Source organism: Opisthocomus hoazin, chromosome 15 (genome assembly GCF_030867145.1).
Source record: "Opisthocomus hoazin isolate bOpiHoa1 chromosome 15, bOpiHoa1.hap1, whole genome shotgun sequence".
NCBI classification, from domain to species: domain Eukaryota; kingdom Metazoa; phylum Chordata; class Aves; order Opisthocomiformes; family Opisthocomidae; genus Opisthocomus; species Opisthocomus hoazin.
The window spans coordinates 23,076,319-23,179,758 of NC_134428.1; the positions used below are offsets into that span (position 1 = coordinate 23,076,319).

The following is a 103,440-nucleotide window of genomic DNA, read 5'->3' on the forward strand; positions in this document are numbered from 1 at the left end:
AGGCCCCCTCGCCTGCCATTCCCACCAACCACTAAACCCGCCAGCAACGTCCTACCAGCGGCTTTCTCCTGGAGGCTCCCAGTCTGCAGTGCTGGAGCGGGGACGTAGCCAGGGCAAGCGTCTGACCACGATCTTGTATGGCCCCGGTGTCCTGCAGCCACTGGGGCATGGACACAAGGCTCCAGGGATCCCGTCCAGCTCCGTAAAAACCCGTCACAGGGGAGGGCACTGGTCTCAGGCCACCCCGCCGGCAGACACCCATGGAGCTGAGCCTGCACACCCCGCTCCCACAGCCACCCTCGATGGGTCTGAGCCTGTTCCCATCCCCAGGGCCCTCGCCCACCCGCTCTTCCTCAGATGTCAGGTGCCAGCAATGGTCCCGGGATGGAGAGGGTGCCTTGGGGACATGGTGCTGCTCCTTCCTCAGAGCAGACTCACCCTGAATGTATACTACTTTAGAATCATAGAATCATAGAATCATAGAATCATAGAAAGTTTTGGGTCGGAAGGGACCCCTAGAGGTCATCTAGTCCAACCCCCCTGCAGCGAGCAGGGACACCGCTAACTAGATCAGGTTGCTCAGAGCCCTGTCCAACCTGGTCTTGAATGTTTCCAGGGATGGGGCCTCCACTACCTCTCTGGGCAACTCGTTCCAGTGTTTCACCACCCTCATTGTAAAGAATTTCTTCCTTATATCCAGCTTAAACCTACCCTGTTTTAGTTTAAAACCATTACCCCTCGTCCTGTCAACTAAAACTCTTAACTTGCCAGCCTTTGGGGGAAACTTGCCTTGGCTGTGCCTGGGTGAAGCCCAGCCGAATCCCCCGTGCCTCCGAGTCTGCGTTCAGCATCCGCAGCCAGCTGGGACCAGAGCGGCGTCTGTCCGGCCTCCTGAGATCCAGAAAAGGGAGATGAACAGCAGCGACCGACAGGCTGGTAGTGAGATGCTGGGTGAGAGTGCTTGAGGGTCTGTGGAAACACAGCTGGCTGTCCCCAAGCCCCACAGGTCCCCTGTGACCTGCTCGGTGCCCGTGGCACGTTGCCATCGCACCAGCCGAGCCGGGCAGAACCTGCGCTGCCTTCAACGCTTGCACGGCCGCCGGCGATGGCGGCGATGGCGGTGAGTCACCCAACGGCTCCTGGGGATGCTCCAAAGTGGGGAAAACTCCCAAAGGTGCTGGGAGATGCAGCGGGGGCAGCTGTGGATGCCGGGAATTGGCCTCTGTTTAGAAATGGGGAGGCAAGAGGGGCCTCACTGTGCGTGCTGGGAGATGTGCCAGGACGGGGGCGGCTCGTGCTGCACGGGGCGAGTCCCTCCTGGGTGAGGGGATGGGAAAGGCAGGGACCTGCTGCCCGTGATGCTGCAAAGACACCTGCACACAGCACCGGTGCCTGCTGAGCGGGGCTCAGCGCCGTCACCGCCGTATCGCTGCTGACGGCACCGCCTGGGAGCGGCTGGCGGCCGTGCCTGCTCGCAGCCAGTTCTCCACCCCAGTGGGACTGGGCTTGCTGGTGCCTCTGCTACCCTTTGCGGCACCGTGCCCGCCTGCGCGAGGCTTTTGGCCGGGCACCAGCTGGGAACCACCTGGCTCATCACCCGAAGCCGGCGGGGGCTGCTGGGGGTGAGCCGTGCCCCGTCCTGCCTCCCTGTTAGAGCCGTGCCAGCTGATGACTCCGCAGCCCTGAGGAAGCATCGCAGGGAGCGGGTCCTCGAAGCTTTTCTGGTGTTACCACCCCCTCCTCTTGCAGGGATCGACTTTGCTGTCAGTCCCAGACCCCCCAGCTCCTCACAGCCTCTGGAAAAGCGAACCCATGCCTTGGATACCCATTTTATAACAGATTTTCACAGAATCCCAGCATGGCAGGGGTTGGAAGGGACCTCTGTTCCAGGGCTCCATCACCCTCAGAGGGAAGAAGTTCTTCCTTGTGTTCAGTTGGAACTTCCTCTGCTTCAGTTTGTGCCCGTTGCCCCTTGTCCTGTCACTGGGCACCACTGAAAAGAGTCTGGCCTCATCCTCCTGACTCCCACCCTTGAGATAGTTGTAAGCATATATTAGGTCCACTTTTTTACCATGGGGAAAGTGCTCTCAGCCTGGCTCCGGGGCCGGGCACTGGTGCAGGTGCAGATGCATCCCGGCTGGGCACAGCCCCTCGCTGCAGCTCCGGACCCCAGCGCTGCCGTGTTAGGACAGCTTCGCCTTTGCGACGGGGCTCCTCTCCGCCAGTGCCGGTTTATTCTCTGCAAGACATAGCAGTCTGGAAGGAAACACATCTGAGCATAAACCTCGCCAGTCCGGCACCTCCTTGGTCCAAAATCGATCTCTGGGTTACCCACAACTGTTCAGATCGTGAAAATGGAGGCACGAAATATGTTCTAGTTCCTTCACATTCAGTGAGGTCGCGACTGCCTGCACTTAGGGGTGAGAGCAAAATAGCGAGGTGAGTGTCCCACCCCAGTCGGCACGGGTCAGGGCCCTGCTTTTGCGTGTTCATAAATCCACGAGAAAGGGCAAAGCTTCATTTCTGCTCTGCCTGGCATGGCCTTGGGGCACGATGCCGGACTCCAGCATCCCCTGCTCATCGGACCCCCGTGCGCAGGGCTTTCGCAGCAGTGCTCGTTGGCTAAAAGGGTTTCAGCAGTGCCCAGACCTTTAGGGCTGTACGTTCCCAAGCAGCCGTAGACCCTTTTGTGTCTTCTCCCCTCGAGATCTGCAGCTTCGCAGCCCCGGTGATGACCCAGCACCCGGCCAGCCCTAGGGACTCGGCTGTTTTCTGCGCTGCAATGTGTCTATATTGAACACATCGAACGTGCCAGGAGCAGCGTTTCTGGTACCGCGTCTGCTGTCGCCGTGCGGCGTTGTTTCCCCGAAGCCCAGGAGAACAGCGGCAGCTCGACGCGGTCTGACCCTCGGCAGACCCGACCGGCTCCGTCCTGCTCGGAGGTGGTTGCTTCATCCCAAACTAGCTAATTCTTGCTGCTTTTTCTATTCTTGCTTTTGAAGGAGGGAGAGCAGAACAAAACAGCCCTCGGGGTGAAGTTACCTTCTTAATTAACGAGGCTGAGAGCTTTGCAGATATTGCACAGAAGGAGAGAAAAATAAAGAAAACTGGGCAAAACCGGAAAGGATTGGGTTCAATTGTCAGACCAATTAACCTAGATCTACGCTTTCTCTCTGGATGAATGGCTCGTTATGATGTAATTGCTCGGGTCCAGCTCCTGATGGAGAGAAATTAAAATCAGACACTACACAAGGCAACCTGGTGTGGAGCTGGGATGCGGGAGATGCCCAGAGAAGCCATCCGCGAGGCAAAACCGAGCGAGAGCCGGAGCCGTGCGGGGTGAGCTCGAGCCGGAGCTTCGAGGATCTTGCTGAAATCAGCATTATCTGGACCATCTGCACGATCCTGGACCCAAAACGTGGCCAGGCTGGGGGATAATTTGGAAAGGCCCTGGAGATGGTGAGCAGGCGGGAGGCCCTGGTTTAGCCAAGCACTTCAGCATCTGCATAAGTGCAATGTAGCTGCAAGTCCAGCTCAGCTCAGCAAGGGATTTAAGGGAGATACTTGGTGTGCTCAGTCAGGGACAAAGTGATTCGGGAGCTCTTTTGTCAGGAGAAGAAATAAAATTCATTGTAAGCCCTACTTGATCCTTCCCTCCACACTCTGTGTTAGGACCCATCTGCCCAGAGAGGAGGAAAAATTCCATCATTACAGACTTTTACATCTTTACCTAATAAAAAAAGCCGCTAATGCTAATAAATCAGCCTGAGAAAACTAGGCAGCGCAGTAGCTGAGCAGCCTTTTCCATCTGTAGGGTTGATGGGTTCATATGCAGTGGGAAATTTAAATGCGATGTTTGGGAAAGGGCTGCAGGTTTCAATATTAGCTTAAGAGTAGGCAAACATGGTTTTCTGCTGCTGAAGTGGAAGGGGACCTCTGTGCAGGAGGGTTGGCCTCTCCCATCCCCCGTGTTTTCATCTCCCTCTTTTCCCGCCTGCAAATTATCCACGGAGACAGCGAAAGCTGCAGGCAAACACCACGCATGGCTGCCCGCCCCGCGCGCTGCCGTCCCCAGCTGCGGTGGCAGCTTTGCTTCCAGCCGAGCCGTGCCAGCGCTGGCTCGACCCCCCGCAACATCTGCATTTCCCCCGGGACTTTTTGGGGTGCTGGCTCACGCCGGCGTTAAGCTCAATTCCAGCCCCTCGGCCGAGTCCCCAGCCGTGACCCCCATCCTCAGCAAAACCCCGCTGCAGTCAGTGTTGCAGGGATGTCGCTCGCGGCGCAATACAAAGCAGGTAAAAAAAACCAGCACTGGATACCCTAAATTAATCAGTTTTAGCTTATCCTGGTACCAGGCATTCTCAGCTGCTGTGCCCAGGGTCAGCCCCGCACGTGCTCAGGGTCAGCCCCTCACATCCCCAGGGCCGAGATGGGCACCCCATGGTGCTGAACTCCGGGTACAGTTTTAACCCTCCTGACTCCCCCCAGCCATTCTTGGCAGCTGCTTTATTTTTTTTTAGATGAGCTGGGTGTCCCAATAGGTCACAAAATCTGCCACAGGTCAAGCAGAGACCAGCACAGAGCGAGAGGAGCCCATCAAACCCTCCATCCCCCAAAGGCTCCGGCAACACAACGTGTCTTTCGGGAAACCACCAGCCTTCTGGCTACACCACGTGTATTTATTGACATGGAAAACAGCCGCCCCCGTGTTTTCCAGCTCCGTGCCCCGGGCACAACCCACAGCCACCAACACCCTTCAAAACATCCCTCTCCCGAGATGCTCAGCGCCTGCCGCCCTCCGAGAGGCTCTGATGGGCCCGGGTGCGCTCGGGTGGTTTCATCCGGTGCTGAAACGGGCTCAGGATTTTCCTATGAATGTCCCAGGATTAAATCAAAAAGGATTTAAGCAGATGGTCGGTTCTCTGCTCTTTGTAGTTGGCAAAACGGGAACCATATCACTGAACTGTCTACCAGCATTAATTAATGTTTGTAAAGCGCTCTGCTCTGCAAACTGCTGCCTACGTCCTAAGTGCTGTCATTAGTATTATTACTAAGCTATTTATGCCTGTTCCAGTGCTTTCTCTTCCTCGTCCCAAAGGGCTTTTCCTCTTCCCTGTGCAAATATACTGGAGCTGGGAAGAGGGATCACAGAATCACAGAATGGCAGCGTTTGGAAGGGACCTCTATGGGTCATCTAGTCCAGCCCCTCTGACGAAGAAGGGTCACCTAGAGCAGGCTGCACAGGACCTTGTCCAGGTGGGTCTGAATATCTCCAGAGAAGGAGACTCCACAACCTTCTTGGGCAAAGTGTTCCAGTGCTCCGTCACCCTCAGAGGGAAGAAGTTCTTCCTCATGTTCAGCTGGAACTTCCCATGCTTCAGTTTGTGCCCGTTGCCCCTTGTCCTGTCGCTGGGCACCACTGACAAGAGTCTGGCCCCATCCTCCTGACACCCACCCCTGAGATATTTATAAGCGTTTATAAGGTCCCCCTCTCAGCCTTCTCTTCTCCAGGCTGAACAAGCCCAGCTCCTTCAGCCTTTCCTCATGGGAGAGATGCTCCAGTCCCTCCTCATCCTCATAGCCCTCCGCTGGACTCTCTCCAGTAGCTCCTCATCTTTCTTGGACTGGGGAGCCCAGAACTGGACACAGCACTGCAGATGGGGCCTCACCAGGGCAGAGTAGAGGAGGAGGAGAACCTCCCTCAACCTGCTGGTCACACTCCTCCTAATGCACCCCAGAATACTATTGGCCTTCTTGGCAATCAGGGCACACTGCTGGCTCAGGGATCAACCCTCCCAGGCTCTGGCTGCCTCAAACCCGGGCTCAGATCCCCGTTTTGCCAGTAAAACCCTCTGGCTGTGCCAGCACCACCGGGCTGGAGCCACGGGCTCCACGGTGAGGGCAGGAGCGGCCGGGGACCGGCAGGGTCTGCCCAGAGATGGGGTTTGGCATCATCATGCCCAACCATGGGTGAGTTCGTTGCCTCGCTGTCTCTCCTGATTGCAAAATGGACATGACGCCGCTGCCCTGCCTCCTTCGTGTTCCTCTGGGAAAAAGCTTTCTTGTGCTCGTAGTGCTGTTTGCATCCTCTGTGTCACCGCACGGCAAAGGGTTTTGCAAGAGAAAGGAGGGATCACTCATCCTTCCTAATGACCTAAGAGGAGACCGAGGCGCAGAGGAGGTTCAGTGATGGATGAGCTCAGCCGAGGTCCATGACAGGCCCTCGTCCCCGGGCAACAACGGGGCAGTGACGTCTGCTGCCACCGGCAGATGGGACGACGCATTCCTTACCCACAACCATCCTTGCAAGGCAGCGTTCTGCACAACGGCAGGACGGCTTCTGCCTTTGGTGAAGCCTTCGTCAGAGAAGCAGCTGACCAGAAATCGCGGCCGCTGTCTCCGGAAAGCAGCGAGAGAGCAGCGATCCGCTCGTGGGTGCACGGAGCAGCCGACGCTCCCCACAGCCCACGCCGAAGCTTCAGAGCACAAGATCTTCACCCCGACCAACGTTTCCAAGACACTGCTTTGAAATCCTTTGCTCATTTATCCTAACCAGGCAGGGTGTTCCTGAACCTCCCCACTGACATCTCTCTGATACCAAAGTGGCTTTTTGTGACTCAGCTGGGAAAGAAACTGCCCAAGACAAGAAACTGGGGCAGCACCCGAGAGGGACCGACTGACATAGCGAATGTGCTGAGCCGGGTACCCGACCTGCGACGGGGACACAGCCGGCAGCATCCACAGCTCCGCGACTGCGGGGTGAGGAGGGCACCTTCCCTGCAACCACCCGCGCAAACAGCGAAATGCCCGGGCTGAGAACCAACGCCGTGCTTCAGACGGGAGCTTTAGGGCGTGAATCATCCTTTTTTTCTTTTTTCGCCCCATAGCAAGTGCAGGAGATGAAATCACAGAATCACAGAATGTTCGGGGTTGGAAGGGACCTCTGTGGGTCACCCAGTCCAACCCCCTGCCCAAGCAGGGTCACCTACAGTAGGCTGTAGAGGACCTTGTCCAGGCGGGTCTTGAATATCTCCAGAGAAGGAGACTCCACAGCCTCCCTGGGCAGCCTGGGCCAGGGCTCCGTCACCCTCAGAGGGAAGAAGTTCTTTCTCGGGTTCAGCTGGAGCTTCCTCTGCTTCAGTTTGTGCCCGTTGCCCCTTGTCCTGTCGCTGGGCACCACTGGAAAGAGTCTGGCCCCGTCCTCCTGACACCCACCCTGCAGATATTTGTAAGCATTTCGAAGGTCCCCTCTCAGCCTTCTCTTCTCCAGGCTGAACAAGCCCAGCTCCTTCAGCCTCTCCTTGCAGGAGAGATGCTCCAGTCCCCTCATCATCCTCGTAGCCCTCTGCTGGACTCTCTCCAGTAGCTCCTCATCTTTCTTGAACTGGGGAGCCCAGAACTGGACAGAGTACTACAGATGAGGCCTCACCAGGGCAGTGTAGAGGGGAAGGAGAACCTCCCTCGAAATCAGGCTCAGAAAGCTGGATGTGGGATGCAGGTAGAGCAGGCGGCTCCCGGAGCAGGGGCAGGAGCTGGCACAGGTAATGCCAACCCACTATTGCCCTGGGCAAGGGTGCCTTGGCTTCGCAGAGCTTGTTTGGGCCGAACAAAGACGAGCAGAAACAACAGCTCCAGCAAGCACGCGATCAACATTTTCTGCGTGGTTTGAATTATCCCTGACTTTTGACCCAAGATTAAATCTAGTGTGTAACTGGTGGTTATATATTGAGTCATATGAGCAGGCTAATCGCAGGAACCCCGCGTTCTCCAAACAGCCTGCGCCTCGCCAGGGCCGACTGCAAGCCGCTCACGTTTTCCAGCCGAAGCACCCTGCGGCTTTTGCATCATCCTTTTCATTCTATACTTACAAAGCACTTTTTTTTTTTTGTCCGACCAGTATCTCAAGCCCAGAACAAAACAAACCCAGCAACGCCGCAAGCGGCCAGCCCAAGGAAGCCAGATTTCCCATCAAGTTTTGCTGCTCGGTGGCTGCTCCAGTGTCTAGTAAAGGGCTGGGCTCACGCTGCAGCATTTTTCTCAGCAGGAGCTGTCTGTCCTCTCCATCAGCAATTCTCCTGATGCGCATAGAAATAGCCTTTTGACTTCTAGCTCTGTGTGCCGCTTGGGTGAAAATGAGCACTGGAGCCGGAAAATACCAGTGGGGGGTGAGTGGCAGGTAAATGGGCTCTCCCAGGGTGCGATGCCCCCCTCCATACCCACTGGGAAGGCAGAAGAGCTTGGCACAGCCTGGCCCTGCCTCTCCCCAAACTGATTTTTAGCTCTTTGCACCTCTCTCCCCTCTCGTTAGGGCTGAGGGAGGCTGAACCCATTCACCTCTCCCAGAGAGCCCAGGTAAGGGCCATAAAAAGCCGTTGTCAGCAACAGCGCTTGGGTAATACTCCTGTGAGTACAACCCTGCGGGCTCACCGGGGTGTTTCCCAGTGCCGGTGCCTGGGACGGGGCTGGCACAGCCCGTGTGTGCTGGAGCCCTTTGCCTTCCGTCTGCTCGGGCAGGCTGGGCAGTGGGGACAGCCTGGGGAATCACACAAGAATCCCAGCATGGCAGGGGTTGGAAGGGACCTCTGTGGGTCACCCAGCCCAACCCCCTGCCCAAGCAGGGTCACCCAGAGCAGGCTGCACAGGACCTTGTCCAGGTGGGTCTGGAATATCTCCAGAGAAGGAGACTCCACAGCCTCCCTGGGCAGCCTGGGCCAGGGCTCCGTCACCCTCAGAGGGAAGAAGTTCTTCCTCGTGTTCAGCTGGAACTTCCTCTGCTTCAGTTTGTGCCCGTTGCCCCTTGTCCTGTCGCTGGGCACCACTGAAAAGAGTCTGGCCCCGTCCTCCTGACACCCACCTTTAAGGTATTTATAAGCATTTCTAAGGTCCCCTCTCAGCCTTCTCTTCTCCAGGCTGAACAAGCCCAGCTCCCTCAGCCTCTCCTCGCAGGAGAGATGCTCCAGTCCCCTCACCATCCTCGTAGCCCTCCTCTGGACTCTCTCCAGTAGCTCCTCATCTTTCTTGAACTGGGGAGCCCAGCACTGGACACAGCACTGCAGATGGGGCCTCACCAGGGCAGAGCAGGGAGGGGGGAGAACCTCCCTCGTCCTGTTGGCCACACTCCTCCTAATGCACCCCAGGATGCCATTGGCCTTCTTGGCAGCCAGGGCACACTGCTGGCTCATGGTTGACTTGTCACCCACCAGGACACCCAGGTCCCTCTCCGCAGAGCTGCTCTCCAACAGGTCCTCCCCAAGCCTGTACTGGTGCAAGGGGACCTGAGGAGGACCCAAAACGGGGCTGATCCGGGGTCTGCCCAAGTCCCTGAAAGGCTCCAGCAAGTGGGAAGTGTGTTGGAAGAAGTTTGCATCATGCAGGGTGTCCCCACGGACCCGCACAGACCGGGTCGGCAGCGGGGACCTTGCAGCGAGAGATGCAGGGGGGTGCAGGGGCAGCGGGGCGAGGGTCTCCCTGCCCTGGACATGCGCAGGCTTGAGGCTGTGGCGAGAGATGCCTGGCTCTTTGCAGGAGGGTGAAGTTAAGGCTAAATCATCTCTTTTTCTTCCTGCAATAACTCACTGGCTGGAAGAAACCCAGTGGGAAGAGCGTGACCGGGGCGCAGGCTGGTCGTGTGTCTGGCCGCATGGGTACGGAGCTGCTCAAGAGGCATTTCATCACCAAAGGCTCTTTGTCTGGAAGGCCAGCCACCGTCCCCAACTGTCCCAGGAGGGATGCTGGTGACATGGCGGACACCTCAGCCCCGGGTTCAGAAGGGAGACAGCCCCAGGACCCTCCCCGAGATGCCCCGGAGGACAGGGGTCCCCAGCATCAACCCAGTCAGCACTGGTTTTGGTGGGACCCCACGTGCCCCAGCACCCCAGGTGTCCCCCAGCTCATGGCAACCCCCACCCCTGTGTACCCCATGCTGCCGCAGGCATCTCCCCGCGTCCCCTCGTGTCCCGTCCCACTCCCCAGGCAGGATGCCCAGCTCCTTGCTGGTCTGAACTGGTGCAGGCATCGGCGCTGCGCTTTCACCTGCTCCCAGCCAAGGTGGTTCTGCATCACTTTGCTGCAAAAATAAAGAAACAGCTGGAGGGGAAAAATCCATGGTTGGTAAACAGAGCTGAGCAACCGCAGACCTCTCACCCAGGAGAGGAGGAGGGCAGGGAAAGCAGAGCTGCCTGCAGGCACCCAGGGTTGGATTTCGACACCCTGCAGAAGACAAGATGCTTTTCTTCAGTCCCCACGTGCGGCGGCGGCGGGGGCGGCTGTTTGGTCTGGTCGCAGGGCCCTGCGCTGATAAGGAGGAGCCGGGCGGGAAGGGAACGGCGGCGGCCGAGGGTTGAGGACTGAGGGGAAGTGGTTGGGGTTTGGGGTCGGCTCTCGGGGCTGGCTTTGCCGTCTCGTCTCCCCGCTGTCCCTTGCAGCCTCTGCGGAGGAGGGCGATGGTGCGAGGAGAGGTGCCTGGGGGTGGCCCCAGGCCCCAGTTACTGGGTAGCCCCTTATTCCCGCGGCCCCTCTGCTTTGCTTTATTGCTCAGCTGATTTCCCCGAGTCCAACACCACGTCCACTGCCGCTCACCCTGCTTTACGTTGCCTTCAGTGTCCCTCCTGGCAGTGCCAGCTCCCACCACGTCCCTCCTGGATGGGGCCAGAGAAGCAAACCCCAAACCAGAGGCAAAAATCTGCATTTTAAAATCTCCCGTCTGGTTTTTTCCAGTGGCTCTGAACATGTGCACCCTGTGACCCGCCCTCTGGATGCCACCGCTGTCCTCGGGGAGCACTTGTCTGTCCCCAAGACTTTGCCCTGCGTGGCCAGGTAAGGTCATGCCAGACAGTCCTGGCGTTGGGTTCCTTCGGTGCCGGCTGCGATGGCTCCGTCCCGCTCCACCTCCGGCATAAATCACGGGGAGCGATAAATCCCTGTCAGCCCTCAGGGACCCGTCCCTGGGGAGGGCAACGGTTCAGCCCTGAGGCAGCAAAACCAAAGATCATGTTTTTCACGGGGATGATCCTACCCCCTGGCACAAACACGAGCCCGGAGCAGGGGGGTGCTGGCACCGCGGCACCTCGGGGCCGCACCGATCCAGCCAGACCCATGCGGGGACGACTCGGGGCACAAACCTTCAGCACGGCAGATGATGCTTCCAGCCGGATCCAGCCCCTGTCCCAGCTCCTGCGTGAGCCCTGGTGCCGGCATCAGGAAAAGGGACTGATCAGGGCAACGCGGGCGCGGGGCAGGCGTACACAGCGTGGGGGGTTCGAGGCGACGCCGGGTGTTACTGCGCTACGGAGGGGCTGTGGCCAAAGGGGACAGGGACGGAGCTGCCCCGGGGGGTCCCTGCTCCTTCCCCAGCCCCTTCCCCAGCACCATGCTTTACAAACCCTCCTGTTCCCAGCCCCGTCACGGCTCCTGGCCCGTGGGGACCTGTCCCCACCCTGCTCTGGCTGAGCTCTGCCAGCAGAAGGATTTGGGGAGATTTGGGGAGATTTTGGACCGAACACCACAGGACAGACAAACAGCCTCACGCCAGCTTTCTGTGGCACAGGCAGCTGAGAACAGGCTTTATTTTTCCCAGTGAACTCCTCAAGTCCCCGCTGCCGAGATGACCTGGGAAACTTGATTTTCTTTTAAAAAAACGTGTTTCCCTGCCATGACAGCTGCCACAGAAAGCCTGAGCCTATGCAGGTGGCATGAATTTTGTCACTCCACAAGATTAAACGGGCTCTGGGCACGCGAGAGGTGAAAGCGGGCTCCCGGGGAGTTCTCGGGTACATCCCAGGGGTTTGCCGGGACCTCCTCGCCGGCAGCGATTGCCACGCACACCAGCGTGGCAGGGCCCGTGTCATTCCTCGTCACTGGCCAGCTCTGCAATCTCTTATACGGGAGCTCAGCAGATTATTCCTCCATTTGAGGGTGTGGGAGGTTGATAAGGAGCGGGGCCGGGAAGCAGAGAGCCACTGAGCTTTTTGTCCTGGGGGCTGCTCCAGGGCAGGCAGTGGGTGACAGCGAGCTGCCAGGTCCCCACCAGCTACCGGGGTGATGTGAATATTCGCCTTTTTTTCTCGAAATAGCCCGTAGATAGATAGAAGAAAAAAATCCCCTCATCATTTGCTGCCTGCTTGCCTCGTGGTCAATACCTCAAGCAGCAGATCAGTGCCAACCCTGTGTAGGGAGAGGCTCCCTAAGGACACCTTCATGATTTTGGTGGTGCAGGGTCATATTGTCCCTAATTTCTGTGACTTGAAGGTCCCCGAGTCGCCGGGTAAGGACCAGCCGACCCTGCTCGTGGCTGATGCAGGGCTCAACCCCATGCCACGGCAGAAGCGTGGCCTTGGTGTGAGCCACAGCCGCTCCCTGCCCTCCTCTCCCCGCAGCCCGGTCCGGGGTCGCTGGCCAGGGGCTGCTTGGTGGCCACGAGCTGAGTTTTAGGGGTGAGACGAGGCAGGGGCACCTGCATTCCTCGCACACTGGTTTTCTAGTTCAGTGCCCTGTGCCACCGAGGGCAACAGTCGTGTTTTGCATTGAGCAGCGGCACAAACTCGCTGACCTCCCCGGGGCTCGCCGGGCACGTGAGCCATGATGAGAGCTGGTGGGGCTTCCAGCTGAAGGCTGTCCCTTCACGAGAGCCGCTCGTCCCCGCCGGTGGCCCCGGGGAGCAGCCCCAGCCAGCCTGGCTGCAGGAGAGGACGGGGAGAGCTTCGGGCTCTGCCACCGAAGGACGAAATGGGAACAGTGCAAGGGTGCAGCGAGGCCGCCCAGGGTGTTGGAGCACGGATTCCCCCCCCGGCAGCAGCCGGGATGCCGTCACATCCCAGGAACAGCCCGAAGGTCCCGTTCCAGCTCCTGAACTGAAAACAAAAGTGCGTCTTGTTCCCATCCTGTTTTCAAAGCCAGAAAGGTCGGGGCTGTGAGAGCTCTGCCAGGCTGGGTGGCACTGCCAGCTCCCGCAGCCCGCCCCGGGCATGCCGGAGGGAAGGGAAGATGCGGGGGAACGCCGCATCCGGGGGGACCACACCATGGAGCCCCTGCACCCAGCACAGCCCCGAAACCCCCAAAGCCCTGCTGCAAAACACCATCAGCTCTGGGAATCTGCCCTGCCACTGTGAAGGGATTTCCTAATCCACTTCCAAACCCACCAAGGCCCAAGAAGGCTTCGTTCTCATTAGATGGGACCACCGTTGGAGGGGCCGGTGCTGCGGGCATCAAGGGCTTTGTGGGCAACTTCTGCTGGGACGGGTGAAGGCGGAATGCAAAGGGTCCCTACGGCAGGAACAGCGGCATGGCCCTGCCATCACCATGTCAAGCTCTGAATCATCCCCCCTCATCCCTGTGCTCGGTGCCTGCACATGCTGCCGCTTGCTCAGCGGAGATGATTAGTGGAGAAAATCGTTAGGCACAGGACCGGGAGCTCAAGGGACACGCGAGTGCTGCTGTCACTTGGAAATCAATCCCAGCCGTCCGCCCAAGCTGAGTTTCCTCCAGCCCAGCTCGAAGCGACAGCAGCTTCTCTCCATCGGGGAGGAGGATGAGGTCGGACTGGGGCAGATGCTGGTCCTGCTCCAGCCTTGAGCCCTGGGCGGCTGCTCCCAGCCCGGGGCTCTGTGGGACTCGCTGCCCTCCAGATCTCAAAGCAAACGGCTATGTTTCACTCACGGAGCAGGACAAGCCTCCATGGCCAGGAGCTGGCCAAACCCTGGGAGGAAAATCCTTCCCTGGAGCCCTGGGGAGGAGGCAGGGCTGGGCTTCAGAGCCAGAAACTGGAGGAGGTTGGGAGGGTGTTGTGGAGGGGCAGCACGACCTGCTTACCCCCTCGCTATCCTTTCTCTCCAGGAGTGGCAAGGGGGTACAGAGACCTCCGGGCAGAGCAGGCAAAGCTGTTGCACACCATGATATTATTATTGTTATTATTATTATTATCAGGGACAGTGGCCCTGCCCGACCCTGCAGCAAGCAGAGCGCTTTCGGGGACCTCGTGCCTGTTGCGCAGGGAGCAGCGTACCCGACAGCCACAACTCTCCCTCGGAGCACCCGGTGTCCCCAGGGCAGCTTTGGCATTCTTGCTGACTCAAGCCGACGGAGTATTGACATTCGCTTTGACCTTTCGAATCACAAGGATGTTCTGTCCTTCCCGGCCGAGTACAGCCCGGATGCCCTGTGGGTGGATTATATTGTATATACAGCGGCTGCAAATATGGAGCTGGCAAAAGAAAAGCGTGTTTGTGTGCTTGCAGGGGCGCGGCGGTGGTGGGATGAGAAAGGGGAGCTCTTGCCAGCGCCTGGTTTTCCTCCCGGGATGCCCAAGCGGATGCGGCACGTCAAGGGAGAAGGACAGGGACGGTGGCAGGAGGAATGCCAGGGGATGGTTTGGAGGGGGGGAGAAGGGGCTGCTGCAAAAGCGGGAGCTGCGGCCCGGCCGTCGAGCGGCCGCCCCCTCTCCGCCAGCTCCGGAGGCAGCTCCTGGCTCCCCGAGTTTCCCGTCCCCCAGCTAATTTCTGCCTTTTGTTTTGAGAGAACATGAAGAACTGCAATTAGGAGGCAGCATGCAAAAGCAGCTGCATGGGGCCAGCCGGCTCCTAGGGATGGTTCTTTCCCTCCCAGCCCCCCAAAACCCCGCTCCACGCAGCGGCAGAGGCTGTTTGGGTACCAAGTGTACCCCAGCCCCAAAAGCTCGAGCTGACACGAAGGGCAGCGCGCTGCAGCTCCCGATGGTGTAAGATACGGTCACCAACAGAACTCATGGTGCTAAATCAGCATCCTCCCTGCTCCAGCGTGACCCACACCCTGGCAGATATAAACCTCGTGCCCTGGGATGGCGAGCCTGGCAGCGAGCGGGGCCGAGAGCGGGGTGCAGGCTGTACGGGGTTGTGGGGAACCGTCCCTGCCAACCCTTCCCTTACAGCCCTCGGGAGCCGGAGCAGGTCCCCGGGCAGGGCTGCAGAGGGTTTGGCAGAGGGCTCCCACGCGGCTCTCTCTCCCAAGCCCTGCCGAGGAGGCTTCATCGCGTCGCCGGCTCCATCCAAGGCTCTCGCAGCCCAGATCCGGCCACCCTGCAGCCCCGTGGCGCCAGGGAGGCGGACGGCTCCGTGCTCCCAGCCCAGATACACCACTTATCTCTCCCCTCTCTTGCCCTGATGCATTTTTTCCTCTCTCCTATCCCAGCCAACCCATAGGACTCTTATCTCCAGCCCTGAACCACCCTTTCCCAAGGCGTGCTGAGCAGCATCCTTCGCAAACCCAATTCCAGGGGCTTGTGCATGGCACTAGACAAGAAAACCCTTTTGCCTTAAGTCTTTATGCCACATTGACATCCCCAAGACCCTTCCAGCAGCCAGGGGAGAGTATGGCGAAGGCAGCCTGGCTGCAGTCACAGGGCACAGGCAGCAGATCATGGACCCCAATGCGCAGCATCACCTCCTCGCTACTGGGCTGTGGCCGTCCACCCTCTGGAGCAGGGGAGGGAAAACCAGGGTTTGGAAATTTCTGCAAGCCCAAGGAGCCCAGAGGGTTAATTTGAGGTGTGCTCCTCTGAGATAAGGTTTCCACTTGACAGTCAGCTGAGCCTCTTGGTTTGCGGAGAATAAAGAAAATGCAAGCAAGGTGCAGAGCCCGAGGCTGGGCTGGGAGCTGTGGGTGGGAAGGGATGGGATGGGATGGACAGTCTTTGCTGATGCTGCCCCAAAACTGCATGTTTGTGAGCATGAATGGAGCTGGGAGCTGTGGGATGGGATGGGATGGACAGTTTCTGCTGATACTGCCCCAAAACTGCATGTTTGTGAGCATGAATGGAACTAGGAGCTGTGGGATGGGATGGGATGGGATGGGATGGGAACGGGATGGACAGTCTCTACTGATGCTGCCCCAAAACTGCATGTTTGTGAGCATGAATGGAGCTGGGAGCTGTGGGATGGGACAGGACGGGATGGGATGGGATGGGACAGATGGGATGGACAGTTTCTGCTGATACTGCCCCAAACCCACTTGCTGTGAGCATGAGTGGAGCAGGGACCTTGCAGTTGGCTAATCAACACATCCAACACAGCAGTGAGCCCTTGCCAACAGCCACGCGGGTGCTGGGTGGGGTGCAGGGAGCGAAGCACCACGCTCTCCACATGCTCAGATACTTGTTCTCCTGCCAAGCAAGCCTTGTTCCTCAGAGCAGCCTTGGCCATGGTCAGCCCTGCCCAGGAGGTGGTGGGTCCCCGGGTCTTGCAGAGCAGTTGTTGATGAAGGAGAAATCAATGCCCAGTCAGGAGTTTCTGCCACGTGGCTGGTTCACCCCCCCCTGTCGCCCAGGGGGACAGGGTGACATTTGTTGCCGTCCCAGCACGGGCCACTTGTCTCACCAAGCATGGAGCAGGTCTGCCTGCCAGAAAAAGCATGGGGAGGCTGCGGCAAGCCCTGCTGTCTGCAACGGCATCACACAAAATGAGGGACACCACCGGCCCGAGAGCAACGTGGTGTGTTTGAGAACGCACACAGCTCGTTACACTGAGCAGCGACCATGCACCGTAAAGGTGATTCCTTGATTTCTAAGGGGAGAAGGTTTCTGTCTGCCCATCTGCCAGCTCCCCTCTGCCATGCCTGGTTTATGAGCCTGTTAGCTAGTTTAAAACATTAAAAAATTCAGCAAAAGGAATAAAAGAGGGACCTCAGAGATGCCCCGTCCTCCGGAGCTCATGGCCACCAGCGCCTGTGCGAAGCAGAGGTTCAAGCCGCAGCCCTCACCGGGGGAAGGCTGGAGCAGGAGCTCACCGCGTCGGCAGGGAAGCGGGCCCGTGGGTTCCCAGCGTGGGAGTAACTCTGTGCCGCACACACACACACGTGTGTTCACAGGGATGTGCATGCCTGCATGCGTGTATGCTTGTGTGCACCCATGCGTGTGCTCGGGCATCGCCAGCCCTCTGCATCCCACAGGGACAACGGCGTGTCCGGGTGGGAGGAGCCCCTTTGGAGACACAGCTCCCTGGGGATTTGGCTGTGCTTCACCAGCACACTGAAAATCCCACGTTTGCACGCCCTCATGTCCAGGCTGCCTCTTGGGAATACTCCCTGGCCCGCGCCTCGTCCCGAAGGACGCTTGGCAAACCGGCGCTGCTGCTGTCAGCGGGGGCTCGGCGCGGGGGCTTTGCTCCGGGCGGCCGGATCCAGCCTGGTTCAGCCTTTCCCAGCCCAGAGGAGCCGCTTTCCTCCCCTGAAATAGCAACTCAGCTGATGCTCTTGGCAGCTGGGGATGATGATGCGAAATGCTCGTTATCCAGCAGGAACAATTAGACTTATGGCAATTATCTTTGCAGTTGCTGAGAGATGCCGGAATGGGCCGGCCGGCAGCCAGCTCCCGGTGTACTCCCCGGGCGGGAGAGACGCGGTGCCCAGCCTTGCCGGGAGCTGCCAATGCCGTGGAGGAAGAGCAGAAGGCAGCGGGAGCATCCAAAGAGCCTCCCGCAGTGCCCGGAGGGCTGGTTCTGCGCGGGAGCGAGAGCAAGCGCAGGCAGTTGTGTATCTGCAAGCCAAATGCCCCTCTCTGATGACAGCTGCTGCATTCAGATTAAAGGCGAAACGGGCTGAGCCACGCCGGGTTTAGAGGACGGTGTTATGGACTGAACTGCTTTGCGTGATGCTCCAGCCTCCCTCCCTGCCCGCTGCATCGCGGGAGAAGCCAGGCTGGGCTCAGCTTTATCCACAAGGTAGAAATGGGCAAAAGCTGGCTCCAGGCTGGATCGAGCCATGGGGACCCGATGGTCACCGAGCTGGGCAGCAGCTGCTGAGCTGGGCTTTAGGGCACATTCCTTTGGGGGAAAAAGTCAGGCTTCTGGCTGAGAAAATGCCCATGGGGTAAAGGCATAGAGGACAACTTCACTCATTTCTCAAGTCAGAACAAGAAGGAGGGTTTTTTTTTTCCCCTTGACATTGTTTGAAAACCTTATTTTGACGCTGCTAGAATCATAGAATCATGGAATCATGGAATCATTTAAGTTGAAGGAGATCATCAAGTTCAAGATCATTGAGTCCAACCATTAAATGCATGAAGCAAACCCTGCTCCCCGCCAGCTGCTGAGCCAAAACCCCAGACCAACCCTACCCTGATGAACACTCCTCCTCGGATAAATCGGAGTGCTGCCGGGATGGCGAGAAAGCTCTTGGGCAGGATGGGATGCGGCTGAGCACCGGCTCACCAGCCGATGCCCGAGGGGTGGCCAGGAGCGAGGGAGTGGGAGCTGGCGGGGAGCCCTCGCTCTAGGAAAGCCCAGGCCATTTTCCACTGAAAACTTTATCTGAGGCAAGGCCGCCACCGCATCCTGGCCTTGTTTGTGCTGCAAGAGCCAGCAAAATTCCCGGGAAAGTTTAGCTACCTGGTCAGCAAAACCTCTCTGATACGCTTTGTTTATTAGTGGCTAAACATTAAACCCTCAGTAAACAGGGCTCCTCGGGGCCAGGGACGCGTGACCGTGACAACCCTCCCCGCGGGCTGCCAGCCTCGAGAGCTGCTGGCGCGGCCGGGGAGGGGGACAGGCTGCTCCAGGCCGGGGGACGGCAGCGCCGCGGGGGTCCGGGCTCGGCTGCGGTTGCCAAAGGGAGCCCAGGATCGGGAGGAGGACGGCTCACCAAAACACCGCTCTCGCTGTGGCCGTGGCCCTGCAGAAATGTGCCGTTCCCCCCAGTCAGGAGGAGGATGAAGTGTTTTCTCGCTGGACTTCTCCATCTCCCAGCATCTTGATTTGCAAGAGAGATGCGTCTCCCACCACGCCAGCGCTGCCCCAGAAACCCACTGCTCTGGCATATAAAACTGTCTTCCTGAAGGGCACCTGATTCATCTTGCAAAGGCCACGTAAAATTTGCCTGTTTTCAGTAATTAGACCAATTATAGTGAAATGGTATTTGCAATTTGAGCAAAGGACGGGCTCAAATCATCACTTGATGCCTTTTAGCTGGTGCCAAAACAAAGTCCAAACAAAGACCCTTTCCTCTCCCCCTGCGCTGAGCAACCAAAGAGCAACATTTTGAAGTGCTCAAACATCAGATAACGGCTTTTCCTGCCACACTCGAAGGGACCCTGACAAACACACAAACAAAGCCTGACCCACTTTAGCAGAATGAGAACTACACAAGAAAGGGAGCGGGGATTTCCAGAAAGTCCTTCACCCGGCCCCATCAGCAAGTCTCTGCCACACGCATCCAGATAAATTTATCTCGACGAGACTGTCCTCCGTACAGAGCGAGCTGTGAAACCTGCAGCGTGCGCTCGCGCAGGGCAGCGCGGCTCCGGGACCCACGGACGCGTGAGCACGGGGATGCAGACAGGGATGTGCATGCCCAGGGGTGCACACATCTGTGCTGTCCCACTCCATCACCTTCCCGACGCGCATCCAAGGGGATCAGGGAAGCAATCCTTGCCCGGGCCGGGCGCTGGGCACCGCTGCAGCGTTGCTTCAAGGCCGTGATTGCGTATCGAGAGCGCAAACACCGCTGCCTCATGCGTTTCGTGGCACGTGTTTTGGGGCTAAACCACGGTTTGTAAATAACGGCAGGGACTTTGATGAGTCACCCCGCTGCGGGCGAGAGCCAGCAGGGATCTGGGGCTGGTTTCGTTCTGTGGGAACAGGGCACTTCCCTCTGTGGGAGTGGGTTTTCCTCAGGGACACCCCAGATTCACACTCCAAGCTCCTGCCTTGCTCCTGCAAGGTGAGTTTCGCCCCTTTGCACTGGGTGGAAGCTGAGGCTGGAAGCGCTTGAACCTGGCTCTGGGATGAGCTGGTGGGACCCTGCGGGGACCAGCAGCTCCTGGGACCCACCACCCCAGGATGCCCCACGGGCACAGCGCTGCCCGACGCAGGCAGTGAGCTTCGGAGCTGCTTGCGGCCGGAGATGGGCCAGGCTGGGGGCTGCGGCTGATCCGGCTGCGTGTTTTCGTGGATCCACGTTTCTGCATAGCCCACCTTGCGCAAGAAGCTCTCTGTGCTCCCCTTGCCCACACACTGGCTTGGGTGCCTCCCCCGGGGGTGGCACGCAGCCCGGGCCAGCCTCCGTGTTTGCTCAGCGGTGGCATCAGTGAACATCACGAGATGGCTGGACACTCCCTGCGCCCTTGAATCGTCCCCCTTCTCCCCCCCGAGGCTCGGTGCACTGAAGCGCTGGCCTTCACGGCCAGGCCAATGCCCTGCGGCTCTGACACCCAACCCAGAGCCACAAGCAGCTTGGCCAAACCTCCTGTGCCACCTCCTGTCCCAGACCCTGCCCCTGGAGAGGCAGCCGCTCTCCTCGAGGACGGCGTCTCCCGGGCCATGGCATGACGGCTCTCCTCCCCACGGCAGCCCCAGGATGGGGCACTGCAGGGTCTCCCCAGCAGCCGGTGGCTCTGCCAAAGCAGAGGGAGCTCCAGGAGGCACCGGGGTGCTTCGGATGCCTTCACTGCTGCTGATTCACACCAGCTGGATCTTAAACCCCGATGGTACCTGGGGCACCAGCAGCTCTGGAGCACGTGGTGGTGCCAGGCTGTGTGTCTGGGGGCAGCCAGACCTCCAGGGCCAAAATCCCTCTGGCTAGAACACTGCTTCAAAGGAACATTGCTTCAAAGCTTGGCTTTCCCATCAGCATCTCCAAGCAGCCAGGGACACCTGAAATTGTCCCTGAATGATGGCAACAGTCAAGACGAAGCAGAGCCTGAAACCAAGTTCCCACCTGGTCAAAATTAGTGAGATCTTGCCAAGGAACCTGAGCAGTTTTAGGATCACAACCATGACCTAATGAAAAGGGCCAATGTTTCTGTGCTGCTGACTACAGCCAAGGGCTGGAGCCGTAACTTCTCACATTCCTATTGCCCCGTTCCAGGTGGCCACAACCCTGAAAACACCATCCCAACTTAGCAATGCAGACTTATCCCACCACGGCAGCTTAGCAAGACTTAAATAAAAAATTCAGGCTGACAATGCAGTGCAGGGGCAGGAGGAAGAGATAAAGTTCAACCTGGTGAAAGCCACATAGTAAAAAATGCTAACAGAGCTGGTGGCAACAGCACAACAAGCTCCAGATGGTCCAGCAGCGAGAAGCAGAGACCGGTGCAATGCCAGACCAATATAAAAACGTCAAGTCATTGTAAGCAAACGGTGAAAGGCACAGAGTCACCTAGTGCTGAATTAAATAACTGGTGGTAAACCCCTCCAAAGTTACCTTTGGAAGCAGACAAGAGGGGCAAATTGTATAGAAGTGACAGGGAAAACACAAGAATAACATTGGTATCGTAAGGGAAACGGGCAATAACAAAAGAGGCTCCGGATACGGATTATTTGATCAGCTGGTTTTTAGGATAACGAGTTGACCGAATGTTTGAGTGAGCACTGAGCTTAGGTGATGGCTTTAAGATGCGGGAGATCAGATGGTTTGGAGACATCTGCACATCACAGAAACTGGCTGTCCAGCAGGTGAATTATACAAAGAGCCACAATTGAGTGCATACCGAGCAAAACCAGGTCGAGCATTTGCACTTCAGGTTTATGACCAAATCCAAGGGGAAAATTACTCTCTTCGTTCAACACCAGGCATCTTTGTTCATGCTTTAGCTGCCTCACTAGGAGTTCTCACAGGTTGCTCATTCGAATCCTTCTGCTGAGGATCTGACAGCACGTGAAAAAACCCAAACTGAGAATTAGGAAGAGCTGCACACCAACATCAGCTCCACACGAGGACAGCGGATGGTCAGACACGGCCCTTCCGTCCGAGATGGAGACCCTGACCAGACTGCAAAGCGATGCAGAGGGGGAAGACCATGTTGGTGGTGATGTCTGTTAGAAACCACAGTACAGGGATGTAACCCAGGTCATCAAATAGTCACCCCACGGGGACAAGGGTCTCGCAGCTTGGAGCTGCACAAGGGCAGGCAAAGGTTCGGGCACACCAGCCCTGCTCCTCAGCTGAGCTCAACGCTTGTCTGCGTGCCCAGAAGCATGCCTCCTCTTCCACCCCCCGGCCTGTCAGCTGGGTCTCACCTCTCCCTGCGGTCCTCAGCAGGGATACAGACACACTGCCACGGTGCAGACAACAGCTCTGCGATGGCCCTCACACAGGCAGACCAAAATGACGACCACACAGTCTCATCCGACCAATTCACCAGCAGCTTCCACGATGGAGGAGCCTGTCGAGCCACAACCCTACTGCAAAATGTCTTTGCTCTCTCCTGGATGTGCCACGAGGCGTGACAAGCCCCGAAAGACAGAGATGGGTCACCTGAGGGAGCTGGAAGAGCCGTTCCCACAAGAAAGGGAAGGTGAGAGGCAGCCAGCTAGATAATGCTGCGTGTTCCAGCTGCTGTGGGAACACATGACCCAAAATGGGAACCGAATGGCACAAAGCAACGCTGACTGACAGCGCTTTAGGTAAGGCTGGATGGTATCTGCGTGTGTTCAGCTGCTCCAACGGCCGCCTGACTCACCAGCAGAGGCAGGCGTGCAGCAGCCCAGCAATCAGCCGCCTTCCTCGTACAGTCGAGGGGAGAGCTCAGACCGGCCCAGTGCAGAGGACAGTGTCCCCCACGGAGCCTCCCATCAGGCCTCACTTCACAAACAGCCCACTCAAAGTGACAGAAATGGAACCCCTCGGCTCAGCCCCACGCGAAGGAGGCAGCACCGTGTCCCTCCTGCTTGGCTCAGCCAAGGACCGCAAACACCACCATCCTCCCCGCGGGGATCTGCTCCGTGGGACCCGGGCTCCTTCGCACATTCCAGCATCAGCGCCTGCGCCGGGAGCTATTCCTGACAGCAGGAACAAAGTGAGCGATTGCATCTCCTATATTTAGAGCAAACAGTCAATACTCCACGCCTCTAAATGGTTGCCAGTGTTCTCATTTGATACGTAAATAGCCTCGGTTTGCTTTTTGAAAGAAATTAGTTTAAAAAAGAAAATTGCCTTCCCAGTCATCCTCGGCCCGCAACTGCTGAGCAGGGGGCCAATTTCACATCAAAAATTAAAATCTGCCTTTTCTCTAAGCCAACACAGGAGGAAGAACTCCTGGCTGTGGCTGGCGTTACCAGCACTGCGATCCTTCGTGTCGACAGAGGGCTTTAAACACAGCGGCCACCATTTGCTGAAGCAAACCCCGAGGCCGCGTGGTGCAGCAGGGCATCGCCCCGCGTCTCCCAGGCTCGGCCACGCGCCGCCTGCAGCCGCCTCCACCCGCGGGTCAGCCACACCAGAGCCCCGTCTCTTCCCCCTTCTCCCAGCTTCGCAGCCGTCCTGGCCCTGACACCGGATCTCCGTCGCTCTCCCTCCAGACTCCTCCAGTCCCCAGCCCAGGCTCTCAGGCAACGCTCCGGCTTGCTCTGCCTCCTCCGGATGTCAGCCATGCGTCCTCCCTCGGGCAGAAAGTCTGGTCCCGTGGACACATCCGTCCTGAAGGCGTTACAAAGACCACGTCCCCGTCACTCCGCCCCTCAACATATTGTCCCCACTGCATTAAAGTCAAAGTGAGGACACCAACGAATGCAAAACCACGGCGGAAAGCTGGGATCTAAAAGAGACAGCGAAATCCTGCCGTCGTTATGGATTTAACACAGAATAATGCGATTTTTCCCCTAAGATTTGGCTTGAAATGGAGGATTCATGCAGGCTTGGGACGCTGGGACACCGATCTGCGCACCCTGAGGGGTCGGGAGCTGCCGCCAGGCCAGCGCGGGATGGTTCCTGGGAGCCCTTCTCCTCGCCCTGCCCTCGGGGTGCTGGACCCTGCGCTGCGGCCTTCCTCCCACCTCCCACCTCCCACCTCCCGCGCAGAGCTCGGTCCTGCATGGGGCGAGGTGCCGGCGGGGTGCATGGGGCTTGGGTGGGAGGGGGGACTGCTGTGGGGTTGCATGGCCATGGCCCCAGCTCAGGCCCAGGCCCAGGCTCAGCCCAAACTCAGGCCCAGACCCCAGCTCAAACTCAGGCCCAGGCTCAGAGAAAGGCCCAGCCCAGGCCCAAGCTCAGGTGAAGGCCCAGCCCAAACCCCGGTGCAGGCCCAGGCCCAGGCTCAGGGAAAGGCCCAGGCCAGGCCCCAGCGCAGGCCCAGACCCAAGCTCAAGCTCAGGGAAAGGCCCAGGCCCAAGCTCAGAGGAAGCCCCAGGCTCGGCGCAGCGCAGGCCCAGGCCCAAGCTCAGAGGAAGGCCCAGACCAGGCCCCGCCGCAGGCCCAGGCCCAAGCTCAGGGGAAGGCCCAAACCAGGCCCAGGCCCGGCGCAGGCCCAGGCCCAAGCTCAGGGGAAGGCCCAGACCAGGCCCAGGCCCAGCGGAAGGCCCGGCCCCGGCGCAGGCGGCCGGCGGGGCGGTGCAGCGCGACCGAGCTCCGCCCCGCTCCGTCACTGCGCGGCGCCGCGGCCGCCGGCCGGGGTCCGCCATGGCGTCGGGGGGCGCGGCTGCTCGCCCCGCCGAGGAGCCGCCGCCGCCCGAGCCTCCCGCCGAGCAGAAGCCGCCGCTGCTGCCGCCGCCGCCGCCCCCCCCCGCGCAGGAGGAGTTTTCCTTCCTGCCGCTCGTCCACGACATCATCAAATGGTAACGGCGGCCCCGGACCCCCCCCCAGCCGGGCACCGCATGGCGGGAGCTGCCCTGCACCGGGCCCGGCTCGGGCACCTCGTCTCTGCCCCCTCTAATGATGCTGTCAGACCCCCAGCGTCCTCGGGGCCCTGGGTGGGCAGCGGGGCTGTGGGGTCCCCCCTCTAATGAAGCTGCCCCAGCATCCTCAGGGTGCCCTGGGCAGGGAGCAGGGCTGTGGGGTCCCCCCTTAATGGGGCTTTTTCACCCTCAGTATCCTCACGGTGCTGTGGACAGGCAGTGGGGCAATGGGATCCCCCTCTGGTGATGTTATCCAGCCCCCAACATCTCCAGGGTGCTCTGGATGGGGACCAGGCAGTGGGGTCCCCTGTCAAATGATGCTCTCCCACCCCCGCATTCTCAAGCGTGCCCTGGATGGGGAGCAGGCAGTGGGGTCCCCCCCTAATGATGCTTTCCCACCCTCAGCATCCTCAGGGTGCCGTGGACAGGGAATGGGGCAATGGGATCCCCCTCTGGTGATGTTCTCCAGCCCCCAACATCCTCAGGATGCCCTGGACGTGGGGCAGGGCAACGAGGTCACTCCTCTAGGGATGCTCTCCAAGCACCCAGCATCTCCTTTGCCCTTTTTCTCCCAGCTGGAGTTCCTGGGAAGAGCGTCAGAGGGAGCTGGCACAGCCCCAAGCATATCTCCGCTCTGAGTCACAGCAGAACCCAGGTGGTGTTTGGGTCACCCGGGCGATGCAGGCGCTCTGATGGCCCAGGTACACTGTCCCACCATTAACACGCAGGAGCAGGAATGTTGTATTTGCGCTGGGTTATTGTTCCAGGTAACTGCACTGTTTGGCTGATAAGAGCTTCAGAAAATACAGGCAGTGCTGGGGCGGGAATGCAGCCCATTTCTGGGGAGCTGTAAAAGGGAGGAAGGCTGCTGCAGTGATGTAGGTTAAATTGTTCTCTTCCCAGTTCAAGGTCAGTACTGTAGGGTTAAAAGGTACTTGTACAAGGGTCCTGAGAGCTGGGATGTTTCTGGCCCAGGATGACCCCTTCAGAGATGCTTGTCTGAGGTCCTGGTAGGGTCATGGCTCTGCTGTGAGCATCCATCCAGGCCAGCTCCATGCTCTCACCTGGGCACACTGCGGGGTGAGGCAGAGAGCACGGAAAGCCTGAATTCCCTTGTTACTGGTGGTGGGCCTGGCTGCCCTTTCCCTGTGTGCTTATTTAGGATCTGAGGCTGGTTTGTGTCCTGCTGATGTTTCACTTGTTTCAAGCACTTCTGAACGGTGAGAGAGGTTCGCCCTTACCGACTCTGCAGCCTGAGTGCCGTGGCAGGGCAGGACTGAATCGCCCCTGACAGAACGGGCGCGCGAACCCAAACCCTCTGGTTTCCCTCAGTCTCCCCATTGTGCTGGAAATGGGCAGCTGGCCCTGACCTCCATTCTGCCTCATCTGTCCAGACCGCAGCAGTGAGGCTAAGCCCACTGCCAGATGTGGACGTGTACATAAGCAAAGTTGCCATGGGCTGAGACCTCCCAGATTCCTTTATGTCACCGAGCAGGTCGCGGTGACCCACAGCTGACAGTCCCTGGGATATTTTGTGCCTGATCCCGCTGAGTCACCCACTCCCGCTACCCAGCTATCTCCCTCGGCTTCGCACACGGCGTTTCCTGAGCGGCTTGAGCAGACGCGGGTACGCCGAGCGGCGCTGCAGGCGGGTAGGACCACGGAGGCAAGCGGTGGGATGTGTCGCCTCACGTCCCTGGCAGATGGCAAACGTATCCTCCTTTAACACAGCCGCTGGTCGCAGAGCCCAGCCCTGCTGTTTTGACACTGACTCAGCCGTGAAGACACATCTCCAAGGTGACTCTGTGCTTGGGAGGGAGGATGTATCGCAGAAATTCGCTTACATTCGAGGACGTGTGCTGTTTCCTGTTGTTTGGGTCCAGAGAAGGTTTTCCCCAGCAGGGCCTGCTGATATTTTCACCCTTGTACAGTCAGATGGCATCGCCGCTGAGGTCCCAGCGCGCGGCTCCACCAGCAGTGAGTTGTGCTGGTGTAGTGAACAACACTGGGCCTGAAGGGAGGTCCTGAGTGTGGTCTGTCAGCACAGGCTGCGGCTGGATGCTGCGTTGATTCCTGTGTTAACTGCAGGCAGCTGCAGGCTCTTCCCACACCCCTCGTCCCTGCGTGTCCGTGCCCTCAAAGAGGGAGTCGGTTCAGTGGCTTGATCCAGCAGGAAAACCACCCATCAGAAAAAACAAGCCTGAAATAATTATTCCTTTGGGTCAACCAGCCGGACGGGCAGCCGTCATGGGGAAGGGAACGAGACTTGAGGAGACCCGGGGTGGGGAGGACGTCCCTCCCAAAGCCAGCCTGCGGCTCTGGCGGATCAAAGGCAGGGCCAGCCCATCCTTCCCCAGACATGCTGTGGAGCTGCGTGTGTGTGCCTGTGTTTTTCCACCACCGACCTGACCGTGGATGCCTGCATAATGGGGATACATTACAGTACCAGCTGCAGTTTTATTTAGAAGAGAGTAATGAATATTTTGTTCCAACAGGCTTTTGAGGCTGAACGGCGACCATCTGGTTAAAAGTTTTGCTCTCAGCCGTGTCACGATTCCCCAAAGTGGCAATCAAGCACCTCTCTGCCGTGGTCGTGCCAAGCAGATTTATTTTTAGGTTTGGCTACTGAGCAGGCTCCCAGTTTTCAAAGGCCATTAGAATCCCACTCTCGTTACTAACAGGCGCCCTGGAAGCGGGGACTCGCTTTCGCCTGGAATCGCTAAAACTTCTCGCTGGTGCTAACAAAGCTGAGGCAGACACTAATGAGGGTTTGAGGGCAGACGCTGCCTCAGACAACACTGAAAAGCACAGAGCTGGCTGCAGAACCAATTGTGCTGCTCTTAAAAAAAAACACCAAGCTGTTGCTACTCTTTTATTAGGTATACATCCCCAGAGAGTCGTTTTAAAGCTCCAAAGTACTGTTTTCTCTGCCATTGGATACTCTCTGATACTTTGGGGAACAGTTTCTATTTTCCGCTGTCGAGCTGCTTGACTGCATTGATTTTTTTGTGTTAACGGCAGCAACAGGTCACGGGTGAGAGTGAGATCTTTTTTTCCAGGTGCCTACACACAACGTACGTATGTAATCTTAACCTTCCCCGAAGAGAGATACGGGAGTTCAAACAGAGGAAGAATTTAGCCTGCTCCACGGTAGCACTGTAAAGCTGCGGACCGGCCCCTAACCCGATGGATGGGTCCTGAGGTGACTGGATTGTCTGCTGGAAATTAGCAGGAAACCAGTTTGCCCCGGAGGCTACCCGGTCCGTATCTCTATCTGTGTCTGTTTTATTGGGACGGGTGAATTAGGTGCGTGTAGATAGATGCCAAAAGCAAAAGTTTCCCAGTGAGTTCCAGTTTAAGCCCTGGTTGTACTGGAAATGACAGTTACCCCTGGGGGCTGAAGGGGCGTTTCCGATAGGAGAGTTCAACACCATCTCGGTTTTTCTCTCCTCTGCAGCATGGACAAGGACAGCCAGGATGTTCACCAGGTGCTGAATGAGCTCAAGAACAAATTCCAGGAGATGAGGAAGCTGATCAGCTCCATGCCCGGCATCGGTGTGAGCCCAGAGCAGCAGCAGCAGCAGCTGCAGAACCTACGGGAGCAGGTCCGGACCAAAAATGAACTGCTGCAGAAATACAAGAGCCTTTGCATGTTCGAAATCCCCAAGGAGTAGGAAAGGCGCAGCTCTGCTCTCCGGGTCCCAGGTACCTCCTCTGCTGGCTGAACAGGAGAGCAAAAGGTGGCGGAAGTTTTCCTTTGCTTTCTTTTGTGCTTTTTTGGTGACATTGCGCTGAATTTGTGTCTGTGTGAATCACAGGCGTGTGACACAGAGCCAGAACACTGTGTGCTTCACGTATGAGGACCGCAGCGGTGCCTTCGCTTTGATCTGCTGTAGGACTGTGCGTTTATGTATGCATCTGGTTTCTCTCAGGGTGGGGGGAGCGTTTTTTTTTTTTCTTTACATCCAGGCAAGTAGGAGACATTATGTTTTCTCCTCACTAAGGGTCAAAATACCTGCTGGTTAACTTCAGCAAGAAAAAGGGGGCATTTTTTGCAATTTTTTCACTTCTGAACTGTCACAAGTGGCCAGAGATCAAAAAGGGAGCAGGAGAGGGAAGCGTGAGCTGTTTGGCCCCGCTCCTGGAAAGGGTCTCTGGGGCCTTTTCCAGCCTGTGTGTGTTGAAAGAGAAATGATTGCTTTCAATTACTTATGTATTTCTCTTTCTTTCTCTCTTTTTAAACAAGTGATGGTTGTGTCTGAGATGAGTCAAGTAAAGATTTAGAAATTCCAAACCGCTCCTCTTGTGTGTTCACTGAGTGGATGTGGCTGAGCAGGGGGAGGACTTTGGCAGCACAGAGGTCATACGTAGCCTGGCCCTTGTGCCTTTACATCACTTTTTTGGGAGCGGGGTGACTCGGGAGAGCAAAGCAAGGACCGCCAGAGGAGTGGATTTCAGTAGGCTTTGGGTGCATGAATCTCCTTGGGTGAGTGCAGCTTGTAGGCAGTAGTTAGGTGTCTTGCTCTTAAAACAGAGGAAGGGAAAGGAGAATCCAAACCAAGGGCGTAAATGCCAAGAGCTTTCAGTTATTCCGTGCGACAGAAGTCAGGCTTGACAGGATGGGTCAGTTCCACATCCAAAGCGCTCCGGGGGCTTCCCACCAACACAAGCGTTTGGGCGGCGCGAGCATTTGCCAGCGGCTGATGGAAAGCTCTGGGATGTCGCGTTGGATCCCAGGCTCCCTGCCCTCTGTCCTGCTGTTTGCCGTTACGGTGGCTGACGGCAGCCTGGTCAGCAGCACCGCATCTCGCCGGCTGACACAGACGCGGCAGGACCTCAGATCTCATGGTTCTCTGTGCTGAAAGATGGTGCAGGTCGGTAGTGGAAGAGGTGAAGAACCAGCTGGCGAAATACGGTATCTGTGGAGAAGCAGCATCCAGAGGCAGGGAGCACTTGTGCCTTCAAAAGAAGAGGAGTGAGGTCTGTTTGCCAGTAATTCTGCTCACTGGGAGCTGGGACGGTTGTGACTCACCTGTAGCCCAGAGATTATTCTGTCCCCGCTGGAATTCTTTACTAGTACTTTCTTTGGGAAGGTGCCAGTGTGTCAACTCTGAGTAAAGCAGAACACCAAGATAAACAAAGCACAATGTACGCTCTTTTTATTACAGAAATTACCTTTCTGCCAGCCATTGCCTGTCCCAGCTCAATAAATTCTTGTGTCTCATGCCTGGACGGTGGTTTCCCTTTTTCTGCCAGTCGCTGTTCCTGTGAAAGCCGGAGCTGGAAGAAACAACGTGTTTCCAAAGAAATGCCTGGCACAGCACGCAGGGACAAGTTAACTCCGTCAACCTGAATCCAAGTTTCAAACGAAACTGAAGCGGTTTGGTTTGCAGTCTCACTCGCCCACCTTAGTTTTGTGGCTTTGATAGATTTTTTTTTTTTTTTGCTATGAATATGTATTAAACGTAGATTTGTTCTGCCGCTCGGGGAGGGGAACGGGGACCGAAAATGAACTGAAACAGAAGCTGGAGCCAGGGAGAGCTGTTCTTTGAAGAGCTTTCCCCTTTCACTTCCAGCTGCGGTTATGGCGACTTGTTTTTAGCAAGGGATTAAAACCCATCAGATGCAGAGGTGACCTTTTGAGCAAAGTACTTCCTTTACTCATATTGCAAAATAAAAACAATATCCCGGACGGGGCGCAACTGAATCACTCTCTGTTGACATCATTAAAGCGTGCTTAGTTAACCGAGGAAAAAAGCACGAAACGCAATCAGCTCTTTATAACGCAGTGATGTCAGTTTGCTGGGTTTCTGCCCTGAATGACCTGCCAATGCCCGGCGTGGGGCTGGCAGGATCCTCACTCGGCCTTCGCGAAGTGAGGAAAGAGTCCTGGCTCGGTGACCCGAGGTTTGAGTAACTCTGTGCGTGGCCCCTCGTTACCCCGTTGCTTGCAGAGACGGCAACCTTTGCGCTGGGAGTCGGAGAAAGTGGGGTAATAAAGGGACTGAGTTGAGAGGCCGTTCTCGGCACCTCGGAGCTGGGCGCAGGGCTCGGTTTAGCAGGATTGGGTTTTGCTTACGGGGCCGGGCAAAGAAGCAAAGGCAAACCCACAGGTGTCGTTTTAAAAAGATTTTATTACTTTGTAGAAAAAATAAAACATCAAGTTTCACCCACGGTAGAAACACTTGAAGATTTTTTTTTTTTTTTTTGTTCATGTCAATGACAACCAGTACCTACATAAAGTGCCCATGATTTTCTTCTTTAAAAAACCCTTCCCGCTCCCCCCGCCCTCCCCACATCTTGCAGATCAGACAAGACGAATGTAAACAAGAGTCAGGTTTTTTGGTCCATCGGGGCTGTAGCTCCGCAATGCCTTTGCAACAGCTTAGGAGTGTCTTCTGCACGTGTTTTGCAGACACAGACGAACACACGACACAGAGCCAGAGTCCGTGCACAGCTTCTCAAGTTAAAAAAAAAACCAACAAAAAAACCCCAAGCTCAGAGCCCCAAGCAGGCCTCTGCCCTCCCTGCCGAAGGCAGTGCCCGAGGCTGGGTGGTTTGGGAGGGAAAGAAACGCCAAGGTCGGTGCCGTCCGCATTCATCCTCCCACCTGGCCTCTCCCGGAGGAGGCTGGTCCCCACGACACCCCCCTCCTGCCCTCCAAAACCTCCCCCGTCGCACCCCTCGCTCCCAAAATGCCCCCCCCCAGGGGAGGGAGCCGACGAAAGGGATCCCTCGGGAGGAGGGAGGCTAGGGAAGAGGCGACCCCCCATCTCTGCCCGGGTGGGCGCCTGCCCACCCTCCTGCCTGCCCAAAGTCAGTTTGGAAACGAGCATCTTTCCCCCCCTCCCTTCCTTCCATCCTTCCCGTCGCGGGGCGAGCGAGGGCTCCTAGCTGATCACGCAGCGGTCCTTCTCCTTGCCGTGCCCGCCGCCGATGGCTTTCTCCCGGATGTACATGAGGTCGCTGTGGACGCTGGGTCGCCGGGCGAAGGGGGCCACGATGCCGTATGCCTCCTCCGTGCCGCCCCGGCCCCCCTCTTTCAGCAGCTTTTTGCCTTTCAGCGCCTTCTTGTGCAGGATGTCGCAGTACTGGACCGAGACTTTGCGGTGGAGGTCGGGGCTCATCTCGCTGGGCAGCTTGGCCATGGCGAAGAGCGCCTGGAACATCTGGTCCAGGCTGCTGTTCTTCTTGGCCGAGATCTCGAAGTAGGCGCATTTTTTGGGGTCCCCTCCCACCAGCTGCTCGATCTCCCGGGGCTGGACCTCCCGGTAAAAGTCCCGGTCGCCCTTGTTGCCGCAGATGACCAGGGGCACCTCGATGTTCTCCTTGGTTTTGTTCTTCAGGCATGACTTGGTCTCCAGGATTTGCTGCTTCAGGCGCTGCACCTCCTCGAAGGAGTCCCGGTTGTCCAGGCTGAAGACGAGGATGAACACGTCTCCTGGGGACAAAGAGGGAACATGAGATGGCTGCAGGGACGGGGACACGCAGAGACGCGCTGCCTAAGCAGAGACACGGAGAGGGAAGGACCGGGCAGGACCTCTACCCCGCATCCTCCCGTCCGCCCCGTGCAGGGAGCAAAGTTGCCCATTTCGTCCCCGCACAAAATCCCACCTCCCTCCTCCCAGGACTGGAGAAACATCCCCAAACTGGGCAAGAAAGCCTGAAATCAGGCAAGGGACGCCCCTCCACCCCTTCCTCCCAGTGCTCCCCAGCCAAGTACCTGTGAGGATGGAGAGACGGCGCATGGCTGGGAAGGGGTGGTTGCCCGACGTGTCCAGGATGTCGAGCTGGTAGACCTCGCCGCGGATGCTGTAGAACTTGCGGTGGAAGTCCTCGATGGTGGGCGTGTATTGCTCCTCGAAGCGGCCGGTGAGGAAGCGCGAGACGATGGCCGTCTTGCCCACCTTGGAGGAGCCCAGGATGACCATGCGGTAGCAGTTCTTGGCGGGGATGCTCAGCTCGGCCTCGCCGGGACACATCTTCTTGATCATCGCCGCCAGTTTCATTGAAGCTGGCGAAGGGGCAGCTTGCGCCGAGAGGAAGAAGGAGAAGGAGGAGGAGGAGGAGGAAGGCGACGTCTGCCCGGCTGCTCAGCCCTTGGCAGCAAAGCCCGGTGTCAGCTCTGCGCGGCAGCCGCCACCGCGTTATATGGAGGCGGCAGCGACCGCCCCTCGGCGTCACGGCCCGGGGCGGCGGGGCTGAGTCAGCCGACGGCCCCGCACCAGCCCCGCGCTCCCGGGACCGCGCACCCCGCTCCCAGCCCGGCTCCGGCTCCCGGTTCGGCGCAGCCCGGCCCCGTTCGCGGATCGGTTCGGGCTCCCGGGACCGCGCACCCCGCTCCCAGCCCGGTTCGGGCTCCCGGTTCGGCGCAGCCCGGCCCCGCTCCCAGCCCGGTTCCGGCTCCCGGGGCCGCGCAGCGCGGTCCCGCTCCCGGACCAGTTCGCTCTCCCAGTTCGGCACAGCCCGGCCCCGTCCCTAGCCCGGTTCGGCACAGCCCGCTCCCACTCCCGGACCAGTTCGCTCTCCCAGTTCGGCACAGCCCGGCCCCGTACCCAGCCCGGTCCCCCATTCCCGGTTCGGCACAGCCCGGCCCCGCTCCCGGCCCCGTTCCCAGCTCGGTTCGGGCTCCCAGTTCGACACAGCCCAGTCCCGCTCCCAGCCCGGTTCGGGCTCCCGGGGCTCCGCATCCCATCCCGGCGGGACCCGGTGGGGGGGTGCCGGGGGGTCCGCACCCGCCCCGCGCAGAGACCGGCGAAGAGACCCCCGCGCGGGGCCGGGAGCCGAGAGAAACCCCCGGTCCCACCGGGCACCGGGGAGGGGGGTCTTTGTGCCGCTGCTTTGCCCCCCGACCCCGGCCCCGGGGCGCCGAGCCGCGCCGGCTCCGCCGCTAGGGGGCAGGCGAGGGCGGGGGCTGCGCGGGGGAGGGGGTGCGATGGGCGTCGGGGGCCTGATCCTGGCGGGCGCTGAGCCCGGGACCCCCACCCAGCTGGGATTCAGCAAGCGCCTTCCTGAGACCCCCCCAGCCACGGTCCCTGGGGACAACGGGACCTCTGTGCTGCCAACGGGCGAGACGGGGCCCGGGGAAAGCCAAGCTCCTCTTCCACATCAGGAATTTTTAAATCAATAAAAAACCCATCAGGAACTATTAGGAAAAACCCAACGCAGTGGGAGGTGACGCTTCAGTGAGGTTCAGGGTAGCAGAAGCCTCACCCTGCACCACCGAGAGGGGTCTTGGGGACGGCTGGAGCTTCCCAGCTGGAGCCTCTCATCTCCCCCGAGCGCGGTCTCACGCTTCGACGTTAATTTAAACGCTGTCTGAAGGTTTGCGGAGGGATGGAGGTCGTCTGTGGGGTGGAAGGGAGCGGCGGCTGAAGTGGCCCTGTCCCGTTTTTGGTTAAAACAGAACTGATTCTCTTCTCGTGACTCTTCCCCGAGCCCCTTGCAGCCCCGTCCGTGCCTGGCAGCGGTGGCACAAGGACACTTCGGGGAGAGAAAGTGGGACAGTTTCCCGTGTTTATTGATCTGCGTGCGAGACGGCGAGGAGGTTTACGAGCCGATTACAAAGCACAAATGTATCACCCCGAAATAACAAGAAGATCATTTAATTGAAGCGGTTGATGGGGAACAACAGGGGGGAGAGGAAGTGTTGACCTCTGAGGGACAGACAAATCGAAGATCTCGATCGGCGTTTATTGTTAACTGTACAACTATTAATAGTGCCAGGAACGGGTAAAAATAGCCTGCCCGAAGCCTGCTCTTCGGTTAGCAGGCTTCAGCAGCAGAAAATCCATTTGGTCCCTCCAGAAGGCTCTCTGGAGACAGCAAAGGCAGAGCACACCACGGGGAAGCTGCTGCCGCGATCCCCTGGGCTCGGCACGGGGGTGCAACCAGAGCCACCCTGCTGGGACCCCCCGGGGAGCGAGGGCAGGGACCCCAGGGGCATGAGCAGGGACCCCAGGGGAAGGGCAGGGACCCCAGGGGCAAGGACAGAGACCCCAGGGGCATGGGCAGAGACCCCAGGGGCATGAGCAGGGACCCCAGGGGCGAGGGTAGGGACGCCAGGGGCATGGGCAAGGACTCCAGGGGCAAGGACAGGGAACCCAAGGGCACGGGCAGGGACCCCAGGGGCAAGGGCAGGGACCCCAAGGTCGTGGGCAGGGACCCCAAGGGCATGGGCAGAGACCCCAGGGGCATGAGCAGGGACCGCAGGGGCAAGGGCAGGGACCCCCAGGGAATGGGCAGGGACCCCAGGGGCAAGGGCAGGGACCCCAGGGTTCAAGGGCAGGGAACCCAGGAGCAAGGGCAGGGACCCTGGGTGGGCGGAGGGGAGCCGATGGCTGCAGGAGCTCCCAGGGAGAGGCCGTGGGTGCTGCTCACGCTCTCCCAGAGCCCAGCTCCTCGCAGAGCCTGAGGAGCGGAGCGTTATGAGACATCAGGCTGAGTTCCCCCCCAGACCACCTAGAAACTCATCTCCTGGTGGAAGCAGAGCACGTTTGCTCGGAGCCGGCTGCCGATGATGGATGATGAAGAAACCACCTTGCTGCAAGGCAAAGCCTTCCTACAGCGATGACTCTGTTAAAAATCACCTCCTATTTCTCACCTGACTGCAAACGGCCCGAGCCTTAAGCGGGGGCAGATAAAATAGCATTTTCCCCCACGGCTGCCGTACGGCCTGCGCAGAGTTTGACCCTGCCATTTGCGGGGTGCTTTGCTCCTCGCCTGGCTCGAGAGGATACCGGCTCCTTGCTCGCTCACGTAGCTGCTCGGCACAGCACGAGCCGCAGGCGGGCTGCTGCGCACGCAGCCCAGCGACACAGACACCTTTAACGGAACTGAACATCTTCAGCGCAGATCAATCCCCGGTTTCTCGCTGTTCCTCGCCCTGTTTGCAGCCCCCCGGGTTTACCAGCCACCTGCCGACGAACAAAACCCACCCGGCGGCCGCCAGCAAGTGGCTGAGGAAAGGAAATTCCACGAAAGTCACACAAACATCCCGGCGAGAGAACACGCGGCTCCCCAGGGCCCGGCTTGGACAAACTGTGCAAGCAGCAAGACAGAGCTCGCAGCAGCACCAGCCTCTGTAAAAATGCAGGAAGCAAAATGTACCGGGAGGCAGGAGCGCGCAAGAGAAATTGTTCTTGGAGAAGAACAATTTCATCGGAACACGACTTTGGTTTCCGAATGTGCCGCGGAGTTGGGAAGTGTCAGCACCCCGGGGTCGAGCCGGGCTGGGTCCTGCGGGTCCAAGCGGTGAAAAAGCCGGGACTGGAACAGCCGTTGGTGCCTTTCCCACCCCGGCACACGCAGATCCCGCGGCCTCTCCCAGGCCGTGGAGAGGAACACGACCCACACGAGCTGCTTCTCCTCACCGTTAAGATGCTTCGCATCCTACCAAGGGCTTGGTCCCTGCACAGCAGCATGCAGCGTGCCCTGGCTCCGGACGCAGCCAAGCCAGCTCCCCGGCCCAGCTTCCCTGGCTCCCCAGTTCCTGCTTTTCTCCCCCAGGACCTGGTCTTCAGACCGGGACCCTCTCCCCGTGCGGTGTACGGCACCCTGGCGTGCTGCTCGTTAGCCTGCTCACCAATAACCAGCATGGGCTGCGCATTCCCAGCGGCTGCTGGTGAGCAGCGGGGTCTTTCAGCACCCCAAATCCGGCCCTGGCTGCTCCCTTAGGATGGGAGAAGGAGCGAGGGGCCGGAGGAAGAGGGGAGCAGCTGGGTGGGGAAGGGAGGCTTTAGCTATAGCTCTTGCTCGTCCCCCTGGGGAAAAGCATCTGATTAAATCAAGATGCAGCATCCAGGGTTGCTATTCATTCCCTATATTATTAGCTTGTCTCATTTTATTAAATCTCCTTTAAGGCTTTTCAAAAGAAGCATGTAATTCACAACATATAATTTTTCCCAGATGAGATACGATGCAGAAGTGGGCTGCTTTGTCACCGGGGACCGGAGGGGTGGGTTTATTTGTTTCCTTCCCCCACCCCCTACTTCTTTTGCAACATTTTTCGTGTCTCTTGATTCCTTTTAGCATTTGGGATTCAATTAACAGAAAGCCTGTTTTTTTTTTTCGAAAGCCTGAGATATCTCTTTAATCCCCAATTCCTTGAGTCATCCAGGCAAGGGGTGGTGAGAGCTCTCTTGGAGACGCCATCCCCGTGCCCAGCGCGATGCAGCTCCTGGAGCAGGCTCGTGCCGTGCCGTGCTCTCAGGACTTTCTGCATCCACTCCTTTTCTCCCATCTTCGGCGTGTGCTTGCTGCAATCAACTCATCAGAAACCCAGGAAAGCGGCTGAACGCCCGTATCGTGGCGCAAAGCCAGGGGAGCGGCGTGTTCTGGTGGGTCTTGGACGCGTCCCCAAGCTCCGGCACCTTCTGCTCCCTTCCAAAGAGCGGCAGCCTCCCTGGGATTAGAGAGAAATGTCACCCGTAACCAGAGCCGGGCAGCGGCCGGGCTTGGAATATAGGGCACGGGGGAGAAGGAGGCTGGGTGACCCTAGTAGATGCGTTGCTGATCTCAGGAGGGTTCCCATGGAAATAGCGGTGGCTGCTGGGGTTGTAGGACAAAAAGAAAAGCCCAAGCAGAGGTAGGGAGATGGCCAGGCGGTGAGGGGCTGGAGCTGGCGGAGGGATGCGCAGCCGAGGGCTCTGAGCCCCACTTGGTGCCGGTGCCCAAACTGGGGACCCCTGAGGCTCCCACAAAGGCTCAGCCCCGGTGCAGCAGCAAAGCAGAGCCGCGGGCAGACCCCGGCCCCGACATCGCCTTCCCGGGGCGCTCCGGCGGCTCTGCCTCCCTCCTGCCACCCCCATTCCGAAGGGAGCCGCGCTCGGTCAGAAAACGGAAGATGGAAAAGGCAGCGCATTCCTACGATTTGTTTTTTTTTCCTGAAATCAGATCCAAGGAGGTCGCGGCACAGCGTGGCCGGCTCGGAGGCTGTCCCGAGGCAGCTTTCTAGCGCGCGGATGAAAGGAAACCGCCTCGTAGCTTGTCCTCTGGCACATGGCGGGAGCTCCGTGCGTAAAGGCCCCCGCGGTGGAGGGCGGAGGTGGGCTGGGGTCAGGGTGGGTCGGACGGACGGCGTCTCCGTGCTGTCCTTGGCCGGGGTGATGAGAAGGGCCGGGGGAACGGCGGGCACGGCGTGCCGGTGCTCTCCCGGCGCTGGGGGTCACTTTGAAGCATCCCCTGGCTCTGCTGAGAGGCGATGGATCCTAGTCCTGACCCCGGCATTGGTTTGGGCTCCAGCACTGGTGACTTCCCACCTGGAAACAGCTTCCCACTGGGGATGGGTGCTCTTCCCATCGCATTTCTTTGTGACCATTTAAAGCCCAGACTGCTTCCCCTGCACAGCGAGGATAGAGGAGACCGGTTTATTCCCCTGTAAAGATAAGTGGTGTCGGGTCCCCTGTCTGTCTTCTCTGTATTTGAGCCAGCAGTGTGCCCTGGCTGCCAAGAAGGCCAATGGCATCCTGGGGTGCATCAAGAGGAGTGTGGGCAGCAGGTCGAGGGAGGTTCTCCTTCCCCTCTGCTCTGCCCCAGTGAGGCCCCATCTGCAGTGCTGTGTCCAGTGCTGGGCTCCGCAGTTCAAGAAGGATGAGGAGCTACTGGAGAGAGTCCAGTGGAGGGCTATGAGGATGATGAGGAGCATCTCTCCTACGAGGAGAGGCTGAGGGAGCTGGGCTTGTTCAGCCTGGAGAAGAGCAGGCTGAGAGGGGACCTTAGAAATGCCTACAAATATCTGCAGGGTGGGTGTCAGGAGGATGGGGCCGGACTCTGTTCAGTGGTGCCCAGCGGCAGGACAAGGGGCAACGGGCACAAACTGAAGCAGAGGAAGTTCCATCTGAACACGAGGAAGAACGTCTTCCCTCTGAGGGTGACGGAGCCCTGGCCCAGGCTGCCCAGGGAGGCTGTGGAGTCTCCTTCTCTGGAGATATTCCAGCCCCGCCTGGACATGGTGCTGTGCAGCCTGGTCTGGGTGACCCTGCTTGGGCAGGGGGTTGGGCTGGGTGACCCACAGAGGTCCCTGCCAACCCCTGCCATGCTGGGATTCTGTGTGATTAAGGAGTCCCCAGTAAAGCAGTCAGTGCCCAGACCGGGCAAAGCCCCCGTACTGCCTATGCTCAGAGCTCATCGTTGCTTTCGCGTCAAATCCCAAGCGCTGGCAGCCCAGCCCGTGTCCCCTGCCCACCGAGGGTCAGCCTCGGCGTCGGGATGGGTGCGGGAGCCACCGCCAGCGCCCGCAGCTCCCCATTTCCCTCCGTATTCCTGAACGGCAAAAGCGCAGACTCAGCAAGCTGGGCCTGGCAGGAGCCCAGCGGGAATCGTGACTTTTCCGTCGCTCTGCCAGTGCCACACGTGCTGCCTGGGTTGCGCCGTGTGTTTACTCTCCGTTCCTGGCTCCTTGTGTGTGTTTGCCACGTCAGGGCTCGCGGCCGTCCCTCCCCCGGGGGAAGGCAGGGCAGCTTTGTTAGGCGAAGGCAAACATGGGCACGGGGTTATGGGTGGTCACAACGGTGGTCAGAGCCTTTGGGGACATGTCCTCGGTTCTGGATGGCCCCGCCACCCCGTTGCCTTCAGGGAAAGGACCTCAGGACCCAGCCTCCGTCTCCCAAACTGTCCCTGGATGCCCATCACCGGGGCGTCTGGGTATGTATTAGTGATACCCCACCCCTCAAAAAATACCACATGCAGTTTTAGGGAGGGGGGACACACGCAGGGGAGTCACGCGAAACCCGGGTGGAGCGTGCGGGTGGGCACGGCTGCTGCGTGGCAGAACAGGGTGACCCGAGGCAGCGCGCCACGATGGACTCGGTGACCTGGCCGTCCCTGCCAGGCAGGGGTTGTGATTTAACCAGCTCCTCCTTTCCCTGTGTTTGCTGTGGAGAAATGTCCCCAGCATCAAGGGCGGCGTTATCTCCAGCATCCGCACACAGCCTCACGCGCGGCGCGGCCCAAGGCTGCAAACCAACCCCCCCACCAATGCGCCCAGCGAGCTCCATGCTGGGAGCTACTGGAGAGAGTCCAGCGGAGGGCTACGAGGATGATGAGAAGACTGGAGCATCTCTGCTACGAGGAGAGGCTGAGGGAGCTGGGCTTGTTCAGCCTGGAGAAGAGAAGGCTGAGAGGGGACCTTAGAAATGCCTACAAATATTTGCAGGGTGGGGGTCAGGAGGACGGGGCCAGACTCTTTCCAGTGGTGCCCAGCGACAGGACAAGGGGCAACGGGCACAAACTGAAGCAGAGGAAGCTCCAGCTGAACCCGAGGAAGAACTTCTTCCCTCTGAGGGTGACGGAGCCCTGGCCCAGGCTGCCCAGGGAGGCTGTGGAGTCTCCTTCTCTGGAGATATTCCAGACCCGCCTGGACGCGGTGCTGTGCAGCCTGCTGTGGGTGACCCTGCTTGGGCAGGGGGTTGGGCTGGGTGACCCACAGAGGTCCCTGCCAACCCTGCCATGCTGGGATCCTGCGATTCTGTGATTCTGTATCAAAGCTGTGAAGTTCTGAAAACGGACCCACAACAACATTTCCAGGGACCCCGCTCTGTGCTCAGCACCTCCCCAAGAGCCGCAGGGATGCGCCCGCCCGTGCCATCATGGCGCCGGGGCTGCAGCCGGCGGGTCCTGGGGGTCCAGTGGTGCCGGGCTCTGCTTTGGAAGCAGGAGGAGTCCCACGTTGCAACCTGGGGGCTGCAAGGTCCATCCCTGCATCAGCACAGGATGCGGCCCGGCTGCAGCCAGGCCCTGGGATGGGAAGGGTGGGGGAATTAGCTCCGACAGCACCAATGCTTTGTGCTCAGCCTGAAGGTTTCATCCCCACCCTCTGTAATCTCAAATTCTTAGAAATATTAGGTAATTGGAGAGGAATCAAATTTTTTCCTTATAAACAGGGAGAGTGCCCTCATCCCTCGCTGTTAAATACTATAAACCAAGATAAATAACGGTCTGGCTGTGTTTTCCTCCCCCCAGCCAGGGCCACGTCCCGCTCCTGAGGGGGAAAGGTGAGATGGGCTTGAGCATCACCTTCCAGTTCCTCGGATGTGCTTTAGGGAACAGAGCAGACGCCTCCGAAACATCAAACTCCAGCTTCACGGCAGCCAGAACTGGTTCTGCGCAGGCAGCGACACATTGATCCGCGCTGGCTGCTGCGGGAAGAGCTACTAAAACCAGGGATGTGTCTGGCATAGCCCCGGAAAAACCCGTGCGCAATGCGAAGCCCACACGGAGCGGCTGGGAAGCAGAAGGGTTGGGTTTCAAATGGCGGATCAAGGGGTCCACGAAGGCGGCAGCGCCAAAGCCCTGCGCTTTTGGGATGCTGCGGGCATGGGAGGAGAAGCAGCCACGTCACCGGGGTTTATGGTGACAGACACCCGTTTTGTGGGGCTGACGCTGGCTGGGGACAGGAATGGTAGAACTGGGGTCCCCCCGGCCTCGCGGCGGGGACAGGGAAAGGCATACGCGGTCCCCAGACTGGGAACAAGGCAGCACAAGCACGGCCCTCGCTGCGTCCTCGTTAAGAGTAATCCTTCCCAAACAAGCATGTCCCTCGTCGGTAAATACTGATTTCACTTATCAACAAATCTGAATTTATTTACATCAGAGACTTTGAGCCAGGGCTGGCGACTCGGACACAGACTGCACAGCGCAGTGCATCCTCTCCTTGCTGGTTGCTATGGGTACTGGGCTGTTCCAGCCTCCGTCTATAAACATTAACCGCGAAGGGGATGTGGAAACTTCTCTAAAAATAAAATACTCTGTCCAAGTCTTTAAGAGGAAGATTGTTGAGGCAGCGACAAGCTCTTTTCAGTGGTGCCCAGCGACAGGACAAGGGGCAATGGGCACAAACTGAAGCAGAGGAAGCTCCAGCTGAACATGAGGAAGAACTTCTTCCCTCTGAGGGTGATGGAGCCCTGGCCCAGGCTGCCCAGGGAGGCTGTGGAGTCTCCTTCTCTGGAGATATTCCAGACCTGGCTGGACAAGGTCCTCTACAGCCTGCTGTAGGTAACCCTGCTTTGGCAGGGGGGTTGGACTGGGTGACCCACAGAGGTCCCTTCCAACCCTGACCATTCTGTGATTCTGTGATTCTGTGATACAAAAAAACCCACCCTTGTGTAATAGCTCTGAAGTGGTGAAACACAAATACGGCCCCCGCGAGCCCGGCCGAAGGAAAGAGAGACTGGCCTGAAAAGAAACCAACGCTTTTAATTCCCGCTGAGCAATGCCCGAAGGGTGAATTACAACATGCAAAAGCAAAAGGGAATTGGACTGTTTCGCCGAGGAGGTGACACTGAGAAAAAGGGAGGACCCTCTGCGGAGGGGACAACGCGACGCTGAGACGCGGCACCGCGTCGTGGTGCCAGCACGGGAGCCGGCGGCAGCGCAGCTCCCTTCTCCAGCGCTGCTGCCAGGGGCTTTACATTGCTTTTTTTTTGGTCATTTACAGCTTATTTCGCAAACTGTTCTGGGAATCTGTAAACACCGAGCCTGGGTCTGGAGCGCGACCCCTGGGATCTTCCCATTCGGGGCAGGATCCAGCACCGGGCTCCTTGGGACCGGCGGAGGCTGGTGGCAGGGGCGGAGGAGCGGATCCGAAGCCGGCGGCTGCGCAGTGCAGAAGGCAGAAGCAGCCCTTTCCCTCCCTCCCGCCCACCCACCACCCCTGCGAGGCAGTGACAATTAGCTGGAAGGCACTGGGCGGTGGGGAAGGCAGGCAGGACCCTCACGTGGGCCCCGGGGAAAAGGAGGGGCTGGGTGGGTGCGGACGGGATCGGGGCACCGACACGGCCAGGGATGGGGTATCTGCAGGGCGTGGACGGGGATTGACTCTTCCCCTTGGTCGTCTCCATGCAGGAGTTTCCCCCCGGGACGGCTGCCGTTCCTCCACCCGCCCTGGGTAGTGGTTTAGGTCATACATTCACATTTAGGTGCTCTTCAGGCACCTTTCTCGGAGCCTTTGCAAACGGTGAGGAGATGCTACAGGGCTCTGCATGGGTGGGAAACCGCAGCTCTGGACGGGGAGGCTTCCCTCTCCCGGAAAGGAGTGGGTTCGTTCTTGGGTTTGCAGCAGGTTTTGTTGCTGCTGAGTTGCAGCAGTTTCACTTCCCTCTTCCTTCACCAGCCATGTTTGAACGCTTCAGGGGTTCCTGAGCCCTCTCCATTGCTTTGCCCGAGCTTTTCTTTGCCTCCTGTGGCTCTTTGGTAGCATCTTCAGATGATCCTCAGGATCAGCCGGTGCTCAGAGCTCGCTCACGAAAGGCCCCCGGTGTCTCCATCACTATTCTGCTTGCCCTCCAGTCCAGGGCTGGTGCTGAACTGCTTCTTCCCTTGCAGATCTCCAGTAACCGGTGCGGGAGAAGCGGTCAGGAGGTCCCGCACCACGTGGCTCCCGGGAGAGCATCGCCTTCGTGGCAGACCCGGCAATGGGGACGGAGACCTGGGGACAGGGACCTCCAGCTCCCGCGGGCTGCAGCGAGGAGGTGCCACCACGCTTGGGCTGCTCCTCTGATCGCTTCCAACGCTGCAGGGTGCTCTGCTGGCTCATTAAGGGTTGCTGGGCTAATTAGTAGGATACATCTCAGTAGGAAAACGGGCAAATCGGACAGCACGGGAACCGGAGAGGCACGCTGTGCCGAGGTATCCGAGACGCTGCTTTGCAAACGGCAGAGAGACAAGAGCCTGTTAGGGACGCGGCCGGTGCTGCGGCATCTTTGCCAGGGCAGGGGCTACGGGGCTGCCAAAAACTCAGCGGTGCCCAGCGCTTGTCCAGCCTCGCCAACTGCCAGCGGGCATCTCCAGGGGGGCATTTAACCCCAAGGAAAGGAGCCTGGGCAGGAACTCGTGCTTTTGGAGAAACCTCTGGCCCAAAAAGCAAGGCCAGGCTGAGTTTTTGGGGTGGGCTGGTGCAAGCTCATGTGCAGGAATGCTCCCGGCTCGGGCACGGAGCAGCCTGGAGCGGGGCTGCCCAGCTTCCCTGCGGGGTGGTGGGGCACGCATGCCCTCTCGCACCATCCCTGCCGCTCGCTGGAGCACCTGCCAGGGCCGATAGCTGCTTTTTTCTGCCTGATTTAGACTAAGCCCGGAGTCTCAAAGCTCCCCAGCAATTTTCCCTCGCGCTGACTCTCAAGTGTATAATCAAAACAATCTGGGGGTTGCTGGTCGGGCGCCAAGAGGCGGACACAACTGCTGCGGTGTAAAGCCTTCCCGCCCCGGTTCTTGCGGAGGTTTGAAGCTCAGATCCCTTGAGAAGCGCAGGAAGGGCTGTGGAGCAGCCGGGGAGGGCAGGGCTGGGCAGGGCGGGTGGTGCTGCCGTCCCCGGCGAATGTGCTCGGAGGTGGGGGAGCCAGCAAAGCAGCCCCTCTTGCCGAAACACCGATCGGTAGACGTACCTGTTGCTACTTGCTCTTTGCTCCCTTCTGTTTCTGCTGATATATTTCCTCTGTGAAAGGCCTGCGGTTGGGAGGATGGGAATTTGGGGAGAGACACAAGAGAGGGATGGAAGAAGGGGGAGAAATTAAAATCGAGACTGCTGTGCGCTCTCCCTCGGGCCCAGAAACTCTGCCCTTCGCAGGCTGGCACAGCCCAACTATTCCTGCGCCTCGACAATCCTCAGCTCGGCATCTCTGGGCCACGGAGCGGCTCCAAGCCGCTCCCACCCGGGACCATCCCTGCGCCGAGCGGGACAGGGATGCACACGCTTGGACCCCCCCTGCGTGCAGATGGGCTTCGTCTCTCTTTGCATCTCCTCCTCCCTTGCAAAGCCAAAAGACCTTTCAGTGCTAAAGCACAGCTGCTGCTGCTGGGAATAATCCTGGGCTGCTCCGTCCTGGGCTGTGGGGGTACAAAATCCCAGAGAAGCCCACCCGAGGAACCATGAAAGGCAAGCTCTTCTCGCGGGGTCTCTTCAGCTGACCTCCCGCTGCCTCCCTTATTGCTCTTCTCCACACAGCATCAGGCACCCGAAAGAAGAAAGACCTCACTTTGATAAAAATAAACAAACGCACAAATGTTCCTAGAACTCAGCAAATACTTTCAGGGAGGAATCTGCCCTTTGTCAAAACAATTGAAAAACAATCCTCTGTTTTCCTTCCTCCCTGCTGAATTAATTGCAAAAACCACCTCTACTTCTGCAGTTCCCCGAAACCTCGGGAGTTAAAGCTGGTAGAAATAATTAGAAGTCTCCAGTTTTGCTTTTGCAAAGCTACTCACCCCTCGTACAGCATCGCAATTGTGTAGGAAATTGCCACTACAGCTGCCAGCAACAGGCCAGCTGGGCTCGCATGCCTGTTTTGAAAGAGAAGGAAACGATCAGGTAAGTACACGGGCTTATGCAAGACCTGGTTTAGAAAGTGAAATGAAACGCTGGGCTCTGGGAGAGCACTTTCTTGCTCATTAACCAGAAGCGAACAAAAAGGTTTGGTTTTTTTTTGCACTTAATGTTCACTGTCTTAGACAGATGTTACTTGGCAAAGCCTCTTCCCCAGCCTACTTCGGCGACTTGCTTTTAAGTCTGATCCCCGCACGTCTCTGCTAAGAGAGCTTCTGCTTTGATGCTAAGTCCTGAGATGATGAGGCTGTTTAATAGCTGAGCAGCTGCTTACGTAGGGCTGCGGCTCCCAGCCAGCGCTGTGAGGGAAATGCCTGGTGTGCACAGCGAGACCGGCCACCCAGGGCGGAGGAGGCACCTGGCAGACGCGGCAGCGTACGGCACCGTACACATCGACACGGCGGCTGGGCCATCGCGGGGCTGCCGGTGGAAAGGGATGGAAAGGTCCTGCCCCGCGAAGGGCGCTGGGGGCCGGGGCTGGGTGCGTGGGGTGCTGGGGGCTTGGTTCGCATTTCAACCCATTTCAAGGTGGTTTAGGAACACGTCCTGTCACCTCCCAAGGGCCAGCTGAATGGTGTCCTGGAGGTCACCAGGCACGGCATGGGGGACGGATGCTGCTCACCGCATCGTCTGGTTACAGGCAGAGGTGCTCAACGGCTGCAGATCATAGAATCATTAGAATCATCAAGGTTGGAAAAGACCTCTGAGATCATCAAGTCCAACCGTCAACCCAACACCACCACGCCTGCTAAACCATGAAGTGCCACATCCACGAGGTTTTTGAACCCCTCCAGGGATGGGGACTCCACCACTGCCCTGGGCAGCCTGGTCCAACGCCTGACCGCTCCTTCAGTAAAGAAATTTTCCCTAATATCCCATCTAAACCTCCCCTGATGCAACTTGAGGCCATTGCCTCTCGTCCTATCACTGGTTACTGGGGAGAAGAGACCAACCCCCCCCTCACTACCCCCTCCTGTCAGGGAGCTGTAGAGAGCGAGAAGGTCTCCCCTCAGCCTCCTCTTCTCCAGACTGAACAGCCCCAGCTCCCTCAGCCGCTCCTCATCAGACTTGTTCTCCAGACCCCTCCCCAGCCTCGCTGCCCTTCTCTGGACATGCTCCAGCCCCTCAATGTCCTTCTCGTAGTGAGGGGCCCAGAACTGCACACAGCACTCGAGGTGCAGCCTCACCAGTGCCGAGCACAGGGGTACGATCCCCTCCCTAGGAGCAGCTGTCCCTCTTAGCACCGAGGCCAAAGAATCGGGACCAAAAAAATCCCCATCACCTCCCGCTCTAAAAAGAGATGTCAACGTAACCTGCACACCTGCACCGCCCACGTGGGGCCACTTCTTCGATGCTTGGCCCCAAAGCGTCCCAGACAGACGCCAGCGAGGTCAGTGGGGGCTTTGCTCAGGCGCCAGGATTTCAGCCGGCGGGTTACAGCCCCCAAACCCAGCGCCGACGCCGTCCCGCGGTGTGTAAATTCCCCGAGGTGAGAGCGGCCACACCAGCAGCCATCGCCCGCTCACCAACCCAGCACCCACGAGGTCCCAGCCCCATCGCTCCCCAGTCAGGAGCACAGCGGTGTCCGGCTCGCCGCGGGCACCAGCTCCCCCCAGACACCCTCTCTACACCCAACACCTCCAGCTAAGGGCTGCAGGTGTTGCCCTTCATTAGGACACTGCTGATTGCCTTTAATCGCTGGTCGCAGCTCAGCTCTGAGGGGGACAAGGGCTGGCTGTCAGCAAAAAAAAGTACTTAGCTGGTCCTCGGTGAGGACAAACATCCTGCAAGCCCTGCGCAGGGGGACTAGTCCTGAGGGAAAACACGACTTCGGCCGAGAGACCAAACCACCTGAACCTCGTACCGGCCCCGCTTTCAGGTGCTGCCCGGCCTAAGCAGTTCCTGGAGAGCCGCACACAAACCTTCACCTTTCCACTGTTTTCGTTTTGCAATAAGTTTTTCCCTCATTAGGAAGCATCGGGCAATTTCTTCCTCTCCCAACCCCCTGCTATTACATGCTTAGTCATGTCTCCTCCTTGATTCCTATCAGAGAGAACAAATTTGCATGATTGTTTGTTGACAGCAAGACCTCTAATTGCATCATTTGGCTGCGGTTCCAGCTCTGATTTACACAGCCCGTTGCCATGAGCTAAAACACTTCCCCAGCAGAGATACACAAAGCTGTCCCCAAACAGCTAATGCTCCATTTGTCTTTCGGGAGAAAGGAGGCTGCTCCACGACGCGGGTGATGAGAAGCATTTTCTCTCCTCTTAGGAGTTGTTTCTCTCCTCTTAGGAGCTCGACCTACTTCTTGGGCAACAGCTCATGTTGTGGCAGGGCTGACAGAGTCAGTCAGGAAGGTTTCACGGACTTGGGAGGACTTTTTGTCGGGTAGGATGTCTGTCCGTCCCCAACCCTGGCTGCAGTTCCCCGTGGCCGTGGGGTTGTCTGCAGGAGCAACAGTGTGGGGTCGCATCCTTCTCCGCCGGCCTCGCTGGTCCCGGGTGTTGCACGTGGGCCACCCGCTCTGCCCTCCCATCCTGAAGCTCGTCTTTCCGTGGTGATAGGCGGAGGTGCCTTCTCCAGTGTATGTGGCAGACGCATTTTTGGCTGCAGAGCCGCCATGAGTCGAGCTGGGGGTAGCTGCAATATCCTGCAAGGGAGCAAACAGCGGCTCTCGCCCCACGCGACGCTTTGGAGGCTGGAGTCGGAAGTCGGGCTGGCTGGTGCGCTGCCAGGCTCGCTTACGTTATGTGGTATGTGCCCTTACAGATAAAAATGAATCAGTCCTTCGGGCTCCGATGCCACGATACGGAGCGTGATACGTCACCCAGGGAGGACAAACACGCTCTACGTTTTCGGTCTGACCAGAACCAGACGGCAGACACGTTCCTCCGGCATCCCTCCCACGGCCATGGAGCGGGGCCGTTAGCTCTGCCCTCTGAGGGCAGACACCTACCATCTTCTGAGAGCCCTGGGCCCCCAGAAGAGACCTGGGACTTCCCCCAAAAAACCCATCAGCAACCAGAGCTGAGATCCCAGGGAAGAGAAACAGTCGAAACCACGGCGCGAAGGGTTGCACAGAGCCTTCCCAGTGCAGATGGGCGGTGTCCTGGTGCCATTTTGCAGAGCTCCAGCAATTTGTTAACAGCAATTATTTGTCATGCCTCGCTGCTCTTTATGGTGGCAGCCTTTTAACGAGAAAAAGGAGGCAATCAGTGTTGTTTCGAGCCGCTTTGAGCTGCTTTTGCCCAGGATTGCAGTGGAGGACCCAGCAGCATGCACCTGGTTTGAGGTTTCTCTCTCACGGGGGGCGAAGAAGGGATTTCTGCGACAGAAACCGCTCAGGAGGGTTCAGCCGGTTCTGCAAAGGTTCTAGGAAGTAGTTTGATGCTGATCTTCAACAAATAAAAAAGCCTCCTTCTAATTCCTCCCAGTCGAATTCCTCCTTCTGCGCTGTTGTGGGGGCAGCGGTGCTGGTCGTCTCCAGTCACGGTGTGGTATGGGGGGGCTCACCCCGCTCCAGCTCTGCCCCACTGCCCCTCAGCAAGATCCACGCTGCCCTGGCACTGCTGCCGACCCTGCGGCCGGCTCTCCCGCCCGGCACTGCCGCGGCCCCAGCAGCCAGCTCGCCCCGGCTCTCTTGCACCCGGGGTTTGGACCCCATCCAGTGCCGTGGGGCTGCCAGGAAGGCGAACGGCCGCGCGCAGCCAGCCCTGACGGCACCCGGGGGGGGGGATTTCAAGTGCAGAACGAACAGCAGCAAGGCTCAGCGGAGACAGGAGAGAAACCACCAGCTTTACTTATGACCAGGGGCCAGAAAGCGCTGTGCACACGGCTGAAAAGGTGACCAGAAAGTGGCAAAGTGCCTTCTTTTTCCCACCGAAGTAGAGGAGAGGTGGTCACGCTCAGGAGCACCAGCGCAAAATATCTAGTGATAAAGGCCCGCAACGCTCTCTGGGCTCCTGATGTAACGCAGCCAGGGTTTTTTTTCTCCCGAGCAAATAAATAAAACGCGATATTAAATGAAAACCCCATAAAACTTGCTACACAGAATAGAGTATATTGCTCATTTGCTTCTAAATTACAGCCTATTCATTTCCTCCCAAGCAGGCTGTTAAGCTGCGCTGGATCACACGAGGAGCGTTTCGGAAGCGTTATCACCTTGCAGCGGGGGGAAAGGGTGCGCTGCCCTGTTTTGGTTTTCTCAGAGGTAATTACAGGGTCACCCTGATCCCCAGTATCTGTACCCTGCCCCTGCTGAGTGACACCCAGCACGAATTCGGCCCTGGCTGTTGGTTTTTCCATGTGCAGAGCCTGCCAAGGACCTCGCTCAGCTGCAGAGCATTTGCTGATGCTTCCTCTCCCCAGCACTTGGCCGTTATTTATTTTTCTACAATTAATGCTTCAAGTCTTTTATGACAGCAGAAGATTTTGCACACACAAAAATAGCCCGGAAGCGAGACGTCAGGGCATGTGGCACTTTCCCTGCCATTTTTTTTGCCGACTGCCATCACCAAGAGTTTCTTTGGGCTGCGATGCAGCCCGGCACGTCACGCCCTGCCGAGCACGGACCCCACGCTTGCCCTACGACCGATGCCGTCTGCAGGGGCACGTACTCACATGAGGGACCAGCCCAGGTAGACGGCTGTGCTGCCCCAGTACATGGGATTATCCAGGACGCTGAAGGGGAAGCTGGTCACTTTTGCCTCCATCAGGATGCCAAAGTAATCACCTGCAGAGCAAACAGAGGGTTTCTCGTTAGGCTCCGTGAAGCTGGGGGTTGTGGGGGGGGACTTTGAGGTGCTGATACCCTCCCCATGCCAGGCAGCATCCCTGCTGGGGATGCAGAGCGAAGTCAAACGAGGGGTTTCACTGCTGATTTCCAGGCTGAGAAAACAGCAACAAATAGGTCGGGTGTTCACTCCGCGTCTATCGTTTTTTCCGGGAACGGCACTTGGCCCACGAGGAAGGGTTGTGCATTGCAATGAGGCTACGGCAGCCACGGCCCTCATCGGGAGGCAGCTCTCGAGGTCCCAGCTGGCTGATTCTGGCTTTCTCATTTGAAAACTGCCCATCTGATGCCACTTGATGGGGAAGCAAGTGCATAGGATCAAATCCATTTAATGGGGAAATAAGCCCAGCGCACAGTAATGGTGTATCGAGATGCTATAATCATGACCGCCACCACCAAATGCCCTCATTCAGTGTCATCTCCTAGTTCAGAGAATTTCGCAGAATTTCAGAAAATAGCAGCTCTGCCTACAAAATACTCAATTATCAGCATGATGATGGTAATAGGTGATTGTCATCTGTAACGAGGAAAGCTTTCAGAACTGTCAGCATCCAACCAGCTTCCTATCTACCCCGGAGTAATCCTTCCACCCTCCCGAAAGCAGCCTGGATAAGAAATGACAAGCAAGGAGATGTTGTGCAGCTTGTCAGCAGCATCCCGGGGGGGGAGAAAGGGCCACGATGCAGATCTCTGACTTCTGCTGGTTGTACAAGCGAGACCACAAAGCCCGGCAATATTTTTGCTCCCTGTCCGCCGCGCAAGACGCAGCATCGGTCCGCGCCGATCCATCAGCCCAGGGAGCTGCCACCACCCCGGGTCGCGTTCCCAGCTTCGCCGCCAGCCCGTTCCCTGACCTTGGGCAAGTCTCCTCCGTCCCTCCCGGTGCTATTGTGCACCGATCATAACATCAGTCTTTCTTACAGCGCGGAGGGTGGTGAGGATTAATGTACGGTGAGGAAGTACTCGGAAATCCAGATAAAAGGCATTACGGGAGTGCAAACTATTCAAGGTTATTATTATTACCTGGATTGCAGCGTAATTTCTTTGACCTCACACGGTGCAAAAACATTTATTTCTAAGGATAAACAGTGCCTACCCAATTAGACAATGCTTTTGGGCTTTAACTACAGGCCACTAAGTGAGATAATTGCCCGGTATTCATACTATATGTTCTCACAGTTACTTGGCAATGCATCTCTGAGATTGTTCTGGTAGAAAGAACACATCACCCCCTGCCACAGCCCATTTCTGTGCTTTCTTATGTGTCAAAATGCTTCATTATACCCTGCCCGCCCTCGCCTTTGGGCGGAACACCTCGCTCCCCAGACAGCTCCGGCATCGGGGAGCTTCGCACAAAGCCCTGGGTCCTTGGGGCTGGCAGGGGCTTATCTGAGCCCGGCACCGGTGGGGCCATGGGACCCCCCGGGCAGGCTCCCTGCAAGCAAACGCACACAGCAGCTGGGGGGAGCCCGCAGCTCCCCCGGGACACGACATTTTCCCATGTCAACCCTGCCTCTGAACCCCCACAGTTAAATGAACACGACTGCCAGAGAGGACCTGCAATGTTTTGCTGCTCAGGGAGGTGCTAAGGGAAAGAACCGGCGTTGCTTTGCACAGCATCAGCCTGGGCATCTCCTGGGCCTCCATTAAGCCCTCAGATCAGGTCCCTTGTCAGGCTGAGGGACTTTGGCATCCGAGTTATTTTTTTGCTGGAGGTCAGCGTAACCATCTCGCTGCCAGGGCAGACGCTTTGGATCACAGCAGCACAAAGCCACCTGATGCACTCCACAAGCTCCCCCATGGTCCCCGGAGCCCAACCCGGGCTGAAGCCACCACCTCCGCTTCTCTCCGGAGAGCCGCTGGCTTCACCACAGCCCAGTTGGGTCAGATTTACTTGAAATCTTGGTCAGCGCTGGAAGGAACCGCGCTCGGGTGCAGACAGATGGGCTCAGACAGGCAGAGCCATCTCTCAGTCCCATCAGCTTCTGGGAAGCCAAGCCCTCGTTACTACGCTGTCGGGAAATAGGGCAAACGGTGAGGCGGACAGCGCTGAGCTGATGCCCGAATCCCCGCGAGGGCCCGGTGCGGGGATGGGGTGCCGGGGGGATTGCTCTGCAGGGGAGGAGGCTGCCGGGGCGAGGGGCCGCATCCAGCCCCTGCAGACCGAGGCTGGGGTTGGTGCTGCTCTGCGGCAGATGGGGTGGCACAGGAAGGCTTCCTGCAGAAGGGTGACCCACGCTGCTCCCGCTGCACCAGTTCAGCCCATACTTAAGAGACAAAGTGCTCTGCAGCCACCCCAAAGCTTAAATGTGCTGTTACGGAGGAATCTAACGGGCAGCCCCGACGCGGTCTCTGTGCCCTGCCTGGTTCAGCCCTCGCTGCCAGAGGAAAACCCCAAAGGGAAGGGTCAAATGCTGTTCCAGGAAGTTTTTGAAGTGCTTGGGTGTCAGAGGGTCTCTCAAAGCTTCTCTCCAGCTCAGATATGGACGGTGAGAAGCTGGATGCCCTCTTCTTGCCAAAGCAGCGCAGCCCCCTGCTACCCGCAGTGGGAAGCGGTGTCACTGCTGGGGGACCCTGCTCCTCCCGCAGCACCAGCACACTGCTGAAACCCTGCACACGGGAGGACCTTGGAAGCACCAGTCCCAAGTGAGTCCTGAGCAAGAGAACATCCCACTTGAGATCCTGAGAGACCTGCAGACCCCTCGTCTTCCTCATGGCTGGGTAGGAAACCATGCTGAACAGCATTCTCCATTAAGAGTTTGCTGACTTCACAGAATCACAGAATCCCAGTGTGGCAGGGGCTGGAAGGGACCTCTGTGGGTCACCCGATCCAACCCCCTGCCCAAGCAGGGTCACCCAGAGCAGGCTGCACAGCACCGCGTCCAGGCAGGTCTGGAATATCTCCAGAGAAGGAGACTCCACAGCCTCCCTGGGCAGCCTGGGCCAGGTCTCCGTCACCCTCAGAGGGAAGAAGTTCTTCCTCCTGTTCAGCTGGAGCTTCCTCTGCTTCAGTTTGTGCCCGTTGCCCCTTGTCCTGTTGTTGGGCACCACTGAGAAGAGTCTGGCCCCGTCCTCCTGACACCCACCCTGAAGATATTTATAAGCATTTACATGGTCCCCTCTCAGCCTTCTCTTCTTGGACTCGTGGGGTCTTGCACGGAGCTGAGGAGCCACTATCGGATCAAGCTGGATGCTCTGCAGGGCTCTGGCCGGGCCATGCCTCTGTGGCACGGAGGTCCCCAGCCAGCCCACCTGCACCAGCACACGGCCTTGGCATCTCCACACCGTGACTCAGCTCTGCCCCGGTGCCCGTCACGCCCCGGCTAGCAGAGAGCCGGCCTCGCTCCCTGCTGCGTCACGCAAGCCGTGGAGCCGCACAGCTTCAGCCCCGAGCGCTGGTGGCAGGGAGAGCCTCCACCGGCAGAGAGCATGGGGCAGAAGCGCCCATTACGGGCCACCAACGCCTGCCTCTTCCCTATCCCGGGGGACACGGGAGCCACCGGCCATGCCGAGCAGAGCGGGACAAGGCCGCTCTCACCGCTTACACCAAGCTTGACTCACTTGTTTGCTTCTCCCCAGCGGTTCAAGCCCAGTAGATCCTCCTGGTCGGATGAATCAGGCTCTACGTAAACAACCCCAGACCTGGCTGAACTTCAGGAGCATTCTGGCAGCTCTCGCTGGCGGGCACTCCCGTGCCCGGCCCCTCTGGACACATCCCCGCAGGCACAGCATCGCTGCTGGGGACCACGGGTGATTTTGGAGGACGCCGGTGCGCGGTAGCCGGGGGACAGGGGCGTAACACAGGGCCGGGAGCGGGGCTGCGCAGCTGAAGGGTGCGGGCACACGTTCAGGAGCGCTGAGCTCTATTTCTGGCGGCAGGATCTCGGCCAACTCAACACATTTCTTTGCAACTCCACTTGAAGTCAGGAAGGCTTATTACCTCCCTCTCTCCTTCCTGGCGACGCTGCAGGAGCTAATTGAATTTGGTTTGTAAAGCACTTGCAAAAGCACAGCCTAAATGCAGTGTCAAAGCTGGGGCTGCGATTATTTCAGCCAGCGGGAGCTGCCCCTTTCCTCAGATATTTATTGTTCCTGTCTCTATTTTATTTTTATGAATTCCACACATACTGGCATGTTTTTAAAGTCAACAACGCTAACATAATTACTCTCTAAATGTGAAAGCAGGCACAGTGGAAAATGCCTTCTGCCATAAAGCGGCAGATAAAAGAATCTGTCAACGAATGTCAGGTTTATTGCAGCGGGAAGAGCAACCGAGATCCTGCCTCGGCGCGTGTGCTGAGCGGGTCGGGGCTCAGAGCAAGGCTGCCGGGTGGCTCGCGCCCGCCGTGCCGGTGCCAGCCTGCTCGCGGGGTCTGCACGTGGGGTCCCTTCTCTGGAGGGCATTTGAACTGCCGGATGATCAGATGCTCTCTAAAATTTCAGGCTTGACGCTGAAGGTGATGGGACTCACCATCTAAAACCACTGCAGCATCTTCCCCGTGCGAGGTACCGGCGTGGTTAGATCACACTTCGGTGTCATAAAGCCAAGAGCAAAACTAACAGCCCTGAACGCAAGGAATTTTTTACTGGACTCTGCCCTAGCACAAGAGCTCTGCAAGGATTAAACACACTTCTGGCGAAGCTGTTGAATTTTTAGTGCTTACCTAGGAACGTCCCGGTGAATCCCAGTGCTAAGAAGCTGGAGATGACAAACAAGGTCCCTACAGCCAAGATGGCCAAGCCCGAGTAATAGGCCCAGTGGCAGTCCAAGCCCTCCAGCTTTGGCTGACTCTTCATGGCTTCTGTGAAGCTGTCGGAGAGACAACAAGGGCTGTTAAAAGCGGTACCTCGTTACTAACCTCACCCACCTCTCCCTGGGAGATGCGGAGCTTTGGGAGGGGGTGCTGCGGAGGAGGACCCTTCACTGGGTGCCTTTTTCCAGCCGGACCTACTCAGCCTCCCAACGGGAGAAGCAAGGAGCCGAAGCCTCGTGAGCAGCCAGGGCTTGACCTGGGACAGCTATTTCTACTTGCAACCCTCGCTCACTCCTGGAGATACCAACCCCACTGAACGGCAACATCAAAAGCTCTGCCCCGCTCTCCAAAGCCCAGGTTTCATCGCAACTGGGAGCTCTGGGAAAGCCGCCCTTGCAAATGCTGGGGGCTGCGATGCCTCGGCACGGGACCTGCAGGGTTGGGAACAATCGACGGGGTTATCTCGTGCTCCCACCCCCGTTCCCCTCCATCCAAATATTTGGCAGCATTCATGCGTTAGCCACGTGCCCAGGAGTGATTCACGCCTGAAGCCTGACAGCCAGGGGGAGGATTGGAACGGCGAGGGGAAAATACTAGAGGCACGCATTTTCAACTGCGAACACGGCTTCTCGGCTCCAGCCTTGCTCAGGCATTTCAGGTCTGACCTTCCAAACACTCGTTTGTCAGTGGAATCACCGTGACCTCCCTTCAGCCCCCTGAACTTTGCCCAGAGCAGGGCTTGGCAGGCTCAGCATCTCTCATAGCTCCGACACAAACGTACGACTACACAGGAGACAACGCTGTGATTAAAACCAACGCCCATTAACAGCACGAGCAGAGATAACAGACCCGCGGAGCCGTACGCAGTCTGTCTCCCACACGTTGCCAACACGAGGTAGGAAACTTTGAGCCTTTTTTTAATGAGCACCCTGGAGGCTGAAATTCAAGTGGAATAACAGCTCTCCCGTGTCTTCGACCACTGCTGCCTGCTGGGCCGGGCCAGGAGAGCTGCTCCTGCCCGCGCTCCTGGGCTCCTCGGCTGGAAAGTCCTTCCATGTCGTGACCTGCAGGGCTTGGGATAGTTTTTTTCCCCTGATGTCCAGCTTCCCCAAGCTCTGCAAATCCCTGGATTTTCTCTCTCGCCCAACTGAAAGCTGAGAGAGACAATTCTGCCCACCTGGCTGATGGACAAGCGGCTGGAAACGCACCTTTCGAAGGCTCAAAAATCAGACGGCAAGTTACATGCACCAAGCATAGTCCAGGAGGATATTCAAACCCCACGGCTTAGGGACCTGGATGACATTTTGTATTTTCCTTGGAGCTCGGGAAAGGAGCCCAGGACCCCTCCACAGGGCACCAGCACCGGGAAGGGATCTCACAGCAGGCAAAAAACGCTGCTGCTGATCGCCGGGGAGGCAGGTCTGGGGGGATCCAGGCACCGAGCTGGTCCCTGCCTGGATCCCAGCCCCAGCAAAGAAATAGGAGAGTAGAGAGAGGTTCAGCTACAGCACAGTGCTTGGAGCCTGCTTCTCACTCCAGATGAACTGGCTCCTTGCTGTCTTACACCTCTGAGGCTCCTCCATCCTATGCTAGTGACCCGACTTGGCCTCGGAGCAGGAGAAGCACAAAGGTGGCTTCAAAGAGCGCGAACTGGATGACTGCGAACCAGCCTTGGGAGGCTTCGCAACCGGCACGTGACGCGGTTTGTTTTGGCAGAGCCATCTCCCCTGCTCCAGACGATCCCATCCCTCCTTTTCACGGTCGGCTAGGCCTGCATTAGTTACTCTCATCAGCGTGTCTTGCTCGGTCCCCTGCTGCTCGGCTTACAGCTAGAGAGGGAGGTGTTTGCACGGAGATAACGGACTGCCTTTCCCTCTAGTAATGTTTTATATCTTCCTAAACACACTCTCTATTTGCATTAAACAAGATGCGAGCAGGAGTTTTCAGAATTGGTAAATAAACCTTGAAAGCGTTTATGATGCCGGGCCACGACAAGCTGCACGGAGCCGTCAATTATTCTGGCATCCGTGACTGCTCCAGGGCGGCGAGGGAGCCTCACCGCGCCGCGTCCCGCCGTCCCTGGCAGGGGAGGACAAGGTGTCGGCCACCCCCCTTGCTAGGGGAGCCAGCCGTGCAGGCGATCTGTCATCCAACCCGTCCCTTTCACCATGTGCCCCTGAATCACGTTTGTCACAGCATTTATTTCTGGCTGCGCGACGAGGCAGCGGCCCAGCTCGGCACCCAAGAGGACACCAATTAAAGTCGCGCTTTGTCGCGGAACCTGGAAACGCGTTGTGCGCCGAGCGGAGCGATTGCCATGGTGAGGAACATCCCTCTAACCAGTGCAGGGGAGGGCCGGGTGGGCTGCGACCTGCTTCAATCACACACCCGGCTGCTATCGTGAGGGTATCTGCCATGGCGGGGGTGGGGAGGGGCTGGAAGCTGCCCCCAGCTTTGGCAAATGGAAATTGGGAAAACGGGGCTTCCCCTGACATCTCGCCACGCTTGCTGGCGTGAAGCATGATATGAGAGGCACCCGTTCTCCACCCCAGCAAGGAGAAACCCCAAATCCATCCGCTCTGCTCTGAGCGAACTGGCAGACCTGGCCAGCTCCTGCCGTGGCGGCTGCAGTCGGGCTGCGCGACTGCCGCAGCGCGGCACCGGGTTTTGCATGAAGCCACGGCTCTGCCCACGCTCCCCAGACCAGAGACACGCTTGCTCAGACACTCAGCCATTGCTACGCGCGTGCCACCACCTCGTGGGAATCACAGACTGGTTTGGGTTGGAAGGGACCTGTAAAGGCCACCCAGTCCAACCCCCTGCCATGAGCAGGGACACCTTCAACCAGACCAGGTTGCTCAGAGCCCCGTCTGACCTGACCTGGAATGTCTGCAGGGATGGCGCATCTCCCACCTCTCTGGGCAACATCTTCCAGTGTTCCACCACTCACTGTAAAATAGTTCCTCCTTGTATCTCGTCTGAATCTCCCCTCTCAGTTTACCACACAAAACCCCACGAAGTGGAGAAACACTCAGAATGGTACGGAAGCCTGGGGACGGAGAGGTCACACCAGCGTCTCGCAAGCAGAAAGCGGGAGCGAGGGACATGGGCTGCAGGTCCTCTCACTGGGACGCGGAGGGGACACAGGGCCAGGATCATGCAAACGGGCGCCGATTTATTCAACCAGAGAACGGCGATCGCAACACCGGAAAACTTACCAACACCACAACCCCAAATACATCCCCAAAGGCCGCCCGGAGCATGAAGCAAACCTGGAAATACCGTAATAAGAGAGAAGCAGAGCTTTTTAGGTCTCTGGGCCTCTCTGTGACCTACAGCGAGCGTATTTTGCAATCCCTTCCCTGAAAAGGAGGGCAAAGACCTCGTCCAAGCAAACTGGGTCGTTGCTGGGAGCAGCCCTTTGCCTGGTCCCAAATACCAGCCTGGAAACCGGGGCTGGCAAACGCAATTGGGGCAGAACTGGGCCAGGGGCCGGCAGGCGGCGAGGAAGCAGCGGCGGTGTGGGCGAACAGGGTTTCAGAGGCAGCAGCCGCCGCTGCAAGGTGCCGCGTTCGCCATGCGGGACGTCGGGTCTGTCCCCCACGCCTGAGGTTTTGTTCCTCTCGGCAAAAAGGGTAAAACCGTCCGGCGGTGCCCCAGCAGCACGCACCGCAACAAAAGATCTTGTTCGTTTGAAAAAAGCAGCCCTAACGACACTAAAATCATCCTGCCTGTACCACCGGCAATTGTTAGCCGGGTCATCATCTTCACAGCTTCTTCTGCCAGTAACGACTTTGCTTCTCTGCCAGCGCCGGTGCGCGTGTTATCTAGGTCAGCTGGGGGCTGTGGCAGCCTCTCCCCCCGCCCCGCATCTTGGCTGCCTGGTTTCCTCACCCGGGTGGCCGGCAGCCGCGCTGGCGGGGACACGAGGTGCTGTTGGCCACCCGGGGCCATTCCCAGACAGCCATCAGAGATTGCCGGCAGCCCGGCTCGCAGGGGACATCGGCTGCTTCGGGCCACCCTCGATTCCCATCATCGAACTTGGTCACTTCTGCACAGAAGGCCGCGTGGTTCTTGGATCAATACCACTCACACCACGCTCGTTCGTGGTACTAGCTCACAAAATTAACCAGCATTGAGCGTAAAGGCGAGAGGCACGACCAGGCGATGCCAAACAACCCCTTCCCTGTGCAAAATCCCATCCCCGGGTGGATTCGTTTTCTCAGAAGCGTCAGCTCCAAGCAAGAAGCCCGTCCATGCAGGAGGCAACACCCAGTGGGTGGCATCAACACAGGACTTCACGCCAGCCGGCAGCGCGGTGCCCACCGAGCACACTGCCAGAGGCGCGGGGCTCGCTCGCACCGGAGGCACCACGGCCCTGGCAGCCCAAGGCCCTGGCATCTGCAGACCCCTCGTTCAGGGTGCGCACGTGGGTGTTGCCTCTACAGCTCAAGCAAACACCCCGAGACCCTTAGGGTGGGAAGTTCATAAGCTCCCCGGGTACAAAGCCGCCTGCCCCGGGATGGGGAGCTTGCCAGGGTGTGCAGAAGGGAGCGCAGGAGGGCTCAGAGGCAGCGCCTGCGGCGAATTGCGGAGCTGATGCAGGGAAAGGTATCAGCAACGAGGTAAGGCAGGGGAGAGTGACACTGGACGCAAGTCCGGAGGACAGCGAGGGTTGTCGCGTCCCATGTCACACAGATAACGGTCATAAACCGCTCCGGTAGGGCGCCCAGCGCAGATGGTTCAAAAGTTCAGGAATTGTTTTCACAGATAAGAGCCTCAGTGATGGAAGCTCCCTGCTTCTTGCAGAAAGTACACGGCTGTAATGAAAATCATCATTGTACTAAAGCAATTAAGGATGCTTGTCTTGTGCAGTCGACTAAGCGGGTCCCCTCGGGTCACAGGTCACTCTGGATGGCTTCTCAGAAGCAAGCCAAGGCAGATCATAAAGCTCAGAGCTGCGAAGCACCTAATTGCTTCGTTGAGCACAAGGTATTCCTCTTCTCGCACCCAAGGCATCCCTCCCGAGCAAGACTTGCACCAGAGCATCACGGCACTGAACTGGGGCCAGGACCACGGCAGAGACCCCAGCGTGGGGCGGGGGGTGCAGCAGCCGCGCAGCCCAGCTCCCGGGTGCTTTCAGCAACGCCAACCCACTCACAAAGTCTCTGTCTGCTCTGCCCTCCCCTCCGCTGCCCCCAGCTTGGAGCCTTTCAAAAATTCAGCTGCAAAAAGGAAGCAGGCTTTTAAAAACAAAAAAGAGACATCCCATGGGCTCCTCAATCGCTCCCTGGCAGCCCCCACCCACGTAAAAATCCCCCCAGAGCACGCAGAGAGGAGTTTTAAAGGCTGGATTACAGCACGGGGGTGGAGGGACCCCCCCGAGGCTGCCTTTTCGCTCGCTATCAGCAGCCAGCACGCTCTGCGCAAGCAACCCCGACCGGCGCGCGCAGCCGAAGCGCGGGGCGCAGCCTGCGCTTTGCCGGCTGGATTGGCTCCGCGGGGCCGAGGAGCGGCAAACCTGCTGTCGTCAGCGCGCTCGAGCACAAGCGACTCAGAAAACAAAATAGAGGGCAAAGCGAAATAGCGGGTCCCTCCCGGCATCACTGGCCACCGAGATGGCAGTGCCCGTGTTGTAGGACCCGTGAAACCCTCTCTGGGCAGCCGAACCCCGGGCTGGACCTGGCCGATACCTTCATGCAAGGGCAAGGGACAGGATGAATCCTTCCTAAACATGGGATGCATTAAGAGGAGTGTGGGCAGCAGGTCAAGGGAGGTTCTCCTCCCCCTCTACTCTGCCCTGCTGAGGCCCCAGCTGCAGTGCTGTGTCCAGTTCTGGGCTCCCCAGTTCAAGAAAGATGAGGAGCTACTGGAGAGAGTCCAGCGGAGGGCTACGGGGACGATGAGGGGACTGGAGCATCTCTCCTACGAGGAGAGGCTGAGGGAGCTGGGCTTGTTCAGCCTGGAGAAGAGAAGGCTGAGAGGGGATCTAATATATACTTATAAATATCTGAAGGGTGGGTGTCAGGAGGATGGGGCCAAGCTCTTTTCAGTAGTGCCCAGCGACAGGACAAGGGGCAATGGGCACAAACTGAAGCAGAGGAAGCTCCAGCTGAACAGGAGGAAGAACTTCTTCCCTCTGAGGGTGACGGAGCCCTGGCCCAGGCTGCCCAGGGAGGCTGTGGAGTCTCCTTCTCTGGAGATATTCCAGCCCCACCTGGATGTGGTGCTGTGCAGCCTGCTCTGGGTGACCCTGCTTGGGCAGGGGGGTTGGACTAGATGACCCACAGAGGTCCCTTCCAACCCCTACCATTCTGTCATTCTGTGATTCTGTAACATCATCACCTCTCCAGGCTTGAGTAGTAAGCCCCAGGCAGCCCGGGAGGGCTCGCTGAGCTGGGAATGGAAGCAGCGAGTCTCCCAGCTGCCTTTCAGGGCAGCTCCAGCAGCTGCTGCTCTGATGGCCACCATGAAACCATCCCATTGCTCCCACAGTTAAGGGCTTGCCTTGCTTGAACAGCCTCCAAAGCCTGCTAGCCATCACGCGGGCCAACCTCAGTGCCAAGGAAAAGCAAGAGAATAACCCAACCATGCTGAACACCTGGGCAAAATAAACTCCACGTTGCAATCATCTGAAATGGCCTTGGCCCATCGGGGTGGGCTGGCATCTCACCCGCGTTCTGCTGGGGGTGAGCTGCCCCAGCTTCCAGAGGTTCTCCTCCAAAACCGAGGTCCAAATGGGGCTTTCCCAGCCCCCTGGGTTGACCTTGCTGTTTCCTTCAGTGCCCGACTCATGGGCTGCGCAGACAGAGCCTCCCACAATGAGCCCCACAGCACTCACAAACTCATGACACGGAGCGGAGCCAGCACAGCCAGCGATTCCGGCCCCGGCAGGGCACTGAGGGGTTTGCAGGGGGGAAGCGTGATGTGGGGCTGGGACAGATGATGTCTCTTTGGCTCTCCCAGCAGCTCCTCATCAGTGTCTCGCTGTGAGCCAGCAAGCCTCGCTGACCCAGGAGCCAGCAGGACCACTGGGAACAGGGACTGTCCCTCCATCAGCTGTGTTTTTAATTAAAGGCAGGCAGAAGGCTTTGCATTGCTTCCCAGACAACAAGTGACTATGTCATTTGTGCAAGAGACTGCTGAGACATTCCCCAGCGAAAGCCAAGCCCGCTGTGTCACTAAGACATCAGCAGAACACACACATGCTCTCTGCATTGCCTCCGTTCAATTACGGCCCCCTTCACCGCAAGCTTTCTTACAGTTTCTGCAATAAGCAGTAGCGGGGATAACGGTGAAGGGCAAGGGCAGGTCTTGGTGTCACTTCCAGGAAGGCAAAGCTCTTAAATACACGTGCAAAATCCAACCTGAAGTCTCTGTGCCTGGGAAATTATCCAAAGCACTATTCAACCCATTAGCTCTGACCCTGGCATAATTGAATCTGGGAATTTAGTGAGAGAGTCTGTCTCTCCTAAGAGCATTGAAGATAAAGCCTACCAGATCGCAGATAAATTGCTGGCACTGAGGAAATCTTCTGCAGTAAAACCTCTCTGCTGCACTCAGGACGTCAAAGGACGTATTCCCATGGTGTAGGGTGTATCAGTCATACAATACCATCAGCTAGCACAGGTGGTATTTGAAGAGATTGCAGATAAGAGTTTAAAAAGACTGTTTGCTAAGTGCACAGATAATCCTGCTCTTCTGCACAGGAAACTGCAGCTTCTTAAAAACAGGTTTAATTTGGTGTATGATTTTTTTTTAGGAGAAAAGTAAAAAAATTCTGCTGTTCCGTATGATCCACCCTGGGCAAACAGCCCTCCTGTCACCGGGGCTGCTCACCGGGCAGGGGTGAGAGCAGAGCAAGGAAACCTGCGCTGCTCAGCCACTGTTGACACCGGCGATTTCGGCCATGCAGCCGCATCCCTCATCTATATAACACATCCTGGAATAAATCTGCTGCTGGCTGAAGGTATCCAACCACGTAAAAGCCACACGCTGCAGCCGGATCCAGCGCAGCAGAGCAAGTACCCCTCACCCCCGCGCCCTGCGGCGGCATTTCTTTGCATGGATACGTAGCAGTCGGGTTAGCTCCTTACCAGTGGCTCCGCACGCAGTTCAGCAGCAGGATCACAGCGCCCAGGCAGTAGCAGGCAGCACGCGGAGAGCCGAAGGCTCGGCTGAGCGCTCGCGTTTTGTGCTCCCATCTGGCTACCTGAAGAGACAACAGAAAACAAAGCGGGTAGTTGGGGGTGCCGGGGTGAGCGCTGCCCCGGGAGCGAGCCCCTCGGCCCCACGCCATCTGCACGGCTTCGTGTGAGAAGCAAGCAGAGGCCACTGATGGGACGTGGCTTAAACCAAGCCTGGGGATGAAAGCTCCTTCTCCTACCCGCGCCAGCCCCTGCTAGTGCTGGCATTGCTCTGTTCACGCCAGCCAGCAGCACTGGCTCATGGAAAAAAAACCTACACATCGCTTGTGGGGAACACATGGCTTGGACAATGTATGCCCAACAAGGCTGACAGCATTGCTAAGGCTGTCCCCAGGCCACTGAAGCTAACAGATCCCTGCCACGGGGCCTAGTATTGCTCTCCTGGAAGGAAAACAGATCCCTCAGTATGGGACGGACCACAGGAACACCCAGCTCTCATTTTCAGGGCTCTGCCATCTCCTGCATCCAGCTGTAAGGATCATACCTGGCAGGAACAACCCCTCTCTGTTCACCTCCAGAGAAGTTCACAAGCACTCCCTCGGGTAAGACCTGCCAGGCTGGCCAGGAGAACAGCTTCCACTTGTACGGGCTGAACCAGTCGTCCTTCGTTAGCGCTCAGCAATTGCAGCCATTAAAGGCTCACCCGTGCTCCTCGCCCATCCCCGCACGGCTGTCTCAGCACAGCCCACACGGCACATCAGCCACAGCCCAGGGCTCGCGTGCACGCAGCAGCGTCTCCGGGGAGGCATCAGCATCCTTTACAGCACGCTCTTCCCCGGCTGCAGCGTCAAACTCCGGGTTCTGCAGAGCAGCAGGAGCTGACAGCCCCTGCCCAAAACGCCCCGCAGCCAAGGAGATGCCCCCTCGCCCTGGGAGGCTGCTGCATGCAGGTGGCTGGAGCTGCTCCCGAAATCTGCAGGACTGGATCCACCCAAGCCACCAAATCCAGGACCCTCACTCCCAAGCTGGTGAAAATCCTTCCAGCTACTCTGTTTTCCACCTTTGCTGTATCCCTCGGCAAGCTGTCGCTGTTTTTATCGCCTCTTTTAGGCTCCCTTTTCAGGAGCCAAGCCTGGGGTTTGGACCAGCCCCTAAATTCAAGCCAAGCAGCGCACACCAGGGCAGTCCAGCGGGAGGTGGGAGTCAGCAGAACATCTCAGCACCAATGTGCTCCTCAGACACGGCTGGGACTTCATTAGCTTCAAATGCACTTTGCTCCCTCGCACGGAGCCTGGGCAGCTTCTAGGGGGGGCACCTGCAACCCAGCTACTCGTCTGCTCTGAACGCATTTGGTAATTTATTGGCTCTGAGCAGAGAAAGGCAGCTCCGCAGGTCCCGCTCTCCTCCCAGGCTGATGCAGAAGCACCAAGTGCTGGTGGTGGAGGGGGACTGCTGACTTCAGGAGGGCAGAGAGATGAAAACCTCTGATAAGCAGGGCACTGATTTCGCATGCTGAGAGCTGATTCAATTAGTTATGCAATGATTGCTCTGAAATTACAAATCCACTCATGACAGAAAGAGCTGCTTCACTGCCTTTTTCTGGCTGGTATAAATAGTTTGTATTCTAAATTGAATTTAAAACACCGTGCGTCATGCTGCTGCTAAAATGGGAGCTGCCGTTTGAGCGCTGCGAGAGAAAGAAATATAGGGTGAGTTACCACCTATGGAAAGGAAAAAGAAATGGCCATCCAGGTGACTGAGTCACAGATGGAAGAATGCAGCCACGCGCCAGTTACACGTACCAACTTCCTAACTCCCTGGACGTTCTTCTGGTGGCGTTTGCCTGGATGGCAGCTCCCGGCTCGCTTCGAGAGCTTCGCAAAGCATCTCAGGCACCGGCTGCCGGGATCGGGGGGCAGAGCCCGTGTGCTGCTGGGAGCCATCGAGGAGGCCTCGTCCTTACCTTCGCCTTCGGAAAGGCGCATCTGGGCAGCGACGGAGCGCGCTGCGGCGAGGGGACGCGTTCCCGAGCCCTTCGGGGCAGCCGCCGGCTCGGCTGCGTCGGGATCGCTCGCAGCACAGCCCGGCTCACGCTGCGTCACCTCGCCGCTGACTCCCCGGCTGGGACCGAGATGCCAACTTTCATTTAGCTGTCACAGCCGTCAGAGGGGACATCGGGCTCCTTTCTGAGCCCACGCGGGAGCCGTCACAAGCAAAGCAGAGCGGGAGCCTGCGTGGGGCTGGAAGCGGCAGCGCCCGCCGGGCCCCGCAGCGATATTTCAGCAACAATTAATTTGTTCCGGTTCTGGTTCTATTCCTTGAACAACTAATTAGTTCTGGCTCGGTTCTAATTTTCTAATTTTAGTCATTTCTAGCTAATATTAGCTCTCGTTCGACCCATGGCTATGCAGCTGGCTGAATGGTTTTATAAAATCATGAGCTGACGTGTTACTTACTGCATGATGGATGCAAACGCTTCCAGCATCCTCCGCGGCCGCGTGCGGGGTACGGCAGGGCTGGGACCGGCAGCCTCCCGGGGAGGGCTGCGGCTATTCCCGGGGTGCCATCCGCCCTCCCAGCCCAGGCCTGCACCGTGCCACCCACGGGCACCCACAGCATCGGGGGGTAAAAGCCCCACGCCACGGCTGCGTGTCCCGGCGAGGGAGGGAAGGAAGCGTTTTTCTTTTTCTTCCAACCTCCGAGTTTGGAAGCGGAGTTAAGACGAAGTTTCCTGACTCACCCAAGGGTCAAAGCAACAGAAAAATTCAAGACTCCTTTTCCAAAGCTCCCAGCCCACTGCTTTCACTTTAGGCTACTTGGCGAGGGTTCCAAGTAATTTTTTTTAATGTTTCCCCCAGTGCTCGTTATTGAAATCAATCAACGAGCGGATGTGGCTGCAAAGCCGGGGAGTGCTCTGGGGTCCCATGTTCTGCCTTTGGCAGGCCGTTTCGGCGCTCGCCGGGGCAGGCGCAGCCGGCTGATGTCCCCTGGGAATCTCCTCCTTCTTGATGTAAATTTGGGGCTGATTTCTACGTAACCGAACCGAGCCATCTCCCCAACCGCTCGGGCAAGCGCGTAAACAAAAATGAAAGCACCGGCACGCATCCCCAGCGGCTGCTCTGGTGCAAAATGGAAAAGCTCTGAGGTTTCTTTTCTTTTTTTCGGGCAGGCAAACCTTCCCGAGCCGCCTCGCGAAGGGCCGCAAACATCCATTCGAAAAGCAATTTCGCCTCACCAACCCGCCTCCGCAGCTGATCAACGGGAAATGCTCTTTACAGCTGTGTGCGCCTGGCAGGCCATCGCCTCTCATTAATATTTAGTATTTGTTTCAAGGAAATTGATTATTTTTGTCTGCCGTCCAGGGAAACTGGCTTCTGAACGTGCTCCATTTTAATCTGCTCAAGCCCAGCACCAAAACCGAGACTTTGTGCTGTTTCACATGACTCCGTTTCTGTATCTGACTCGCCCCAGAGATGGGGAACGAAACCAGATAGCCCAAAGGCTCAGGTCTGAGGGATGTTTTGCATCTCGATGCTGGTCTATGTCCTCACATCGCCCCATCGCCATAGCATCCGACGAAGACCGTGCCAGCATTCATCCCTTGCAGGGTGCCGGGGAGGCTGGGATGGATCAGCAGCTCCCTTCACCCAAAGAAAAACCGAAGTGCCGGAGGGCTGAGGCGAGCGGCTGCTTCCCAGCTCTCCGGGGAGCAGGCTGGCAGGGCTGTGCCCGCGTCCCGGGAAATCCCAGACCCATTGCCCACTCGGGGAGACGCTCTGCCCGCTTCTGGGGATGCTCTTGCCCTGGCCAAACCATTGGCATAAAAATGTTCAGCGCCCAACTGTGGGCTGGAGAAAAGATGACAGTGAATAGGATATGCCGCCTTCACCGTACCTGTCTCGCAGTATTTGCCAGCGTGAAGGGTTTTGCCCCATCACATGGGGTCTAGGAAGCAACCCACCGAAAGACCTCAAACTCAGAAACTCCATGAGAAGCCCAGAGGAAGAATGAGCAGCTGCTTGGAGCACATCTGCACCCAAGAGGATGGGCATGCACAGGGTGAGCCCTGGATGCAGAGACAATTCTGCCCAAACTCAAAAAAAAACCTTAAGAGAAAACTGACCTGAGCAAATTTTTAAACTTTCTCCTTCAGTGGGCCCTCTCCTAGGCCAGCGCGGGGCTGCGTCCTGCTGCGGGCGCTGCGGCAGGAGAAACCCCGACTCTGGATGCTCCACGTGAGCATCTCCCACCAGGGGAGACGTGCCCCGGCTAGCTCGTAACCCAGTGAAGGGGCAGGAAACCTGAGGTTACCCTTCCTTCACCCACGGGGACCAGAGGCACCGACCTGTTCCCCTGCCACAAAAAATCCATTTTTCCTTTCTGATTCCCTCGTTAAAGCGTAACGACATTCTCTGCTCTCTGTCCCTGCTTGGATGCTGGGAAACAACCCTGCTTGCAGCTATTACATTTATCTAAAAGACAGGGAGGAAAAAGATACCCCTGAGCACCCAAACTCCAACTCTGATGCTTCCCGGAGCGAGCAGGGAAGCAGAGCTGACCCAGAGCAGCAACAGTGCAGGCTGCAATGTAAACGCAGTCCACCGCCGGCTGCGCGCCGAGGCCGGCTGACCTTTGCCGAATGCTGGCGGAGGCTTTCTGGCTGTCCCGAGTGACTGTGGAGAAAAGGAGTGTGGCCTGACCTTATCCCTCCCGACGAACCGCGCTCGAGCCCCTCTGCAGTCGGCAGCGCTTGGCGTGTGCCGGCCGGGCAGCGCCGACGGTGCTGGCTGAACACTGCGGCCAGGCTGAAAGCTCCAGCCTGGGTCTGAGCGCTCGTGCTGCTTCTAGGTGAGAAAAATTCTGCTTTTCTGGGAGACTGCAAACCTCAGGAAGGACGGGAGGGGAAACCGCGGGGCTGGTCCTGAGGAGGATCGTGCACGGCAGCCGGCACAGCGCTGAGCCCCCGGCACGGGAACGCCGCCAGCCGATGCCGGCACGTGCCCATGTGCAGCCTCATCCGAAACACTGGCCCACCGGGCACCGGCACAGGCTTTCCGAAGGCATGTGCAGAAAACACCCCTGGGACTGGCGTGCCACTGGCAGCAAGAACATGATTAGCAGGAGCTCTGGGCAGCGAAGGCAGGAGAAAAAGAACAGAACAAACCACGGTTTAATTTGTACAAGCTGGTAATTATAGTTGCTATCTGTCTGAAATCTCTATTGAGTTTATTTAAATATGTTCTCCGTGAAGGCCATTCAGACAGGAATTATCAAGGTGTTGCAGCAGAGGAGATAATGCCATGCAGTTTTCAACAGATCAAGGACTGATTAGGAGGAATTAATTAGCTGCTTAAACAGTCCTTGACTCGCCGCAGCAATTAGCTGTCACCTCCCCGCAGTCACGTTCCCCAGCGATATGAAGCGTCCATCAGAACCGCCTTCCCCGCACCGCCGGCGAGCGCCGGGCCAGCCCCGGGTGGGCACATCGCCCGGGACTGAGCCCTGAGCCCGCGAGGTTTAGCCGGTGCCCGGGGCTCGGCGGACGGTGCATCGGGCTGCGGCGACTCCCTTGCACCCGCCTCGGTGCCCATCACCTTCCCATCGCCGGTCGGTACAGCTGCATCCGCGGAGACCCCCAGCACGAGGAAGACAGCGGATGCCTTCCCCCCTCCAGCCAGCCCCTCATGCATCCCCCATCCACCATCTCCATGCCACGAGCCACCCATTCTCAGCTGCGCTCCATCGCCAGGGCCAGCTGATCATCCAGCAGCCTTAATCCCACGTGCCGTGGCTCGCTGTCCCTTTGGCATTGCTCCCACCTCTGCTCACCCGAGCCGTCACCCAGCCTCCCCAAAGCCCCCATCCCACCCAGCCCTGCCCGCTGCAGCCCTCCTGTCCCGCCGCAGCACTGCTCGGGGGCCTTTGCTGCTCGCTCCCATCCATCCCGGCACAGCCCCCGGTGCAGGACCCGTCCGCGGGGCGCAGCTGAGGTGGGCACCGGCTCCGGGGTCGGCTGGGAGCGGGTGCCGCAGGGCGAGCACTAAACCTTGGGAAGAGCTGGCATCGCAGAGCTGCCTGGGGAAAGGGGGCTGAGCTGTCCCCAGCCGGACACTGCCCAGAGGCAAGAGGAGAAGCCGGTGCTCAGGGATGACCACGAGACCCCCTTCTGTCCCTCCTGCCAGCACAGCACCCCGGGGGAGCCGGCTGCCAGCTCCTGCCAGCACCCTGACAGGTTCCACTTTGATAATTGCTTCTTGCCTGCACAGGGAAAAGCCGCAGCAGCTCCGGACTACCCGATCTCCAGACTGAGCTATTCCTCCAAAGGCTTCTCAACTCACAGGCACTCAATTACGGAGAGCCACGAGACGGTAATGCAGCCCGAAAGCTTTTTAGCAGACGATTAAAGCCCTGCGAAGTTCACCCACTAAGTACTGGAGCAGCAGCTTCCAGTTCATGCAATTAAAACACTGAAGCGATATTAGAAGAGACAAGCACTGTCTTAACGGTTTCGTGTGAGCTGTAAAACAGCGCAGGACAGAGACTTTGCCCCCGCAGCTTGTAAAGGCGTTTTTTATGGTAATGCACCACGAAAGGATGCACCCAGAGATGGACTGGTGATGAGCAACAGGCGCTGGGGACAGCGGGTGACAGCCCGTGCCCGTGGAGCCAGGGCAGGGCAGGGACTCCCATCGGAGCCTGGAGGCTCTGGGCACGCCAATCTGACGGGCAGAGACCTGACACATGTCCGAAGAGATGGGGACAGCCCAGCTCAGCACACGAAGAAGGTCTCCCCAGGAGGCTACACCAGTTAGTTTTTCCCCTTTCCCATTTCCCCACTGGTACGATGGCTGTAGCAGCTGTCAGCAAGCTGCAGCTGAGCAGGACGGTTTAGCTCATCCATGTCTGCCAAGGGCTTTCAGTTTGGAAAAGAAGGCATCCATTTGACTCAAGGAAGACTTTTCCATTGCCTTTCACCGGCTCTGGACACGGGGTGGTTGTTTATTCCAGCCAAAAGAAACAGCAGCGGGGTTTCGGAGCGACGGGGTTTCGCTACACGGACTGGCTACGCGAGGAACGACCGGCCGGAACAACGGGGCTGTACACCCCGGTGACACGGAGGGGAAAACCACACGTTTGCAGGCTCTCACAGTGGAACCAGAGGCTTGGAAAGCACAAAAGGCTGCCAAAAAATGCGAACATCCAAGGGGCTGATGAAGAGAACGACCTACAAGCGCAAGGGAGGGCGGGCTCGTTCTCCAGAACGAAGGGGCTGGTTGTGGAGCTGCAGCGCTGAGACGAGCCGGCACGACGAACCCTCGCTGCCCGCCATGCCCATGGCCCAAACGAGCGAGGGAAGAGGACGGAACGCAAGCCGGCGTGCCTCTTCGAGTGACTCACTCCTGACCAACGCCGCTGCCGAGGGGCTCAGCGGGGGCCAGGCTGAGCACTTCGACACAGGGAGCAGAGTAAAGGGACTTCTCTTCTGCAGAAGTGGAAAGCTGACTGTTAAAGAAACCCAGCCTGCCTCCACCATGTATGAGTTTAGCCTAAAAAATAACCTCCCTGCATCCATCCCCGGTGAAAGTAATTGGACTGAAATGGCACAGGTCACCTCAGCTAACAGCCTTGAGTTGGGGAAACAAAACAACCGGCAGTTAAACAGATAAGGGTTTCGTAAGGACTAGGTACGCTTTACCTCAAAGCCATGCTTCCAGATTACCTCCACACGAGTCTTTACCTTGAATCCACTCATGATAAACAGCTAGATAATAAACTTCATTTCTCTAATAGTGTTTATGTGATCTGTCAAAGTACCATCTCATTAGCTGGTTGCAATAAAAACAAGTCCCTGCTTAACGTACGCCAAGGCAGCCCGGGTCCGTCGATGTTCCATGAGCCACATCCTCTCCTCTTCAATAAAAACAAAACCGACACGGAACATGGGCTGTATTTGCTAGCAATTTCCAACACAAAATCCGAACAGTTTCTCCTCAAGGCAAGGAGCTCATGATTTATGTGCGAAGAGCTGGAAGCTGAAGGCAGGTGATTTCGAGTAACCCAGAACGAGCTGTGTTAATTAATTTCGAGAAAGGGCATTGGGAGACCTCGCAAGCAGCTCCCCAAGACTGAGCAGGGGAAGGGCGACGTGCCCCAGCCGCAGGGAATCCGCCTGCGTGGCCCGAACAGACTGTCCCGGCCAACAAAACCCACGGAAAAAGTATTTGCGAAATAATGATTTCTCCAGAGCGCAGCAGGGGATGGGGAAGGACCTTTCCAGTCCCAGTCTGGGACGCGGTGGGGATGGCCAAGCACCGAGAGGAACACGGGCTGCCTGGGGGAACGGGGAGCCGCCGGGATCCACCCAGCTCCTCTAAACCAGTAACACCACCAAATAAAACAATCTCCTGAGGTCAGGGAAAGGCAGAGGCTGCCCCTACACAAGTATTTAGGGCTCTACTGGAGCCCAGCGGGAAGGCAAACGCTGCCAGATGAGCACCGCGTGCGCAGGACGGTGAGGAGTTTTGCCCGGTGTTTTGCCAGATTTCTTTTCAACTTCCATGCCCGGATGACTTGGCCCACGCTCAGCTTCCCATTGCACACAGTTCCCACCCAGAAAACCACAAACCTCCCGCTCTCCTACGTTTTTCTGCAGCTCGGAGCATTTTCTCCGAGCGGCGCAGGTCTGGTTTTGCGCAGGCACCTTCCCAAACCGACCAGGAGCAAAGGCGTGCGTCGGTCTCTCGGGTGACTGCGACTATTCTGCCCAGCTCATATCCTGTATTCGCTTATTTTTCCCCTCCCCTGTTGCTCATATTCACGCAACGCTAAAAAAAGCAAAGCCGGGGAAAGAGCCTGAAGTGTCACACACACCGCCGCTTCACCAAAACAGGCCGTCTACCCAAAAAGACCCATTTTCGAACAAAGCGAGCCAACAATAGCACTGACGATGTTTGAACTGGCATCGATTTAGAAAGACAAGCTCTTTGCTGCACCACACTGTCAGCAAGCGCTCAGTACAAACGCCACGTTACGAGGCGAACGCCTCTCTCTTTTTTAAGACTTCCCTTCTATTTTCGCACCTCCGCTCCCGTTACGTTATTTCCAAATCGGGCCCTTGGATCCCAGCCGATCCACAGCGCCGAGGCCAAGTCCCTCTGCGTTCGCTGCAGACTTCAACACCTTGAGTTCAGTTTTAAACGAGGGGACAAAGCTTTTTATCTTCGTCTCAAAGCATCTGCCCTGCTCTTCAAAGCTCTCCAACGACTGCTGCGAACCTCCAGTTCAAATCACTATGGCCGCTGCAAATCAGGCCAGCCTGATTAAAAAACAGTTAATCTAGCTGGAATAGAATAGGACAGTCTTCAGCAAGTGCATCCTGTGCACGAAATGTCCTCTTACTGGACTGAGACAGGTCTGCACTGGCTCCAGGTGAGAGGAGACTGGGGTCACCTAACGACTCGGACATTCCTCGCAGCCTCTGATTTATTGCAAAGAGAGCGAATGAAGCTATACTGGAGATGTCACAGAATCACAGCATGGCAGGCGTTGGAAGAGACCTCTGTGGGTCACCCAGCCCAACCCCCTGCCCAAGCAGGGTCACCCAGAGCAGGCTGCACAGCACCGCGGCCAGGCGGGGCTGGAATATCTCCAGAGAAGGAGACTCCACAGCCTCCCTGGGCAGCCTGGGCCAGGGCTCCATCACCCTCAGAGGGAAGAAGTTCTTCCTCATGTTCAGACGGAACTTCCTCTGCTTCAGTTTGTGCCCGTTGCCCCTTGTCCTGTTGCTTGGCTCCACTGAAAAGTGTCTGGCCGCATCCTCCTGACACCCACCCTGCAGATATTTGTAGGCATTTCTAAGGTCCCCTCTCAGCCTTCTCTTCTCCAGGCTGAACAAGCCCAGCTCCCTCAGCCTCTCCTCGTAGCAGAGATGCTCCAGTCCCCTCCTCATCCTTGTAGCCCTCCGCTGGACTCTCCCCAGTAGCTCCTCATCTTTCTTGAACTGGGGAGCCCAGAACTGGACGCAGTACTGCAGATGGGGCCAATTCAAGTGGCTTTTTGCTCTCCCATATGACCTGTATTTAGTTGCAGCTCTGATACGTGTTCAGGTACCAGGGACCGCGTGAGCACCCAGCTCTGTCACTGCGGCCCCAACCAGTGGGACCTGCAGATGTGCCACTGCCTGCAACTGAAAACCGGGGCTGGGTGCCACGCTATTTCAAGTCAGGCAAACCTTCAAGCCGATGTGGGCCGTGTGAGTGGAAACGCTTTGGTTCTTGTCTCAAAGACCAAATCAGCAGCTCCAGCTCACCCAACACACAAGAGTAAACAGGAGCTGGCAGGAGAGCAGGGGACTGGGAAAGGCTGGGGGTGATCAGCAAGCAGAAGCCTCTCGAGACACAAACACATCCCCACAACAACCACACGCGGAGGAAGAAAACGCAGCCGAGCCGTCCCAGCGCTGCCTGGGACCTCGCGTTCGATGCGCGGGTTTTCAGACCTGGGCATCATCTCTGCAGCTCGCTCTCGTTAATCGGTTTGCTTGGATTCCAGCTCAGCCCAGCTCATTAGCCACACTGCCGAATCCGACACTAATTCCGGATCACTCCTATCGCTACAAATAAATAATAAAATTGCCTCCACGCGGGGGTTGTTTTCTTCCTCTCTCCCCCTAATGCAGGTCTGGTAGCATCTCATGTATCTGTTAATGAAGTCCGTTATACCCAGAGCTTCTCAGCAAGTAAAAATTACAATCATTAGCCAGCGACTGACGAGAGACAGAAACACCACTTTGCCCGGGCTGGCAATAACAGGACGCCAAGTACACGTCCCAGCGAGCCAAGCCTTGCTCTCCCGTGATATGGTACCCAATGTTCTTCATTAGCATCTCTCTTTTTAATAGAGCAAGACAGCGTCCTGCGGCAGGTCGCAATTACACACAACAATTAATTCAGGGAGAAACAATGACGGGTGTCGCAGAGGCACATTTTGCAGCGGGGTTGTCCAAAGGTGAAGTGGAAGACAGGAACATTTTCAAGCCCTGCCTAAAACTGAAAATAAAACAAGCGGAGGCACAAATGACAACACAGCAGAGGAGGCACGACTGGTTTCCTTGTACCCCACTTCGTACTTTTTTGTTTTAAATAGTAAAGAAACAGAACAATATTCTTTTGGTAGTAATACCCCAATGGTACCAGGACCGGCAGTTTCGGACCGGGACTTCTTGTGCCATTCGCAAACAACACACAAAGCCAGCTCGGCTTCTGCCAGAGCTGCAGCCGCTCTCTTGCTGCCCTTTTGTGAAATTAGGGTTTAATTCTCTGGAATAAGGCTGCTAATAAGGACTCCCAACACACCCGTCCTCTGGACAGCGTGTACTCGCTCACCGCTCCCCCAGGGGCCGCGATGGGAGGGGGGGGATGGCAAAGGGGGGAGGAAAAACTAAATACGCCTCGCAGAGCACAAAACGCGAGAGAAATCCAACACCGCTTCGCAGAGTAGTGAGAGTTCGTTGGAAAAGCGGTACTGGTTGCACCGGCCGCGCCGGACGGAGCGCCCGTTTCGGCTGGCGAGCCTCCCGTCCTCTCGCCACCCGACATATCACGTTCCACGCTCCGTGTTAAGCCTCCCCGGGAACATTTCCCACGGCGCCGAGGACACGCATGTTTGCGACGCCGCTGCCGTCCCGGCGGCCAACAATAGCGAGGGACAATTTGATCTTTATGTAACGCGGGCACCTGCGTGCCCTGTTCCCCTCTCCTCGGGGATGAGCTGTTCAAACCTCGCAGCACGCCCAGGAATAACAACCCGAAGGGTTAAACGCAGCCGCCAGACCCCTCGGGCTCGCTGGTGTTATCACCGCGGCGTCTGTGGGAGTTGCTGGGTGTCACCACGTGCCCCGTGTTCCACGCAAGGAACGTAACCCAAAAGCCGAGCGAACGATCGCTCATCCCCAGACCCAGGGATCTGCACCCCAGGGGAGCTCCTTCCCCCTTTCGCAGCCTCAAAGCCCAGCGCCGAGGTGGACATAGGAGCCCTGCACACAGTGCTCAAACCCTCTTACGGTCTTTCGCTCCACACGTTTGGACCGGAGGCCAAATGGATGGAGGAGGCTGAACAAGCCCTAACGGCTCGGAGCCCTGCACCAGCGACCAAAACCTGAGGGCTACAGGCAGGAGAGTAATGTTCCTCGCTTGGGCAACGCAGGCGCTTCGGCTTCCGAGTACATCGATCTCTGGAAAATGACTGCACGACCAAGTCTTGAAATGAAACTAATTCATTGCCGCTCCCCAGCCTTGGGAACGCAATGAGTAACTCCGCAGTCATTAAAACAACGTCCTGGTAAAAATAAACAGGAAAGGGCACTTCGTAGGAATGCTTCACGGTTAAAAATATTGTATCTCGTCTGAGGTCATTCGGTTTTTAATAGGAACAGCCACGCGTGCCCCAAGGTGATGTGATTTGGTGTGGCTCCAGTCCTGTTACGGGTGTACGCCGCAGTCACAGACAGACGGACGGGGTTTCTTTTCCCGGTTCAAAACCCTCCCCGGGATTTCGCAGATCGAGCATCTGCTGTCAGGCCGACCGCAGAAACGCAGCTCTGAGGTGAGAGGCAGGAACAGGAACACCAAGACCACGGGGGGTGATTTTGGGTCCCTCTTCACCCAGCAAGACTGACAAGGAAGACGCCCAACTTTTTCTTTAGAAAAGGGGCATTTCTGTAACAAAGGAGAGGCTCGAGCCAGGCGCGGGCACGCCGAGCACCAGGTGGGCACAGAGCTGATGCTGGAGAAAGGGCAAGGAGGAGAGAAAAGCAGGCAGAAGGAGGACTGTAAAGGCTCATCAAAGCCGCACGGATGCTTTCCTTCCCTCCAAATGTCTTTGTGCTTTTATGGCAAGGAGCTGCTACAATTACAGCTTCTTTTCTAAGAGAAGCACAAACCAGATAATGAGCAAACCTCCCCCCACACAAAGAAGGCGATGAAGGCGTTCTGTGAGCCCTGATGGTCAGGCTTCCCCGCAACAGCCGAAGGCAGAGAAAATTGCTAAAACCCATCTCCATTTCACCCACTTCAGGGGTGTGAGCTGTCGCAGCCGGCTTTTTCTTCCCAAAAGCATAAAAAGGATCACACCAAAAATGATTGTGCCTACACAGACAGCGAGTGAAAACCCTTCAGCCAGACAAAGCGGCAGCTCGCACGTCCCGACCTGCAGAACAAGCCCACGGCTGCATCATCCCTGCTCTGGAGGAGTAAAGAGAGGGAACAAAAAAGATTTTGCAAAGGGAAAAAAAAAAGCAAGGTATTGCCAAATCCAGACGACTAGGTAACGGACCGCAGAGGGTCATGATTTTGACAGCACGTGGGAAAATCCAGGGCTGCCACCAGCCTTCCCTTCCCTGACCCCAGCATTCACTGGGAGACCAGGGGAGTTTGACGAAGCCACACACAAGCGCGCAGGCCTGGGGCTTCCAGCTTTTCTGGCAATCTAATTTATCATTTTCTAAGAGTGTTGCCCCTCTCTCCCAGCACCTGAGCAAGCACGGAGGTTCGGGTGGCTCGGCAGGGAAAAGGAAACTCAGGCAGCGGCTCGCCGGGTAGGGCTATTTCACCCCACTCCACAGCCCTTCCCCGGGGTCGGGGCCATCCCCCGAAATCAAAGCCCCTCGCTCCGAACAGCCGGTGCACCGCTGCTCCCGTCCCTCTGCGAGGAATCGACCAACGCCACTGCCCAGGCACGCTCTGCCCACAGCTCGTGTCCTCCATCAACGCAACACAGCAGCACCAGCTTCCAAAAATCCATCTTTTCTCCCCAGGCTGGGGCACGGGGGTTTCAAATACTTGTTTGCTTGAACTGAGATGAGGCTCCTAATATTTACTAGGAACCAGCGCCCGCCGAGCGCTGCCGTGATCGGGCTGCTGAACTCCTGGTTTTACCCTCCCGAGAGCAGGGATGCGGGATGCTCCTGCCAAGCGCCACTGCCAGCTACTTGTGTCACTGGGGACATGATATAGGTGGTAAAAAGAAGGAGGGTTTTGCTTTACTGATTTACTAATCTGCTTTACTACCCATTTGCTACGGCCATGAGCAACTGGAGATAAGTGTCCCCTCGGAATTCATCAAGGAGGGAGGAAACAGAGAAAATGAGGAAGGGTTTTCTTTGGGGTGCCAACCCTCTGTGCCACCAGCCTGCCGCAGCCGGACCCAGCACCCCCGCCATGAAACCCCAACGTCCCCCTCCATACCACGAGTCTCCAGGCACGCAGGAGATGCAACTGCATCGTGATGGATGCCGGGCAGCGGGTCTTAGGGAAATCACCTCCCAAGAGCACCCAGCAGACTGCACGGCTCCGCATTTCTTCGTCAGAGCAGCCTATTTTGGGAGATCCCATCCTTCTGGGAACTGGGTAGGCTTCTGCTAAACAGTCTGCGCCACGGCACAGCCAGAAAACACCCAGCTCACGTCTGCGATTGCGGCAGGCGTGCGAGCCGGGAAGCCTCCGTCCTCCCCCCGGACAGCCGAAATCCCAGGGGAGGCAGTGGGTTTCCCTGCTCGGGGCTCCTGCAGCTCCCAGCCCCAGGGCTATGCACAAACGCTGCCAAAGCCTGGGGCCACCAGACAGGACCCGTCGTCTTCCATGCTCCGTGGTCTGGGTAGACCATACTGCTTTCTTCTTTGCCTCCAGCTGCATTTTTTGCCTTGTCCTGTGGGATGCAGGTGGTCACAGACTTGTCATTTCATAGACTAACATCACTGATAACATCTCCTCATGACCAGGAGAAAGTGTTTAGCAGGATAGGGACGGAGTGGGACAGAGAGGAAAGGGCCTCTCCCAACTTCTAGGGTCTACAGGTAATCCTCTGATGCATATGGAAATAAAACTCTTAGCTTAACTGTATTTTTTCATCTTTTGTGCATGTGCTGACTTATTCCAGCAGGGCTGCCAGCAGCCCACAGTTTATTTTTAAAACACTAAACAAGCAAAGTCCAGTATATGCAACAAACACCCTGGGTTTCTAGAGAAGCATTCTGCAGAAGCTAAAAATAGGAGGTTCTCTTCTGGGTCAGCTTGGCCATGATCCACAGGGGACTGCGAGGCGAGAGCCAGCTTCTGACCCCGGTTCAGAGCAACGCTGAGCAGACACGTCGCACATCAGCTGGATCCCAAATTCCCGCTGGGAACGGGCACGGGAACAGCTCAGCCGCCCAAAGGATTGCCACCGCCGCGCTCAGAGCCCCGAGGGCTGAGACCCTGCCTGGCTCGACACACAGGTGAAGCAACTTATAGCATCTTATAGTGACCTTACAGCAGCCTTCGGTGACCTTAGAGCAGCCTTCCAGTGCCTAAAGGGGCCTACAGGAAGCATGGAGAGGGGCTTTGCACAAGGTGTGTAGTGATAGGACAAGAGGGAATGGCTGTAAACTAAAAGAGGGCAGATTTAGATTAGATATCAGGAAGAAATTCTTCCCCATGAGGGTGGTGAGGCCCTGGCCCAGGTTGCCCAGAGAAGCTGTGGCTGCCCCCTCCCTGGCAGGGCTCAAGGCCAGGTTGGATGGAGCTCTGAGCTGGGCTGGTGGGAGATGTCCCTGCTGATGGCAGGGGGGTTGGAACCAGATGAGCTTTAAGGTCCCTTCCAACCTAACCCATTCCATGATTCTATGATTCTCTGATCTCAGCTCACAGCTGCCCACCCAGCCTGGGCTCCATGTTCCCCTGCTGCCGCAGGCAGCTCAGCCTGCAAGGACATCGTAAAAAGATCTTGCATGGCTTCTCAAAGAGGATTTAGACGAAAACACCACCAGCCCCAGCCGGGAGGCTGCAGGGAAGCGGTGCTTGGACCAGGCATGTGGCTCATCCTCAAGGTGACAGCGCTCCTAATTGTGTCACTCCAGCCGGCAGGAGGATGCGACCCAGTTTTGGTGCCTGTTACGTGGCTCGCAGCGGTGCCGACACGCTGGCAAAGCTAAATTTAGGAGCCAAGCAGGCGCAGCGTTACACACCCGGCCAGGACTGGCTCCGTTACGAGACGGCCGGAGAATCGATGCCGTCCGCTCACCGCACGCGTTACAGCATCGCTGCAAAGCCCCCGCCGCCCGAGTGGGAAGCGTTGTCAAGTCACTCGGAATAAAATTGCCGCTAAATGCTGTTTGGTGGAGAGAAAAAAAAAACAAACAAGCAAATCCTCGCTCTTTCTCAGGCATTGTAGGAAATGAAAACGGCTATTGCTGCCTGGTAGAAAGTCCAATTATGAATAATGTGCGTTCTTTCCCAGCACAAAGGATGAAAGGCATCAGAGCTGGTGGTGACATTTTAAGACCGGAGATGTAAGAGCGAATCCGAGCCTCGCTGCAAGCCCAGCTTTACCCCAATAAAGAAAAGCTTTCTGCAGTCAATTGCCTTGCAGCGTAGCTTGAAGCCCCGCTATTGATCTAGCATCTGTTACAAGCGGATAATCATCGTCGCCGTGCCGTGGCTCCTACAACGGGATCTAAAAGTGCTTTCCAGATGATGGTTGAGGGCTGTTTTTCTGCTCTCACCCACGGCTGCAGGCAGGCAGAGGTTGCGAGTGGAGCCCACGAAAACTCTCGCAGGTTTGCGGGAGAGACCACGAAAACTCTCACAGGTTTGCAGAATCTGCAGGCCGGAAAAGATGATGAAATCACCCCGACTCGTTCCTCTCCCGACCCTGCAAACTCCAGCTACCCGAGGTGCACTCCCCGCGAGGCTCTGCCTGCGCCAGCCCTCGCACGGCCGTTTCACACCCTGCAATCTCCTTTCCCCAGCACGGGGAAGGACGCACCGTTGTCAAGCCACCGCTCAATCCCTCTGTCCTGTAAGACAGAGAGAAAGAGCTGCTGAAATGCCCCAGCACCCGGCACTTTTCTCCCACCCCCGGGTGGGTTCTTGGCTCGCTAAGGTCTGAATCCCGACAGCTCCCGAGCTCCTGGCCGCTTCCCAGCAGCATGGGGAGGTTTTGGGCCAGGCACCTTCCTCCGGGTTTAGCAAGAAGTGGTCAGAGGTGGGAGCGAATGGGCTGCCAGCGCCTGCAGACTCCCTCCTCCCTGCCGGCACAAGACTTCTGATCCACCCGGCAGACTCCGCCGGTCTCCAAAGCAGGAGAAAAGGCTGGGAAATTAAAAATAAATGAACCAAGAGATACACATCCATCAGGAGGCAGGCGTTGTCAGCCCAGGTCCCTGTGCAACTACTGCTTTAATCAAAACCTCATGCAGTTTAAACATTTGACAGGAATCTAGAACGGAGATCTCGTTAGCCTGAACAGGAAAAGCTGCAACCTTGAAGAATAAAATCACCTTTGTCTGATGGGGGTCTATTTTCTTTAAAATCATGCTAAATTACGCTGCTAAGCCCGTTCCTAACCGTGGCATCCGAGGTTTTGCCCTGCAGACTCCTGCAAGGTGCACGGGTGTCTCGAGGGGGTCACCGGAGGCGGCGGGAGGAGCGAGCTCTCGGGCGGCAGGTGAAGACGTGCCATTTCTAAATCGGGCCGTGACGCCAGCTGTAAATTTTTAACAGGCTCAAATCAAGAAAAGGATTGCTGATGGACACGCTCCCCACTCGAAACTCGCTTGCGTGGCGACGGACGTCAGAAGACCTGGCTCACGGCTATGCCACTTGCCTGTTTGCTCTCGAGAGCGTCAGAAGCCTTCCAGCTTTCTAGAAACTCCCCGTGTGCCAAGGCTCGGCCAGCCCTTTAAAGCCGCCCGCAAGCAGGTTATCTGCCTCCCCTGGCTCGAAAACGTTCATCCCCGAGGAGCTGTTATTTAATACCTTCCTTAGTTCCCAAGGGAAGGGAAGTTTCCCCCATCGTTCTGCAGCTTTCCAAACACAGATGGGATTTGCTGAAGTTTCCACCGCTCCGACCTCATTAATGTTTTACGGCACGGCTCCAGCAAAGGGCCCACTCCTCGCCGGGTGCCGCTCAACACCCGACGGCGGCTCAGGCCTCCCAGCTGCGCTGAACATCCTCGGAGAGTTTTAAGCGATATCATCCCCAAAACGGCTCTGCCGCTGCCTTTCGGGGCCTGGCCTGCACCCTGCCGCACACGGGACCGTGGCTCCCAGCAGCTCCTTTCGTAAGAGCGACGGCGGGTGGGAAAGCAGAGACAGGACGAGGAGGAGAGGCAAAAAGGAAAAAAACAGACAATAGTGCAGGAACACATCTAAGCTGTGCCATGGACAACGTAACCCAGGAGCCACCCCGGGACAGGTGGGATTTTAATTGGCACGGAGTCAGGGGGAAGCAGAAGAAGGGGTGCAAGCCCTGGGTTTGGTGGGGAAAAGCAGCGGGCGACCCTGGGGAGACATTCACGGTACCTCCCGGCACATGCCTGCAGGGAGCAGGGTGGGAATTGGGAATCCTGAGGGTTATTTTTTTGAGAGCTTTTCTCCCCTGCAGGGAACAGGAGGGAGCATCAGCACAGCCCGGCTGGAGTCCTGCAAATTGCCTCACTTCGGCTCTGGTCCTCTAAATTGCTCTCTTAACCGAAGCACATAAATCGACCCGACTAGCATCAGGGCTTTTTTTCCAGAGCCATGCTCCCCCACAGCCTTCGGAGTCCGTGCTTCGTCCCCAAACCCTGCAGGTTTTGTCCCAAAGAAACAGGCCTGGTGCTTAGTGGGGCAAACGCCTCGCCGTGCTCGAGGCCTCGAGACGCGTCTCTCCATCGGCCGGGCACCGCACGGAGCCGGCGTTTCCCCACCATGGATTGACTCCGAGGAGCTGCACAGCGGGGACAACCCGGTGCCAAGCTTCGCAAGAGGCAGCCGTGGCCAGAGTTCAGCAGAAACGGGGAATTAAGACTAAACCAATGCATGCCCACCCAATTTCTACCCAGAGCAGGAATTTCATGCACGGGAGGGGTTTGACCAGGGTCCCACATTACTTATTCAGCGCAGAGAGCAGAGAGTGCTTGGCGCTGCACTAAAGCTTTGCACTAAAGCTCCTGCAGCCCAAAGTAATTCGGACGCAGATGCCATTTCTGCGGTAGGAAATCAAACAGCAAAAGACAGAGGGGGCCTGTGGAGGGATGCAGGGAAAGCAAGAATTGCTGCTGGCTAGGTGGAGGCAGGGGACATGGACCAGATGGAAAAAAGGATGGGGAGGGGGTGAAGGAAGCAGATGAGGGAAAATCCAGGGATGGCTGGGGCCACTCCTGCTCAAACGCAGCCGATAGCGGGGGCTTGCTCAGGGCTGCAGGTCCCACAGCCCCCCCTGCAAGAGCCTCCCTGCAGCACCCGGTGCGAGCCGTACACCGGGACGGGCAGAGCCTGAAAACGCCAGGGCGATGCCGGGGTGCCTGGGCAGAGCAAACGGACAGACAGAGGCACACGGACCCACGGCCTTTAGAGCCGGGGAAACGTCCAGTGCCGCGCTCGCCCGCCCAGAGCTGCCCACCACCGCACCAGCTCCGGCCGCTGGCCGCAGACCCATGCAGGGCTGCCTCGCGCTCCCCGGCGCAGGCCATGCACGTCTTGGTTGCAGTGCCACCTGCCGCCAACCGCAACGCTCCTGCGACGCTGCAACGCCGAGCAGCCAGCTCCCTCCTGTTACATCAGCTTTCCCCGGCCTTTAACAGCAGCCAAAGTCTTGATCCAAAAAGCAACGCTATTTCCCAAGCTGCAGCCGTCCCACGAGTCGCAGGCGGAGCAGCAGACGCTAATAAAGTGCTTTTTTCTTTTCCTTTCATGCCAGAGCCGGTCTCTCCCCCCACAGACCACATCCTGAATCTTCTTGTTCATTGATTCTTTATGCTAAACGATGACTCCGCAGTCGACAGAATGTGGCATATTCTAGTTCGCGTTTCAGACACCGTGAGACTTTTTAATAACGAGTTGCATGAAAAATTAGGGAGGCTGCAACAAAAGAGCTCCGACGGAGGTTTCCAAAGTGACTCACAGCCAGGAGAGCCTCGCTTTTCCAAAGCCCAGCGTGAGACAATCTCCAGAGCCCCCGCGCTCAGAGAGAGCCGAGTCCTCCCCCTCTGGAAAAACAAGGCCTTTTGACAGAGACTTCCCCAGGGTGAGAACCCCCGCAGGGAGGTTTGGCGAGCGGCTTTGGGAATTTTGGCCGAGACAACGTCCCGTTCCCACGAGCGCTCGCGGGGAGGTGGTTTCACCCCACACCTCAGCTGTGCTGCCGAGGGTGCCGCGGGGCGGGAGCCGGCTTCAAAAACGGAGGAAGGCACCGAACCGCAGCGGCAAAGGGCAGCGGAGACTCCTCCAGCCTCAGCTCCTGAACTGTTGTGGCACCCACGGAGACAGCGAGCATCGCCCGGGCGCAGGTATCCCTGCTCCTGCTCGGGGCTGGCTCGCCGCCAGCGCCGCAGCTCTCGGCCAGGCTCTGCAGCACGACGGAGGGGGAATTTCTTCAGGTTAACTTTTGGCTGACTGTTTTTCCTCCCTGCCATCCACACAACCAGCTGCCAACATATTTCAAGGGGAAATAGCAGGCAAATACCATTTATGCCCAGTCCCAGTGGTGACCAGTGCCTGGCTGCTGGGACGAGAGGCGCGGCAGGAAGTGGCTGAAGGACAGGTTTGGTTGCTCTGCTCCCTCTCCCAAGCTCAGCTCCTAATTCCTTCTGCATCCCGCCTTCACCTGCTCGGTGACACCCACCACAGCCACCCCCAGCCCCAGGAGCTCTCTCTGCAGCACAGGGCCCTGCTCCCCACCCCTAACACCTCATAACCGACCACCGCCCACCCCACCCAGCCCAGCAGCCTTCCCCAAAAGGGCTTTTTCCTCCAGCGTGGCCTAAAGGAGATCCCCCTGCAGCTGGCAAAGGAAGGTTAGAAATAACGGGGCGGCCGGCGCGCAGGTGGCTCTTACCACGTTCCAGAAGAGTGGGTTGAAGGCGATGGAGAGGACCGCCGCAATGAAGCCAGTGTCGGTCACGTCCACGTAGCCGAAGAGCCGTGCCATGGCTGTCACATCCACCTGTGGGGTGAGAGCCAGTTACTGGGGTGTGGATCCCCGTTATGGGGAATACGGGGTGCTTCGCCTCAAACCAAGGGCATCAGCTGCCCTGCAAGAGCAGACAAATCTTTTAACGGCCCGAGCAACGCGTTGTCACAGCTTGCGAAGCGCTATGGCGGGGTGCGAAGCCAAGCAGAGGGATGGGCGCTCCTCCAAGGCATCTCCCCCCGGCACCTTGGGGACCCCCACGTTCGCAGCAGCGCCCAGAAGGACCCGGGGGCTGTGAGGATGCTGCTGCTGCGGGGACAAGCATCGGCCCGACGGGGCGGCTGCCAAACGGAGCGTGTTTCCAAGCCGCAAGACAGGCAGCAGGGTTTGACAGCGCCTCGGCGTCCCCGGGGACGGACGACTGTCCCGGGGATGCTGCTCTGCACGGAAACTTTGCCTTCCACAAAGCAAGAGCGAGGCAAACCCCTCCACAGTGACGGGGGGGGGATGCATTTGCACTGTAAGAAGCTGCAAAAGACTTTCTCGTCTTACTTCATGACAACAAGCAAACACCCCTAACGCTGGTCGGTTTTCCCCCTTTCTCCTTTTCAGAAAGAGGTGTTTTTCCCCCCGGACGGCTCCCCAACATCGCCTGCGTTTTTACGTGCACTAAGCCATGCTGCTTGTCCCTCCCCGCCTCCTCTCCCTGCAGCGGTATTTGGATGAAAAACAGCCAGTGTCTTTTTTTCTTGCCAAAAACTTCGAAAACAAAAAGACAAAACAGCCCAGCCCGAGCCCTTCCCTCGCTTCAATCAAAATCAAGACAACATTGAGACGTGGAAGGGTTTTGCTTCCCAAACACAGCTGTGTTTGCGAGCCCTCCGGATTCCAGGGGACGGGAACGGCTCGAAAAGGCATCAGCTCCACCTCGCCCGGCCGGGAGAGAAATTCCGACCGGCTCCTCAGGGTTCTTCGAAGGAACCAGAGCCGCAGTGGGATTTGTGGAGTGGGGCTGCCAAACCTGCCGCCTCTCGTAGCCAAAAGGCCCTGGGGATGGCTCCCGCGCTGACCCGGGGCACGCCGAGCCGCTGCGGGTGCCTCCGGCGCAGCCATGACCATGTGGGGTGCAAAGTGCACGAGCAAAGGCCGCACCGCCCCGGGGAAACGGGGGGATCCTCACCGGGGTCTGCGTCGGCCAACAAACCGCCCCAGCTCCTCCATCCCAGCCCGCGGGACGGAGGTGCTGGCGAGGAATGACGGGAACAGCCCCCAGGGCCTGATCCTGACCCATCTTCCCCCATTCCCACCCTCCCCGGCGTCTCTCCCGCCTCCCATCACCCCCAAGAAGCCCTTCGCCATCAGACCTCGACCCTTCAAACCCAGCGCTGTCAAACCGTAACCCTGGCACCGCGACGGCGCCGGGGCCGAACTGTCCGGTCCCGCTTCAATGGCAACCCAGCGGGGACCAGGACAGCTTCTTTCCTCTCGTTTCGTACGGCACTGAGCACACCGCCAGCACGGGCGGAACAAAAGCTCCTTGACCTACTAACTCCCGGCTGGCGACATCGTTAACATTGCGCTCACCTTCTTTTCTCCTCCTCAACAACCAAACCGGCCGCTGGCAGCGGGAGGCAGATTGGCCTGTGCCTGGTGTGTGCTTTCCGGGATAAAAGGGGAGCCCATTAGGATGAGCTGTCTCTGCAAGCTGCCGGCTGCCACGTAACAGGCACAGAACATTCAACTTTGCTCACTCCTCCCTGACGGGCAATAAATAACGGTGGCAAATGCGGCCCGCTTGCCCGCGGCCACAAAGTCAGGGAGGGCCGGAGCTGCTCAGGCACCCAGGCCCAGAGCTGCACGGGCACCCAGACCAGAGGTGCTTGGACATCCAGATCAGAGCTGCTCAGGCACCTGGACGAAAGCTCCATGGACACCCAAACCAGAGCTGCTCAGACACCCAGGCCCAGAGCTGCTGGGGCACCCAGACCAGAGCTGCTCAGACACCCAGACCAGAGCTGCACATGCACCCAGACCAGAGCTGCTCAGATACCCAGACCAGAGCTGCACGGGCACCCAGACCAGAGCTGCTCGGGCACCCAGACCAGAGCTGCACATGCACCCAGACCAGAGCCGCTCGGACACCCAGACCAGACCTGCTCAGGCACACAGACCAGAGCTGCTCGGGCACCAAGACCAGAGCTGCTCAGGCACCCAAACCAGAGCTGCACATGCACCCAGACCAGAGCTGCTCGGACACCCAGACCAGAGCTGCTCAGGCACACAGACCAGAGCTGCTCGGGCACCAAGACCAGAGCTGCTCGGGCACCCAGACCAGAGCTGCACGGGCACCCAAACCAGAGCAGCTCGGGCACCCAGACCAGAGCTGCTCAGGCACCTAGACCAGAGCTGCTCAGAGATCCAGACCAGAGCTGCTTAGGCACCCAGACCAAAGCTGCACGGGCCCCCAAACCTGCTTGGACATCCAGATCAGAGCTGCTCAGGCACCCGGGCGAGAGCTGCATGGGCACCTCAGTGAGAGCTGCTCGGACACCCGGACAAGAGCTGCTCAGGCACCCAGGCCCAGAGCTGCTCGGGCACCCAAACCAGAGCAGCTCAGGCACCGGGCGAGCGGGCGGCAGCACCCCGGGAGTGCCGCAGAGCCGGTGCAGCCCTCGCCACGTGGCCCAGCGTGCCGTCACGCCTCGGGTGGAAGCGGGCCAGGCCCGGTGGCGGGCAGGCCTCAGGCACCAGCTACCGGGCGTCCCCGGGGCCGGCGGGCACAGCCCGGGCGGGGATGGGCACCGGGAAAGGCCCGGGTGTATGTGAGGAGGGGGGTCTAGCCCCGGAAGGGGGGGTCTGGCCCCGGGGGGGGGAGTCTGGGCCGGGGGGGGGGTGGGTCTGGCCCAGGGAGGGGCTCTGGCCCGGGTCTGTCCCCCGAGCGACAGTGCCCCGGGCCGGGCCCGTCCCCGGTGCCCACGGCAGAGCCCGGCGCTCCCCGCCCGCCCCGCGGCCCCGCCGGTACCTGGCCGTAGTCCAGGCCGCCCAGCCCCTGGCAGCACTCCCGCGGGAAGGGCCGACCCCCGCCCGCCGCCTCCCGCCGCCCCGCAGCCGGCCCGGGCCGCCCCGCCATGGGGGGTCGGGGGGGTCGGGGGGGGGTCTCCCCGCCGCCTCCTCCACCTCCCCCTCCGGGGCCGGCCCGGCGCGGAGCGGCTGACGGGAAGCGTAGTCCCGCCTCCGCCGGCCGGGCCTCGGGGAGGGGGGGGAGCCGGGCCGGGCCCCGGGGAAGCACTGACCTCGGCGCCGGCCCGGCCGCCTCCGTCGCGGGCTGCGAGCGTGTGTCCGGCGGGGACGGAGGGACGGAGGGAGGGAGGGAGCGAAGGAGGGCGGGCGGCCCGCGCTGCCGCCGCCTGGACTTCGACCCTGCCCGCTGAGGCAACCGGGGCCCGGCGCGAGTCGGCCCCCCCCCCCCCCCCCCCTTCTCCTCCTCCTCCCCGGGGCGGGCGGGATGGGGGCCCCGGGGCCGGGGCTTCGCCCCAAGGGCAGCGGGGGGGGGCGAGGGGGGGGGAGCGCGGAGGGGAGGTGGGGGGGGGCAGGCCGAGGTGGGGGCAGGGAGCCCGCCCTGCCGACCCCTGCCTTGGCCCTGCCCGTGCACCTGCCCGTGTCCCCATGGCCCTGCCCGTGTCCCTGCCCGTGTCCCTGCCTGTGCTGCCCGTGCCCCCACCCATGTCCCTGCCCGTGTCCCCATGCCCCTGTCCATCTCCCTGCCCATGCACCTGCCCATGTCCCTGCTCATGCCTGTGTCCCTGCCTACACTGCCTATGTTCCTGCCTGTGTCCCTGACCGTGCCCCTGCCTGTGCCCCTGCCTGCACTGCTTGTGTCGCTGCCCATCTCCCTGCCTGTATCCCTGCCCATGTCCCTGCCCGTGTCCCCATGCCCCTGCCTGTGCTGCCCGTCTCCCTGCTCAAGCACCTGCCTGTGTCCCTGCCTGTCTCCCTGCCTGCCCATGTCCCATGTCCCTGCCCCTCTCCCTGCCCGTCTCCCTGCCAACCCCTGCCTGTGACCTTGCCTGCACTGCCCATACCGCTGCCCATCTCGCTACCCATCTCCCTGCCGATGCCCCTGCCTGTGCCCCTGCCCGTGCCCCTGCCAACCCCTGCCCGTCACCCTGCCTGCACTGCCCATACCGCTGCCCGTCTCTCTGCCCATCTCCCTGTTCATGCCCCTGCCAACCCCTGCCTGTGCCCCTGTCTGTGTCCCTGCCCGTGTCCCTGCCCGTGCCCCTGCCTGCACTCTCCGTGTCCTTGCCATGTCCCTTCCCGTGCCCCTGCCTGCACTGCCCGTGTCCCTGCCTGTCTCCCTGCCCATGCCCCTGCCCATCTCCCTGCCTGCACTTCCTGTGTTCAGCGCTCACGGCAGGGCCAGGGGGAGGGAAGCAGCTCCACTGGTTCTCTGGTACTGGAAAGGCTGTGGAAATTAAATGTTTGCGTGCCCAGTATTACTCATTCCAGGGCAAAATGTAAAGCCATCAGGTCTGGATGTATTTTACGGACGATTCATTGCAGCCTACTCCCTTCAGCAGGTGGAGTATTTTTTTTTTTTATTGCAGTTATTATTCCTACTAATAATATTTCTCTTCTCCGCTCCTCTCTAGGACGTTTCTGGTTAACCACATCCTGGGCTGCAGTCCCGGACCTGCCTGTGCGTGGGAAGTCAGCTAGTGCTGTCCCCACGGACCTCCGAGGGTCTCTGCACGGACCACCCGCTTTTGCAGACCCTCCTTTGAGGGGAAATAAATTTTCTTCCGAAAGGAGTTTGAGATGAAGGAAACCTCATGAATGAGCTCCAAACGTCCATCCCAGAGGTCTCACGGGAGCGGGGGAAGGACAGGGATGTCTGAGCGCTCGTGTCCTGGCAGGCACCGAAAATGCGCCCGGGTGATGGCTGACACGAAGCCCTCCCCGGCAAAAGGGCGTCCGCGGAGGTTGGCTTCCAGGAGACCCAGGGGATCCCCGCCACGGCTCCCAGCCCCACAGCAAACCGCGTTTCCATCGTTCTGCTGCTCCGAGCCCCTTGCCACAGCAGCGCGTCCCCACCTCCCCACCCGCTCCCGCACGTGGGGTGTTCGCACGGACCCCGACGAGCAGAGTCACGCTCGAAATGGCAGCGCCGGGACGGTTTGGGGTGAGGCGCACACGAAGGCGCTGGGGCTGGGAGCAACGTTCCCCCCAGATGAGCTCCAGCTGCTGCCAGCCTCTTCTCCCTCGCGCTGGCTAATTTTGCTGCGCCGAGCGTGTAATTATCGCCTCCGTCATCGCCCGGGCTGGGGCGCGGGAGCAGATGGGAGGGTGTTTATTTTGCCGAGTCCCACCAGCCCGGCGCTTGGGGCAGCGGGGAGGGCGAAGGGGATGCAGTGGGGACAGCAATGCTGGCTGGGTTCAGAGAGGAGGAAACATCTCCCCTGGGGAGGGAATTAGTGGGGGACAAAACCTGCTGCGAGGGGAGGACGTCGCGGTGCTGCCAGGGATGCTGTGGCAGGCTGCGGGGGAACGGGTCTGGCCGTGGGGCGGAGGGAGGGAGGGATGGGTGGTGAGGAGGTGCGGCAGGGTGAGCTGTCTCGCTGGGTCCTCACTCGAGGCCGGGGGAGCTGGGCAGTCGGGGACGCGTCCGTCCTGTCACCCCACATTGAGGGGCACCCAGTGAGGGCGTGCGATGCGGGACCTGGTGCCATACCATCACATCGGCTGTGTTTGGGGCAGGGAATCCCGTGGGAGCCCTCACCCTATTCCCGCTGCCAAATCCCAGGGCAAGGGGCAACGGGCACAAACTGAAGCAGAGGAAGCTCCAGCTGAACACGAGGAAGAACTTCTTCCCTCTGAGGGTGACGGAGCCCTGGCCCAGGCTGCCCAGGGAGGCTGTGGAGTCTCCTTCTCTGGAGATATTCCAGCCCCGCCTGGACGCGGTGCTGTGCAGCCTGCTCTGGGTGACCCTGCTTGGGCAGGGGGTTGGGCTGGGTGACCCACAGAGGTCCCTTCCAACCCCGACCATTCTGTGATTCTGTTAAAAAGGGACTGGGGGTGTTTGCAGAGGTGGGGCCCTCCATGCTGGCCTCCGTCCCGCCTCGGAAACATCCCAGCAGCTGTGAAGGAGACAAAGAGGGCTTTCTTACAGGGCTGGATATTTCTTTGTGTCCCCAGCCCTCCCCTTCTCCCCGTGGCGTGCCTTTTATCCAGCTCTCCGTTTCTGAGCACCGAGCTAAGGGAGAGAGCATTACCCTTGGCTTTCCCAAGTCCCTTCGCAGCTTGAACTCCCCCCAGCGCCCTTTGAAATCCCACCACGGCCCCGAGAGGTCACCAATGAACGTGGGGTTGCGCATGCCTGCGTGGGCAGAAGGCACTTAAACGAAGTCATTCGTAACGGCGGCAACGCTATGCCCTGTCAGAGGGAGGACTGGGAGCCAGCTCGCCGTTGGCAGCCGGTAACGGCACGCAGGGATCGTGCAGCGGCCGCTGCTTCCGCTGGTGTCTGCTGCAGCGGCACCGAGGGGTTTCCACGCCTTTGCCACGCTCCTCGCGCGCCGCTCGGCAAGGCGTGTGCTCGGCGGTCTGGGGAAGGGTGCTCGCTGCCTGCGAGTTGGTTGGCAGGGTGCTGAGGCCAGCTGCAGTTTGCTCAGGAGCTTTTCAAACACGAGGAGAGCCAGGGGATGCCCGACTCGTGGAAAGCCAGGGCAGGGAGTGCTATCGGGTGAGAAATGGGGCATTGGTTGGGAAACTGCAGCCAGGTCAGCTTCAGCACTGAGCGACGTCTCTGCTTACAGCACAGGAGAAAGTTTCCAGGTCAAAAGATTGGTTTTCTTGCTGAGAAAAAGCAAAAAAAAAGGGAGTATAAAGCACCCACAGCTTCCACTCTCCGCAGGTAATTCTCGCTGCCATCCCTCGCAAAGCAGGACAAGCTCATGATCTCCCCTGCTCACCTGCAGCTCCTGTAACCCCCCCTCGCCCATCACTCCAGCCGGGGGAACCAGGCTTTGTGGTTGTCCCCAGCAAGCCTCGGTGGTCACCGGGGAGGGCCGCTTTCTGACGGTGACCTTGGGTTCTCATATCCGCCTGGGTCCACCCCAGCTTCATCCCTTGCTGACGGAGGGACCGCAGGCGCCACGTGAGGCTGGGGCCTTTGTCCCTGTCCTCTGCGTCCCCTTCCCCGAGGGCTGTGTCACGTTCCACATGTTCAGACCCTCCCTGAAATAAAGCTGACCCCCCCGTGGATTTAACCCTTGCAAAGCTCCAAGGGCTTGGACTGACCGGTCACGGAGAGCAAGGACAGAGCATCAAAACACGCGGTAAAGGACAGCATCACAAGCCTAGAGAGAAGCAAATAACCCTGGAGCATGGAGCTAAAACCTTGGGCAGGAGCAGCAAAATTGCAGATACTCTTCTGTCCTCCATCAGATAACGCGCTGTCACCAGCGGTGCGATGCTGCAATCCAGACCTGCAATCCTAGTGGAAATCCTCTAGTGTTTGTGCTGGAGGTTAGCTCTATTTATATTCAGATGAATGATTTACTCGAGTAATTGGCACACAGCTCCCCCATTACGGATCATAAAGAATTAATCACGAGATTTTCAATGCTCCCCTATCAATTTTATTAGGCTTGATTGAATGCGGTGGATTGGGAACATATGGCATGCGAGTCAGACTCTGCTCCCAGTTACACCCCGGGTAAGGCTGGGGACTCGCTCGGCTGCTGATCCCTGTAAATCCGGAGAGGCAGCTGCTCCTTCCTTTCTTTCCATTCCCTGACTGCTCCTTGCATTCCCTTAAATGTCCAGGGATGCAGAGAGCAACCAAGATCAACTCCACGCACCCAAATCCTCCAAAAGCCTGAGATGCTCTCAAACTGAAAGCCAAGGCTGGGAAGAGGATGCTTTGCTTCCAGCTCCTCCGTACATCGGCACGAGCCAGGAACTGGAGCCAAACGCTCGGGAGCTCGAGATCTGCCCCTAGAGCAGTTGTCGAACAACAGCCCCTGAGAAGGGGACGTGTCACAGCGTGGGACGCTTGTCGCGGTTGAAAGCTGAGGATGCCTGTGTTGGCGTCGGGGCCTCCTGCCAGGCAGGTTTGCCCACGGGCGACGCTTTCTTGTAAGAAAGAATTAGCAACAAGAAGTCCTAACGCCCACAGGAGCGGGATGACACATCCCTGCCCCGAACCAGCAGTGTGGTGTGATTCCCTGGAGCAGAAACCCTCTTAAAAGCTGCGTCCCCTCCGTAGCTCCCCTCACGCAGAGAACCAGGAAAACCTCCAAAACTTCCACGCCGAAGGCTCACAGTCCTTCCCCGGCGTTCTCGCTTGTGGGCGTTGTCACCATGCTGGCTTGTGATGCAGCCACGGGGATGGCACGGGGCCCTGCTCCAGCTCGTGGGCAGCGCTCACCCCTGGTGAAGCTGCTCCCGCTGCGCTCCCAGTAACTCCACCAGTAGCTCAATAGGTGTTAACAGGAGGGAATGGGAACTTTGGACGTGGATGGAGCTGCTTGCAGAAGCGTGGCTTATCCTGTACCAGGCTCGCAGAGCAACCGGTCTGGCACGGCTACAACCCACGTCCCCATCTGCCGTCTTGAGCAGCTGCACTGAAGGGCACCGAGAAGTGACTGCCAGTAACTCTTGGCAGGAACAGGCGAGGAAACCTCCCTCCGGGGAGAGCAGAGCTGGGGAGGGCAGATCAGAAACGCAGCAGAGGACAGAGCGGAGATCTGTCCTTCCTGCAGGCAGAGGGGAACAGCAGCAGCTCCTTCGCCTTTACGGTCAAAACGTCTTGCGTACGCGGGGTCCTGGCTCGGGAGCAGAGCAGGCAGGACCTCGCGCAGGGGTCTTGCCAAGCGTCAGGGTGCCCCGATCGCCCGGGGCTGCCTCTTCTCTGCCCTGCCCGTACCCAAACCGGCTCTCCGAAGCCTTGCCGTGTCCACACTTCTGGGCAAAGAGCCCTCGTGAGCACCCCAGGCTTTGGGACCCCCCCAGCTGACCCCAAGTACAGCTGACATCGGCAGCTCGGAGATGGGGAGCGTCCCCCCAGGTCTTGCCTTGGTGCTCTGCCCTGGCAACAGCCATGGCTTGCTTAGCTGTAACCCAGGCCATCGTGCCCTGGCCACGCACTGTTGGGGAGAGCACAGAATAACAGAATCACAGAATGGTAGGGGTTGGCAGGGACCTCTGTGGGTCACCCAGTCCAACCCCCTGCCCAAGCAGGGTCACCCAGAGCAGGCTGCACAGCACCGCGGCCAGGCGGGGCTGGAATATCTCCAGAGAAGGAGACTCCACAGCCTCCCTGGGCAGCCTGGGCCAGGGCTCCGTCACCCTCAGAGGGAAGAAGTTCTTCCTCATGTTCAGCTGGAGCTTCCTCTGCTTCAGTTTGTGCCCGTTGCCCCTTGTCCTGTCGCTGGGCACCACTGAACAGAGTCTGGCCCGGTCCTCCTGACACCCACCCTGCAGATATTTGTAGGCATTTCTAAGGTCCCCTCTCAGCCTTCTCTTCTCCAGGCTGAACAAGCCCAGCTCCCTCAGCCTCTCCTCATAGGAGAGATGCTCCAGTCCCCTGACCATCCTCGTAGTCCTCCGCTGGACTCTCTCCAGTAGCTCCTCATCTTTCTTGAACTGGGGAGCCCAGAACTGGACCCAGTCTCCAGATGGGGCAGAGCAGAGGGGGAGGAGAACCTCCCTCGCCCTGCTGCCCACACTCCTTCTAATGCACCCCAGGATCGCATTGGCCTTCTTGGCACCCAGGGCACGCTGCTGGCTCATGGTCACCCTGTCGTCCCCCAGCACTCCCAGTCCCTCTCCGCAGAGCTGCTCTCCAGCAGGTCCGCCCCAAGCCTGTACTGATGCCTGGGGTTGTTCCTCCCCAGGTGCAGGACCCTGCCCTTGCCCTTGTTGAATTTCATCAGGGCGGAGCGAGGGGACAGACACAGAGGCACTAAGGTGCATTTTTCCAGACTCAGCCTATTTCCAGGGAGCTCTGGTGCCCCAGGAGCCGTGCGTGTGATGGGCGCTGCGGGAAGGAAGCCGCGCTGTTGGAGGAGCTTCCCAGCATCTGCGCTCTGAGCCCGGTGGAGACAACATTTAGGGAAGGATTCACAACAGCTTCCCCGCTCCCCGAGGCTGCATTCATCACCAGCACGCCTCTAATGAAGCAGAGGCTTTGCTTTCTGGGATCAATGAATCCGCCGATCGTGACCTGTCTGCTAAGTGGGAAATCAGGTCTCTCCCTCCCCGAACTCGTCTGGGCTCGGCTCAAACAGCAGGCTCTGTCCCCAGGGTACTCTGTGCTGCTTAATTGCAAACCCCGTGTCTGATTAGAGAGCGGCAGCGAGGGTGTGCAGAAGCTCTGGCTACCACAGCCCGGCAGAGCTGGCTGCTCACCCAGCCTGGCTGCACGGAGGGAGGAAATTTCGGGGCTCCAGGAGGGTGGAAATGCCCCCGGCCTTCTCTGCTCCATAAGGTCCTGATTCCGCACGGCTGGCTGGAGGGTTTATTGCCGGTTCGCTCTCACCCAAAGCCCTAAATCCCCCAAACCCTTTAAATCCCTCCAAAGCACCTTTCACAGCGACACAGATGCTTGAAGGGAAGCTGAGGCTTCCCAAAGCAGGAGGCAGCTGCTACCACATCCCCTGGCCACAAATGTGTTCCACACTGGGGAGGGGAAATGGCCCCCACTGTCCCCTGGGTCCATCCGAGGAGGCCGGGCAGCTTTCCCTAACGCTGCCTGCACCTCCCGGTCCTCTCTGTGCCTACAAACCACCCCGGGCACCCTCAGCACCTTTGCCCGTACGGTGCAAGGCGCAGAGGGGTGAGCCAGCCTCCGAAAAACTTCCCTGCACATCATCAGCCCAGGGATAGAAGCCATTGCTCCAGGCACGTTATAATCAGGGTGCCCCGTTAGCCAAGCAGCCAGGTTCCGGATGCCGAGCCATCCCGATGCTCGCCTCACGCTTGCCGCAGCAGGGAGGATGGAGGGAGCTGGGTCATGGCGCCCAGCGTCACCTCCACGGCCGCCTCTCATCCCTCGCTCTGCTGGCAGCCGGCTTTTCCCAGGCAATCAGCCTTGCCCTCGGGTGTGACAGCCAGGACGGCTGCGGAAGGAAGAAGAAAAACCCCTCATTGAGGACTCGGCGGGGGGCGAAGCCTGGTAGTGGGGGCTGCTTCGTGCCGCGCGTGACAAGGGGCAACGGGCACAAACTGAAGCAGAGGAAGCTCCAACTGAACCCCAGGAAGAACTTCTTCCCTCTGAGGGTGACAGAGCCCTGGCCCAGGCTGCCCAGGGAGGCTGTGGAGTCTCCTTCTCTGGAGATATTCCAGCCCCGCCTGGACGCGGTCCTCTACAGCCTACTGTAGGTAACCCTGCTTGGGCAGGTGGTTGGACTAGATGACCCACAGAGGTCCCTGCCAACCCCGACCATTCTGTGATGCTGTGATTCTGTGATGCTCTGATTCTGTGATGGCCCACACAGCAGGCACTGGGTCTCGGTGCTCAGCGCCACGGAGAGCTGAGCTGGGAGCTTATTTGGGGCATCAGCCCTTCCGTGAGGAGTCTCCCAAAGCTGCGGGGATGCGCTCTGCCTCCGGGCGCAAACGTCTTGGGGAGACCCCAGGAAGGGCTGGCTTGCAGGTCTGGGACACGAACGCACGCTCGCGGGGACCGGGGAGGAGGCTTCCTCGGGGGCACACAGGTTTATCCGGAGGAACCGCAGAGCCGGCTATAAATACCTCCTCGGAGCATCACTCCCCCGCCTCTTGGATGTTTTGCTGTTATTTACTTCAAACCCGCTCCTGCTGCCGTTATTTTTATCTTCTCTTCTTTCGCTCCGCTTTTGCAGCTGTTTCTGAGCTGCCCCGTGGAAGCGTCACAAAAAGGAAGACGGGAAGAAGGTTGGGGACCCCACAGAATCCCAGCATGATGGGGGTTGGCAGGGACCTCTGTGGGTCACCCAGCCCAACCCCCTGCCCAAGCAGGGTCACCCAGAGCAGGCTGCACAGCACCGCGTCCAGGCGGGGCTGGAATATCTCCAGAGAAGGAGACTCCACAGCCTCCCTGGGCAGCCTGGGCCAGTGTCCCAGGACGGCAGAGTCCCCATGGCCAGCGAGCTCCCCGGCTCCTGGTGTGGTGCCATCCCAGCGACACGCGATGGGCAGGAGCTCTGCCCTCGTGTCCCACCGGCGAGGTCATGGCAGCCCCCGAGCAGGGAGCTCCTCTGCTCCGGGCATCGCGCTCACCCCAGCTGGACTGATATTAAACACTGATATTAAAGGGTGTAGCAGCCCTGCAGAGCCTTTCCCACCTTCTCCCTGGTGCATCCCAGGGGCTTTCTGCTCCACTTCCACCCAGCCTTTGGCCGGATGCTTTCCTCTGCCGAGATGAGCCGGTCCCGCAGCCCGGCACCGAGTGCTGCCAGCTCCCAGCAAGCCCAGCTCCCCGTGCCATCCCTGAATCAGTGGCTGGTCACAAGGTCCCCACAGGACTGATGCAGTGGGTGACCAAAAGCGTGTCCCACTGTGGGGATGGGGCTAACAGGGTCTCCTGCTGCTCTCCAGCCACTGGCATTTGTTGAATTCGCAGGGAATCAGTTTCCCTGCGGTGCCAAACCCCTGCCAGAGCTGAAGGAAACCAGGCAAGAGGCTCCGAAATTAATGGAAATAGTGGCAATGTGAGTAGGCAGAGACAGATGAGCTTAATTCCATTAAACAAATTAAAAACACATTGCTCCTCACCACCATGAGCCCGAAGTTCTGAGCTGTAGCGGCTGGAGAGGAGGGGGAGCTGCCCCACTGACCCCCTCCCCACCTGGCCACAGAGAAGTACGGGTGGAGGCTCCTGCCTTGGCCCTTGGACCCCCCCCAAACTGAGCAACCAGGTTTTGCTGCCACGACCCTCCCCGTAGGCAGACTGGGAGCTGGGGGCTGCTGCCGGGTGCCAACCCAGGTCGTTTCAGCAAGAAGAAACTGCTGGAGCCAACTTTTTGATTCTTCCCCTTGGCCTTTTCAGAAAGATGAGGAACACTGAGCATTAACTGACCTCTGCTTTGTAGAAAACAGGGCCTGAAACAAAAGGTCTGGGGTTTCCACACCTAAACCAAAGCAGACGCCATCTGGAGTACTGCGTCCAGTGCTGGGCTCCCCAGTTCAAGAAAGATGAGGAGCTACTGGAGAGAGCCCAGCAGAGGGCTACAAGGATGAGGAGGGGACTGGAGCATCTCTGCTACGAGGAGAGGCTGAGGGAGCTGGGCTTGTTCAGCTGGAGAAGAGAAGGCTGAGAGGGGACCTTAGAAATGCTGATAAATATCTGCAGGTTGTGTGTCAGGAGGACAGGGCCAGACTCTTTCCAGTGGTGCCCAGCGACAGGACAAGGGGCAACGGGCACAAACTGAAGCAGAGGAAGCTCCAGCTGAACCCGAGGAAGAACTTCTTTCCTCTGAGGGTGACGGAGCCCTGGCCCAGGCTGCCCAGGGAGGCTGTGGAGTCTCCTTCTCTGGAGATATTCCAGACCCGCCTGGCCGCGGTGCTGTGCAGCCTGCTCTGGGTGACCCTGCTTGGGCAGGGGGTTGGGCTGGGTGACCCACAGAGATCCCTTCCAACCACTGCCATGCTGGGATTCTGTGATTCTGTGACTGTTTACCTCATCAAAGGTTTAAGGTGTTATTTCTCTTATTGCTGTCTATGCTCCCTCCTCCCCACATCCCTCCCCACATCCTTCCTTCTTCCAACACCCAAAGAAGCCAGAAACCGCCTGGAAGCACCAAAACCCAGACATCCCCTTTGCTGGAGTACCTGCCCGGAGCATCGCCCGCTTGCCAAGAATCAGGGTTTTTCTGCAGAACCCCATAAAAAGCGCAGCCGGCTGGGCTGCAGGTCGCTGCCCGGGCAGGGGTGCAGAGGCTCCGCGCCGGCCGTCGGGACAGATGTTTTCTGCCTTGGTTTGCTGTTGCTACTGGGGAGCCCCTGGGGCCCCATTTGGACATCGGCTGTCGGGGGAGAAAATGGATCCAAAGGGCGGAGAGGGGAGGAGGAGAGGCTGGAGCGGGATTGTGAGGATGGGGTGGACCTGGCACCCACTGGGTGGGCATCACTGGACGTGGGCACAGCAGCGGTGGGAGGAGGACAGCCCGGCTGGAAGTGTGGCGGGAGCAGGAATGAGGAGGCTTTGCCAGCAGATGGGTTTAGCGGGGGCTGCTGTGAATTCTTCAGTGTGGGGAAAGACTTTAAATCCCAACGGGCTGCTCCTCTCCAAGGTCTGCTCCAGCCCAGACGGGCAGGCGTCCAGGGGAGCCTCCTGGCCTGGATTGCGCAGGAGGTCACGGCTCTCCCTGCGGGCTCGGCGAGCTGGAGCCCGGCGAGGACGGGAAACCACGCTTGGGGGGTCCGCTCCAGGGCACAGGGACCCTCCGTGGGCGCACCCAGCGACCCGCTCCCCGCTGCTGCTGAGGGTGCTGCGATGGGGAGCAGCTGCCGGGGGTTGGGAAAGCCTTCGGTCACCCCTGTGCCACCAGAGACCCCGCCGCTGGCACCGGCCCTGGTTTCCAAGGCAGGGCTCAAAGCAGTTGCCTCTCCTCCTCCCTCAGTACCGGGCAGAGTCTGGCCCCGCACCGGCTGCCGGGGATCGGCGCCAGGCTGCGAACAAGTCTCAGCTACACGGAGAGCGGTCGCGTCCCGCAGCTGGTAGGGGCATGCAGGACAACGCTAACTGGGAAATTACCTCTGTCTCCTTGTGCTTCTCATTAAAGCCAAGCCCGGCAGCGTGTGTGTTTTCCCCCAGCCGGGTGCTCGGCGGGGACGGGTGGGTACGCGGGTGCTTGTGGGGCAGGAGACAGGATCCAGCCCCACTCAGCGCATCGATGCCTGGCAGCGGGGCATCGCTTCTGCGGCGCTGGGCAGGACGCTGAGCCGCGCTCCGGCTTTCCTTAAACGCTGCCTTGCACCCTCCCTGTGCTGGATATTCCCCGTGCAGTCGCTTACAGACGCTTTCCCCTGACTCCATCAGCTTACGGCACGATGGGACAACCCAAGCGGGCTCGCCAAGCACCGGGTGCAGGACCCCGGGGTGCAGGACCCCAGGGTGCAGGGATGGGGCACAAGGCCACAGCAGGGCTGCAGCTGCCAAGGAGCCTCTCGGGGTTTCGTGACCCCCGAATCCGGCCCCGCCGGGTGCTGGCGGAGGGAAGCTGCCTGCGATCTATCACCTCTCCGCCCCGCGCGTGGAGAGGAAAATAGGCTTGGGGGCACGCGGTACGGGTTCAGGGCGTGCTCGCTCTCTTCTTGGCTAAAATGACACTAATTAAGCCCCTTGCAGCGTGCAAAAGCTATTCCTACAGGGCAGACAATTAACCTTGAAACTTGGCTTTTAGTGCTTGGAGGGGAGCAATTTTTTCATTCTGTTCTTTCCCTGTGCTATTAAGCTAATCCCAGAGCCCGCGAGGGAGAAGCAGCATTACACGCCTGCAGCTCCCAGCCTTGCCAGGAGCGCAGCGTGGGGCCGGCAGCCTCGTGCTCCATCCCTCCGTCACGCCGGTGTTCTCACCCACGGTCTCCAACAGCATCGTCATCGCTGGGGAACACTGGGAACAAGGGATGTGACCAAGGGCACACGGCAAGGCTGTGGCATGACATGATTATTACGGTGGGAAGTAAATCCAGCCTCCCCTGAGTGCGCTGGACGCGGTGCCAGCCTGGCCTTGACTTTTCAAAGAGTTTCCTTGGGGGGACAGCGTGTCCCCGGCTCGCCAAGGCTGTGGCTGCTGGCACCGCCTCGCCCCGGCCCAAGCTTTGCGGGAGAAGAGCCACTGAAGTTTTGTGTTCCCAGAGGAGGAAGGGAAGGATGAGGGAGGTGGGGAAAGGGGGAGGATTTGGCCCATGGAGGTCACACCCTGCCCTGGGGCCCAGGGATGTCCCCGGGCTGCCCCATGCCCGCCCCAGAGCTCGCAGCTCCTCTGCCCCCAGCTCCCCTCTTGCCTCCCAAAATGCAGCTGGTGACAGCGCTGAGCTTGGGGACACCGGGGAGAGGGGTTGGGGGCTCAGCCTGGCTCTGCCATCAGCAGAGGCAAAGGGGACAGGAGCGTGGAGAACCCACCAAACCCCACCGTGGGCTGCCGCGCAGGCACACCAGCACACGTCCAACGCGTTTAAACACTAAAAACACAGCCTGAGGATGTTCGTTACAACAAGCTGCAAAAAGGAACCGAAATGTCACTAAATTGCCCCAAGAAGAGAGTGCTGGGGGGGCACCGCCGCGGCACAGGCACCCACACCCGCCCTGGCGTAGCTGCTGCCCGGAGCCAGCCATGCCAGAGCAGCCGTCCCCGCCGGGAAAGGGGACGGGGATGGGGGTATGGGGGACCCCAAAGCTGTGAGACGCAGAGGGCAGAAGCCAAGGGAAGGGCTGGGAGAGCCAACGTCTCTGCCCAGGAGGAGACACCTCTGCCCAGCGAAGGTCTCGGGGGGTCTTTGGGACAGGGGAACCGGGTGGGAGCCATCGGGAAGGGAAACTGGAGCTGGTTTTGGGGTGGAAAGCTCAACGCTGGCCACGTGCCCAGGTCAAGCGGTTGCTTGCGAGCAAAATGCACCCGGGATGATGAGCAGCGGGTGATTGATTTGCCGAATGCAAATAGTTTCCCTGTGGCCCAATTAATCTCAATCAACACTTCCCCAGGAAAGCCTTTGTCCCTGCGATCAGTCTTGGGTTAAAACCTCCTTTTTCCCCCCCATCAGCTGCCCCGAGCAGCTCTGGTTCTGCTGTGAGGTGAGCAGCGATGGGGAAGGGGTGGTCCCATGGGTCCCCCCCACTCCAGGGATGCCGATGGGGCGTGCTGGTGACGTTGCTGTCAAGAAGCAAGGGAAGATGTGTGAGATGCACTGCTCCTGACGGAGATGGTCACAAAGAAGAAACCAGCGTTTGGGGGTGCCCGGGTGAGACAGGAGAGGCTGCGCTTGGTGGGACCTGGCTGTTCGCTGGGGTGATGGAGCAGCCACCTTCCCCAGAAAGACACGGAGCAGCCCACAGCGTCGAGACCACCGCTGAGATGAAGAAGGCACGGGCAGAAAGCCGGCTGAGCCAGGCGAGAGACAGATTTGTGCCTTTGGGATGTTGGACACCCTTCTGCTCGCCGGGCTGGTGTTACCTGTGTCAACTCAAGTCACCCTGCACCCAGGTGTTCTCCAGGTGCTCCTTCAACCAGGCCACTCAGCACCCAGGCCATGAGCTATGGCCGATGCTCCTCTCCCCCAGCTGCATCCTCCAGACAGGTCTTCCTCATCTTCAGCACCCACTTCCCACCGGTGGGACCCACAAACCTCCCCCTGACCCCCACACCGAGCTGGGCACTGGCTGCTCAGCTCCTGCTCCTGGCCTCAGCACCCTGAAAGAGCAGCGGTTCGCCTACCTGAGCACTACTGTGAGTGCTTCCCCAGCTTGCTGCGCTAATTGCTTGGCCTTTAAATCAGAGCACCGAGGGCTGCAGCAGCCCTCGAGGAGCCATTTTGTATGTGGGTGCTCTTTCTCTGAAATGGCCTGGTTTTTAACTGCATTCCTCTTTTTTTTTTTTTTGTTCTTGAGGGGGTGGTACATTACAGAGGCTGGGTGAAGCGACGGAAGGGAGAGCTGCACCGTAAAAACCCAGTCTGCTGCTAAATCTGTCGAAAAAACGATGCTGCGAAGTGCCTTTGCAGCTGTTTCAGTCGTTTGTTAGCCCGGTGCGGGGTGATCTGTGCGCCCGCACTCCGCTTGCGTGCACGAGCGTCGGCCGCAGAGCATCACGTAGGGCAAAACGCCCGCGGTGTGTACGGGCACCAGAGGAAGGGTCAGGGAAGGGGGACGAGAGACCGCTGATCTGAGATTTTCTTTTTTCTGGGTGACTTTTTTTGGCTTGTCTGCCAAATGACGCTCGTCTTCTCCAGGGCTCCCATGGACATGAACTCAGCTCCAGCCGCCTCGCAGCTTTTGCCTCCCCGAGAACCGTGCCTGTGAAAGACACTTTTCCTGCAGCTCTGTTGTTTCTCACAGTTCGCTTTCATGCTTTAGTAAAAAAAAAGAGTAGTTGCCTGGGGTAGCAGATGGGACTGGCTTTTCCTGCCTGCTATAAATCACAGAGGAGGTTTCACTTTCCCGGGATGAAGCCTTGCTCTCGGAGCACCGATCCTGCCGGAGTCAGCCAGGAGTGGTGGCACAGCCGGCAGCCGGTGCCGTCACTGCTCGTCGCTGCGTCTTTTTCTCCGGGCAGAAAAGATGGACCGACCTGCTGTGCCTCTCCTGCAGAAGTGGCGAGGTCCTGATGGGGAGGCTAAATCACGGCTGCACTTCGGAGCGTCCCGCTGCCGGCGTAGCTCAGCCCCGCTGAAATCGCCTGCGCTGCGCTGATTCACACCAGGGAGCGGGGGCAGATGCTGGATGGTTCGGCTGAGCATCCCTGTCCTCGGAGCGGCGGCAGGCGGCCACAAATCATCCGGCAGCGATGGAAATAACGCAGCAGCCTGAGCTGGGGTGTGGGGGCGAAGGAGATCTGTAAAGCCAAAGGGGTTTCAGGGTGGCTGTGGGATCGAGTTTCAAAATATAGGATAGAATAGAATATATTAGCTAACAGGATCCTGGGGGGCATTAGGAGGAGTGTGGCCAGCAGGTCGAGGGAGGTTCTGCTCCCCCTCTGCTCTGCCCTGGAGAGGCCCCATCTGCAGTGCTGTGTCCAGTTCTGGGCTCCCCAGTTCAAGAAAGATGAGGAGCTACTGGAGGGAGTCCAGCGGAGGGCTAGAAGGATGAGGAGGGGACTGGAGCATCTCTGCTACGAGGAGAGGCTGAGGGAGCTGGGATTGTTCAGCCTGGAGAAGAGAAGGCTGAGAGGGGACCTTAGAAATGCCTCTAAATATCTGCAGGGTGGGTGTCAGGAGGACGGGGCCAGACTCTTTCCAGTGGTGCCCAGCGACAGGACAAGGGGCAACGGGCACAAACTGAAGCAGAGGAAGCTCCAGCTGAACAGGAGGAAGAACTTCTTCCCTCTGAGGGTGACGGAGCCCTGGCCCAGGCTGCCCAGGGAGGCTGTGGAGTCTCCTTCTCTGGAGATATTCCAGCCCCGCCTGGCCGCGGTGCTGTGCAGCCTGCTGTGGGTGACCCTGCTTGGGCAGGGCGTTGGGCTGGGTGACCCACAGAGGTCCCTGCCAACCCTGAACATTCTGTGATACTACCTTTGGTCTGTGATACTATTTGAGCTGTAAGGGCCCTACAATGATCATCCAGTCCCACTGCCTGACCACTTCAGGGCTGGCCAAAAGTCAAAGCACCTTGTTAAGGGCATCATCCAAATGCCTCTTAACCATTGGCAGCCTTGGGGCACCGACCACCGCTCTCAGAAGCCTGTTCCAGGGTCTGACCACCCTCTTGGTAAAGAAATGCTCCCTAATGTCCAGTCTGAACCCCCCCAGGGCAGCTTCAAACCGTTCCCACGCGTGCTACCACTGGATACCAGAGAGAAGAGACCTCCCTGGAGAGCTCCCAGGCCTGCTGGGGGCTGGGTTTCTCCAGGATTTTGGGGGGGTTTAGCACGTACCTCCTTTAGCTTGTGGGAGACGCAGCCTTCCGGAGCGCGGGTGGTGCCGGACGGGGCGAGCAGGCACCCAGCTCAGCCCCGGGCTGGTTCCAGTGGGGCAAACAGTGGTGAGAGGCTGGTGGCTCCGAAATCGGAAGGGGTAAATGCGGGGTGGAACGCGTGCCAGCCAACTCAGCTGTGTAAAACCCAGAGTGAGCGCTTAGCCCTGACAAAGCATCGGCACCGAGGGGCTTACACACGCGTGTGAGCGGGCGGCTGGCGAGCCGGGCTGGGCTTCATCAGCGTTCGCAGCTGCAAAGCAGCGGTGACAGCTCTGGGGAGCGGGGCTGGCTGGGACCTGTATGCTGGCAAAAGCC

General features: G+C 58.5%; 3 protein-coding genes across 7 annotated transcripts; 1 reads left to right on the forward strand and 2 right to left on the reverse strand.

Annotated features, from left to right (window-relative positions):
- The first annotated feature begins 24,349 nt into the window (after positions 1 to 24,349).
- On the forward strand, positions 24,350 to 29,804 carry MED9 (mediator complex subunit 9). Of its 2 annotated transcripts, XR_012765604.1 has the most exons (3): positions 24,523 to 27,188; positions 27,632 to 27,832; positions 28,030 to 28,118. XR_012765604.1 is itself a non-coding variant. In XM_075436327.1 (2 exons), exons 1-2 carry the CDS (start codon positions 24,358 to 24,360, stop codon positions 28,244 to 28,246), a joined length of 372 nt encoding a protein of 123 aa, XP_075292442.1. In that variant the 5' UTR covers positions 24,350 to 24,357; the 3' UTR covers positions 28,247 to 29,804. The 2 variants fall into 2 exon arrangements, 1 of the variants encoding a protein (XP_075292442.1); XM_075436327.1 differs by lacking the exons at positions 24,523 to 27,188; positions 27,632 to 27,832 and adding an exon at positions 24,350 to 24,512 and having other exon boundaries at positions 28,030 to 29,804.
- An 884-nt stretch (positions 29,805 to 30,688) lies between these two features.
- RASD1 (ras related dexamethasone induced 1) lies at positions 30,689 to 32,708 on the reverse strand. Of its 2 annotated transcripts, none has more exons than XM_075436326.1 (2): positions 32,296 to 32,708; positions 30,689 to 31,942 (listed from the first exon to the last, which is right to left on the reverse strand). In XM_075436326.1, the coding sequence occupies exons 1-2, from the start codon at positions 32,579 to 32,581 to the stop codon at positions 31,323 to 31,325; spliced, it is 906 nt and encodes a 301-aa protein (XP_075292441.1). In that variant the 5' UTR covers positions 32,582 to 32,708; the 3' UTR covers positions 30,689 to 31,322. The 2 variants fall into 2 exon arrangements, with proteins under 2 accessions (XP_075292441.1, XP_009939715.2); XM_009941413.2 differs by having other exon boundaries at positions 31,375 to 32,013; positions 32,296 to 32,707.
- A 9,037-nt stretch (positions 32,709 to 41,745) lies between these two features.
- Positions 41,746 to 86,924, reverse strand: PEMT (phosphatidylethanolamine N-methyltransferase). Of its 3 annotated transcripts, none has more exons than XM_075436732.1 (8): positions 86,804 to 86,924; positions 83,436 to 83,543; positions 62,532 to 62,647; positions 54,346 to 54,491; positions 49,510 to 49,621; positions 44,769 to 44,843; positions 43,949 to 44,009; positions 41,746 to 43,208 (listed from the first exon to the last, which is right to left on the reverse strand). In XM_075436732.1, exons 2-7 carry the CDS (start codon positions 83,526 to 83,528, stop codon positions 43,955 to 43,957), a joined length of 597 nt encoding a protein of 198 aa, XP_075292847.1. In that variant the 5' UTR covers positions 83,529 to 83,543; positions 86,804 to 86,924; the 3' UTR covers positions 41,746 to 43,208; positions 43,949 to 43,954. The 3 variants fall into 3 exon arrangements, with proteins under 3 accessions (XP_075292847.1, XP_075292846.1, XP_075292845.1); XM_075436731.1 differs by lacking the exon at positions 86,804 to 86,924 and adding an exon at positions 86,533 to 86,700 and having other exon boundaries at positions 41,746 to 43,211; XM_075436730.1 differs by lacking the exon at positions 86,804 to 86,924 and adding an exon at positions 86,533 to 86,699.
- Between the last annotated feature and the right edge of the window lie 16,516 nt (positions 86,925 to 103,440).

Excerpts from the sequence above, each read along its gene's own strand:
- MED9 (XM_075436327.1), top strand. The coding sequence starts at position 24,358 with ATGGCGTCGGGGGGCGCGGCTGCTCGCCCCGCCGAGGAGCCGCCGCCG. Across the intron at positions 24,513-28,029 it reads GTCCACGACATCATCAAATG|CATGGACAAGGACAGCCAGG; the intron begins GTAACGGCGGCC and ends TCTCCTCTGCAG.
- RASD1 (XM_075436326.1), bottom strand. The coding sequence starts at position 32,581 with ATGAAACTGGCGGCGATGATCAAGAAGATGTGTCCCGGCGAGGCCGAG. Across the intron at positions 31,943-32,295 it reads CCGTCTCTCCATCCTCACAG|CAAATCCTGGAGACCAAGTC; the intron begins GTACTTGGCTGG and ends CGCCTGAAGCAG.
- PEMT (XM_075436731.1), bottom strand. The coding sequence starts at position 86,640 with ATGGCGGGGCGGCCCGGGCCGGCTGCGGGGCGGCGGGAGGCGGCGGGC. Across the intron at positions 83,544-86,532 it reads GCGGCCTGGACTACGGCCAG|GTGGATGTGACAGCCATGGC; the intron begins GTACCGGCGGGG and ends CTCACCCCACAG. Across the intron at positions 54,492-62,531 it reads AACTGCGTGCGGAGCCACTG|CTTCACAGAAGCCATGAAGA; the intron begins GTAAGGAGCTAA and ends TCTCTCCGACAG.